The sequence below is a fragment of the Dreissena polymorpha genome, chromosome 8, assembly GCF_020536995.1.
Source record: "Dreissena polymorpha isolate Duluth1 chromosome 8, UMN_Dpol_1.0, whole genome shotgun sequence".
NCBI lineage: Eukaryota > Metazoa > Mollusca > Bivalvia > Myida > Dreissenidae > Dreissena > Dreissena polymorpha.
In genome coordinates, this window is record NC_068362.1 from 68,053,651 (window position 1) to 68,197,829 (window position 144,179).

At 35.1% G+C, this 144,179-nt stretch overlaps 7 protein-coding genes across 12 annotated transcripts; 4 read left to right on the top strand and 3 right to left on the bottom strand.

The window, feature by feature from the left end:
- Positions 1 to 12,161: 12,161 nt before the first annotated feature.
- Positions 12,162 to 13,250, bottom strand: LOC127840878 (histamine H2 receptor-like). The gene has a single exon (XM_052369312.1). It carries the CDS (start codon positions 13,246 to 13,248, stop codon positions 12,283 to 12,285), a length of 966 nt encoding a protein of 321 aa, XP_052225272.1. The 5' UTR covers positions 13,249 to 13,250; the 3' UTR covers positions 12,162 to 12,282.
- Positions 13,251 to 16,627: 3,377 nt separating this feature from the next.
- On the top strand, positions 16,628 to 33,502 carry LOC127842360 (GDP-fucose protein O-fucosyltransferase 1-like). Of its 2 annotated transcripts, none has more exons than XM_052371822.1 (9): positions 16,628 to 16,709; positions 19,630 to 19,754; positions 22,026 to 22,141; positions 24,639 to 24,762; positions 27,376 to 27,553; positions 28,418 to 28,613; positions 29,540 to 29,696; positions 30,507 to 30,577; positions 31,138 to 33,502. In XM_052371822.1, exons 2-9 carry the CDS (start codon positions 19,658 to 19,660, stop codon positions 31,318 to 31,320), a joined length of 1,122 nt encoding a protein of 373 aa, XP_052227782.1. In that variant the 5' UTR covers positions 16,628 to 16,709; positions 19,630 to 19,657; the 3' UTR covers positions 31,321 to 33,502. The 2 variants fall into 2 exon arrangements, with proteins under 2 accessions (XP_052227782.1, XP_052227781.1); XM_052371821.1 differs by having other exon boundaries at positions 16,667 to 16,758.
- An 810-nt stretch (positions 33,503 to 34,312) lies between these two features.
- LOC127840950 (E3 ubiquitin-protein ligase RNF14-like) lies at positions 34,313 to 56,943 on the top strand. The gene is made up of 13 exons (XM_052369413.1): positions 34,313 to 34,329; positions 34,671 to 34,804; positions 36,381 to 36,485; positions 37,169 to 37,286; positions 41,921 to 42,173; positions 43,288 to 43,407; positions 44,475 to 44,657; positions 45,221 to 45,320; positions 49,487 to 49,633; positions 51,568 to 51,755; positions 52,055 to 52,283; positions 54,231 to 54,315; positions 55,452 to 56,943. The coding sequence occupies exons 2-13, from the start codon at positions 34,721 to 34,723 to the stop codon at positions 55,580 to 55,582; spliced, it is 1,743 nt and encodes a 580-aa protein (XP_052225373.1). The 5' UTR covers positions 34,313 to 34,329; positions 34,671 to 34,720; the 3' UTR covers positions 55,583 to 56,943.
- An 836-nt stretch (positions 56,944 to 57,779) lies between these two features.
- On the bottom strand, positions 57,780 to 70,662 carry LOC127840951 (UPF0687 protein C20orf27 homolog). Its single transcript, XM_052369414.1, has 4 exons — positions 70,517 to 70,662; positions 69,669 to 69,911; positions 68,426 to 68,554; positions 57,780 to 67,714 (listed from the first exon to the last, which is right to left on the bottom strand). The coding sequence occupies exons 2-4, from the start codon at positions 69,907 to 69,909 to the stop codon at positions 67,614 to 67,616; spliced, it is 471 nt and encodes a 156-aa protein (XP_052225374.1). The 5' UTR covers positions 69,910 to 69,911; positions 70,517 to 70,662; the 3' UTR covers positions 57,780 to 67,613.
- Positions 70,663 to 72,740: 2,078 nt separating this feature from the next.
- LOC127840605 (ubiquitin thioesterase zranb1-like) lies at positions 72,741 to 89,939 on the top strand. The gene is made up of 9 exons (XM_052369014.1): positions 72,741 to 73,005; positions 73,262 to 74,200; positions 75,739 to 75,810; positions 76,380 to 76,575; positions 77,919 to 78,037; positions 82,050 to 82,175; positions 82,742 to 82,864; positions 83,203 to 83,309; positions 84,303 to 89,939. The coding sequence occupies exons 1-9, from the start codon at positions 72,741 to 72,743 to the stop codon at positions 84,519 to 84,521; spliced, it is 2,166 nt and encodes a 721-aa protein (XP_052224974.1). The 3' UTR covers positions 84,522 to 89,939.
- Positions 89,940 to 91,790: 1,851 nt separating this feature from the next.
- Positions 91,791 to 113,001, top strand: LOC127842440 (tetratricopeptide repeat protein 1-like). 5 transcript variants are annotated; one of them, XM_052371947.1, is made up of 7 exons: positions 91,791 to 91,929; positions 96,694 to 97,173; positions 98,549 to 98,670; positions 101,170 to 101,343; positions 108,219 to 108,404; positions 111,231 to 111,285; positions 112,688 to 113,001. In XM_052371947.1, the coding sequence occupies exons 2-7, from the start codon at positions 96,696 to 96,698 to the stop codon at positions 112,816 to 112,818; spliced, it is 1,146 nt and encodes a 381-aa protein (XP_052227907.1). In that variant the 5' UTR covers positions 91,791 to 91,929; positions 96,694 to 96,695; the 3' UTR covers positions 112,819 to 113,001. The 5 variants fall into 5 exon arrangements, with proteins under 5 accessions (XP_052227907.1, XP_052227904.1, XP_052227908.1 ...); XM_052371944.1 differs by having other exon boundaries at positions 91,797 to 91,943; XM_052371948.1 differs by having other exon boundaries at positions 91,797 to 91,943; positions 98,552 to 98,670.
- Positions 113,002 to 122,308: 9,307 nt separating this feature from the next.
- Positions 122,309 to 129,598, bottom strand: LOC127842988 (PWWP domain-containing protein 2A-like). The gene is made up of 2 exons (XM_052372802.1): positions 129,440 to 129,598; positions 122,309 to 125,878 (listed from the first exon to the last, which is right to left on the bottom strand). Exons 1-2 carry the CDS (start codon positions 129,595 to 129,597, stop codon positions 124,234 to 124,236), a joined length of 1,803 nt encoding a protein of 600 aa, XP_052228762.1. The 5' UTR covers position 129,598; the 3' UTR covers positions 122,309 to 124,233.
- Between the last annotated feature and the right edge of the window lie 14,581 nt (positions 129,599 to 144,179).

Consider the following 144,179-nt stretch of genomic DNA (forward strand, 5'->3'; position numbering starts at 1 on the left):
GTATGGGCGTATTTATGAGTGAACTTCACATAAAATAGAACACAAGAAAATTAAGATACATGGTATATATCTTTAGTAAAAACCTTGTTAGAATCGAAATAATTTGTGCATGTTATAGTTTGTTGTCGAATAAACCACGGCCGGAAGTTTAGATGCGCGGTTTCAAAGCACTCGTGCTTCGCACTCGTGATTTAATCCCTGCGCATCTAAACTTCCGGCCGTGGGTTATTCGACAACAAACTATAACGTACACGAATTATTTCTTAAGTAACAGCTTAAACCAGCGCCCACAATCTAATACTTGCAGGAAGGCGAAATCGGGCCGTATGGACACATCACACATTGTTAGTTTGCACATATTATTATTAAAAGTCTTGGTATGTGTATTATGTAGAAACCACATTTAAATATATTTTCGTGTTAATTTTGACATTTATTAGATATTATAATTCTTATCGTTTAATGGATTTTTTTTTTTTTTAATTTACTAATAGTTTCGTATAACACAGAGGAAAATACGTATGTACAATCATATTTATTACATTAATTACAGATTTAAAACAGCAGATGTCAAAAAACTATGGTAAAGATACCCATTTACTTGTAAAATCGTAAGTATTGAAATAAATGGGATCACAAATCGTAGGAAAAGAGAATGTTGTCAACCCTAAATCAGATTATACAAGAATGATTGTTTTTATAAATATACTTAATTCCCACTTTAATGCCTGAAATATTCCCACTATGCCAATTTTCTTCAGACGGATATGCGGTTATACATAATCGGTTTTATAAATATAGACAGGAGAGTTTCTGAAGAGCATCTTTATTGTCAGTTTTATTGTTCACGAAATATTTTTATATGTGTTTCTTTAGATTAACTATTCTTTAAAATGGTGTATGTTTTGTGTGTACTTTAACGCATGCCGATATTTATTTATATGCATGTTAAACGACTATGAGCTTCATATGCTTAAGTAAAAAATAATCTACTCCGTTCTATTCTATTCTGTTTAATTTACTAATATTTCTCTATATACCACAGGGAAGCATTCCATAAAATGTTTATATTACCATGTCTCGTGCACATGTATGGATAGAAGGTCCGCTGCATCTCAGTGACGCTGTGAAACATATTGGGTCTATTTCAAGAACACAACTCCATCAGCAACAACAGCTAAAACCACACATGCAATAATGATTTGATCAGTCGATCGGCATGTTCATAGGAATCCTATATAACATGTTTTAAAGAAAACTTGAGCTCTAATATAAATGTGAAAAGTAAATCAGCATTTTTTGTCTGTTAAGTTTATAGGCTTATAACTCAAGAATGTTTGGATCGCTGCGGATAAATAAAAGTATCTACTAAATAAACATACCAATGTCATGCCAATAGTTCTCTTAAGTCGCTTGAAAAGAAGTAGTTTGGTGCACGCAATGTCTAGTATACTATGCTGGAACACTGACATGCTAATAAACATACTGGGTTATTCAATACAAATTTGTTACAGTCTGTTTAAATTAAATGAATATTGGTCGATATATACTGAAAAGTAAAGGGTATGCTTTTAAAGGCTAAACCCACATAAGCAACGAATGTTTCGTACAATATTTAAAAAAATAAAGTAATCACATACAAAAAGAATGTTCCTAATAGCAATAGGCAAAATTTCAGCGCTAAATGTGGTCTGGTAACATACATTTTTAACAAGATACAAAATGCTCTCTTTTTTCTTTTCTTTTTATATAAATGTTACTTTAAAAATCTTAATGACATTTGTCTGACCGAGAAATTCTTTTGATTGATTAAAATATTAAATAATGTCATTGGAATGGATTGACTGTCATCTCTGCCAGTTTTGAGAAACATCATGCATTTTTTGTGATTCAATCAAAATAACATCGTATTACAATAAAACGTAACATTCTTAATTTAATACATAATGCAATATACTGTGTGCTTACATAAACCTTGATAGATTGATGAAAATAGTTAGCTCTTTCTCTGTGCACGATGGCATTATTTTTTATGATTATGCATTCACGTACAGTTATGATAATTTTGCTTCTTACTCCAATGCTAATTCTTGGGATCATGATAGTTTAGAAAACATGACTGCTGACACTTCAGTTTTACAATATCAAAGTCAAAGTAGTAAAACAAGTAATTGATAAAAACGACAATTAAATCTGAGTGACACATAGAGATGTGAGCCAACGAGGCTGTTTTTACTCCCGAATTTGTACGACAAAAAAGTGAATATTGATAGACTTAGTGAAGAAATTCTTACAAAACAAAACAATAATGTTTAAGTATAATAAGCGACTGCAACACAACATTAATAAATGATAAGTTGCATGTGTTAAGTATTAAAGTTGTGATGCAATCGCTTTTTATAATTAAAATTAATTTACATAATTCTGAAACTATTGCACTGGGTTGGGGCAACATTATGTTATTTTGTGAACTCTGTGACATGAACTGACTGATACAATAATAAATGCATTTATACTTTATATTATTGATTTGAATTCATTCATGCATATATATATAGATAACAAGTGTTCAATGACAAAAGGGTGTAACCAAAGGGCACGATGATTCTATGTTATCTTCGATTTCAAACAAATTGGGGAGAGGACATAGAATTGCGCATGAGCAGAATGATACAAAGTTTACCCCATCGTGACATGTATTTAAATGTAGAGGGTCGTGTATACTAAAATATGAAACATATTGAAATAATCGTCGGTAAACCAGCGTGTGCTCTTATAAGAAATAATTAATTGTATATCTTGAACTTTTTAAAAGTCTGTCAAGTAGATGATGATGATTATGCATCAAAAAGTTGCTGCGTCGTCAGAACGTATTTTATCTGCAGGTTATTAAAATAATTAAAAAATAATTAAAACAATATTAAAATTCATTATTTATACGGGACGATCAATAAGCGCTGTTTATAGATATAATGTGTATGATATTTGTTATTGTATAACTGTTTTGCACATTTTGTACTATTAGTTTCTCACAGTTCTCGGCATTTATTATACCTCAGAATGGTTTACCTATATTGGAGTTACTTTGTGAATTGTTTGTTATATATCGATTAAATACTTAATGATCAATGTTTATTTGCATTCAATAAATTTGCTAATTTATGAGAAATTTGTCAAATAATGATGAGAAGTTGGGTGAAATATTTGGGTTTTTCTTTATGTACGAAATATCGACAAGTATATCAAAAAGATTAAATATTTGGATCTGGTGTATGTTTAACAACAAAGGGGTTACGATGCTGTTAACACAAGCCTTGGGCTGTATTTGCATTATTTATTGGTATCACAACGCTGATTAGCGGGTGCATACTTGAATAGTGACTTTTCCAGTCATAGGTTGTAATTCAGCCAATCAGAAATAAACACACATAGAACACTGACCAATGGGATTCATAACAGAGTTTCATGGGGCAAATGTTAGAGGGGAATAGTTCAGTTAGCGTTTAGACTTAGAGGTGGATAGTTGGAAAAAGACACAATCATGTAGCAATCACAACGTATTTGTATAACCGAAATATTAGTTAAGTCAGACATTAAATTGGACTAGAAACTGATATAGGGTGTTGTTGAATATTTTATCCTTCATTATGCAGAGAAATTATTATTATTAGAGAGGGACGGACTTGTCCCATGCGTGACGCGAGTAAATGGTAGTTAATGCAAATCTCGTCATCTTGGCAATTCGCGCATGACGAGATATCGAATGATAGGCTACACACCGGTAATTTAAGAGTAATGAACATTGCTAGTAACTATGTGTCGTACATGAACTATGAACGATTACGGGACAAATTTATACGGACAAAGTCTCTTACGTTGCCGCTTCTTCGAGTTCTGAGGCATATCTTACATACGCACCTTTGAAAGTCGGTTGCCGATTTATCAAAGCGTCTTTTAGAATAAAAAAAAACACTTTAAAATGTAAATGTCAATGATCTACAAGATATCGTCGATAACATCATATATATGGCGTAGCTTGTGGATCATTTGCATTGCTGGCACATCTTATTATGTGTGTTATACTTATCTTAGTATGCTTAAAGCGAGACTATACGATTTTTATATGTGTTAAATTGTAATATATTGATAAAAATATGTTACAATAACACAAAATAGGCAAGAAAAAATATACATTGAAGACGAATTTCATAAAAATGCAGCAAAGACAAATTAGCACACCGAGTCGATTGTGACGAAGATATTTCGTACATATTTTCATACAATAACCGAAGCATCGTCTTTTCAGTTAGTGTTCGTGTGTCGTGTGAATAGATATCGTTGCAGGAATTTTAAATGAACCGTTAAACTAAATTTATATTCACATCGTACATGCATGATTTACATGCTGGCGAATTCAACTGTACAGACATTTTCGATTTCGGAATTAAATATCTGGCTTATTTCGCATTTTTCGACACATGTTCTTCTTAACTTTTATTTTAATTTATATTTAAATAGCCTCTTTTCCTGTATATTCTGCCACTTAAGAGTGATATTGACTTTTTCTACTAAATAAAACGATTTTCAGCACAAGTAAGCCATTTAATTAAACATTTTATATCTTCCCCACAAAGTATGGCAAAATAATTACAACGCAGGTATTTCCTTAGTAACAGGCCAATTCTAGGTGGGCACCCTAGCAAACCTGATATGTTGGTATCTTTCCTATCAATCTGTTCAGTCATTATTTTTATAGGAAAACATAAAACGGTTTAAGTAATTTGGATATAAATCACTAAATAAATATTCTTATAGACTAATAAACACAAAACACTGTTTAAACATGAATATTTTCAGAATTATTGGTATTTACACAGCATGTGTAGCTGATTTTACTTAATTTTTACCTAAATTTAAATTTTCCCTTAAAAAATTAACATTCGCATGTTTTTAAGCTAAATACAACATGTATGCAGACCCCATCTAGCGTAGAAATGTGCCTATTGCTATAAGGAACATTATTTTTTATGTGTTAGCTTTATTGTTCGAACTATTGTACGCATATTCGTTGATTTTGAGGGTGTATGGGCTTTTAACGTCACATTTATTATAGTACTTAAAAGGCCAGGAAATGGGATGGCAAAAAAGAGTAGCTCACAGAACCATGTTTTTTTTCACTCTTTATCTTCCCCTATAGTTCATCATTTACCTCTAATATGTTACCCTCTTTAACAATGGCATATCAATATTAATTGCCAATACTTAAATTTGCCCAGAAACTAGTAAGACTTCAAGAATTAGGCAACCGTTTTATTATCTATAGCTGCGGTAATCTAATTGCTAATATTACCACCTGTTATAGCAATCGGTCGGCTACTCAGCAGGGGCACGTCGGAACTGACACGAGAAGAGGTCTTTTGGCATGTCAACAATTGACAGAAAAACAACAAAAATACTAGGCATTTTTGGCAGTATTCCTTCTTTCTTCACTTTGGAGCTGACAGGATGAGAGTTATTTTGTCATTTCAACAATATTACAGAAAACAACAGAAAAACTAGACATACGGTGGCATAGAGTTGACATTCACTCCTCTTTTTTAAATTGCACTCCTTTTTTTCTATCTCGTGGCCACAAGTTAGCTAAGTCGGGATCTCGAGATATCTATCACTCCTCTTTTTTAAATTTGCACTCCTCTTTTTTGACGATGCTGGAACAGCAGCGTCCAAGGTTTGATAATCACCTAAAAAAAATTCACAATGGCCATCTATGTAAAAGACCGAGCCAGTCCGATTGAGATAACTCGATTTTTCAGTTACTTCCCTTGGGCATACGCCACTGCGTAGGATCCTAGCATTGATAACATTCTCCTAGCAGAGTTGTCGTTCGTGTTTCAACATTTAACAATGGCCGCCTTAATGAGAGTTTCGATTAAAAACTTTCTTACTGCATACATTGGCTTGTTTCGCTATTTAGAAGCTGTCATTTAGGATATATGAATTATTTATTCACTAAATCTCCGCTTATGACAACAATAGTTGGAATTCGAAGGATATATGCTCGATGTGAATGAAGGACTTTCTGGTCTCTGGATCGTAACAGCTTGACACGGCAAAACTGGCATACTGATTACTGGTATTTTTAGTTATCAATATAAGTCACATTGTGCTGTATAAATTGTATTCGAGCATTTTGCGACTTATTGAATGAATATGATACCCGATATCAACATTTCATCGGGGATTTGCAGATCACCATGCTGTCCCGAGATTCAACATTGATTTCAAACTTTTACTGGTTAGTACTCTTTCTTAGTGTTAGTACTTTTTATCATTTTAAAGTTAAATGAACTGTGTCATAGTAAAAGAGACATTAACCCTTTCAGTGCGTGACCGAATTTTAAAGGCCTTTGCAAACAGTTTGGTTCCAGATGAGACGCCACAGAACGTGGCGTCTCATCTGGATTCAAACTGTTTGCTATTCTGATAGTATTCTTTGAAAAAAAATGAAGAAAGTGCTTATTTTACAAATTCAGCAGACGACATTTTAGCAGACGACAAATTTCCCAGTATGCAAAGGGTTAAGGCGATTGTGGCCAGTTTGGATCTAGATCAGCCAGCAGTCGCTTGAACGCTGTTTGCTTAAAAGCGTTGTTCTGACAATAACAAATAATTTAATTGGATACTGATTTGACTGCGCTTTTCCTGTGACCTGGCTAAAATAACAGAATTGTCATTAATCAAATTATTTATTTCGAACATTAATCAATTGTTTTTCTTGTCCCTCGGGATCAATGACTCCAGCACTTTCCTGTTGAGAATTTAATACTGCTAAAGGCGATGCTAGGGGGCGCATATGCTTCCAGTATCTCTCGATTGTTCATTGTCGGCTCGGGTACTACGTACATGTACCCCGGGTACTCTTAAGTATACTTACATGTATCCCGGGTACGGTAAATATACTAAAATGTACCCGGGAAATTTAACCATAAATCAGTCGTTGTCGACTATTATTTTGTAATAATTATATATACACATTTATGTCAATTTTCTGAAGAATGGCCTCTATATAATCGGAACACATACTCAAAAAGCATGTTGATGCAGTGTTTTTTGAAGAGAAGTGTGTTTAAGATAATCGGTTGCGCGTTTTACGACATCGGATTTTGGGCGCGAATACAACTCGGGTACAGTCTAATATGGTACAATTACGTTTATTTACCGTACCTGGGGTACATGTAAGTATACTTAGAGTACCCAGGGTACATGTAAATATACTTAAGAGTACCCGGGGTACATGTAAGTAGTACCAGAGCCGACAATGACCAATCAAGCTCCATTATCCTTCATGAACCGACTCAAAAAACCGAGTCGGCAATATTTGACTTAATTTTTGGTTTGGTTGCTCTCGAGGGATCGAAAATTTCAGAATCTTACTAAAAGGCCTACGGGTTTGATCCCCAGAAGCGACATTGAAAACTAGCATACTTTGTTATCTAAAAGGTTGCTAAATCTGATATACAATGATAATGTGAATTTTCTCTCACATGATGTTCATCAGTCATATTATATAAAAACTTACAGCAGTAGCAAACAACTGGACAATAATTAATGAACGCATCTTTCATTTGTCTTTGACACTTTGATTTTGACATGGCCTAGATTTAAATATGTGACTGGACTTTACCAGCACTCTTGTAACAGAGCTAAAGTTTAAATGTACCATTGAAGATCGCCTAAATCCAGATTTGCTATTATAGACGTGTGGAAAGTTTTAAGGGTGTGACAAGTAAGCAAAAATTGGTCATTACCCAGAGACCACAACTGTTCTATGACTGTATTAAAATAAGAAAAATCAGTGCCTGATTTAGATTTCCTTAGATATTTCAATAAAAACTAATTTCATAAGCCTTGTAACAGTTTAACGGTAATGCTACCAATGTGTCACACCAGGGCCTTGAATTTGAAATCTAGGACATGCATGGTAATTTCTTCATGAAATCAGGACACAAAATTGTATTTTAAGTCCTTAATTGACCTGGCTATAGTTCTCAGATTATTATAAGCTCAATCAGTATATTTATATCATTATTTAAGCTTTGTGTATTGTAAACATATACACAATCATGCAGTTACATGATAGCAATAAATAATATCAAAGCTACCCATACTATAAAGGTCATTGACAAAGCCTATGGTCAAAATGTGAACACATTGAGTGTAATTGCCCTCTCGTGCCAGCAAAAACAACACGTTGACAGGTTGTCATTTTTGACAGTTCTACTTTCACTCTCATTTTGTGATATCAAACTATTAACAATTATGTGGCTGAGAAAAATATCGCCATTGCTTTTTATGCTCCCGGTAGGGTGGCCTATATCAGTTGAACTGTCAGTCAGTCAGTGTGTCAGTCTGTCCGTCCGTCCGAAAACTTTAATGGCCATAACTTTTTTAATATTGAACATAGCAACTTGATATTTTGCATACATGTGCATCTCATGGAGCTGCACATTTTCAGTTGTGAAAGGTGATGGTGAAGGTCATACTTCAAGGTCAAATGTCAAATATAAAGCGTCTGTCTGTCTGTCCCAAAACTTCAACATTGGCCATAACTTTTTCAATATTGGCGTGCATGCGTATCTCATAGAGCTGCACATATTGATTTGTGAAAGGTCAATGTCATCCTTCTAGGTCAAAGGTCAAATTTTGCAATATTGAAGAGAGCAACTCCATATTCGGCATGCATGTGTATGTCATGGAGCTGCACATTTTGAGTGGTGAAATGTCAAGTTCATCCTTCAAGGTAAAAGGTAAAATATATGAGTTCAAAGCTGCGCAGCAGGGGGCATTGTGTTTCACAAACACAGCTCTTGTTTAATATATTTTATGCACATTTCTTCAAAAAACTTACATCGATACACGATTTTCTTCGTTAATTCAATAATTCCATAAAGACTTGTGTACATATTTCGCTTACATTTTGACGCGCGTAGGTAGGACCGCATTACCGCTTCCGAAATGTGTATTCATACTATTGCCTTCGAGGAACTTATCTGATGTTTGACGGAAAGGGTCGAAAATGTGTGAGTGCGGGTCAAGTTCCCCACAGGTACTACTTTCCCGTTCCCCCAATTTTTTTCCGTACCTAAAATTTTTCGTACCCAATTTTTTTTCGTACCCAATGTTTTTTTTCATCCCCAATTTTTTGTTCGTACCCAAATTTTTTTCGGTCCCAATTTTTTGGTTCCCAAATATTTTTTGGTTCCCAAATTTGTTTTCATACCCAATTTTTTTTCGCACAATTTTTGTACCAAATTTTTTTTCGTACCAACATACACAATTGTGGTGATTGTGGTGATGTAGATAAACTTAACTTGATGCTTTTATATCCATCCTCTCAAAAGCATCGTCACACCAGTACTGTCAGTACTTTGATTCTATCTCGTGGCCACGAGTTAGCTAAGTCGGGATCTCGAGATAGCTATGTCGTGGCCACGAGATAGAAAAAAGAGGAGTGCAAAACTAAATAAAAGAGGAGTGCAATTAAAAAAAGAGTGGTGCAGTAAATAAAGGAAGGGTGCATTAAACAAAATAGGAGAAAATTTCGAGATCTCGAGATCCCGACTTAGCTAACTCGTGGCCAAGAGTTAGTCAGCCAATCAAATACTATCTTGTTCCCTCAAATTAATCAGCCAATGAAAATGTCCCAAAAGCAAGGCTCTGATATAACATAACATACTACTATTAGTACTACTATTACCACTACTACTACTGTTGCTGTTATTGTTGCTGCTGCTAATACTACTACTACAACAACTACTACTACTACTACTACTTCTTCTACTACTACTACTACTACTACTACTACTACAACTACTACTACTGCTACTACTACTACTACCACTACTACTACTACTACTACTACTACTACTACTTCTACTACTACTACTACTACTAATACTACTACTACTCCTACTACTACTACTACTACGGCTACTACTACAACTACTTCTACTACTACTACTACTACTACTACTACTACTACTACTACTACTACTACTACTACTACTACTACTACAACTACTACTAGTAGACATTTTCATTCTTTATCCAATCATGTGTTGCAGTGCAATTGTGCGTTTGCCAGGTGATGGATTTCATTATATTTATGTATTGTGTAAATTAAGGAATTACTGCGGTACATGTATATGTAGGCATTAAGCTAAAGAAGAGTGACAAGAGCCACACCCATGTCATGGTTATGCCCAACTCTTCAAAAATATATCCCAGCTTGTGTTGTTCCTCTTTCAATTGTCAATTTATCATAAATACAGGCATACCCAACGTGTTTCATTGGCTTTTGTCGATGTTATATAGTAACATACAATATTACTTGGTGTAAGCATCAACGTTTTTTAAAAGAAACTACTTCGAACTTCGAACATACTTCATACTTCTATGAAAAATATACAGAATGGAAGCCTGACTGCAAGTATTTTGTGCAAACAGCACAATTACGGTACATACCAACCGAAGGATTTTCTCGAAGGAGGTCACCCGGCTACTTTTGAGGTCCAATGTCTGCAATATTTTAGTATGGCAAATCCTAATTTACAAGTCCAACAATATGCATATTATCTACTTCTATTCACAACACGAACTCTTTATACATCATTATTATATGCATGCAATTCTTTCGGTTTATTTGCAAAGATATCCATAATTAATTGAAATTCAAGCTAGGTATAGCTCCCATATGCGAAGGTAAAATAATAGAACACTATCGTTAAAGCCTTGGTATCTGACCAGAATGCTGTGTTTGTTATAAAATATTTAATAGCTTACATGTTTTCGCATGAACACAATTGGCTATTCCACAGAGGCAAACTAAGAGCTGACGACTTGCGATATTAATTTAAATGGCGTATTAATGAAATTGCTTGTGTAAGGTAGTTTCTCTTCAGTTATATAACTTGTATCTGGTATTGAATGTTATGTGGGCTGATTTCGCCATATCGTTCTTGCGGATTAAAAGTTTCAACCAGAATGACAAAAAGGGATACAAAAGACATGTATGCGTATCTTAGCCATTTTTGTCGTTCTTGCGGCTATATTTGTCGTTTTGAATGTTGGCGACCTTCTTTAAACCTGCTACCAAGCCAGATCGGTGTGGCAGAAATCATCCAGATAAGAATGTACATATCCATTACGACAATGGTATTCCCTAGATGTATACAATTAATTGCTTTATCTCGTGCTATTTGCGTGTTAAAACAAACTTTCGAACTACACAGGTTTGACAGTGAGTGATCACGTTTAAACGTATAATATCGATCCCTTACCACATAGCAGCCCACTTCACGACACGATTCATACATGCTTTTGTTTATTTTGTTTCATTTTTTGCCGTTTCAATAACATTTTAGTTATATCATGACGGTCAAATAACAAACTCAAACTTCTTCTGGGATTGCTAGTTTACCAGTACTTAGTAAACAAAGTTGCACGTATGAGAAACTGACAACTGACTTAGAGGTACCTAGAGAATGGTCCTACGCACCTCGTGACTTAAACACACTCTACTTCCGATACATATCACGCATTTGAACATAAAATGGAAAACGTTAGGAGACATAATTTATCAGTCCACTTACTGTATTATCTCTTACTTTTTTGCAAATTCGTGATTCATTTACCCTTCCATTATTAATACTTTTTTAAATCTCAAGAAATTCTTTATACTTCTGTGCTGTTGTTTTTTTAAAGATAATGTTTTTATTTGTGTTACAACATTCACAACGCAATTTGGTCGGCAGGAAATTAAAAAGAAACATTTGAATTCCTTGGTTGATTAGACAGGTTTTATGTTTGCGATGTCTACACCTGGGTGCAAATGAAACAAAAATACACAATATTAGCTTTCATAGGCTTAAAACTACATTATGCAAATTTATTACTTAGAACAAATATTTTATCAATATCAACAAGATTATTCACGTCACTTCATATTAAACATTTGATATTAAAATTTCTTTATAAATATACAAAAAATATTGAACTATATTAATGTACGTAAATATTTATTTATATGAATTGACAAAGCTTTTATATTTTTACACCAATAAACGGAGTCCTTTTACTATATTATTTTAACAGCCCTCAATGTTTGAAACACATTTGAAAAAAAAAAACAACAACACTAAATGACTGTGTCTACTCTATGTGAGTATATACAAATACACAACACATGAAAATAATTTTAGCAAATTGTAAAACAGAATAAAACTACTTCCTTCTTATACAGTTCTTTCCTTCAAGGAGCAAAACTAGGAACGGATTCATTGCTGAATTCGCATAGCCCAGCCATAGGCTAATCGTGGACACAATGACCGGAACCATCAGACCTTTTACGGCATCTGTGACGTTAACCACTGTAAACGGCAACCAACAGAACAGGAAACATCCATTTAATATCGCAATTGTGACTGTTACACGGGCATGGCGGATCTTGTTAATCCTTTCACCAGGCTCTCTCAAGGCGTTCTGCTCACTTCGTGTTTTGCGAACATAATACAGCACTTTAAGATTAAAGCAAACAATAAAAACAATAGGAAACACCAACGTTACCATTGAGAAACTAACAACAACATATAGTCCGCCAATAAGTTGACACTTTGGTTGAACCTCTTGGCACTCATGCACCTCCGCACCTATTAACTGATAGCCTGGCATGATGGTGCCAAAGGAACAAGTGAGCACGGTTACCCAGCCGAGTACATATGCAAGTGCCAAACGTTTCTTGCTGCAGATAAACGCATACTCAAAAGGATTACAGATGGCGACGTAACGTTCCCACGTAAGCAACGTCAGATGGAAAATAGAAATGGACGAAAAGGTGACGTCCAAGCTGTTTAAAACGTCACAAAAACGTAATCCAAAACTTGCAGCTACCGGTACATCATAATACAGGATCGCAGTTTGTAAGGGCATGATGATTATACCGACGCACGTATCAACGCATGCCAATGACGACAGTAGAAATCGAGTGTTTTTCTTGTGGCGTTTGTCACTGTTTATTTTAATAAGTACCGACAGGTTAAATGCGATTGTTAAAACAATTAACAACACCAAACAAGCCAGGATACAAACATGACCCGGTTTGCCGGTATCCAAAAAAGTTCCATTATTCGTACATGTAGATTGGTTTTCCTTCAGCATGATGTTACCAACCCAAGCTGATCGCAAATCCATTTGTATCGATATATACACATACATACTTCGCCAGCTGTAAAATGAGCAATGCGCCTCATATTTATATCAATAATGTATTGTTTAGTCACGTGTGATTGCGTGAACGCACCTAGCTGAAAAGTACAGCCTTGTAACACAATCACGATAAAGCACATCGTAGAGAAAAAAGTATATTCCTATACACCTACAATATATATCAAGACACATAGCTGTTTAAGCGAACGTGAGTTTCAATGATGAAAAGAAAGCTTTGACATGCGTGAATAACGAAACATGGCGTGTTAATATATCATAGTTTCTAGGGTACATTCCGAAAAATTGCCAGTTACTTAGAAAATATCCAATCTTCAAAGGATTGTACAAGTATTTTCATGGAAATAAGTCGATTTCTGTAAGTGTAATGTTAGTACTCATAAAGAATGTACGCACTGTTCAGACACATGAAGATAATAGAAATGTGTGAATATGTATACAACTTCTGCAAGTTATATGTGTATTTATAAAAATAATACATATACATATACCTCAATTATTGAAACATCAGTAAAGTAATATACGTAAAGTGTGATCCATCTATTATCTCTTAATTAAATAATGAGTACTGTAAGTAGATAAATGACTTGTGAGTTATTTGGTGCTTGTCTGTATCCAATAGTCTGTACATACTGCTAAAGCTGTGGGCTCTTTGACCACTAAACTTTTTCTTGATAAAGTGTATACTGCACAGTTATTGTGGATTGTTCCAGTAGTTATTTTTTGTTAATGCAGTTATTTTTACACCTACAGGAATATCCATGTTCAATTCAAGAGCTGGATACGAAGATAAGCTGTGTCGAAGCAGGCATGTGTTCTAGGGTACACTCCGAAAATTTGATAATTTTTTAGAAAATATCCAATCTTCAAGGGATTGTATAAGTATTTTCCTGGATACAGGAATATGAAAATGGCGGTTTGAAAATGATTTATATAGATAGCTTTGTGGATGGTCTCAAATCTACTTGGATTAAACGATTAATACATCAACCTGAATCAAAAATAACCAAATTATACAGTATTTTTCTAGAAAATTATGGTAATTACTTTATTTTAAAGAATCGCATCAAACCTGACGATATAAACACACTAAACATTCGTTCAGTATTTTTAAAGGACATATTAAAGGTCTGGAATAAGGTTAACGCACAAAATAAAATCACACAAATCGGAAAAGAAATTATTTGGAATAATTCATTTATAAAAAATTCAAACGGTTTATTTTTCTTTAAAGAATGGCATATTAAAGGAATCAACCATATAGAACAAATATACGACTATGGAACAAGGCAATTTTATAGTTTTGAGCAATAACAAAACTTGTACGGGTTAAGTACCAGAGATTTTCTAAAATACTTTAGTCTTATAAAAAGTGTGCCACAAGAATGGAAAGAAAAGCTGAAATCTGAAAACATTAGTAATCAACCGCAAGAATATTTTCTCTCATCAATTTCAGAGTCAACTAAAATCTGTAAATTAGTATATCAAAAACTCGTACTGTCAAAGCAGATCAATCCAATTAAGGCAATTGCTAAATGGGAACTATATTTTAACAAAGAAATACAAACGAATAAATTGTTTATTCAACCATTTAGACTGACACATGATACCAAGCTAAGATCATTCCAGTATAAATATATTATGCAAATTATTCCAAACAATAGCTATCTATTGTTATGTGGTTTAACACAATCCAATATTTGTGATTTTTGTAGTATGTCAGTAGATTCGAATGTGCATATGTTTTGGGAATGTCCTGTAATTCAACATTTTTGGAACGGTGTTAAAGTGTATATCGAACAAACAGCGAATTTGCCGTTTATTTCATATTTTGATTATGAACATATAAGTTTCTGTAACGTTTCAACAGGTCATTCGAACATGTCACAGATTGTTAATTTTATCACATTGTTGGCAAAATTTTATATTTTTAGAAGTAAGTGCCAGAACAATATACCCAATATTAATCATTTTATAACATTTCTTCAGAATAGGCTCAAAATTGAGGAGATAATTGCTTTCAATAAAAATCAAATAGAAACTTTTAGAACAATTTGGAATAGTTTTTTAAGATAATTCATTTAAAATTGTAGTCTGAATATGCATCTTTATGCTTCGATATATTTTGTCGAATTGTATTAAATTATTTTTTGCTTGAGTCTCATGTAAGACTCTCGACAGATGTTTGTAGTATTGTTTTTTCTTTGTATTTTTTTTCTGTTATAACTCCATGCATGTAAGTGTATCGTGTATTGATGAATAAATATATATATTTAAAAAAAAATAAAAAAAGTATTTTCCTGGAAATAGGTCGATTTCTGTAAGTGTAATGTAAATACTCATAAAGCACTGTACAGAAACATGCAGATAATAGAAATGTATGAAAACGTATACAACTTCTGCAAGTTATATGTGTATTTATATAAATAATACATATACCTCAATTATTGAAACATCAGTAAAGAAATATACGTAAAGTGTGATCTATCTATATATCTCTTAATTTAATAATGATCGAGTAATGTAAGTAGATAAATGAGTTGTGAGTTATTTGGTGCTTGTCTGTATCCAATAGTTTATACATACTGTTTCAGCTGTTGGCTCTTTGACCAGTAAACTAGTTCTTGATAAAGTCACGGAGCGTATATTGACTCATATAGAGTCCGTGATAAAGTGTATACTGCACAGTTATTGTGTAATGTTCCAGTAGCAGTTATGTCTACATCTGCAGGAATATCCATGTTCAATTCAAGAGCTGGCTACGAAGATAAGCTGTGTCGAAGAGACCGACCGATGACAAACCGATTAAGGCAGAGTCAGTCAAAGTGCCTCCTTGCGGAGGTAGATAACAAAGTAAAACTCAAGTTTTAAGCACCAGCACGACTTGTGAGAAACTTTTTTTACCAAAAAGAGGTGATGGGATCAAAAAGAGGTGATGGGATCACATCGTTATAATGATCACATCGCGTGTATTTTTTCTCTACACTTTTTTGCTGGTTGCGTAGAGAATTATAAAATTGTGCAATGTTTTGAATAACGAAGTAGTGTATGTCCCATAAACGTTTCGTGGAAACGTTCACTGTATTTACTGGTTGGACGCGCACTTTCGATAAGGAATCTTCCCAATAATAAAAGACAAAAAATAAAAGAATACAATCTATAAGAAACAGTGTGGTTTCAAGAAGGCTTCCCGATAAATTTCATTAACTTCCATCGAGTAGTAAAGAAGACGGCTGGACGAATAAGTGAAATGGGCGTCATGGCATTGTGTCACACCGGTCTGACAATAACGTAGTGACGTCACCATTTATGTATAGAATGGCGTCATGGATTAAAGCCATCCTGACCCGACTCCAGCCGACGGTGTCCTGATATATTTGAGCTTCGTCAAGGAGTGCAACGTGTCAGACACAACAACAACTAAAACTGTAATATTATTTTAGAAACTTCGAAATAATCAAAATTTCCCCCTTAAAGGTAAAACATGCATCGGTAGCAGATCCAGTTCTTATTAAAATATTTCTTTTAAGAAACTTCGTATGTTGTCAATTTCTAAATGAGTAAATAATTGACTATAATTCTATGTGTCTAGATTTCGGACGAAATTTTGTTCGGAACAATCGTTTTCTACTTTCCCATTAAGTACAAGGGTCTTCTGGAGCATCGACGAACGTTGACTATACAATGAGTCTTGGGCCCTGGGTAAAACTAGTACTTTTTTCTATTGGGAGATCTTAAGAATGATCTCACATTGGGGATTGAACTGGTGACCTCCCGATCGCTAGGCGGATACATATCCATTACACCATGGCGATCTGCAATGTCAATCTAGATCCCATGATTGGGAGTTAATTTTCAGTTACTAAAAACATAAGCCCCATAATCAGGGGTCTCGCTGTCGGTTGGCAATGGCGCTTAATTTTTAAAAGTGGCTCCAATTTTTTTTAAGTGGCGAATTTAAAAAAATCGGTAAAATCATATCTGAAAATGTACTGCGAGTCAAAAGCACGCGACCCAGCATAAGCGGCCAGCATCTGTCAGTTGTAAATATTTATTTACAGGGGTTTTTTTTACTAAGAAAGTGACGCCGATATTCGGCGTCTTCCCCTACCAGAATTTTTCCCCTCAAAATACAATTTCCCCACCAAAAATATCATTTTTCACCAAATTATAATATTTTCTTTCAAAGAAATGTTTATTTTTCCTTTGAGCATTCGACAATTATCCAATTTGCACCATGTACAACGATCTCGCTCTCTCTCTCTCCAGACGAACACAAAAAATCTGGGAATCCCAGTTATTCTAAATATAGCTCTTAAATTACGTCATGTAAACTGGGCAACTAATCGTAATAATCATGTGACTATTTTACTGGATACCGGTCTTGCGCGAGAAAGGTGTTTCGTCAATTAATTACCGGAAACCAGTCGAATTTTCATCCGGGCTATGTGCAAGCCAAGATATAAACATGAAAACAGAAAAAAATGTATCACAATTGGCGTTCCTACACAAACAAAATAAAACATTCGGACTTGGAAAATACTGAACGCATTGAGGCATTTTTTTAAAAAGGATCATCGAAATCCGTTTTAACCCAGCAGGATTCTGAGGTAATCAACATCGAACATTGTGAAAGTGAAAGTAGACAATCGGCAGCTGCCGCTCCTTTCCCTTCCAATACTGTAGCAGATCAAGATCGTAAACCCATTCCTCATGAAATTGAAATCACAAAATTGACATCGTCCCCCGGCCCCAGTACAGAAATATAGTTGAAAACATTTCCCATTATTAGATCTACACCTGCAACTTGTTTAAGGAACAAAAATGACAGAGACAAGCCTCTTTTGATGAGTTATAGACATTGAAATGAACAGTTTTTATTTTTTCCCCTAAAATGTCTTTTTCGCACTCTTTTTTCCCCTTTCACCCAGCGTCCAGCGTCTTCCCCTTTCTCTAAAAAAAAACCCTGATTTACTATGATGTAAGCGACCTACAGTACAGAGTGCAAATGAAATCACTGAAGCGTGTAAGTGTTACAGATGGTGTTTTTACTGCTGTTTTGAAGTTTATGGGGGTTAACAATCATTTACGTAATCCTTGGATAAAGTGTCACGAACATCAATAATTATAACGATTATTAGGGACGCTAGCCTATTGCTTTATTCAATACCATGACAAAAATACATGTTAACTTGTTTCAACAGGCATTTTGTGAGCATTTTATGTTTAACCGTTTCATTATTATAATGTTCTGGGAACGATATATTTTAATTAAGATACCAACTATTTCTGAAATCAAAAGTAGGTCTTTCACTCGATTTACTATATTTCGGATATGTTAAAATTCGGACGTATAAAGATAGTGATATTTATGTGTTAATTTGTTGTTGATAGTTTGTAAAAATATGTTTTGTGTTATTTCAGACAACAAGAATGGATGGTGGCAATTATCCTGGGCCTTACTGTCAAGAAATAAATGTGAAAAATATTCATTTAATTGAACCTGGAAATCAACCACCACACCTAACAGAAAACCTTTTAACAATAGGTGTTTTTTTAGAATCTGTGAAATTTGATAATAAACAGAAGTCGATGTATATCATGTCCAAATGACCAAATGTAACTGTTTAACAATTTGAATTGAAATTCTTTTTTTTCTGATGTTCGATTTATTTTTGCTTTCAGATGATTTACATTTGTGTGATTCTAGGTTTTAATAAATAATTCTAAAACATTTATGCAGCATACTGTTAAAGTATTGTTAACATTATTATATTATGTATCAAGTGGAAAAAAATGTTATTTATATAAAATAAATTGTATTAAGACTTATGAAGGTACTTATTGTTATTTATGTATTAACATGCTTATAAAGGTAATAAAAATATAGTCAATGCCATTATTCATTAATGTAGTAAGGTTCCTTAAATGATTGTCCTTATTAATCAAGTGGGAATTACTGGCGGTTTTCACACCGCGATAAAGTGGCGACAACTTTTTTTGGGCCAGTGAAACCCCTGCATAATAATAACAGAAAAATACACATCAATTCTATAGGAAAATATACTAATTTATGTTTGTTTTCATTAAAGGTTGTTTGGAGTGTTTGTTCCTTTGTTTTCATTTTATTAAAAACAATCAATGATCTTGAGATAGAGTTAATTCTCATGAAATTGTAATAAATTCATTATTAAAGTATGTAAGACTATTCCATTTTTACTTGTGATAACTTATCAAAAAATTAATTCAAAGCATGTTAAATCACGTTTATTGCACTCAATTTGTGCATGACCATACAATATGAAATAAGTTAGATGTAATTAATGCCAGTTTTTTCTTTATTTGCAGTTCGGTGAAAACATTCTAAAAAGAAAAGATGCTGTCATCATTTTGTTTGCTGCTGCTTCTTTATAGTGTGGTCACTGGTGAAGCACCAGACCCTAAAGGCTACATACTATATTGTCCTTGCATGGGTAATAACTTTAATCACAACTGACTTACATTTTCTAAGGTATTCAGGGATACCCTTTTTAACAAAGTAAGATCTGTGATTTAAAATATTTACAATATATTTAATCATATTTATGTATTAAACTCCTGCCTTAAAATATGTGAACATTCTTTAAAAACTAAACCAAAACAAATTGGTTAATCAACAAGTTGAGTCCAAAAATTGTCTAAATATTTACCCCCCCCCCCCATATAAGGTATCATGGGACGTATATTGGAACCATCAATAACATTTGTCCATCTGTCTGCAGCATTTTTCTTCACTTCGTTACGTTGGGAATGTTTTAATACCGGTATAATTGAGGAAGTAAGTTTCTTTTTCACCCAAATTGGAATTTTATCACATTTGTTAAAGCTGTCAAGAGGAATTTGGAACAATGAATAATGTAAATATGTACCTGTTTAAGCAGCTTATTCCATATATAATTATATTCTTGTAATTGCACAACAGTCAGAAAATCATACTCTACATCAATACCGACAGTCACAATGCTCCTTGTTGATCGTTATCAGATCCTTTATAAAATATTGCATCTCGAAGTGTTTTCTGTATTATTATTTAGTTTTATGAGTAAATGATTCAAATAAAAGTAGATGCTTGGATAAAATTAAAGTAAAATCAAAGTTTATCATCAATTGTTAAGGGTCTTATATGGATTTATTTTTTCTCTCATTTGGGAAAAGTGTGAGATTCAGAAATAGTTTGAAAATTGGATTTGGAATGGAACCATCTTTATATATACGCAAATGTTTCCACCTATTCTTTTCACATGTACAGTATTCTAACATGCATGGATTGTTGCCTGCTCAACTCAATGAAGTTTAGTTTTTATCATCCTATGAGATTCAATAACTCATCAACAAATTTACTGATTGGCTTGATACTTCAAATGTGCATTGGTATTTGATAAAAGACCCGTAATGAAATTGGGTTTACTTGGTCAAAGGTCAAGGTCACTGTCACAATAAGTGTGAAAATCATTAACCGATCATTAACTCATCAACGGATTGACCAATTGGCTTTATACTTCCCATGCTCAATGGCCTTGGACAGTAGATAGCACCTATTCAAATTGGCATCACTAGGTCAAAGGTCATGGTCACTGTCACAATTAGTGGGAAAATTGTTTCTGATCAATAACTCTTCAACGAATCAACCGATTAGCTTGATACTTCCCATATGCATTGGCCTTAGACAGAAGATGACCTCTATTGAAATTGGGGTTGCGAGGTCAAAGGTAAAGGTCACTGCTAAAATAAGTGTGAAATTTGTTTCTGATCAATTACTCGTCAACGAATTGACCGACTGGCTTGATGCTTCACATATATGTCCATTGGCCTTTGACAGTAGATGAACCCTATTAAAATTTGGGTCACTAGTTTAAAGCCCTGTTTGGGGGGCATATGTCTCTGGCCGCAGAAATCTTGTTTCTATAATAGACTGTTTTACACACAAAAATTCTCTGAAAAAACAAGGTCTAAATTTGTATGTAGCACTATGTTCTGGCCTTCTGCTAAGTGTAATTAAATCATGACCCTGGTGTTTTACTTGCTACACCCAGAGGGTCAAATAGTTTTTATACTCTTATAAAGAAAAATACATTAAACAATCTTTAACTCTGAAACCACAAGGCCCAGTGGTTTTAATATTTCATCTGTAACATTTTATTATGTTTCTCTATAAAAGTGTTTAAATGATCTCCATTTTGTCAAAACTGGCCACTCCCCAGGGTCCAATTTTAAATTGTTACATATTATTACATGCAGCCTTGGGTTTTTTGCCACTACACTTAGACTTCTTCTTTGTTAAAATGGTGTTGACTTTTTATGAAAAAGAAAACATCTTAATGAAATTTTGAATGAAAAATAATGTCAACTTCGAAATTCAATTGCTGCACTTTATTGTTAAGAAAAATAATTCCTTAATAAAACTTAACTTACATGAATGATGACCATTTGAGTCACACTCTGGGAAAACTGGGCATAATGCATGTGCGTAAAGTGTCGTCCCACATTAGCCTGTGCAGTCCGCACAGGCTAATCAGGGACGACACTTTCCGCCTAAATTGGATTTTTGCTAACAAGAGACTTCATTTAAACGAAAAATGTCATAAAAGCGGAAAGTGTCGTCACTGATAAGCCTGTGCGGACTGCACAGGCTAATCTGGGATGACACTTTACGCACATGCATTAAGCCCAGTTATCTCAGAACACGACTCGTTTACTAAATACAGGTCGGTTCGGCAACCAGGCGGATCATTTCCTGGGCTCCCTTGCGTTTGCAAAAGCTGTTGATAGGACACTGGTATTGCCTCCATGGGTGGAATACAACTTTCCTGCACCTAGATCTGTGAGTGTGGTACCCTTTTGTTTTGCACAAAATATTCATACACATTTCTTGAAAATTCTTTTTTTGGTAATTTTACAATACAAGTTCTACTTAATGTGTTGCATGAGTGGTAAGCCTTTAAATAACAGCAATTTAGAAAAAGGTTTTACTTTCAGTAAATGTATCAGTTTTATCTTAAAATCAACAAACTGATCTACAGCAACTTTAAATATGATGACATCTTTTGTTAATAAATTCAATATTTAGTTCAATTCCGTCTTGTACATTTTGTGTGATATTATTATTCATCCAAATGATTTTTTTCATAATATCTGTTCACATAATTAAAGTAGTAAATATAAATAAGATACATGAGTCTTAAGACTCATAAAAATACCAAACACAAGTAGGATATACATGTTATTATAATGTGGGAATTTCCTAAGATTTCTTCTGAGTTATGAATACTTCTTGGTAAGCCAAGAGTAAAGGATCCCATTTGCGGGGTATCAGAAATCAAAATTCTGCATTTTATGATTTGCCTTCTCAAAGTGGTTTTTATAGGCAATAAATTATCAAGCTCTGGAAACATTCATGTCGTAATTTTACCCAAAACCATGTTATATTGGAAATAAATCTGCAAAGCTTTTGGTGGCTTTGCCAAAATGTTTAATGACCGAATGCTGTGCATTCTCAATAGATGGTTCCATTTGGTTTCTGTGAGCGGAAAATTGTTAATGAAATCATGATGCTTTTTATCACCACAATTTCATTTAGTACTGTATTTTTTTCCTGGTCATATTTATGCTCCTCAAAACAGTACGCAAATAGTCCTTGCTTTGTATCTGCCTGCATTATTAGCTTGAGGTAGAGAGAGTCTGAAATGCATTTGACCAATAATGATTTATTTCCAGGGGTTTTCCTGCTATTTAAAAAAAGGCCCTAAAACTGACCATAGCCTACTGCATAGCCTGGCTGTCAAACTTAACACATGTGCGTAAAGTTTTGTCCCATATCAGCGTAAAGTGTTGTCCCATATCAGCGTAAAGTGTTGTCCCATATCAGCCTAAAGTGTTGTCCCATATCAGCGTAAAGTGTTGTCCCATATCAGCCTAAAGTGTTGTCCCATATCAGCCTAAAGTGTTGTCCCATATCAAAGTAAAGTGTTGTCCCATATCAGCGTAAAGTGTTGTCCCATATCAGCGTAAAGTGTTGTCCCATATCAGCGTAAAGTGTTGTCCCATATCAGCGTAAAGTGTTGTCCCATATCAGCCTAAAGTGTTGTCCCATATCAGCCTAAAGTGTTGTCCCATATCAGCCTAAAGTGTTGTCCCATATCAGCCTAAAGTGTTGTCCCATATCAGCCTAAAGTGTTGTCCCATATCAGCATAAAGTGTTGTCCCATATCAGCCTAAAGTGTTGTCCCATATCAGCGTAAAGTGTTGTCCCATATCAGCATAAAGTGTTGTCCCGTATCAGCGTAAAGTGTTGTCCCATATCAGCGTAAAGTGTTGTCCCATATCAGCGTAAAGTGTTGTCCCATATCAGCCTAAAGTGTTGTCCCATATCAGCATAAAGTGTTGTCCCATATCAGCGTAAAGTGTTGTCCCATATCAGCGTAAAGTGTTGTCCCATATCAGCCTAAAGTGTTGTCACATATCAGCCTAAAGTGTTGTCCCATATCAGCGTAAAGTGTTGTCCCATATCAGCGTAAAGTGTTGTCCCATATCAGCCTAAAGTGTTGTCCAATATCAGCCTAAAGTGTTGTCCCATATCAGCCTAAAGTGTTGTCCCATATCAGCGTAAAGTGTTGTCCCATATCAGCGTAAAGTGTTGTCCCATATCAGCCTAAAGTGTTGTCCCATATCAGCGTAAAGTGTTGTCCCATATCAGCATAAAGTGTTGTCCCATATCAGCGTAATGTGTTTTCCCAAATCAGCGTAAAGTGTTGTCCCATATCAGCGTAAAGTGTTGTCCCATATCAGCCTAAAGTGTTGTCCCATATCAGCCTAAAGTGTTGTCCCATATCAGCCTAAAGTGTTGTCCCATATCAGCCTAAAGTGTTGTCCCATATCAGCCTAAAGTGTTGTCCCATATCAGCCTGAAGTGTTGTCCCATATCAGCCTTTACGGTCTGCTGAGGCTGATCAGGGACAATTATTTCTGGCTAAATCAGATTTTGGGTTGGAAGAGACTTCCTTTAAGTGATATATTCCTTAAAAGCGGAAAGTGCTTTCCTTGATATGCATGTGCAGACTGCACAGGCTAATCTGGGACGACACTTTACGCACATGCATTAAGCCTACTTTTACCAGAACATGGCTCAAATAGGTTTGAACAACTTTCAGGTTCAAGTGCCCTGTAACACGTATTTATAAGTAAAACCAGGTTTGAACAACTTTCAGGTTCAAGTGCCCTTTGACACATATTTATAAGTAAAGCCAGGTTTGAACAACTTTCAGGTTCAAGTGCCCTGTTACACGTATTTATAAGTAAAGCCAGGTTTGAACAACTTCCAGGTTCAAGTGCCCTTTGACACGTATTTCAAAGTAAAGCCTCTGTTGGAATATCACAGAGTTATGACCATGGAAGAGTTCATGAAGAAGCTTGCACCTGAAATCTGGCCTGCAGGGAATAGAACAGGTTTGGCAGTGATTCCAATAGAAGCAGACTCCTGCTTAACCCTTTGCATGCTGGGAAATTTGTCTTCTGCTAAAATGTCGTCTGCTGAATTTCTAAAATTAGCATTTTCTTCGATTTTTTTCAAAGAATACTATCAGAAAAGCAAACAGTTTGGATCCTGATGAGACGCCATGTTTTGTGGCGTCTCATCTGGATCCAAACTGTTTGCAAAGGCCTTTAAAATTCGGTTCCAGCGCTGTAAGGGTTAATAGCTGCAGGCATTTTACAATTGTGTCACTTTTGTTTCCTTTATCTTCCTTGCAACATTTTGCTGCAAATTTTATAATGAAACTAACACAAATAATTATGGTTTTTTGTATTACACAATTTTTGTGTGTAATATTATATATACTACTCAATTTGCAAAGGATCACTTTTTATTTTTTCATTATCTTCAATTTAATTTAATTTAAATTGTTATTTTACAGGTTTTGATATTAGAATGTGCGTTTTGATTTTATTTTAATGTATTGATTTATCATTGATGGGGACGCTGGCTGAATCTAGCTAGGGGTGAACTTCAAATTACACATACAATAAAAGGTGAGGTTCTTTAGTTAGGGCAAGGAACCAGTTGCCAAACAATGAGACACAAAACACATGTACTTGACAAGACCCGGTACTTTAGGGCATTTAGACTTTTTTCAATGAGCTCTAAACATAACTCTTGACCTAGAATTACCCACAAAACATTTAAGTTTAAATATGAATTAACCTTAATTAAAGGGACCTTTTCACAGATTTTGGCATGTATTGAAGTGTGTCATTAAGTGCTTTAAATTTATATTAGAAATATCAAGATACGCTCAATTTATAATTTCCTTGCATACATTTAAGCAAGCCAATCTGGACTCACATAAATGATGTAAATTCTCTGCGTACAACCTATACAAAAAATATAAACAGCTGATTGTCTTTTGCCAAAATATGAGACTGGTTATCGTAAAAATTAGGGCTAATTTGTGTGCTGGATTGCAGAAATAGTTAGCCAGTCGGTATATATACTATGTATCAGCTAGACGCATGGTAAATTAAGTAATAATATGTTATTTGTTTAACAAACAGGCAAGCGCTTAAGTGTTTATTTACATGAAGAGGTAAGCATGGCTTCTTCGAAGCCAAAACAAATTGCTTCTCAAAGTAAAATGGATTCATTTTATACCCAAAAGTTGTATCGAGTAAAAACATTTTACTGCCAATACTTAATGATTGAAATTCCTCTGTTTTCAAATAAAAAGCACACATTTAAAGGCTAATAAATCAACTGTTGAAAGTTGGCAAAAATGTTTTCCTTGGCTCACGGGCCTAAAAACCAAGATCAGTTAAAAAACAAAAAACACTTTAAGAAACCTACTACTATGAAGGAATACACATAGTTAATGGTTTATTGTTTTTAACATGATTAAAATAGTGTGACTGTAAAGATGGAATGTTATCAAAACAAGTACCAGCTTTATCTTGTCTTTGATAAAAAAAGGTTTAGAGAAATAGCATTAATATAGTTTAAAGGGGCCTTTTCACAGATTTTGGCATGTTTTTAAGTTTGCCATTAAATGCTTTATATTGATAAATGTAAACATTGGATCTAAAAAGCTCCAGTAAAAATTAAGAATAAAATAAAAAAAATAAAAAAAATGTAACCCTCAGTAGGACTCGAACCATTGACCCCGGAGTCCTGGAGAAAAAAGTCCAGGCATTAGACCTCTCGGCCATTTTTCCTTATACATAGAGAAATGTATTTTATACTTCATATAAGCGATCCTCATAGCTGCACAAAATATAAAGACAACAACAGAACTCTCCAAATTATTCAATCGTTTTGCGTTGCAACGCTTTATAATATTCATGTTATTAAATCATCAAAGATTCATATAAAGGCTACCGTATTTTAGAGCATGGTAAATTTTTAGTTTTATGGTTTCCTCACAAATATCATAACTAAAATGAAAATTTGCGAATATGAAACAACTTTTTTCAATTTTGTCAATTTACCAAAACTTGAAAAGGCCATGTTAATATTCAAGTCATCTTTGTGCAATTCACAAAGAAGCCACAATTAGGTTGAAAATGGCAAATGAAATACCGTACATTTAGCTTGTTTGTGTAAGTTACATAAAATAATACAATTTAATTGTTTCAATGAAAGTCTAGTCTTTGTTTCTAAATACATCTCACATATTTTTCTGTCAGTTGTGGCTATAATAATTGTGGTATTGGCACCATATAGAAATGTAAATAGATTTTCATTAGTGTTTACTGTTTGTTAAGATTGTTTATTCCTTTGTGTTTTGAGTGTCAAGATGCATGTTTACATATTTTGATTACGGCACTGTTAATTGCGTGTTTTTTTCTCAAAATTTTGGTAGAAAAGATTATACACATGCTCATTACAAATGTAACTAATTGATTAAAAAGTCAAACATTATGATCTCTCTGCCATTTTAACTTTGCATTTAACTTTATAAACAAAGTGAACTTGTTGTGACTTGGGCCTAATGTTGTGCTTCAGGAAAATAAATCCATCGAAAAAGACTATTAAGCTAAAAATTGTGTCTTCTGTTGTTTTGTGTCCAGTGTTCTGCTTCCAAGCCCGCACATATGGAGAGAAACCGAACGACTGCAACGCCAAGGAAGGCAACCCCTTCGGTCCGTTCTGGGACACATTCAATATCGACTTTGATGGGTCAGAGTTCTACCAGCCTCTCTACCACGACAATTCCAACCTTCATGATATGGAAAGGTGGAAAACGAGGTACACACTAAATAGTGGGTTGAGTTCTAAAAATATATTTAAAAATACAAAGCAACAACATTAGAAGTGTGCCTATAAGCCTTTGGGTTTAGCAATCAAGCTTTAGCTTCAAAATGTTTAATGTGGCTTTACATGTAACAATTTGCATGCTTTTCCTTTTAAGTTATTATTGTTTGGCTTAGTGTGCAGTTTGGCATGCCTTTAAACTGCTTTAAGCCCCTTGATTTAAAGGCAGTGACCCTAATTTTAATCAGGTTTATGTTTTATTATGTTTTGTTTCTATATTCCTGTGTTTATAGGAACTTCACTTGCTGTAAATAAAAGATGGGAAACACTTAAGAACAAGAGTGTCTCCTGATAACGTATCTGGAGTTTATTAACTAGTTTTCCTATAGGTCACCCTTTTTATGCCCCCTGATCGAAAGTTCAGGGGCATATTGTTTTTGGCCTGTCTGTCTGTCATTCATTCATTCATTCATTCATTCATTGTGTGTGTCCCAAAACTTTAACCTTGGTTAAATTTTTGCAATAACTTTTGCATTATTGAAGATAGCAACTTGATATTTGGCATGCATGTGTATCTTATGGAGCTGCACATTTTGAGTGGTGAAAGGTCAAGGTCATCCTTCAAGGTCAAAGGTCAAATATATGGCTTCAACGCGGCGCAATAGGGGGCATTGTGTTTCTGACAAACACATCTCTTGTTTGCTAATGCAACCAGCGTGAAACCAGAACAACCTGCAGGTTTTATGCTGTTTGCTGCTCATCAGTGCTTATAGTTGAAGCTGAAGCGTTTAAAACTTTAATCTAGTAAGAAAGGTCTTGATTTGATTTTGTCATGGACTACAAACATGTCATTTGCAGGTACCCAGCTGATAAAAATCCTGTGATTGCATTCACTGGTGCCCCAGCGCAGTTTCCCGTCCAGCAGAACAACGTGGGCTTGCATAGGTACTTGGAGTGGTCTGAGGGCATTGTGAAACTGAGAGACGAGTTTATACGGGACGTCATTGGGAATGAGAAGTTCCTGGGAATACATTTGAGAATTGGGTCGGATTTTGTGAGTGGGAGATTATTTTCTCAGCATTAAGCATATTATGTCTTTTTCGAAATAATTGTCATATAAACCTGATGTCCTTAAAAGAAATTTAAATGTTGTCTTTGTTACATTTTTTCCCAGAAATTCTGAGGACTTCTGAACGTAATAAGTAAAACTTCCAAACTTCAAGGCCAGGAAGTTCAAAGTGCCATTTTTCCAGTATATGTCCAGTTCTTTTCCTGGTATATTAAGGGTTCTGTTATAGGAGCCATTGTACCCCCCCCCCTTTTTTCCCCCTAAATTTCCATAAAAAATGTTTTTTTTTTTGTAAGAAAGAAGTTTCTAATGATTATTATATGTCACTTTTTTTCTATAATATCTAACAAAGTAAATAAATATAATTTATGTGACTTTGTTCTTCTAATTTGAATATTATAAAGGTATAGTATTTTACAGGGTAGATTAGTTTTTTCCAAAAGCCAAATCCCGAAATACCGGTAGCATTTTTTCCCAAAATGTTCAGGAACTTAATGTCTTTTATAACAACTGCACAGGCTCAGCTGGGATGACACATTACACACATTCATTCAACCCTGTTTTCCCATAGTTTGGCTCAAACATTTGCCATTACTGTATTGAGAATGCATGCAGACAGAATCAGATTCAAATGATGTTTTTGGCTGCACAGTGCCTTAAGTATGCATGGAGCCACACTTTGGAAAAACAGTGTTCAATACATATGGTTTAAGTTTTGTCCTGGTTTACCCTGTGCAGTCCGCATAAAAATCAGGAACGACACTACCCCCTTTTATTGAATTTTTGTTTAACTAAGTCTCTTCTAACTCAAATTTCAGTCTGGTCAGAAAGTGTTGTCCCTGATTAGCCTGTGTGGACTGCATAGGCTTATCTGGGACGTTACTTTACGCACATGCCATTTTGTATTTAAGGAGAATGCCTGCAAGCACATCAGTGAGAGCCCCATGATGTTTGGGGCAGCCCAATGTCTGGGGTATCGCATGGAGCATGGTCGACCTTCCAGAGAGATGTGCATCCAGTCCGAGTCAACCATCTATAGAGATGTAGGGAAAGTGCTGAAAGAAAAAGGTATCAAGCTTGTCTGTACAAAAGACTTGTACCAATGTGTGAGATATATTACTTTGAATTAATCTGGGGGCAAAAACCAAGAAAACAGAAAACCCTTTTTCAAATCCTTTCAAAATCACATGTAACATGCAATTAACAATATTTCAATTAATCAACAATTGCAGTAGTACCTAAAAGCATGGGTCACGGTTGTTTGTAACTTCGGATTTTTCCAAAGTTGTTAAAATGGAAATTAAGAATTTTTCTTGACATATTAATATGATTTTTAGTCAATTCTTTAACAATTGTTAGATAGGTTTTAAGTTAAGAAAATATGTGTCATCAATTTTTCAGATGTTTCAAATAAGTTTAATTTCATTGTTATAAGATTGGGTTATAAAGAACATGAGACAAAAATGGATGGGTAGCAACAAAAATATATTTCCAGTCAAAACTTTACTTTGAATTAAAACTTTACATATTGCAAAGCTAACTTGGGAATTGTATTTTTGGCATTTTGGGAAAAGTTTATTGTGATTTAAATAGAAAGAAAAACAGGTTGCTTTTAATTACTTGTGTAGATGGAGATGTAGCAGTGAACGTTTGCATGTATGTTGCTTACTGCAGACCTTGCCTTGGTCTACACTTTTATTTATATTAATGTCATAACTTAAATGTTGAAAGCCTTGTTTCATGGCATTCCCATGTGTCCTTCTTTGAATATGGTATGTCTAGTTATTAACTATTTCTTAGAAAAAAGTCTTTATCTTTGATCAGCTATAAATAGAACAATTGTTGTGGCCAACTTAAAACCATATTTATGCATTTCAGGTTTTAAGCACGTGTTTGTAGCCACTGACAGCACTGATCTTATAGCTAAGCTGTCTAAAAAGTTCAAAAAGGTAAAACTTCAGACTTTCAAGTTGATTTATGATTTAATCTTTGTATTATATACTGTACAATTTCTATTTTATTTTACTCTGTATCCTTTAATGACATTTGCTGAGTAGTCAAAGACAAAGAAGAACATCCTTTTTTAAATTGCCTATTAATGAAAGCAACATTTAAAAGAAAGTGCTTTTATGGCTGTTTCACAGTCTGTTTTCAAATGAGTTATGTAACATAAGCTTTATTTTAACTGCCCAACACATAGGAACATAATCACATTTTAAGCGCACTGCATGATGCTGTTCTGGTTTAATGTTTGACCCGTGTTCTGAGAAAACTGGGCTTAATGCATGTGCGTAAAGTGTCGTCCAATATTAGCCTGTGAAGTCTGCCACTTTCCGCTTTTATGGTATTTTTAGTTTCAAGGAAGTCCCTCCTTACCGAAAATCAAATTTTGGCGGAAAGTGTCGTCCCTGATTAGCCTGTGCTGACTGCATAGGCTAATCTGGGACGACACTTCACGCACATGCATTAAGCCTGGTTTTCTCACGACACTCCTCATTTATGTTTTCAGGTGTCATTTGTTAAGTACTCTCCTGCTCATCCACATGTAGATCTTGCTGTTCTTGGGGCCGCAGACCACTTTATTGGAAACTGCATTTCAACCTTTACAGCCTTTGTGAAACGAGAAAGAGACGTCAATAATAAACCTTCGTCTTTCTGGGATTTTCCTCCACAAAAACATGATGAATTGTAAAATTTCAAATGCAAAAACTTGTTATTTATACCATATGGGATTTGTGATTTTTATGCCCCGGTACAGGAGGTATAAAGTGCTTGGCAAAGCTGTTATCCTGTATGTCTGCCTGTACAAGATTAAAGCTAAGTGACAAGTTTTATAAAACATCAATACTGCTTGCTGCAAAGCGTTGATATGGATGTTATACCTGAGCATTCTCCATAGACCCACATTCCCTTACCACATTTTGACTTTTATATTATCGCAAAATGATGCTTTGCATCTAACACTAATAATGCCTCTTACAAATGGTGTATACTGGATGGTGCCTTAGAATACTTTTAATGCACCAACATCTCCTAACCTCACGTACACAGAAGGTCCAAATTCTTGGATGACACAAAATCATGCATTCCATCTTATATCAATACTGCTTGAAACAAAGCTTTGATTTTCACATGGATGTGAACTATGAACACTCTAAATTAACCCACATTATCATTATCACATTGACCTGAATTTTGACTAACACGTATGAATATGGACCAACAAATTGATACTGATGATGTTTCAAGTGGAGACATCAAAGTTTTTGAACTCGCTATATTTTTAAATGTAAAACTTGATTAAAAAAATGAGAAACAAAATAATGGACATTGTGTTAAGAGATAAATGCATAACTCTTTTTGTCTTACTGTCTTTCTTATTATAGTTTTGATGCATTTAGATGAGCTTTTGCCAGGCACGTACCAGTAAATAATAATAAATGAACTGTATACATGTACAATAGAACTTTGTATGACAAAGATGAGCTTAAAGGTCAAAACATTCCATCAAATTTTCACAAAGAGATTATTATTTTGTAGCAATATATATTAATGTTTAATGTTTGTGCATGTATCGCAAATGTATTGTACTAAAACGTATATTTTTTTATTTGTGAACAAACTCATTGATATATTTATCTTTAAGCATTTGATGAAGGGACCTTTTCACATAGTAATAATTTTTTGTTATGTCTTCTTTTCGCATATTCTAGAAATAAAATATTGTTTTTTAGGTAAAAAATAATACTACGGACACAAAAATTGATTTTAAAAACAGGTTTATTAATAAACAATCAATATTTTGGGAAAATTATAAAGTATTTTATATGAAATTATGTGAATATCTCTGTTGTTTTCGTAAAACTTCACAGGGATTTCTTTCATGGTGCGGTCATAAAAGTACCAGCCAGAATAGGCACATTGTTGAAGTGTGGGATCGATTTGATCAGTTCTTTTCAAGTTCTTTTGCTTCTGTATTACACATGAACATTTTAGTTCCTATACTTCTTTAGCAAATTTACAAAATAACACAAAAATGTGATCAAGCCTCTTTAACCCTTTTGCTTGCTGGGAAATTTGTCTTCTGCTAAAATGTCGTCTGCTGAATTTCTAAAATTAGCATTTTCTTCGTTTTTTTTCAAAGAATACTATCAGAATAGCAAACAGTTTGGATCCTGATGAGACACCACGTTCTGTGGCGTCTCATCTGGATCCAAACTGTTTGCAAAAGGCCTTCAAAATTCGGTTCCCGCACTGAAAGGGTTAAAATTATGTGTGCTAATGTGTTTTTATATAATTATGCATTTATACACTATTACATTGCCTTGTAAACTGTATGCATGCACAAGTCACATGTTTTTATCGTTAATCCATAGTTTGTTTAAGTCTAAGTGTGCTTTTATATATTATATATTTATAGTTTACCTGTTGCCATGTTCAAACCATTATTATAAACGATGTGAGTGTTGTTCAGAAAGCAGAATGTTTGACAAATATATTGAATTTAATACAATTTTTTTCTTAAAAACAATATATAATTATTTTTGTCCATTGTTGCATTACAAACAACTTCATATAATCCAGATCATGCAAATTAAGGCTGATAGTAAAAATATTAAAATGTCTTACAAACAAATTGGTGATTTTACACACAGTCTCTGGCACGATATTGCATGTTTTACCAAGTGTTGAATGTGATTCCTACCTTAACAGATGTGTCTGGCAGGTCCATCCAAGGTTTGCCAGAGTAATCTCATTATAACGTCTTTGTTTCCTTTATTTGGAATGAGAGATTTTGAATTATTGTTTGTACTTGTTGTTTAAGTGTTTTAAGAATATATGGGATATTCGTCTTAATAAAATTTGGGACCATGTATGTATTAGTTTTATTTTACAGTTGTAAAATGCTTTTACTGTTGATGTGGGAACCGTTTTTGTATTTAAGAAAAATAAAAGTATTAGATAATCTTGGTTTAAAATCCTTTTTATTTATAAATATATAAAAAAATGTGGGATATGTTTGCATATGCTAGAAACTTGTGAGTTTGCTGGGAACATTCATATACAAATTCAAATGCAATAAAAAGCATTACAATTACAATTAATATAATACAAATATAGAATCTAGTGCACTTATAAATTGATTGGTCTTTCATTGAAAGATCTTCATAGACCAGTACTATGACATTTGGCTTATGCAACTCAAATGAATGTTGGTGTAGTCGTGTTGTACAGGATAAATTATTTTGCTGATTTATCACCATATTGCTTCTCCATGTAACAAACAGCCACAGTTCAATAATGAATCACTATAGATCAATGCATGTGGAATCTCACATGGAACCCCTAAGGCAAAAAGGAAGAGAAGGCGGACTAGAAACACCTGACGCTGTGACTTGGATGCAGATGCTAAGCAGATGGGCCAAACATGTTGGCTGCTGGAGAGACTCGACAATAAATAAATATTGATTTTATTTTATTTGATTTGGAATATGTCCCAGATGGGACCACAGGCAAAGGTGAGATGAGATGGATCCATTACAATTTGCTACAGATTTGTGTTATCTTAAATAAGAAAGAACCCACATTTTAACAAAAGAGTTGAATAGGCTGGTAAGCAGCTTTAGACCAAACTAAATTCATAACTCAAAATTGTTAGTGTTGTGTAGCCTTAGTCGATTACAATCAACACTACCAGAAGGTTTGTTTATTTCTTGTCGTTGTGAAATAATTTAATCAACGTAACTTAAAACATACGAATAATGTAATGAAACATCATGAAATTGTTAAAAATATATTTGGGGGGCTGATTGACAACCATACATAACAATTTATTTACATGATATAGGCATTTCCGAAAATGTAATGTATTTTCGCGATCTGTCAAAACAATCCGGGTTTATTTGTTCAATAAGTGTTTGTTTAAAATATGCTGTATGGAATATATATAATGATTGATAAACGAAATTACTTATGTACAATAATGCCAAGACTCGTAACAAAACAACATTTGTAATATATGGTATGACAATATTAATACAGACTGCCAGCTAAGGCGATCAACCAGGTTTGCTGAAGACGAATCTTCCATAATGGCTGTTGGCGGTATTCCTGAATGCTATTCTAACCTTACTGAAGCTGAATTACATGAAAACCAGCAGGCACAAAATGAAGAGGTATTTTTATGGTTCAATTTATGTAAACATAAAAATAGTTTCCATTGTCCACATTTCAGCCTAAATTGGCCCACAATTGCACAAGTCAATAAGTTCCTAAATTTATGTGTCTATAACAGGGCTATCAGCCACACATTTTTGCTAAACTGTAGTGTTATTTATGAGGTCTTTGAACACAGTAAACAGTAATTGAAATTAGCAGTTTGACTGATCAAGATCAAATAATTATAATATATCATTACTATTTAAAAAAGTTGAAAAAATGTACGTCGTGTTCATATGTAGATCACTGAGTTTCACCACATAGTTTGGTTGCCCAGCCAAAGAGTGAAAACCCAGAACCAAAGTAAACATCATGTGTATTTAGTACTTCCTTTAAATAATGTAATGAAACAGCAATACATAGCTCAGCCTAATCACAGATGTCTCATTCTACTCCTTTTAATGATTTACTTTGTGCCAGAAGTCGACTGATTAAAATCAATTAGATGTACAAGATGACTGGAAAAAGGAGTTTCTTCCAATAGTTTCCAATTTACAGGTTGTGCAAAGTTGAACATTGAAAAGGACAGTCAGTAGCCATTAGACTTGCCCGTATTGAAATTGAGCATTCATTATTGCATGATTATTTGATATACATGTAGTAAGGTTAAATGGCCCATTAAAACAACACTCCTGAGAAAATGGGCAGAGGTAATCTCTGCTGTAGTAAATGTTTTCCTGGCACTGGCAATAAATATGGGGCTCGTTTGCAGATGCAATTTGGAATCTCTGCTGTTAAATGAGATTTGAAATGATTTTATTTTCTTTTAAACAAATAATTGTAACAAAATATTAAGTATAAATTTAATTCAGTGTTAAGAAAATACACATATACAGGTACAAAAATAGATATCAAAGTATCCTCATAATCCACATTCAAAAAAATGTATAAAATGTAATACGAAAATAGGTCTCCCTTATTTACAGGCAAAGGCTTATTTGATAAAATAAATTTAGACATTGTGCACAAAACATTTAAAATGTTTCAATAAAAAAGTAATGTATCCAACAAATTAATTTCATTTTGTGCTTGATGAAGCATTTTACATCTGCCAAGCTTTTAGATCTTATTTTTTATATTTTTGTGCTTTTTTAGCTTCTAGAATTCCAAAATGGTTTGGTGGCTGCGGCGTAGTGGAAATGGTGTTTTCTGGTATTGAACTCTTTTAAGTAAAAGCTTTCTTTAGATCACCCTTAATTTAGACACCAAAAAGTCGTCTGACCAAGAAAAAGGTTGTTTTATCACTTTTCATATATAGACTCTTTAAAGTTCTATAAAACTTCACATATCTTCCATCATAGTAAACCAACAGAACCAATTAATAAGGTCACTATTGCTTACAACTTTATTCCTTGGAAACTTTGATAGTTCAGGAATCCCTTCTGTATTGATTTATGGAAACCCAAACTGTCAGTTTTGCTCAAGAGAATGGATTGTTTGATGCCCAGCGCTTCGCAGAACAACTTCTTAAAATGAAAAAGCAACAAAAAGCATTCAATTTGATAAATGATGCAGATGCTTTGTAATTTTCAGATTGAAGTCCTGAAGTCGATCTTTGATGGGGAGGATGAAAAACTTGACATTCTTTCTCAGGCAAGCCCAGGGGATGGTTCCCAGATAGCACTCACTATGTTGAAGGTAAGGCTACATCTATAAATTAATAAAACAATTTTTTTACAATTGCTGTTTCAATAACTTTCTATATTTAAATACAACAAACTTAAATCATACCTTAAGGAAAATCATTTTGTTTCAAAGCCAGTAATTGCAAATAAAGCTGGCACAGTCTTCTTTGTAATATACCTCAATTGTGTTTTTTTACAACAGGTATGTTTTTTACGACCCAGAAGGAGGGAATATATTGATTGCACTGTCCATCTGTCTGTACGTCTCTCCGTCTGTCTTTCCGTCACACTTTTTGTGTAGGTTTCGAAAAATGCTCATAACTTCTATGTCACATCAGATGTAAACTTCATATTTGGTATGACAAGATTAAATTGAAATAGAATTAAGATATAATAATCATGAGACACATCTTTAAAAAAAAAAGAATGTTTTATTTTTAATCAGGGGGAATTTTTCCCCCCAAAAGGGGACAAAAGTATACTTTTCAGGTGGGGGACTGCGGCCGAAATTCGGCCGTAGATTTGATCGATTGAGGGCCCTGTAGAGACAGCTCTTATTTGTAATACACGAAGAGAATATGCTGCAGTCAATGGAAAATTTGGCATATGGAATGTGAACCCTGTTATAATGTATTTATGTAATAAATAAGTTGTCTGCATACAGCCCATTTTAAGATCCTACTTTCTGACTTTCAGCTGAATGTACCTGTGTTCAGTCCAAACCAGATCCATGTGGCCGTGTATCAAACAATTGATCAGAATGGTGACAGTACAGTTAATAGTAGTGGTGTCCAGCTATCCAGATCACAGTCTGGTACATGTACTGATTGATAATTTTTAGCTCATCTATTTAAAAAAAAAAAAAATGAGCTATTGTCATCACCTTGGCGTCAGCGTCGGCATCGGCGTCCGGTTAAGTTTTATGTTTAGGTCCACTTTTGTCATAAAGTATCAAAGCTATTGCATTCAAACTTGGTACACTTACTAACTATCATGAGGGGACTGGGCAGACAAAGTTAGATAACTCTGGCGTGCATTTTGACAGAATTATGTGCCCTTTTTATACTTAGAAAATTGAAAATTTGGTTAAGTTTTGTGTTTAGGTCCACTTTTCTCATAAAGCATCCAAGCTATTGCATTCAAACTTGGTACACTTACTAACTATCATGAGGGTACAGGGCAGGCAAAGTTAGGTAACTCTGGCGTGCATTTTGACAGAATTATGTGCCCTTTTTATACTTAGAAAATTGAAAATTTGGTTAAGTTTTGTGTTTAGGTCCACTTTATTCCTATTGCTTTCATACTTGCGACACTTACTTACTATCATAAGGGACTGTGCAGGCAAAGTTATGTAACTCTGACTGGCATTTTGACAGAATTATGGCCCCTTTATACTTAGAAAACGTAAAATTTCGTTAAGTTTTGTGTTTTGGGCCGCTTTACTCCTAAAGTATAATAGCTATTGCTTTCAGACTTGGAACACTCACAAACTATCATAAGGGGACTGTAGGGAACAAGTTGCATAAATTTGGTTGTCATTTTGACGGAATTATGGCCCTTTTTCGACTTGTGTTACATCCACTTTACTTCTAAAGTATCAAGGCTATTGCTTTCAAACTTCAAATACTTTCATACTATCATGAGGGTACTGGTACTACTGTACCTGGCAAGTTGAATTTTACCTTGACCTTTGAATGACATTGACTCTCAAGGTAAAATAATTTAATTTTGCAAATATTGCCATGACTTCGTTATTTATGATCAGATTTGATTGATACTTTGACAAAACAACTCTTACATGACATACTACAATAGACATCACCCAAACCATTCCCATGCCCCCCCCGAATCCCCTCTCAAATTTTGTTATTATTTTTTTCCTTTTTTTTTTTGAAAGATCATCTTATAAATGACCACACCCTTACACTATACCCCCCCCCCCCAACCCTAGTCCAACTTGTGGACGCTCTCAAATATAAGCTTCTTTTTATATTGGTAATATTTGGAGCGTCCAACGGCTGAACCATTCGATTAATGGTGGGAATTGTTTTCCTTCTTTGTCTTTATTGTTGAGCAAGGATTTTGTGCGCAACATTCAAGCCCCGATATAAGACACTTAATATCTACGGATTGCAATAATCTTTACATACCTGTGTAGATAATTCATTTCTCGATAATGTTCCGTAAAAATTATGTAATGACACTTTGAAATTTGGACACCTGATCAATTTAAATCCAACCACTATTAAATTTTTCATTATCTCTCGATTCGCTCGCTGTGTAGATATAAATCGATAATACGACCTCGATTTAAAGCATCTGGTTTAAATGCGGAAGAATAAACAGCGTAAAATACAGTTTGCGTTCGTCTGTTGTGGTGCAGAGCGTTACATAGTAAACCGATGTTATTATACTTTTCTGGATTAATTTAGCATTGTTTTTTTTCTAAAGTGACAATTAAAAAGTTCTGAAATAAATTACATCTTTTATTTTTATACTGTACATAAATAATATTGATAAAAATCGTACAGTATACCGTCCTATGTACATGTAACCTAGAATGTAAGTACATAAAACAACACAGACAGAGGTGTGAAAAAGACATGCATAAAAACTTGCTGAAACGAAGAAGAGTGAATAGAAACTGCACCATATCTGTTTTGAACATATGCTTATTAAATGGACAAAGATTGGCATACTAGATCTAGTTAGGTAAAAGTCAGTGTTAAATGCTCTTGTAAAATAAAATTACGCGTTCACGTTACACCGTAATGCCTTCTTCTGATTGGTTCATATTTAAATCAGTTTCATCACATGGCTACAGGTCAGTGATTGTTTTGCGATTTAAGCAGAAGTTTAACTGAAGAATTTATGCCTTTTTAACTTCAATTCGACGATATTTGAGGTAAAAATGGACTTCTGAACCAAAACTGAATGAGTTGGTAATGTTATTTTGCAATTTTACGCAAATTGATGAAAATTTAAACTTTCTGGTTTCCAACACATTTTTGACTATTCCCCAATGAGACGTTCCAAAGAATTCAGCCCATATAAAAAGTATCTCTAAATTCATTGCGTGTCTTATAAATGAGACTACCTCTGACCCCACCCAACCACCCCCCCATTTTTTTTTTTTGAAACATGGTTAAAAAAATAATATTTATTTTTATTATTTTATTTTTGAAAGACTGTCCAACTATCCCACCCAAGAATCCCCCCCCCCCCCCCCCCCCCCCCCCCCCCCCCCCAAAAAAAAAATTATTTTTATTTTGTTTTTGCATTTTTAGCTCGACTATTATATATGAAATATATATAGTGGCGCTATCCTACTCACCCCGGCGTCAGCGTTCCGTGCAGTGCCGTGCCGTTAGCGTGCAAATGTAAAAGTTTTCGTACTACCCCATTTATTTTCATTGTCCCTTGACATATTGCTTTCATATTATGCATACTTGTTTGCCAACATGACCCCAACTACCAACATGACCCCAACCTATAAACAAGAGCAGACAGCTCTATCAAGAATTTTGTCATAATAATGGCCCCTTTTCCACTTAGAATATGCAGCAAATGTTAAAGTTTTCGTACTACCCCATTTATTTTCATTGTCCCTTGACATATTGCTTTTATATTACGCATGCTTGTTTACCAACATCACCCCAACCTATAAACAAGAGCAGACAACTCTATAAAGCATTTTGTCATAATGTTTGCCCCTTTTATAATTAGAATATGCATATTTTTGATAAATCTATGTTAAAGTTTGCGTACTACCCCAAATATTTCCTATAACCTTTGACATATTGCTTTTATATGTTAACTACTTGTTAACCAACATGACCCCAACCTATAAACAAGAGCAGACCACTGTTTCAAGCATTTTGACATAATTATGGCCCCTTTTACACTTAGATAATTGAACATTTTGCTTAAATTGCCATAACTTCTTTATTTATGATCATATTTTATTATTACTTTGACAAAACAACACTTACCTGAATACCACAATGGATTCCACCCAAACAATACCCCATGCCCCTACCAGAATCCCTTCCTCCCCCCTCCAAACCCCCCCCCCCCAAACCTCCCCCCCCTCAATTTTATTTAACATCATCTAATAAATTACCTGACCCCACATTATACCCCCCTTTCACCCCGTACCCCCCACCCACCCCAATTTTTTTTTAAACATCATCTAATAAATTACCCCCCCCACACACACACATTATACCCCCTCTCCACCCCCCCTACCCCCTACCCTTTTTTTATTTTTGAAAGATCGTCTTATATATTATTGAATATGAACAATTTCCCCATGATGGCTTACGTTATACTGTCAAGCACTCTAATAGTCGAGCGCGCTGTCCTCTGAAGCTCTTGTTATTTCTTATGTTTAGAAGATAATGTAATAAATGACCACACACCCACACTATACACCTCTCTCCACCCCACCCATCCATCTTTTTATGTCCCCCCACCCACTATAGTGTGGGGCATATTGTTTTTGCCCTGTCTGTATGTTGGTCTGTTTGCTCCAACTTTAACATTTGCAATAACTTTTTCTATATTGAAGATAGCAACTTGATATTTGGGATGCATGTGTATCTCATAGAGCTGCACATTTTGAATGGTGACAGGTCAAAGTCAAGGTCATCCTTCAAGGTCAGAGGTCAAATATATGTGGCCAAAATCGCTCATTTTATGAATACTTTTGCAATATTGAAGATAGCAACTTGATATTTGGCATGCATGTGTATCTCGTGGAGGCGCACATTTTGAGTGGTGAAAGGTCAAGGTCATCCTTCAAGGTCAGAGGTCAAATATATGTGGCCAAAATCGCTCAATTTATTAATACTTTGGCAATATTGAAGATACCAACTTGATATTTGGCATGCATGTGTATATAATGGAGCTGCACATATTGGGGGTGAAAGGTCAAGGTCATCTTTCAAGGTCAGAGGTCAAGTATATGTGGCCAAAATCGCTCATTTTATGAATACTTTGGCAATATTGAAGATACCAACTTGATATTTGGCATGCATGTGTATCTCATGAAGCTGCACATTTTGAGTGGTGAAAGGTCAAGGTCATCCTTCAAGATCAAAGGTCACAAAAAAAATAATTCAAAGCGGCGCAGAAGGCGACATAGTGTTTCTGACAAACACATATCTTGTTTGATTGAATTATTGAGATAGTTCCCTTCACCTTTAAAAAGAAAAATAGATAGTCTGCACCCGCAAGGCGGTGCTCTTGTTATTTATTAAGTTTCATGTAGCAGTTATGTTGACTTAATTCTTGCTCATGCATGTGTTTCACTCTCTCTCTTTTCACATGTGATGAATCCAAAACGAAAAACTCTTAGTACTTTATTAGTTGAGTTTGCTTTTGATTTTATTTATCTTAAAAGGTTTCAATTAAAACAAAACTGAACAATATGATCAATTAATTTAGGCCAGCGGATGATATGGGAATTCGCTGTTGACTACCTGCCCCCGATATGTCTTCACGTCACTCTGCCCCAGTCCTACCCATCTCAGGAGCCCCCAATCTACGCAGTTGCTTGCCCCTGGATGTCCCCCCAGCAGCTCACGCTTGTTTGCCATGAGCTTGACAAAATGTGGGACACTGGCAGCCATGATGGCTCAGCGCCTTGTATGCCGGTCTTGTACACGTGGATAGACTGGCTGACGGAGAATGTGCTGAGGTAAGTATTGTGGAGTTAAGTCTCAGGTTATTTTGTGGTGTGCATCCTTCTTTACCACTAAATGCTGTTTTAAAAATGATTTAGCCAAGTAGGTCCATTGGTAAACGCTGGAGTACAAATATGAGGATCTCCTAATTCTTTGCCAGCCTGGCCACCTAAATTATATGGGCATTTGTACAAAAATAATGTCTTGACTTCAAGGGCCATCCTCCTTCAATCAGTGATTGAAGTTGGGGAGCAGCTACTGTCCTAAGGATGTGCATTAGTACTGGTTAACGATTGTACTGATGAAAATTCGAATTTGTTAACTGACTGCTGTTACATGACTGAAATACTGTTGAAAAGCAACAATTAAAACAAACAGGGTTTTATATTTAAATGTAAAACACTTGCACATGGTTGCACAATCCAACTTATTTAATTTGACTTTGGATAAAGAGATCTATGTCTTCTAAACTGTTTTTCAAAAAATATATGACGCTACAGTTGGCTAAGCTATTTTAGTCCCCTTCCGGTGAAACCGGAGAGGGACTTATGGTTTGTGCTCTGTGTGTCTATCAGTCTGTCACACTTTTCTGGATCCTGCGATAACTTTAAAAGTTCGTCATATTTTTTCATGAAACGTGAAACATGGGCAGATGGCAATATGGAAATTATGCACGCCATTTCATTTTGGTCCTATGTCAAGAATTCTGGTTGCTATTGCAACAAATATACTAGAAATATTGCTGAAAATGGTAGATCCTGCGATAACTTTAAAAGTTCTTGATATTTTTTCATGAAACTTGAAACATGGACGGATGGCAATATGGAGATTATGCACGTCATTAATTTTTGTTCCTATGTCAAGAAATATGGTTGCTATGGCAAAAAATAGACTTGAAATGTTGCTGAAAATGGTGGATCCTGCGATAACTTTAAAAGTTCTTTAATTTGTTCATGAAACTTGAAACATGAATGGATAGATCTCTCTTAAAAAAGCTACCTTTAGGGGACTTTTATTGCTTGGCAATAGTCTTGTTGAAATTATTAGTGACCTTAAAATAGTTTGAAAGAAACAAGTTAAATTAAATAGTGATGATCTAATAAATAATTATGATGATGGTTTATATAGCATGCTGGGAGTTGTTGACAGCCTGTCTGTGAGTGTTCACAGTGTGGACGAGGATATTGATGATTGCAGGGTTGTCATGGAAACGACAGATTTGAACAACATCGTCACTACCATGATTAGGTAATCTAATCGTTTTTCGTTTGTGTTGTTATTTATTAAACCACAAATAAACCCAATTGTTTAGTGTTATCAGCTTTTAAATATGAAACTGAATCCCCTTGCAAGAACCAATACTTCTTCATATGGGTTATATGGTTAACTTCAGTTCTGTTCTATTGTAAAAATGATAGAAATGTCAGTTAAGTCTGTGAACAAGGTCATATAAATTTGAATGGAAGCTATTGCAGAATAATCAGTATTTTTGTGTACTAGGTAAGTTTTTAACCATTTGTAACTATTATTAGTAATGATCTGTCTTTCACAATATGAAGGCATTTTTTATGACTCGATTCCCTAGACATTGTCACTGACAGGGCCTGATTGTCAGTGATAAAAAATCCAACACCAAATCTGTTTATCTGTGTTAACAAAAATCTTCTTTCCAGGATTTTGTACTTTGTTGATCCAAATGTTTAAAATGATCAACAAATCCTTGACTTATTAACTGTTTAAAAATGTGAAAAATGAGCCTTGCTGTGGCCAATTTATGCTTTAAGCTTATGCATAAAGTGTCATCCCAGATTAGCCTGTGCAGTCTGCACTGGCTAATCAAAAATAAAACTTTCATTTTTATGCAATTTTATATATAGGAAGTCTCTTCTTAAATCTCTAAAATCCAGTTAAGGCAAAAGTATTGTTCCTGTGGAGCCTGTGTGGACTGTGTGGACTTCACAGGAATGTCTGGGACGACACATTATGCACATGCATTAAGCCCCATTTTCCCAAAGCGAGGCTCAAATGTATGAATGAGCCTTGTTCTGAGAAAACTGGGCTTAATGCATGTGCGTAAAGTGTCATCCAAGATTAGACTGTTCAGTCCACACAGGCTAATCTGGGACGACACTTTCCACCTAAATTGGATTTTTGCTAAGAAGAGACTTCATTTAAACAAAAAATGTCATACACGCGGAAAGTGTCGTCCCTGATTAGCCTGTGCAAACTGCACAGGCTAATCTGGAAAGACACTACACACATGCATTAAACCCAGTTTTGTCAGAACTTGACTCAATTATGAATCTCTATTTTAGGTACAATATGTCACAACGCCTCAGAGACTTTTACAGATCCAATCAGGAGTGTGAGATTTGCTATCACTCTGGACCCGGGGCTCAGTTTGTCCTGTTACCCGATTGTGGACATCACATGTGCCGGAACTGCCTCTCCAGTCATTGCCTGACCATTGTGCAGGAAGGGAATGTGCACAACCTACTGTAAATACTGGAAGCGTATTTAACCCTTAACCACTTAGATACATATTTTTACGCATTTGTAGTCCCTAACAAAGTTACATTTAATTAAAGACCTTTCTTACTAGAATAAAATTTTTAAGGCTTCATTTTCAACCCTTTGTTACTGATGAGCAGCAAACAGCATAAAACCTGAACAGACTGTGAGTTACTCGCAGGCTGTTCTGGTTTTAAGCTGTTTGCACATAGCCATTTTCACTTTGCTTCTGAGAAGGAAAGGGTTAAATGACTTAAACCTGTTAGAAAAAGTAGAATGATATAAGTGGATGATGGTTAGTTAATACTTTAGGTTTCAACTGGATTTTGCTGAATTTTGGACCTTTGTCGTTTTAAACAGAATGTATAGTTCTCAATATTGTTATGTTCAACTACTCTTAAACTGTATAGTGGAGTTTGCTCAAACTTTGAGCACATTTATGGATCGGAAAGTCCATTTGTCCGTGTACAAACTTGTTTTGAGGCACTATTAGTTCTACCTCCCTTGACCAGGTTTGACTAACAAAGGTACCTTCCCTGTTTAACCCCAGCTGTCCCATGTACAAGTGCAAGGCTGACCTACATCCCACAATTCTCAAGGAGCTTCTCTCCAAAGAGGACTTTGAGCGATATGAGACATTGGCACTACAGGTAGAGTGTCACATCTTTTTCTTACCATTGTGAGAATATGAATTATACCTGCAAAATTTTGATTTTAGTGTGAATTATTATATCCCCCACAAACGAAGTTTAGGGGGGTATATAGGAGTGAGCTTGTCTGTCTGCCTGTTGGTCGGTCCGTCTTAGGTGTCTGCTCTCTAATTCAAGTTGTTTTTATCCGATCTTCACCGAACTTGGTCAGATATTGTATCTAGATGATTTCTAGGTCAAGTTTGAATATGGGTCATGCCGGGTCAAAAACTAGGTCACGGGGTCACTCAGTGTGTTTTAAACATTGAGCATGGTGTCCGCTCTCTAATTCAAGTAGTTGTCATCCAATATCTTCACCAAACTTGGTCAGAAGTTTTATCTTGATGATCGCGGCGCCAAGTTTGAACATGGGCCAAAAAACTAGGTTACGGGGTCACTTATTGCGTTTTTAGCTCACCTGTCACGAAGTGACATGATGAGCTTATGTGACCGTGTGATGTCCGGCGTCCGTTGTGCGTGTGTCCGTCAACAATTTGTTTGTGTAGATAGTAGAGGTCACAGTGTTCATCCAATCTTTATGAAATTTTGTCAGAATGTTTATCTTGATGAAATCTGGGATGGGATTGTATTTGGGTCATCTGGGGTCAAAAACTAGGTCACTAGGTCAAAAACTAGGTCAAATAATAGAAAAACCTTGTGTAGACAATAGAGGTCCCAGATTGACCTACTTGCAATCCTTAATAAGAAATTTCGGCCAATCAGTGCCACCGTTTTAAAAGTGCATCAACCAATAAAAACGCCGCTTTTTAACAGCGTTAGGCCTATCCACTGTAAAGTACTGCGTCTTTTTAACGCTTCTTATAAAGGTTAGATATTTTTAAACCAATAGATTTTTATTAAGGCACCGCACCAACACTGCAAAGTTTTCTATTTATATCAATGGTACAGCCCAGTAAAATCGGGCTGCCCAATTTATGGCCGTTTTCGACCTTTTTATGCAGAGTTTTATGTTAAGCAGTGTGCTCGGGCAATGGTTTTTAACCGAAGTCCCGAGGGTAAACAATCCCATTAGTTAGTTAGAGGTCCCAGTTTTTATCCAATCTTTATAAAATTCGGTCAGAATGTTTATCTTGATGAAATCTGGGTTGGGTCTGTATTTGGGTCATCTGGGATCAAAAACTAGGTCACTAGGTCAAATAATAGAAAAACCGTCAACAATTTGTTTTGTTAGACAGTAGAGGTCACAGTTTTCATCCAATCTTTATGAAACTTGGTCAGAATGTTTATCTTGATGAAATCTGGGTTGGGATTGTATTTGGGTCATCTGAGGTCAAAAACTAGGTCGCTAGGTCAAAAACCAGGTCACTATGTCAAATAATAGAAAAACCTTGTGTAAACAATAGAGGTAGCAGTTTTCATCCAATCTTTATGAAATTTGGTCAGAATGTTTATCTTGATGAAATCTGGGTAAAGATTGTATTTCGGTCATCTGCGGTCAAAAACTAGGTCACTAGGTCAAATAATAGAAAAGCCTTGTGTAGACAATAGAGGTCACAGTTTTCATCCAATCTTTATACAATTTGATCAGAATGTTTATCTTGGTGAAATCTGGGTTGGGATTGTATTTGGGTCATCTGGGTTAAGAACTAGGTCACTAGGTCAAATAAAAGAAAAACCTTGTGTAGACAATAGAGGTCACAGTTATCATCCAATCTTTATGAAACTTGTTCAGAATGTTTATCTTGATGAAATCTGGGTTGGGATCGTATTTGGGTCATCTGAGGTCAAAAACTAGGTCGCTAGGTCAAAAACTAGGTCACTATGTCAAATAATAGAAAAACCTTGTGTAAACAATAGAGGTAGCAGTTTTCATCCAATCTTTATGAAATTTGGTCAGAATGTTTATCTTGATGAAATCTGGGTTAAGATTGTATTTCGGTCATCTGCGGTCAAAAACTAGGTCACTAGGTCAAATAATAGAAAAGACTTGTGTAGACAATAGAGGTCACAGTTTTCACCCAATCTTTATACAATTTGATCAGAATGTTTATCTTGGTGAAATCTGGGTTGAGATTGTATTTGGGTTATCTGGGTTAAAAACTAGGTCACGAGGTCAAATAGCAGAAAAACCTTGTGTAGACAATAGAGGTCACAGTTATCATCCAATCTTTATGAAATTCAGTCAGAATGTGTATCTTGATAAAATCTGGATTGGGATTGTATTTGGGTCATCTAGGGTCAGAAACTAGGTCACTAGGTCAAATCATAGAAAACCCTTGTGTAGACAATAGAGGTCACAGTTTTCATCCAATCTTTATACAATTTGATCAGAATGTTTATCTTGGTGAAATCTGGGTTGAGATTGTATTTGGGTCATCTGGGTTAAAAACTAGGTCACTAGGTCAAATAAAAGAAAAACCTTATGTAGACAATAGAGGTCACAGTTATCATCCAATCTTTATGAAATTCGGTCAGAATGTGTATCTTGATGAAATCTGGATTGGGATTGTATTTGGGTCATCTAGGGTCAGAAACTAGGTCACTAGGTCAAATCATAGAAAACCCTTGTGTAGACAATAGAGGTCACAGTTTTCATCCAATCTTTATACAATTTGATCAGAATGTTCATCTTGGTGAAATCTGGGTTAAGATTGTATTTGGGTCATCTGGGTTAAAAACTAGGTCACTAGGTCAAATAAAAGAAAACCCTTGTGTAGACAATAGAGGTCACAGTTATCATCCAATCTTTATGAAATTCGGTCAGAATGTGTATCTTGATAAAATCTGGATTGGGATTGTATTTGGGTCATCTAGGGTCAGAAACTAGGTCACTAGGTCAAATCATAGAAAACCCTTGTGTAGACAATAGAGGTCACAGTTTTCATCAGATCTTAATTCAATATTGTCAGAATGTTGGTCTTGTTAAAATCTGTGTTGGGATTGAATTTGGTTCGTCTAGGGTAAAAAAATAGGTAACTTGGTCAAATTAAAAAAACAACTTTTGTAGACAGTAGAGGTCACAGTTTTCATCCAAACTTAATTAAATTTGGCCAGAATGTTTATCTTGATGAAATCTGGGTTGGGATTGTATTTGGGTCATCTGTGGTCAAAAACTTGGTCACTAGGTCAAATCATAGAAAAACCTTGTGTCGACAATAGAGGTCATAGTCTTCATCTGATCTTAATGAAGTATTGTCAGAATGTTTATCTTGATAACATCTGACTTTTGGATCGTATATGGGTCATCAGGGGTCAAAAATTAGGTCACCGGGCCAATTCAAATAAAACCTTGTGTAGATGAAAGAGGTCACAGTTTTCAACAAGTGTTAATGACATTTTGTCAGAATGTATTAATTAATGAAATCTTTCTTGGGATTGTATATGGGTCTGATAGAATTTAAGTTGATGTAGCAAGGTTAGTCAGGTGAGTGATTCAGGGCCATCATGGCTCTCTTGTTTAACATTCAGCATCGTGTCCGCTCTCTTATTCAAGTAGTTTTCAACCCATCTTCACCAAACTTGGTCAGAAGTTTTATCTAGATGATCGTAAGCCAAGTTTGAACGTGGGTCATGCCAGATCAAAAACTAGGTCACTGGGTCACTTAGTACATTTTACACATTCAGCATGGTGTCTGCTCTCTAATTTAAGTTGTTTTCATCCAATCTTCACCACACTTGGTCAGAAGTTGTATCTAGATGATGTGTAGGTCAAGTTCAAACATGGGCCATGCCGGGTCAAAAACTAGGTCACGGGGACAATTAAAGTGCGTTTTAAACATTGAGCACATTGGTGTCCACTGTTTCTTGTGAAGACAACATGCAAAATATTCTGTGTCAATGCTGCATGTTAGGGTTTTCGTCACGTCTGTGACAAAGCTCTACTTTTAAATTGGTGAACAAGTATTACTTTTGATTGATAAATTTGTAATTATAAGTGAATTACAAAATTAGATCAAACTTATATAAAGCTAGAAAATATAAGCTAAAGCATAACTATATCAGTAAATTGGATATAACAGCTTCACAATTCTTTATTTTTAGAATAATTATCTGATAATTTGGAAATTTTGACGATTGTATTTAACAGGCTTTTATGTATGATTTAAATAGCCGAAAATAATGCACGTTTTAGACAACGGATAGTAAGGAAATGTCTCTTTCAACAGAAAGCCCTTGACGTGATGGATGATGTAACCTACTGCCCACGGTGTAACTGTGTCGTTATCAGTGAACCAGAGAAGCACCTGATGCTTGGTGTATGCCCACAGTGTAACTTCACATTTTGTACAGAGTGCAGGCAGAGATGGCATCAGGTATAAAGTTTGTTCAGACTTTTAAGAAAAAAAGGTCACAGCAACATTGTGAAAATGGCATTCATCTAGCAATCCTGAGGTCCTGGCAGTGGACAAAATAAAGTAAATTTCACCAAAACTCATTCTACAGGACAAGTGAAAAAAGAAGTTAAAAGATGTAGTTTTCAACATTGACTATTTCATTGAATAAAAAACATTTTAAAGTATATTTAAATCGAAAGTAGAACTTGGATGAACCAGAAGTTTTTATTTTAAGTTTCATACAGAATGTACGAGAATGTATCCCGAGTAAATATTGTTTCTTTTTATGAAAACTTTTTCCTAGTGGAATATGACAGTGAACCGTCAGACTGCACTCACCGTAACAATTGATTTTTAGCTCAACTTCTGTCACGAAGTGACATGATGAGCATATGTGACTGTGTGATGTCCGGCGTCTGTTGTGTGAACTCTGGCTGTGTAAAAACTAAAAATGTTTGACGAGACTATTTTAAACATAAATATCACAGGTGTATCATAAATTGCCATTTTAAAATTATAAAAACATTCATGACAACAATTATTTTTAAAAAAGTATCCTATAACAACCAATATTTTATTTCAGTTAACCAATATTTTATCCTGAAATAAAATATCACATAAATATCGCACATAATACTTTATCCCAAAAATATTACAAATGTAAAGAACGACGTAAAATAATATATTGAATTAAATATATGTGTTTGATGAAGATTATGAAAATACATGTTACTGAGTGGAGCATGTTTTTATCCTGATAAATTTGGTTAATAAAAGTTATTTTTGATAATTTGCAAATTGATGAATTGCCTGTCATTTTCACTTTTTACTAAATTTGCTGAAGAGTATTGGGTCTTCCCTGGTAAAATGATTGTGCTGTTCTGTGAATCTGTCCTCAGTGATGCATCAATAGCAATTGATTTGGGAAGGGCTCTTCCATCTAACAACATTTCAAATCACTTAAAACTTGTATACTTCTTGCATAGTTATCACCGACTGTTTTTAATCAAAGCATATCTGCATCCACTCTTTGACCTTTATTTTAACTGTTATGGACTATGAATCATTAGCTCGGCGTTTTCGAAGAAAATTCGAGAAATTGTCATAGCCAGCTTGTCGTGTCGTCCGCGGTCTGACGTCTGACGTCCGTGTCATGCTAAAACCATAACATTTTGTTAAGGTTTTGAACATTGGCTCTAAAATCAAATTGCTTCCACCTACAACTTTGACACTTCATATGTAGATGCACCTTGATGAGTTCTACACGCCACACCCATTTTTGGTTCACTAGGTCAAAGGTCAAGGTCACTGTGACCTTAAAAAAATTAAAAATATGACAAGCTTTTATTTATTCAAAACTGCACCCGTAGCCGAGCGTGGCACCCGTTATGCGGTGCTCTTGTTCAAACAAGCAGTCCAGTGGTCACCAGAGACTGGTCATAGATTATCGTTGAAAATAAGTTAAAGCATTGTTTAATTACCCTAGAACAATTAAATGTTAAGTTGGAAAGCAAAATAAATTACAGGTTAACAGATTTTTCTTGAGTAAAAATATACAGGTAACCTGCTTACAATAGATGGAAATACAGCTAAGTTTTTTAACCAGGGTATTGTTTAACCCATTTATGCCTAGCCTCTAGAAAAAAGGCCTTGGCAAACAGTGTAGACCCAGATGAGACGCCGCATGATGTGGCGTCTCATCTGGGTCTCAGCTGTTTGCTTAAAGGTATTTTTGTAAGAAATATCCTAAATATAGAAATAATTATACTAGACATCCCTAATTTTGAAAATAAATTGATCCAATTTATATGGATGGGAGAGTCTACTAAGCATAAATGGGTAAAGTCATTGTGGATGAAATTAGAATAAAATAAATATTTTGGGTACACTAGAATTATTGTTATGTTTTGCAGGGCGAAAAGTGTGCGTCAATTACTGGTGATGTGAAGGAGATAGTCACAGGGAATCCTAGCAAAGAAGCCAAAGAGCAACATAGAAGAGAGATGGAAAAGAGAAAGGAAAACAGATATAGTGATCTATATGTTCAGAAGATGTCAAAGAAATGCCCAAAATGCAGATCACCCATGATGAAAATCGGCGGGTTAGTGCTAAGAAATTAAATTTTATACACTTAATGAACTTTTTTGCTGTTAAGCCCCTATTATGGCAAAGTACATACGAATGCTGTTAAATTAAATAAGTCATCATTTGTATCACAAGCATATTAAATGTGTTATGACCTGAACAAAGAATCGTTTCCTTTTGTAAAGGTGTACAAGCACAAATGTGTTTTAAAATTAAGCACAAAAATCTGTAGCAAAATTTCTCTTTACTCACAGATAAAATACAAGCACATGTTGAGGCTTAAAATCCGTCACTTACATTGTATCTGACCAATAGTTGCAACTTTGTGAAATGCGGTCTCTGCGGACAAAGCCTGTGTTTTGCCTGTGGTGAAGCAATTGTCGGCTATCAACACTTTGTGGACAACACTGCATGCAGTACGTTTTCCACGGATACAATGATCGACAATGCTGACATGCCGCTAGGTATCCACTATCTGTACAACTACCAGGCTCCTGTCATGCAGGCAAACAGGCCAAGGGAGAGGGACATGGCAGAAAGCGAGGTAAGTGACCTCTTGTTATGCTGTCAATTTTACAGAGATCCATAGTTCATAGTAATAAGGCATTTCTTTGTAAGTTTGTCCTAAGTGCTGTGGTCAGTAGTTAGGAAGTCAATGTTAGATTGTCCGATACATAGGTCCATAGTTGAATTGGTTAGTCGTTTGTACACGGGTCTGCATGTATGTATTCAGTTGTAACATAGGACAATAATAAAGTGATCCATTTTAAATAAATACATGGTTAAGTAGTACTTTGTATATAGGGCAATAGTTGGGTAGCAAATTTTACATCGGTCCTTAGTTTGGAGTCTACTGTACATGAGTCAATAGCTATGCATATCTATACAATCCATTATACATGATGGTATCCTTAGTTTTGAGCAAGTGTACATGAGGTCATAGTAAGGTATTCCATTGTACATGGGTCTTTAGTTTTGAGTCTTTAGTACATTGGGTCATACTTACGTAGGCTTGTACATCTATCCATAGTAAGGAAGTAGATTATGTATGGGTCTATAGATAGGTAGTCCTTTTGTACAGTTAAGTAGTCGATTGTTCTTTAGTCCAGAGTAAGCAATTACATTGTTCATATGTCCATAGTAAAAACGGAAACTATCTAAATAATAACTTATAACACAGTAAAAAAGAGCTTCATTGACTTTCGTCTGTAAAAAAACAATATGACATACTAACTTAAGAAAAATTAAATCATTTTGATTAACTAGTAACGCCCATACTTCTCTTTTATGCTGAAATCTGGGGACTTGATTTACGAAAAGAATTAAAGATTGTTTTAAATAACAATTATATGTGTCAACAAATCTATCAGAACTATATTCCAAATTAGACTATATGTCAAATTAGACTATATATCAAATTAGACTATATGCCAAATTAGGAAGATACCCCTTATCTGTTATACGTAAATTTAACATATATTTAAATTTTGTTTTAAAATAACATCATGTATAAATAATATACATAAAAAATAACATATGCAGTACTGCTCAATGACCATCAATAATCAAACATTAGATAGAACACAAACAATCGGGCTTACCAAAAATAATTAATAATTGAGCAGTTAGGGTTAACTTTTTTATGGACTGAACAAGAAACCCCAACCCTTAGGACATACATTAATGCACATAGTAATTAGGACATCAAGTTATGCAAATGGTGAGTAGAGCATTAAGTAATTGGAATGTGCTGACCAGAACAAAGTTGAGGACACCAGCTGCAGGAATGTGCTGACCAGAACAAAGTTGAGGACACCAGCTGCAGGAATGTGCTGACCAGAACAAAGTTGAGGACACCAGCTGCAGGAATGTGCTGACCAGAACAAAGTTGAGGACACCAGCTGCAGGAATGTGCTGACCAGAACAAAGTTGAGGACACCAGCTGCAGGAAAGTGCTGACCAGGACAAAGTTGAGGACACCAGCTGCAGGAATGTGCTGACCAGAACAAAGTTGAGGACACCAGCTGCAGGAATGTGCTGACCAGAACAAAGTTGAGGACACCAGCTGCAGGAATGCTTGTTTAGCAATCATAGCATGCATCTTGTATTGTATAATGTTTTATTGTCCCTGGAGGGGGCTTATGGCTTGCGCTCTGTCTGTCAGTCAGTCCGTCAGTCTGTCAGACATTTCTGGATCCTGCGATAACTTTAAAAGTTCTTCATATTTTTTCATGAAACTTGAAACATGAATAGATGGCAATATGTTGTTACATCAAGAATTCTGGTTTGCAACAAATAAATATAAAACAATAACAAAAAAATTGAAAATGGTGGAGTTTCACCGGTAGGGGACCATGTTGCTTGACAATCTCTTGTTTAATTTGCAATACTAAAATGCTACTATAATAATATATTACAGATCAGCAATCCATAGTAAAACCCAACTTAATAATAGTACACAAACATATAATCTTGTTGATGTTTTTTTCAGGGACGAAGAATCAAAGATCGTCTTGCTAATGACCCACAGTTGAAGGCCGAACGTTGTTTTGCATGCAAGCAGACAAATATCAAAGGTATTATTTGCTCATCATTATTTGCAATGAAATGGTATTTCCTTTTCAAATGTGAATACAATTTCATCTCAACAACATAAGTAAATGTTTTTATGCCCCCCTTCGAAGAAGAGGGAGTATATTGCTTTGCACATGTCGGTCGGTCGGTCCGTCCACCAGGTGGTTTCCGCATGATAACTCAAGAACGCTTGGGGCTAGGATCATGAAACTTCATAGGTACATTGAACATGACTTGCAGATGACCCCTATTGATTTTGAGGTCACTAGGTCAAAGGTCAAGGTCACAGTGACCCGAAATAGTAAAATGGTTTCTGGATGGTAACTCAAGAATGCATACGCCTAGGATCATGAAACTTCATGGGTAGATTGATCATGACTCGCAGATGACCCCTATTGATTTTGAGGTCACTAGGTCAAAGGTCAAGGTCACGGTGACCCGTAATAGTAAAATGGTTTCCGGATGATAACTCAAGAACGCATACGCCTAGGATCATGAAACTTCATAGGTAGATTGATCATGACTCGCAGATGACCCCTATTGATTTGAGGTCACAAGGTCAAAGGTCAAGGTGACCCAAAATAGTAAAATGATTTTTGGATGATAACTCAAGAATGCTTTTGCCTAGGATCATGACACTTCATAGGTACATTGATCGTGACTTGCAGATTTTATTGACTTTCTGGTCACTAGGTCAAAGGTCAAGGTCACAGTGACAAAAACGTATTCACACAATGGCTGCCACTACAATGAACAGCCCATATGGGGGGCATGCATGTTTTACAAACAGCCCTTGTTTTATTTGTCTATGGTAGGTATCATTTTGTAAGATAATGTTATCTTCATAAAAAAACTGTTACTGTTATATGTTATGTTACACCACTACATTATTAGATAAGATGTACATAATTATTTTGTCTATCATAATAGCATGTATTAGTGTTTTTTTTATAGGAGCTCTTTTAGACTCTCTTTTGAACTCTTTTAGATAATTGAACTGAAGTTTAAAAGAGGAAATTTTTTGTCAAAAGGTGTTTTTAATTATTCACAAATAGAATACACATGTATTTATTAGGCAAATAGTCAATCTTTCATTTGCTACTATTATACTGTATACAGTCACATCTTTGTTTACCAGAGAATAGAAACAATCTCATCCGGTGTTGGAGCTGCAAGGCAAGCTTCTGTTGTTACTGTAAGTGCAAGATTGTGGGACCGGTGGGGCGACACTTCTCTGGGGCAAGAGCCTGTCCTCAGCACAGTGATTGACAAAGTTTCATCAGTCATTGCTGGGGTACAGAAAGCGTGACAAATGACTCATGAAAGGCTGGAAAATGGAGGAAATTTTGAAAAAAAGAGGAAAAATTTGAAAAAAGATGAATAGATACAGAGGACAATATGGGGAACATTGGAAGAGTGTAAATGAAGGAAATAGTTATAAAGAGAAGAATTACAATGGAGGAAAGTGGTAAAACAGGAAGAGCGATAATGGTGGAAAATGGTGAATTTGACAAAGACTTAGACTGAATGAAACTAATTAAACTGAGGAAGCATGAGAATGTACGAAAATAGTGAAAAATATGAAGAGTGAAACAGAGGAAGAGTGAAAATGTAGGAAAACAGTGAAGTAGACGAAGAGTTAGAATGGAGACACTAATTGAACTTACATGTAGGATGATTGAGAATGGAGGAAAATAAAGAAACAGGGAAAAAGTAAAACAGATGAAGCATGAGATTGTAGGAAAATTGTAAAACAGAACAAGACGTGAAACAGAGAAAGATGAAGATTGTAAAAATGAAAAAAGGCAATTTCATAATTTTGCAAATGAGAACAAAGGAAACTTATTTAGGTCATTATGAGGAGAAAGTACATGCTTCCACTTAGTAACATGTCCTTTTTAAATTTTATTCCAACACCTATATATAATTCAATATAGAATTCTAAGTCTCCCTGTACAAATGTGATATGCATGTGATAAATAAATGTATATGATATTAATGTGATAAGTTATTGCATGTGATATTTTTGTGATCAATTATTGTTTGTAGTAATTCACTTAATTGCAAATAATTGTCAATTATCTGCTCATAATATTAACGCTGAAAGTTATTAAGTTAAATGGGAAACTAATTTTGATTTGTGAAATATATATTAAGTTCGAAATAATCAATGAAATGTTATTATGATTTTGAAAAATAAAATAGATTTTTCGTGATAATAAATAATTGAAACGTTGAATGTTTCGTATTAAATATATTCTTATTATTAATATCCAAAAAAATGTCAACTGCCAGTGCAAAAGCCCTCAGAACCATGACTGAAACGTCACTTAAACATGTCTGAGATATTGAGGAAATTTACCCCCCCGACTTATGGCAGGGTCAAGGCAAAAAACCAAGTTTTTCTAGCCACATTATACCCCTCGACTTATGGCCGAGGTAGACTTATGGCCGCGAATGTACGGTATTTTTTAATCATTTTGATTGCAATACATAATTTACTGTGAAATTTCCATGTAATATTGTATTGTCAGTGTTGTATTTGTATATTTTATAATCAAATATTGTAATTTGATATTTTATATACTGTAATGAAATAAATTTCCCCAAATTAAATACTGTAAATGCTTTGTATACATGCATATTTTTTCAATTTTCTACCTATGTTTTTACCATGATGTCAGGGTGCAGAATCAACGGGGCTTACACACTGGCTGGAAAGAATAAAAACACACAGTTAAGAACTTTACTTTTGCAAATATCTCAAGTTATTGAAATATATTTGCAACAAGAGATTTGTTTATCAGAAACACAATGCCCCCTAATGTGCCGCTTTGATATTATTATTTTTGACCTTTGACCTTGAAGGATGACCTTGACCTTTCACCACTCAAAATGTGCAGCTCCATGAGATACACATGCATGACAAATATCAAGTTGCTACGTTCAATATTGCAAAAGTTATGAAGAAGGTTAAAGTTTTGGGACACACACTGACATACAATGACAGACAGGCCAAAAAAATTTACCTTGATTTTTTGATCCGGGGGCATAAGAATTTGTGTGCATAAAAGATAGTTTTTCTTGCAGTTTATGCCGATATCTTAAGATTTAAGAATACATCATTGAATACCAGTATGTCTGAAATCGGTGCCAAAAATTGCGCTTTACATACAGCATAACTGTGTATAAGAGTATTGCATATCACAAATTTTTGGATAAGAACACAGCCTAATTAAATAAAGTGATTCTGATGTTTTTCACATTCCCATAAGCAACATAAAACTGTCTTTTATGCACTAGTTAAAATTGTAATGAAAAATTGTTTTAAAAATTTATTTGAAATAAAGAACCACTGATGAGTGTGTTAACATCCATTAACATCCATGTGAGAACCCCATAAAGTCACATAATGCACCCTGATGTATATTATCTTTGTGGTAAGTGAATGAACAACAAGCCCTGAAAGGTTTTTCAATATACTTATTATTCACTCCTTTTACAATATTCATTATTTTCGATATGCAAATGCAGAAAATTTGAGCTGTAAAAAATAATGATGTATGTTCATAAAAAAATGGACGTTTTTTATACGCCCGTATAAAATACGGGACGTATTATGTGAAACCCCTTGGCGGGCGGGCGGGCGGCGGGCGGCGGGCGGAAGGCATCACTTTGTCCGGACTCTAATTCAAATTGTATTCATCCGATCTTCACCAAACTTGGTCAGCAGTTGCATCTAGTTGATATCTAGGCCAAGTTCGAATATGGGTCATGCCGGGTCAAAAACTAGGTCATAGGGTCAATAAGTGCATTTTCAAAGGGGCCACTTTGTCCGGACTCTATTTCAAATTGTATTCATCCGATCTTCACCAAACTTGGTCAGCAGTTGCATCTAGTTGATATATAGGCCAAGTTCGAATATGGGTCATGCCGGGTCAAAAACTAGGTCATAGGGTCAATTAGTGCATTTTCAACGGCGCCACTTTGTCCGGACTCTAATTCAAATTGTATTCATCCGATCTTCACCAAACTTGGTCAGTAGTTGCATCTAGTTGATATCTAGGTCAAGTCCGAATATGGGTCATGCTGGGTCAAAAACTAGGTCAAAGGGTCAATTAGTGCATTTTACTTTGTCCGGACTCTAATTCAAAACAAAAACAAATACATCAATCATCAGTGTATCATCTCCAATGGCACACGAATCGGGCGTATATTGCTCCGTCATGCGGCGCTCTTGTTTAACAATAAAATAAACAAGAGGACCATTATGGCCCTGAATCGCTCACCTGACTTACCTTGCTACATCAACTTAAATTCTATCAGACTATGGCAAGCTATGTCATGAAGTACTAATGGGCCAAATAAAATTTCATTAAGACGTGATGAAAACTTTGACCTCTTTCATCTACACAAGGTTTTACTAGAATTGGCCCGGTGACCAAATTTTCTTACCCCAGATGACCCATATACGATCCAACATCAGATATTATCAAGATAAACATTCTGACTATATTTCATTAAGATCAGATGAAAACTATGACCTCTATTGTCTACACAAGGTTTTTCTAAGGTACACATTCTGACAAAATTTCATAAAGGTCTGATGGAAACTGAGATCTCTATTATCTACAAAAGTTTTTTCTATGATTTGACCTAGTGACCTAGTTTTTGACCCCAGATGACCCAAATACAATCACAATGCAGATTTTATCAAGATTAACATTCTTGCCAAATTTTATTAAGATTGGATGAAAACTGAAACCTTTACTGTCTACACAAGTTTTTTTAACGCTTTGACCTAGTGACCTTGTTTTTGCCCCTAGATGACCCAAATTCAATCCAAACCCAGATTGTTAACAAGACAAACATTCTGACCATATTTGATCAAAATCTGATGAAAACTGTTACCTCTATTGTCTACACAAGGTTTTTCTATGCTTTGACCTGGTGACCTAGTTTCTGACCTCAGATGACCCAAATACAATCCCAATCCAGATTTCATCAAGATAAACATTCTGACCAAATTTCATAAAGATTGGATGAAAACTGTGACCTCTATTGTCTTCACAAGGTTTTTCTATTATTTGACCTAGTGACCTAGTTTTTGACCTCAGATGACCCAAATATAATCCCAACTAAGATTTCATCAAGATAAACATTCTGACCAAATTTCATAAAGATTGGATGAAAACTGTGACTTCTATTGTCTACACAAGGTTTTTCTATTATTTGACCGAGTGACCTAGTTTTTGACCCCAGATGACCCAAATACAATCCCAACCCAGATTTCATCAAGATAAACATTCTGACCAAATTTAATTAAGATTGGATGAAAACTGTGACCTCTACTGTCTACACAAGGTTTTTCTATTATTTGACCTAGTGACCTAGTTTTTGACCCCAGATGACCCAAATACAATCCCAACCCAGATTTTATCAAGATAAACATTCTGACCAAATTTCATAAAGATGGATGAAAACTGTGACCTCTACTGTCTACACAACCAAATTGTTGCCGGACGCACGCCGGACATCACACGATCACATAAGCTCACCATGTCACTTCGTGACAGGTAAGCTAAAAAGAAAGGAACACAAAATATTAACTAGTTATTAAATAAATTATGCAACACCATACAATAGCAATCATGTACATTAACATTGAAAACTAAATAATTATACATGTATAAAAATGTAAGCCATTACCTACATTAACATGTGATAGAGAAAAAAAAAGTATTTAGCACTAATATCTAAAACAAAGTAAATAATCAAAAGCATTAAAAAGAAATCAACACATGGTAGAAGAAAATTGATAGTATTTTCAAACAAGAGTGCCAAACTGTCACAAGATACACCAGTTTGAAGGTTTTGATCAACTTGATAACATGACCCATATTTGAACTTTACCTACATATCAACTAGACACACCTTCAGACCAAATTTGGTGAAGATTGGATGAAATCTACTTCAATAAGAGAGCAGACACCATGATAATTCCTTGTAATGCACTAAGTGACCCCATGACCTAGTTTTTGACCCAGCATGACCCATATTCGAACTTGACCTAGATATCATCTAGACACAACTTCTGACCAAGTTTAGTGAAGATTGGGTTAAACTACTTAAACAAGAAATGTGTTTGTCCCCTTCTGTGCCCCTTTGAAGCTATATATTTGACCTTTGACCTTGAAGGATGACCTTGACCTTTCACCACTCAAAATGTGTAGCTCCATGAGATACACATGCATGCCAAATATGAAGTTGCTATCTTCAATATTGCAAAAGTTATGGCAAAATGTTAAAGTTAGAGCAAACAGACCAACAGACAGGGCAAAAACAATATGTCCCCCACTATAGTTGATTGGGACATAAAAAGAGAGCGGACACCATGAACACTTGAAATGCACTAAGTGACCCCATGACCTAGTTTTTCCTGGCATGACCCAAATTTGAACTTGCCTAGATATTGTCTAGATACAACTTCTGACAAAGTTTGGTAAAGATCAGATAGAAAACTTCATTTAGAGAGCGGACGCCATGCTTAATCCTTGAAATGCACAGTGACCCTGTGACCTAGTTTTTGACCCTGCATGAACCATATTTGAACTTCACCTAGATATCATCTAGACACAACTTCTGACCAAGTTTGGTGAAGATCGGGTGAAAACTACTTAAAAAAGAAAGCGGACACCATGCTAAATCCGTGAAATGCACTAAGTGACCCCCTGACCTATTTTTTGACCTGGCATGACCCATATTTACACTTGACCTAGATATTGTCTAGATACAACTTCTGAACAAGTTCGGTGAAGATCGGATAAAAACTATTTGAAGAGAGCGGAAACTGCAGTGGCCAACCGCGTGCCCACGCAAAGGGTGAAACAGTTACTATAATTTGTTCTGTTTTCAACGGGCGTATAAAAAAGCGTCAGTTCTATTGAATATTGACAGCATTTGAAAACAAGCTAATTTGTTGAATTGATATCCCTAAGCGTTCTTGAGTTATCATCCGGAAACCATTTTACTGCTTCAGGGGACTGTGACCTTGAACTTTGACCTAGAGTCCTGAAAATCAATTGGGTTCATCTGTCAGTCGTGACCAATGTCCCAATTTACTTTCCTGATCCTAACCCTAAGCATTTGTGAGTTATAATCCGGAAACCATTTTACTCTTTCAAATCACTGTCACCTTGACATTTGACCTAGAGTACTGAAAATCAACAGGGGTCATTTGTCAGTCCTGACCAATGTCTCTATGAACTTTCCTGATCCCAGACTTAAGCGTTCTTGAGTTATAATCAAGAAATCATTTTACTGTTTCGAGTCACTGTGACCTTGAACTTTGACCTAGTGACCTGAAAGTCGATAGGAGTCATCTGTTTGAAATGACCAATGTCCCTTTGAACTTTCCTGATCCCAGGCTTAAGCGTTCTTGAGTTATCATCCGGAAACAATATTACTGCTTCGAGTCACTGTGACCTTGAACTTTGACCTAGTAACCTGAAAGTCAATTGAGGTTATCTGTCAGTCATGGCCAATGTCCCAATGAACTTTCCTGATCCCAGACTTAAGCGTTCTTGAGTTATCGTCACGAAACCATTTTACTTCTTCGAGTCACTGTGACCTTTAACTTTGACCTAGTTACCTGAAAATCAATAGGGGTCATCTGTAAGTCATGGCTTATTTCCCTATGAACTTTCCTGATCCCAGGCTTAAGTGTTCTTGAGTTATCATCACGAAACCATTTTACTGCTTCGAGTCATTGTGACCTTGAACTTTGACCTAGTGACCTGAAAATCAATGGGGTAATCTGCCGGTCATGACCAATGTCCCTATGAACTATTCTGATCCCAGGCTTAAGCGTTCTAGAGTTATCATCCGGAAACCATTTTACTGCTTCGAGTCACTGTGACCTTGAACTTTGACATAGAGTCTTGAAAGTCAATAGGAGTCATCTGCCAGTCATGACCAATGTACCTATAAACTTTCCTGATCCCAGGCCTAAGCGTTCTTGAGTTATCATTCGGAAACCATTTGTTGGACGGACCTACCAATGGACCGACCGACAGACGGACATTGAAAACAATATACCCCCTCTTTTGAAGGAGGGCATAAAAAGTGAAGGGTTATTGTTCTTCAGCATGACCCTTCTCCTCATTTATATCAATACATCCAAGAATTCATGTTGAAGTCTTGTATGGTATCTGAGATAGTGCCCTGAAAAGTTACATCATACACAAAAACAAAGGGCAATATCTCTTATTTAAAAATGTGTATGGTTATGGTTCTTGTGCATGACACTTCCCCTGATTGATATCTATACACTCATAAAGTTTCATGTTGATATTTTATGTAGTTCTTGTGATACAGCCCTGAAAAGTTTTGTAATGGACAGACATCATCAATTCTATATCCCTCCGCCTCTGGCGGGGGATAAAAACACAAACAAAATAACATTTTGTTTTAAGAAATGTAATTAAGTTCATGTCCAAAAGCGCTCAGTAGGAACGGAATATTCACATCAGATGCATGGTATGAACAGAGATGCCTTGTAGGTATGTTGATTTTCTTCAGAGACATCACCACCTATCACAATGAAGGAAAATACACAAGAAAAACTGCGTTTTTTGTTGTTGGTTAGATGTCCATTAAAAAAAATTCTGTTATTGTTTTTTTTGTTTTTTTAAATAGTTAATGACTGAAGCTAAAGAATAGCCATATAAACTGTTAATAAACTGTTACAATTAAAAATAGTACCTACATTATTTTTATTTATACTGTGTCATAACATACTCTCAGAGAGAAAATATCAAAATTTGCCACTAGTTGTCTTTGTAATGTATTGACACATGTTACAATATGAAACATGCCAGATCTGTGCGGACCAACATTGTCTGTATCTTTCTAAAGGAAATAAACTGGTTGTATACACATGTTTTTTACTATCAACACACACCAAATAAAGCCAAAAACATTAATTTTCCCCATTTAGAGTTGTAGCTTGTAAAGCAATAAACTACATATTAAGTTATCCTCTATATAAGTTTATTCTACACATAATAAAAAAGTATCATATTGTAAGGTAAAAAATAAATTATGCAAAACAAGACTATTGCCAAGCAATAAAAGTCCCCTACCGGCTCCACCATTGTCAGAAATTCCACCTTTGTCAGAATAGTTTTTTTTATTTGTTGCCATAGCAACCAGATTTTTTGACGTAGGAACAAAATGAAATGACGTGCATAATGTCCATATTGTCATCTATCCATGTTCTAAGTTTCATGAAAAAATATTAAGAACTTTTAAAGTTATCGCAGGATCCAGAAAACCACCATTTCAGCAGTATTTCTAGTCTATTTGTTGCCATTGCAACCAGAATTTTAGACGTAGTAACAAAATGAAATGACGTGCATAATGTCCATATTGCCATCTATCCATGTTCCAAGTTTCATGAAAAAATATTAAAAACTTTTAAAGTTATCACAGGATCCAGAAAAGTGTGACGAACGGACGGACAGACAGACGGAGCACAAACCATAAGTCCCCTCCGATGAAACCGGTAGGGGACTAATAAAATCAGCTTCGGACTTGCCACAACCAAATAACATCATAATCACAGTAAATATTTAATGAACAATCATATAACAGACAACATCTAATACATTTCCTCTCTGGAGGAAATATTTATTTAAACACTCAGAAATACGTTTATTACAGCAAATAACAATGGATTTAATTTGATCAATATAAAAACATAAATGATATGGCTAAACATATTCTTTGCCAGATTATAACAGATTAACAAGGAGAAATAAAAAACATATCTGGAGGAAAAATAATGGAACTGCTTATTTAAGCTACCTTTTTTAATAACCAATGATGTAAAGGTTCAGTAGTTCCAACAGAGATTAATTCACACGATACTGGCAACAAATAGTTTTCTGAGTACAATGAAAAATACTGATTATCCATTATGTTCGTTTTGCAAACAAACAGAGAACATTTATTCTGGGAATGTTAGATATCTAAAGCAATTGTGAAATGTTACCAGGACAATCTTTCCCTTTCATTAACATTAACCTCTTTCTACTTGGTTTTCAATTAAGTCTGCTTAAGCCAAAAATAATGTTATTTTGTTTATTAAGCTATACTTATACAAGTGTAAACTGAATAAATGCATTCAATGCATAACAGGAGCAAAGAAATACACTAAGTATGAATATGATAACTTGAGAAAAATATCACTTGAAAAAAATAATTTAGAGTCCTTTGACAGTGAATAGGATTTCTATAATGCTATTGTCTCACAAATTATATTTGATGACTTCTGTATTTTGTAGTACTTTTTTCAAATTACTATTTTAAGCGTACTGTTACTCAAATTACTCAAACTATATTAAATTTGGACCAGCAAGTAATAAAATATTATTATATGCACCATTTATTGTTTTATATTATTGTGTTATAAAAAATAATTATATGCGCCTATTATTGTTTCTCTATGCCTTTTTCTTCTGTTATTACAATGCACACATTCTTTGTTGTCTATACACAGTGGACTATGTCTTTTTTCTCGTTTATGAATTTTATATATGATTGTTTCACCAAACATGTACGATGTACATGTACCGGTAATTACAAAGTTTACAAGATACTTCACTCAGCAAGAAATGTGACCATCAAAAGTGGCTTCTAGATGTAAATTGTAATTGAAATGAATATGGGATATGCATGATTACATTATGGGGAAATGTTGATTTATGAAAAAGTTAAATTTGTTTAATGAAAGCTCAAAACAATTAAAAGTCATGGTAAACATTTTATAAAATACAAAGTACTACTGAACCTTTACCCATAAATGGGCACAAAATCTTTCAAGAAACACACTGGGTGAACATTATACAATAAAGTTAAGTTACATTTACATCAACTATTCTTTTATATGCTCATTACCCTGTCAACAAACATTTCTTGACTGGTATACAGTGTATTCACTATTTTGTTCCCAAATTCAAACCTTTTTTTACACAATGTTTGCATACCAAATTTCACAATCCATGACAAATAATTGACAAAATTGAATTTTGTTATATAGCTTAAAGGCACTGTACTTAACAAATTCATATAAAACATTGAGCAATACATAAAGAACACCATTTTATAGATGGTATTAAAGTCAAAAGCTTATTTGCTTTGCTTTTGACAAACATTCCACTAAAACATGATTTTTATGATTAAGTTTACTGTTTGCCAGCTATTCTTGTTTAGATTCAAATTATCGTCACTATGATATTTCCAATATATTGTTATGCAAAATATTTCTTGCGTTAGTCTAGCAGGCAGCAATAAAACAAGAGCTGTTGGGAACACATCGCTCAACTTTCCTTGTTCTTGTCAAAGTTCCTGGAGCTTTTTTAAATATCTACTAACAGTGATCTTGACTATGAAGAACATGGGTATAAGCCATGTATGTATGTAGTTAAATAACAATGCCTCAATGTGTTATTTAGTTATTGAGCAGAAACCATTTTTCTATGTTTGGTAATAAGGACCTTTACCCCATCTGCAATTGCAAATTAAGTTTAGATGGAATGTAAATGTGTATGTGGATGCATTGCAATAGCTATATTTGTTTCTTACTCAGATAACATAATTAACTGTGTATATTAAGAAATATTGACCTTGACCTTGCATAACATAAGCAATGCTTTTAAGGTTAGATTTATCTGTTTAAATTTTAAATTCATTACAATAGCTAAATTTATTGTCGAGTTATCAAGCAGAATTTTATTTCTATGTTTTTACTTAACCCCATTCACCTCATATGCAATTAAATGTAATGTCTGTATATGAGGTATTCATGTATGAAGTTTTATTACAATTCTACAATAACTCAGTTTGATATCCAGAAATTATGACTAATCCATGTATCAAGTTTGAATAAAATCTCTATAGCCATTCCTTAGAAAATAGCTTACTGAAAAACTTTCACCCAGCTCCGACATCCACACTCATGCAAGAAGTAAAGCTTACCTGACTTTGAAGAGCCTAGCTAAAAAACTACAACAAAAGACTGATTCTACTTGACAGTTTGCAGCAACATTAATATAATAACCAAATTGTAAAGAAATCGGAAAGGTAAAATGTCTGTTTCAGATTATATCAACCCACAGCTTAACTCTTTCAGTGCTGGAACCGAAATTTGAAGGTCTTGGCAAACAGTTTGGATCCAGATGAGACGCCACAGAACGTAGCGTCTCATCAGGATCCAAACTGTTTGATATTCTGATAGCATTCTTTGAAAAAATTGGAAGAAAATGCTAATTTTAGAAATTCAGCAGACGACATTATAGCACACGACAAATTTCCCAGCAAGCAAAAGGGTTAATCATTGAAACTGCTCCCTCAAAGCATAAAATAGCTTACACATTGAATTGTTGTACGAGACATAAGCAGATAAGTTCATCTGCATAATACAACAAGATTAATAGTGCAATAGAATCACAAAAACATTTCACAGCATAAACTGATTAATTGTGTCTTGTTCTGAGAAAACTGGGCTTAATTCATGTGCGTAAAGTGTCATCCCAGATTAGCCTGTGCAGTCCGCACAGGCTAATCAGGGACGACACTTTCCACCTAAACTTGATTTTTGGTAAGGAGGGACTTCCTTGAAACTAAAAATACCATTAAAGCTGAAAGTGTCATCCCTGATTAGCCTGTGCAGACTGCGCTTTACACACATGAATTAAGCCCAGTTTTCTCAGAACAAGACAAAATTTTGTATTAATACTGCTCCTAGTTGAAAGTACAACCACCCACAAAACAAGGTAATCACATTTACCTAAGTCTTCTTTTATGTGAATTGCATAACAAGATAACAATTGCATAATCAAACAATGATTCGTCCTTGCTAAGTGAAATTATCATGAGTAGTTTATTAAAATTGTTTTAAAAAATGAGTGGAAATAAAAATAATACTTCACATTATCTGAGAATATATATGTCTGCAATATACTTAATAAAGTCACTAGTTTTTTTTATTAAAGACAACACATTTGAAACAGCGCTTCAAAATTTGTGATAATGAAATCATCTTAAGATATTTTGCAGCTGTTTTTTGTATTACAGCTGTCATTTGTTTGCCTCAGATCTTGGTTCCGCAGAGTGGACACTTGTTTAGCATCGACCGCTAGAGCTGCACTGAATTTGCAATGGCTCTATACCATTTGATGCCTTGCACACCTCCTATTAATGTTTTGAAAAAAATTGTCGATGCCCTACTGAAAGTTTTTCAATCAAATCCCTGCCAATCAGTGACATCAGAGTCATTGTCCTCATCAACTTGCTGACACTTGATACCGTTTTTCAGTGCCGGCGTACCCTTACCTTTCCCTGAAACAAAAATAATTATACCATGCTTTGACAGTCAAACAATATCTTGACCAAATATGGGTTTTCATTCCAGTGGAACATAATACAAACTGTTGAATAATAGTAATAATCACTTTTACTTTAAATTAGTGTGTTTTTTTCAACCTTTTTGGGAATGGAGCTGAAGCCCTATGGATTGAGAAAAATCGTGTTGTTAATTTAGAAAATACATTTATTAAGATACTGTTTTTGGGGGGCTAAAAATTACAATTAAATTAAGAATTTATTGGTTTTAACATTATATTTGTTAAGGTTCAACAAGATGAACTGAAGATTCAAATTTATAAATACATTTTTTTTTTCAGTTGCAAATATGGGAAAAATACTTATATTTTGTGATTGGTAATGGGACCAATTCTGCCTCAAATTTGACCCAAAAAAACTTAATCCTTGGACGACAAAATTATACAATTAAAAAGAAAAGCCAAGTATGTTTAAGCATCTGGCAAGATGAAAATAAAATTACAGTTGCAATGTTCACATCATCGTATAGAGTAAAACAAACTTACTGACAAGTTTTTACTGTTCAGGCACAAATTGTCCTACACCAATTTACTTTTCCATTATTTACACTAATAAAAGAATCCATCATAAAATATTAAACTTCTTTGTCCTGTACCTCACATTTAAAAAAGAATTTGTCAAATGACACGAAACTTTTTTGTTGCTTACCTAACACCCGAGCATGTAGAACAATGTCCAGGTGTTTGTCTGGGTGAGCCTGACCACGGACAGAGATACGCTCCTGTATAAGTTTCTCTCTGTGAGCATGAAATTCTACCACCAGATTATGGCCTTCTCCTGAAAAACACTGTCATCATAGAAATTTTTTCACTGAAGAGGAGGATTTTGAAGACTGAAAATCCCAATATATGGAACCATACAGCGAAAAATATTTGTTTATAATTATTAACATTAAAATATTTTGTTCTTGATGATTTTTCAACATATTGCTGTTGCTCGATAAACATATCTGCGACATGTGGGTATATGGATTGGTTGCATACATATTCCATTTCTACTTAATTAATTATATAAATAAAGAAGAAAAGTGGCCTTGAGCAAACCTGGACTAACCAAACTAAATAATGAACAGTTGAACTAAATATTGAGATTTATCATAAGTCTATCCATACACATAGTTTATGGAAAGATCTTTGGATTTATTAAAAAAATATATATATATATTGTTTAGAATCTTTATTTCGGGAATTATTATTACTTTTTTCAATAGGGATTGGGGTCATATAACAGCCACAAACTATAATGAAACACAATCACTTCGAAAACTGAGAATATGTGAAAACTTAAAATAGAACTTACTAGCACAGTGCTTGGTTTTTATTAATAAATTGATCAGTTATTACATTATTTATTAAAATGATTAATGTTTCAAATGTGTTTAGAAATTCTTATTTTTAAAAAAGACCTGGGTAACGGCAAGCAAAATTCTCTTAAATCAATGTTATTGCCATTCTTTCCCTGGTTGAAAAGGGCAAAGACATTGCTGGTATAAACAAGAGTACTGCATAACGGGTGCCACGCTCTGCTACAGGTGCAGTTTTGAATAAATGAAAGCTTGTCAGAATTAATTTTTTTTAAAGGTCACAGTGACCTTACCCTTTGACCTAGTGACCTAAAAAATGGGTGTGGCGTGTAGAACTCATCAAGATGCATCTACATATGAAGTTTCAAAGTTGTAGGTGAAAGCAATTTGATTTTAGAGCCAATGTTCAATACCTTAACAAAATTTTTAGGTTTTAGCACGACGCGGATGGCAGATGTCGGACTAAAAATCGGACAACAAGCTGGCTATGACAATACCTCGGGTTTTTTCCAAAAACTCCGAGCTAAAAACAACCCTTTTAATAGATAGACTAATATTTACTTAAGTTTGTTTGTATCATTATCATACCATCTTCACTTGGTTCATAGGACATTATTCGAGCATGAAGGTTCTGCAAAGGGTCAAAGTTCAAATCTTCTCCAAGGTCATCTTTGATGGCAAAGTTCAGCTCATAATGCCTATTGATCTGAAGGAATCCCAGGTGCACATCAACGCGACTGTCAGCATACATTAAAACAATGTCAGACTCGTGGGACTCAACCGCCACGGCCTCAAAGCGAACCTTGTGATGACTAGATGCCTCAGCCATGACTGGAAAGCAAGGAACAAACAATTTGCAATGGACTGTTTCTTGAATACAGGTGACTTTGGCATTCTACAGTCTTTCTGCAATAGGTGTATTTGGATAGTATGTGTTTCATTCATGTATTATTAATCAATAATGAATACTGATGTTGTTTACATAGTTTTTTCTTGTCCAGATAATAAAAGAAAAAAGTGCCTAAACATGTATCAATCTTAGTTCTTCTTGAATGCTTAGAGCTTTTATGTTGTAAGCTCAAAAGCGGAGGGTCCATAGCTGGGAGTAGACTAGTAAATATAAGGCATATTGGTGGACTCCCAGAGCCTACTGTCAACCTAAACCAGCCATCCAGGAGACCAGGGGGTCAGAGGGTAGCGTCAGGGGCGGGGTTATGGTCCCAAGGGACGAAGAGCTAAACAAATCAATTTTATTTGTTACCACCTTTTGGAGAAATTCTGACAATTGTCACACTCGTGGCTATTTATGTATTTAATACCCATGGACCGCCCATGGATATGGAGAAAAACAAACAATTCTATAAGATAAGATGTCAGTAAAAAACATAAATTAAACTGATAACTATATGAAGCACAGAAATTATATAGTAATTTACTTTATGAAAGTTTGTCTCGAATGATATTTATCCAATGACAACACTTTTTTTCAATAAAATATAACAATTTGTTGGAAGTTTTGTCAAACACCGGCCATATTTGTTCAGGGGAAATAACCCTCATAATGTTTACATCATGACGTCATTTGTCAACAAAAAAGGAAGGAGGTCAATGTAAAACAGACAGCAACCTGACGGTTCAGTGACTCACAAACTTCTCGTAAACATGCTAGTTTTATGTTTTTGTTTCATTTGTGCTCCGGAAATATGATGTTTACACGATGCTGGTGCGGATAGAATGTGCGTCGTTAGTGAAATTTTAATAAGATTTAGTGTAATTAGGTTGAAATATGGTGAACAATAGTGTGGTTGGTAATTAAACCACTAAGTCAGTTACTGCACACACACTCGACATGTACTAAACCCGTGTTCCGTGCACACAGCGTTGGCGAAGTTGTGCAGGTGGTTTCTTGGCCAATCGGTAAGTTTATAATAGTTGGTTGTAAGTCATCACAAGTGTAGTATTCAAATGTACAATTTAATGTGAGAAAGTTGTTTTCATAAACCACACAGTGAAATACTAAGTTACTTAGAAATGGTATTATCACTATCAGTTATGTTTTCTGTTAGAAGATTCAACATACATGAAAATGTGACCAATACATGCTGTTACACAATAGGTAAGGGTTTTGGTGGGTAGATTTGTCTTTGATTAGATTATTCCAGTATTCAATTCAACTTGCATTTATTTATCAAGTCTTGATTTGCATCAATCTTGAGATAAGACCACCTTACAAAATTATTGTATTGTAGTAAAAAAAGGTCACTTCCAATGGCCTTGCTGTTGGGCTAACTCTTTAGCGACACGGTAAGAGTGTCTGACTAACACTCTGGAGGTCGGGATTTAATCTCCTGTCCGAGCTCAGGGTATTTTCAAATTCATGACGACGAGACAAACGATTGTTTAATGGTTTTTGGGCGGGCCATGTAGATGCAAGACATGCTGTAGAGGGCGTGTCTGGGCCTTAAAGCATTAAGAGGGGGAAGGCTGTAACAAAATAAGGTCACTTCCAACAGCCTTTCTGTTGGGCTAGCTCTTTAGCCACACGGTTAGAGTGTCTGACTACCACTTTTGAGGTTGCAGAATCAATCCCCCGTCCAAGCTCAGAATTTTTCACTTTAGCATGATACCTTAAATTCCATGGTTAGACATGAAGGCACATCCAAAAGACAATGACAAAAAATGCTCATTGCTATAGTAAAGATTATATGGGATCAGCCCAAATGTTCTAGTGAAAAAACTGATTAATTCTCGGGGTTTTGCCCTTAATTCTCCACGTTAGCTGACTTAGCTATGTTCAAAGAGTATTAGTTTAAACCTATTTATTTTTGCTTGATTGCATTGAAAGTCTCAGGCTTATAGAAATGCTCTCGAGTCCGTTTCCTGGGCCTATATCCAGTACTTGGTGTCTTTGTGGAAGATCTAGAGAACCCTCCTCGAGTGGGGATTGAACGGTTCAACCCATGACCTCCTGATCGCTAGGTGATCAAAGAGTATTAGAAGTTCATTTCTATGTAATTTTCAATTCAGTCCATGAACAAACAATACCTGTAATGCAATCTCCTATTGAAATCCTAGCTAACATAATTTATTTCTTCACGCCAATTTAAAATCCAATACTGTTAAGTTACATGTAACTGATATTTTCCACACCCTCCATACTTTAGCTAAGATTGAATTCATTAATGGTCTTTCGATAGTGTTGAATTGTTTTGTTAGTATCAGTAGTGACAAAGTGTGGATTGATGCCCCATGATCGTTCTTACAACTTACCCGGTAAACTTCTTTAAGGGGACATTGGCCTCTTCATGACAGGCATTCACCTGACAGACCTTTACTGTCAGAGCAACTAGAATGATCATCATATTTATATATAAAAAAACATTTATATATGATTATTTTTTGTGTGTGGGTTGTGGGGTATTGATGTAAATATATTATGCACTTGCACTCACAATTGAATTCTATGATTGCTAAAAGTTGTTAATTTTATTATTTTAATGTTTACTTGATGTTTACCTCAATTTACACTGAATAAATGTGTTGAATAAACATTTAGCACATACAATTTCAGTTTCAATGGACAAGATGTCATCAAAAGAGGGTAAATGGGACTGTACCGCTTGTACGTACAGAAATTTCATTGTTTCTCGAAAATGCATTATGTGTGGAACTGTCCGCCCAAGTCACGTCAGCGCAGACCTTGAGAATTCCGAACAAGACATCTACAAAGTCGCCGAACTTGATGCCACCCGTAACCAGGATTCCAGTTTTTGTCTCGGATCTGACTCTCTGCAAGTATGGTTGTGCAAGAAATGCACCTTTAAGAACGGCATTGACAAAAATAAATGCGTTGAATGCCTGTTACCTCGTGACCTTGAAGTAGAACCTGTTGACAGCCTAAAAGAGGAAGTTAAAGTTCAGAATAGTACTAGTAAACCAACATTGTCACTGATTTGCCCACCAAACGTGACATCTAAGTCTGTGGCCAGTGATAAAATACTGCCAAAGTCGCCCTCAATGAAAGGATTGATTATTGCAAAGCTCTTAAAATGGCCGTGTAAATTGTGTACCTTTGAAAATCATGCAAAGTCTCTGAAATGTACTATGTGTCTAAATCCAAGGGAATATTTGGCCTCTGAAGAGATAAAAAGTCCTGTTATTGGGTCTCCTGGATCAAGTTTGATGTTACACACTACCACTGAAAATAGATGTTCACACAAAAAATCAGGAAAACATAGATGTAAATACAAAAAATCAGGAAAACATACGTTCAGGGCAAAACTCGCCTAACAGAAATGCACATGTGGAGCTTTCGCAGTCTCAATCCCCTAATGAGCAGTCAGGAAAAGATAATAATCGCTCAAGCTCCAATAAAAATTGCAGTGAAAACTTGCAGAACCTACCAGCATCCACTCCTAATTCCCCAACTGTTGACTTGCACTGTAACAGCATTTCAAACAAAGTTACCATCATTCCCTATAGCTTTGGACAAAAATCACCAAAACAAACATCCCCGAAGAACAATCGTTCTGGGCAGTCCTCACCGCAGGAAATACGATCTGGGCATTCGTCTCCAATCAGTGGGGATTCACCTATAGTCCAGCGCTCTATAAAATCTAATAGAAATTTAAATCAAAATCAGGTCATTCATGTGCCTGACGGTGCAGGTGCTATAGGAGGTTGCCGCGAGGATGATCGATTGGATCGTAAACTTAAAAAAATACGTAAAAAACTCACCACTGAAGACTTAGTTTGGTTGAATGCTTGTGAGGGTGTAGTGAATGGAGATTTAGCACGCATTGATCAGTACCTAACCACAGGCGGTGACCCAACTAGACAGTTGACCAAAGATGAGGTCCTATTACTGGATCGTCCTAGTGCTTTTGAAGTGGGTTACACCTTAGTACATTTGGCACTGAGGTTTCGACGGGATGACATGGTTGCTATTTTACTAGCTGCTACAGATATCACCTCCAAAGGGTTCAAGCGACTGCCATCTTATATTTGTCCAGACCTATCAGCAAATATAAGACGTGACATTCGACTACTGCTTAGACAAAAGAAAGGAACATTTCCTTGCTACTTCTTTGAAAATTCATCAACATTTAGTTTACCAGCAGGTAAAGTATATTGATGATCAAATTGCTTTTTAGCTCACATGAGCACAACATGCACATGGTTAGCTTTTTTTATTGTCTTTTGTCAGTCGTACATTTAATCTTATCGTGCACCGTTAACATTTGCCTTGTTAACTCTCCAGATCCAGGCAAAATTTAATGGCCAATATTCTTGAAACTTGGTTAGAGGATTTATTCAAATGAAATCTTGTCAAAATTTGAAATTAGTTCACATGTGGTCAAAAACAAGGTCACTAGTTCAAATTAAAGCAAAGCTTGTGAACACACTATAGGCAATCTTTGTTCCCCAATCTATGTTATTTGGTCAGAGCATTTTGTTCCTACAATATCTTGATGGAGTTTGACAAAGGTTCCACATTTTCATGAAACTTGGTCAGAATATTTATTCCAATGGGCTAACTTAAAAATTAGTTCATGTGAGGTCAAAAATTATTTTTAATTTTATGACTACATTGTATAGACTATATGTGAAACTTTATGATCACTATAGCGGTCACGTTTTTTGCCATGTTCAGAAATTGTGTACAAATGATATCTTAGCTAAAATTAAAAATGATTCTGGTTTGTTGAAAAAAATGGAGGTCAGGGGCTGGGGCAATTTTTCTTATATGGCTAAAACACACCTTGTGACCACTCTAGAAGTCATATATTGTTTATACATTAAACTTTCTCATAAAATGTGTTCAAATATTATCTCATCCAGTTACCTAAACAGTTTAGTGCCTTTGCTTCTAAAGTTTATAGCAAACCAAGGCGATTGTCCCTCTTGTTTGATCTTTTAGGATGTGCTTTAATGATTTAGAATAACTTTTTACTTCAAAACAACTTTTTGCTTGTCTTGTTTAATACAAATCGATAAGTAATTATATCCAAATCATATATCCAAATCATATATAGAGCTTGGTAGAATGCACAACCATTTAAAGTAATTACATGTACAATGTATACAAACCATTAGGCATTCATTATATACCGGTAATGTAAAATAAAATGATTCGCTTGAAGAATTACAGATTTTGTGACACTGTAATTGAACTGTAAATGCTTGTTTTTGGCTTTCCCAGCCGAGCTATATAATTTATTGAAAAGTTGCTTCAGAAATTAGAAAACGAATGTGGTCATTTTAATAGGAGGAAATACTGCTACACTTATTTTTAAAAGCGGAGGCCATATTTTAATGACTTCTAATTAGCGTAAATCTTGGTACATGTATTATACAAAATTATATTTATGAATTTGGTCAGTTTTGTTCCATGATTTATAATATAACATTATAAATTGTAATTTGTAGCTGTAAATAAACTAAAAACAATTTAATCAATTTAATTGTTTTAAAGCATTTTTGTTATCTAACTATAATCTACATTGTATAAGTAAAAAAACTTTGATATACATGAAGAAGTCTTTCACAGTTCTACAATATGAGATTTTTCCATTCTACATGAAAAACAAATTGCATAACATATTTCCCCAAAATATTGCCTATGCTGTATTGTATCAATAATTATATTTAATTGCAGATATTGAAGACTTGCCGCGTCATGTTCAAACTCAACTTTTTGATGAAATTTTAGACACTGATGTTGAAAAAGGTATGTAGAGTTATGGATGTTTTTCATGCTATAATTTATTATTGTGTTAGGAATCATCATAAGTTGATTTTACATTTTTGACTCTTGCTCTTTGTATAATGTCTTATATGTATTCAGAGTTAGTTGGCCAATAGTATCAACGTGTTTTAAATACAGCCTTTCTCACTGTAAAATGCTTAGAGGTAAAGTATTTACTTAAATTGGCTGCATTATCAAAACTGCTTTGCATACTATGCATCTGTAATGTCATATATTCAGGAAAAAAATACAAAAAGATAAAATAATTACTGATAAATATTTATGATCATTTACCTCTGTCTATAGCTTCACCATTCATCATACATTTATTATGGCCTTTTAATGGAGTAACCACCTAGGATTGCAATTTCAAATTGATATTTTTTACATTTCAAAACAAGAGTTGAAAAAAAATACTGATAAAAATTGATCATCATTGAACTCTCTATATAGCTGTGCAAGTCGTCATATTTGGACTACTGATATTGGCACTGAGTGAGCTCTGTGTATTACAATTTCAAATATCGGTAATTCTTACATTTCAAAACCAGAGTTGAATGATGAGCTGGTTATAAACTGGAGCACGGAGATCACCGAGAAGCTTGGTAGTCGCCTGTACGCTCTCTGGAATCGCACTGCGGGGGACTGCCTGCTGGACTCCGTGTTGCAGGCCACCTGGGGAATCTTGGACATTGACAATACCCTGCGCGGGGCTCTAGCCAGCACCTTACATGAGTGTGGGAACTGGTGAGAATGAATCACTTGTTGAATAATTTATATGTAATATTAGCCTCATTCTGGGAAAACTGGGCTTATTGCATCATCAGAGGCAACACTGTCCGCTTTAATGGATTGTTTTTGTTATAGGAATTATCTTCTAAAGCACAATTCAGTTAAGGCGTAAAGGGTTGTCCCTGATTAGCCTGGGCCCACTGCAAGGCTTATCTCGGATGACACTTAATGCACATGCATTAAGCCCAGTTTTTGCAGAACAGGACTAATATAGTCCTTTGCTTAAGGATGTCTGCAGCAAATTTGCATACAAGATTATCATGTTGCCATTTTTTGAGCAGAACTTTATATTTTAATTGACATGTTTAAAAAAATTGTCTTCCAGGTTAAGAATGTTTGGTTTTAAGTGATACAAAATGTACAGGTAATGCCCTGTACTAGCTACACATGTACAATGTAGGTATAACATTGGGAGTCAGTGCCTGACTTAAAAACTAAATACAATATGGTTAGATTGATCTTATTGAGGGTAAGTACAGTGCATAAGAAACATAATTATGCATCATATACTTTTTGCCCTTTAAATATTTTCATACTTTTTGTTTCTCTAAGCATAATTCTGACACTTCTATTTTTGTGTGTGAAAAATAATCATCCATATTTAACAGAAACATTTGGTTTGGGTTCTGTTTATGATGATTGGTTTGTCATTGATATGAGGAAAAAAACACAACAACAGTAGGTCTTTTCCCTGGTGCCGAAACAAAATTCTTGGGGAAAGCTTGCCTATTGATATCGAATAATATTAAGAATACATGTTAAGTATAACCTTTAGTTTTTCTCATAGTTGGTTATAATACTGGAAATTGTATAAATGTTATCAAATTAGCCTCTTTTAGGTAAAACTGCCTGTTCGTAAAGTGTCATCACAGATTGGCCTGTAGTGTCCACACAGGCATTTAAGGGAGGACACTCTGCTTTAATGCTGTTCTTCATTCAAAGGAAGCCTCTTTTCAAACAAGAGTCCACTTTAGGCTCATCTGGGATGACACTCTTCGCATATGCTTGAAGCCCAGTTTTCCAGGCTCATGTAACCCTTTACCACTTAGATACATATTTTAAGGCATTTGTAGTCCCTTAGAAAGTTTTATTTAATTAAAGACTTTTCTAAGTAGATTTAATTTTTAAAGGCTTCATTTCCAACCCTTAGATACTGATGAGTAGCAAACAGCATAAATCCTGAACAGACTGCGAGTTACTCGCAGGCTGTTCTGGTTTTATACTGTTTGCACTTAGCCATTTCTACTTTGCTTCTGAGTAGGAAAGGGTTAATTCTTAATAATGTTCATGCCATTCAGTTTTTATCACCGCTGGAAAGAGTATGAGAAGCGTCAAGCAGACCTGCTGAAGTTCACACTTGACGAGTCCCAGTGGCAGAGGGACTGGGCGCTACTTCTCAAACTTGCCAGTCAGCCTGGTAAGATGACAGCATGATCTATGCAAACATATTAGATAAGATCCCAAAGAAATTTATGCAAGCTTACTAGTTTCATCTCTTAATTGCTAGTCAGTGTCTTAAGATTACTGAAGAATATACATTAACATGTTAGTTTCTCAACATTGCCATTAAAGGGGCCTTTTCACAGATTTTGGCATGTTTTGAAGTTTGTCATTAAATGCTGTATATTGATAAATGTAAACATTGGATACAAAAAGCTCCAGTAAAAAATCAAGAGAAAAAACAGGTTACCCTCAGCAGGGCTCGAACCACTGACCCCTGGAGTCCTGGAGTAAAAAGTCTACCACTTAGACCACTCGACCATTCTAATGAATACATTCCCGATGTATTTTATACTTTATATAAGCAATCCTTGTAGTTTCACAAAATATAACGACAACAACAGAACTCCCCAAATTATCAATTCATTTCGCATTGAAACGCTTTATAATTTTCGGGTTTTTAAATCGTGAAAAGATGCATATAATGGCTATTTTAGAGCAAGGTAAATGTTCAGTATTACTGTTTCATCACAAATACCATAACTAAAACAAAAATTTGCGAATCTGAAACAACTTTTTTCAATTTTGTCAATTTACCCAAATGTGAAAAGGCCCCTTTAAGCCCTGCAGAATCTATGCTAACATATTAGCTTCTTCTCAAAATTGTCATTCAGCCAAGTTGGATCCCTGCAGAATCTATGCTAACATATAAGCTTCTTCTCAAAATTGCCATTCAGCCAGGTTGAATCCCTGCAGAATCTATGCTAACATATTAGCTTCTTCTCAGACATGCCATTCAACCAGGTTGGATCCCTGCAGAATCTATACTAATATATTATCTTATTCTCAAAATTGCAGTTAAGCATGGTAAAATTACCATACTGCAGAATCTATGCAAACATTTTAAATAAAAAACCTATTATCTTGTTCTCAAAATTGAAAGTCTCTTGCAAAGATTACTGCTAAAATACATGCAAACATATACATGGAAACAAACCTGTTGTCCAGGGTCGCCCATTCTTGGTCTTTCAATACTTTTTGTGCAACATACATTGGAGTTTCTCTTAAAATTGAGGACACCATTGATGAGTGGACTCCTGCTATTTGCATTCCAAATGTAATAAGCTTAGTATCAAGGCATTGATCTTGAAATGCAAAGGTTTCTAACTTTCATTTATTAAAATGGAACTGCTCAACTATTAGTTTTTATTACACGTTCACTCTTGTCTTGATACCTTTATTGTTAAGTTTTGTTCCATTTTGTATGTTCAACCATTTTTGCATTTAACCATCAGTCATCATTTTTTAGCTGACCTGAGCACAACGTGCTAATGGTGAGCTTTTGTGATCGCCTTTTGTCAGTCGTGTGTGTTTTGAGTCGTGCACCGTCATCATTTGCCTTGTGAACACTCTAGAGGCCACATTTATTGTCCGATCTTCATGAAACTTGGTCAGAACATTTGTCCCATTGATACCCCGACTGAGTTCGAAACTGGGTCATGCTGGGTCAAAAACTAGGTCACTAGGTCAAAAAAAAGAAAAACCTTGTGAACACTGTAGAAGTCACATTTTATGCCTAATCTTCATGTAACTTTGTCAAAATGTTTGTCTAAATGATATGTTGTTAAGTTCAAAAATGGTTCCGGTCCTTTGAAAAACATGGCTGCCAGGGGGCGGGGCAGTATTCCTTATATGGCTATAGAGAAACCTTGTGAACACTCTAGAAGTCACAATTTTTGCCCAATCATCATGAAACTTGGTCAAAACATTGGTTTGATTGATATCTCGGACGAGATCAACAATGGTCCAGATCGGTAAAAAACATGGCCGCCAGGTGGCGGGGCAGTTTTCCTGATATGGCTATAGTAAAATCTTGTTTACACTCTAGAGGCCACATTTATTGTCTAATCTTCATGAAATTTGGTCAGAAGATTGGTCTCAATGATATCTTGGATTACTTTGAAAATGGTTACGTTTGCTTGAAAAACATGGCTGCCAAGGTGCGGGGCATTTTTCCTTATATGGCTATATGGCTATAGTAAAACCTTGTGAACACTCTAGAGGCCACATTTATTGTCCAATCTTCATGAAATTTGGTCAGAAGATTGGTCTCAATGATATCTTGGATGGGTTCGAAAATGGTTACGTTTGCTTGAAAAACATGGCTGCCAAGGGGCGGGGCATTTTTCCTTATATGGCTATAGTAAATTTTTGTTAACACTCTAGAGGCCACATTTATTGTCCGATCTTCATGAAACTTGGTCAGAAGATTCATCCCAATAATATTGTGGATGAGATCAAAAATGGTGCTGGTTGGTTGAAAAACATGGCCTCCAGGGGGCGGGGCATTTTTCCTTATATGGCTTTTGTAAAACCTCGTTAACACTCTAGAGGCCACATTTATTTTCCGATCTTCATGAAACTTGGTCAGAAGATTTGTCCTAATGATATCTTGGATGAGTTCAAAAATGGTTTCGGTTGCTAAAAAAACATGGCCACCAGCGGGCGGGGCATTTTTCCTAATATGGCTATATATCATGCTTTAGTAAAACCTTGTTAACACTCTAGAGGCCACATTTATTGTCAGATCATCATGAAACTTGGTCAGAAGATTAGTCCCAATGATATCTTGAATGAGTTCGAAAATGGTTCTGGTTGGTGGAAAAACATGGCCGCCAAGGGGGCCTGGCATTTTTCCTTATATATAAGCTATAGTTAAACCTTGTTAACACTCTAGTTATTCTTACAATAATGATTCTTTAAATTACAATTTGTAATAACTTAAATTTATTAATGATAGTTAATAACTTGTAAATTCATTAATGATAGATCAGGTATATTTTCATTGTATGATAATTCTTAAGAAATGAAATAACTGCTTTAAACTCTCTGTAAGTGCTGATAGTTTACATCAGTGGTCAGTGCTTATCTTTACCTGGATACTAAGAATAGCAGTGCTCTCATTTGATTGGATGTTTACCCTGCCAGCTACACCTCTGAATCAAGGGACTAGCACATTGTTGGCCTTTCCCATTGAATTAGTGATTTTCTGTGTTTCACTTAATGGGAATGTTAAGTTAGTGGAGTTAGTTTAGTTCTTTAAACTAAGTGCTAAGTTATAACTAAGGCAAAGTGACTTAGTTCTTTTCTATGTGAAAATATTAAGATAGTGATTTAATAAAGAACAGAACCTAGTGAATATATGCAACAACAAGTATGTGTTTTTAATAAGTGATGAGTGAACAGAGTGAATTTAATAAATGTCATAGCTCAGCTAGTCTTTAAATTAAAGTGACTTAGTGTGTTGTGATTAACACAAGTTATAAGTGATTAATCAAAGCAGAAGAAATGGATTTAAACTGTTTGTTTTCTTTAAGTGTCTTACATTAGACTTAAGTGAATAATACAATGAAAGTGAGTTCTTAATTATTTGTTTAGTGAAATTGAAGTTTGTGAGTGAATTCAATTAAAGTGATCACGGGTGTTTGTTTATCCTAGTGCTTTATTCAGGCATTTGCCTCATACTGAACACAAACTGTTGACCAAGTTTAGACATGAAAGTGTTTAATTGTTTTCGAAATCTTGTGTTAACTATGATTAACTTTTGAAAGTTTATGAACTGTATTTCTATATGAGTTGTTTTTATTGTTTGCATTATTGCTTAAGTATAAATGATGAATGTTTCATTGAAACGCTTCAGTATATTGTGAAAACATGTGAACAGTCTTTTTGCCCAATCTTTATAAAATTTGGACATATCTTGGAAGATTTCAAAAATTGTTATGGTCTGTTAAAAAAAAATGACCGCCAGGGGGCCATTTGTTGTTCATTCTTCATGAAACTTGGTTAGAACATTTGTTCCATTGATATCTTGGGCTGCAAAGAACAGGTCATTTCTTTTTATCTCAGGTGAGCGACTTCGGGCCTTTCAGGCCCTCTTGTTATTGCACCTCATACCAACGTTTTAGAGCTTGATTTTACTACTTCAGGTGCCAGTTTGGAGCAGCTTCACATATTTGCCTTGGCACACATCTTACGGCGTCCCATTATCATCTACGGAGTGAAGGTTGTCAAGAGTTTCAGAGGGGAGAGCATTGACTTTGCTCGCTTTGAGGGTATGTTGTTTCAGTGCTCTTTATTTTCTGAATACTACATGTAGTAAGTAGTAAATGATATCCAGTTTTACGCATGTATTTTGCTGTGTTTTCGCGTTTTTTGTTCTCGCTTTCTTTTATAAGAATATTCTTGATAATTAACAGTGGTTAGTTCTCAAGTTGCGATCTACCTACTGTTGATCACTAAGTAGCACTCGTTTGTTATAGTATTTATATGCAATAATGTTTCATATGCAGGCAATCAAATATAACATGTAATTTAATCTGCAATCAAATATAAAACTTTCAGATGAAATCCTTAATTAGGTGCAATGTTTTAATTAATTAAAAAAAAAAGCATTGATATTATTTGACTGCTTTTAGTAAACAAACTGCACATCCTGTTTAACATAATGTTTTTATTGTTAACAAAGTTGAATACGTCATTTTGCTGCTTTCAACACTACATTAATATTGTGTTGATTTAGATATACATCCCAGGCAACTTTACCTTTTTACGCAAACTGTCATTTGTTTGAGCCTTACAGTAAATAGCTTTGCTAAAATATTTTCTTGTTCTTTTTCAGGCGTGTATTTACCATTTTTGTGGGAGCGCAATTTCTGCTACAAATCCCCTATCACTCTTGGCTACACCCGAGGTCACTTCTCTGCCCTTGTGCCTATGGAGCTGGACACAAACATGCCACTTGGTATGTGAAGGCTTTAAGGGACAGTTTTTGGTTGATAATTGGCCTATTGTCTGGATTAAAAGTATTTATTCTCTCATGTTTAAAAATATAGCCATTGGTTTAACATATCCATGCTCACTTCTCTAACATACATAGACTTGAAAATCTCGGTGAAAATGTGAAAAGAAATATGTTTAAAATCAGCACAAAGTATTACATGTATTAGGTTCTTATTATTTTTTGGTCTTCTAGCAAAGTAAATAAATTCACGAAATGTGTCCAACTATTGGTATTTTATCTAATGGTCAAGTTTTTAACCATGACAACTGGTAACTTACCATTGTTAAATTGTTCTACAGGTGCTGGTGCTAATATTGACAATGCTCCTGATGAACAAGTGTTCTACCTGCCTCTGGTTGATCACGAAGGAGTCTTTCTACCCATACATTTTATAAGCGGTGCCGAGGTAAGATTCATTGGGTTTAAATGTTTTTTTTATGTGAAAAAAAGTGAGACATTCATCTTTTTTGCATGCATCTGTCTGTCTGTATGTCTGAAAAACTTTTCCAATTAACATCATTATTTAAAGCCATCCATCTGGCCATTTTCGTACAATTTTGAGGACATCACTCTCTTATCATCAAACATTTGTTAGAGCATGCTTTTAAAGGAAATAAATATTGCTGCAATTAATTTCAGAAGAGTTGTTGCCAATTTTAAAACTTTTTTATGTTCAGAGTTTATAATTATGTTATAAAATTGTGTATGCCCGTTTGTGAATTACCGGTACCCAGTATTGACAGGTTCCGTGTCTGTTTCCAAAAAAGCTTAGAGATAAAACTTTATCTTTGAGACATCTTTTTCTCTTATTCTCTTTACTTTTTATGGTTCATATAACAACATTTTTTAACTAGGTTTTCCGAAGGAAAAAACTGATTATAAGATTGGCGAATGTCAGCGGGCGCGCGGGCTGGCTGGCCGGCGGGCGGAACAAGCTTGTCCAAGCCATAACTTTGTCCTTCATTGTGAGATTTTAAAATCATTTGGCACATTCTTTCACCATCATTGAAGGGTGTGTCGCACGAAAGAATTACGTCCATATCTCCAAGGTCAAGGTCGCCACAACTAAAAATAGATTGATTTTGAAACAAAGGGGGTAACTATGAACAATCAGTAACAATGCACATTTTGAGTTGTCTCCCTTTATCAAACTTTTTTTTCCAAACCGAAATCAAGGTCGCCACGAGTAAAAATAGATTGACTTTGAAACAAGGGGGGTAACAATGCACATTTTGATTTGTCTCCCTTTATCAGACTTTTTTTTTATAAATTGAAAACCTGGTTTTTTGACAATTTTATCCCTTGTTTATATTTCAAATTCCAAAACCTGGGCAAATGTACAGGAACGCATGAACGTATATACCTATGTTTAATAAGTTGACATGTATCTGTTTTTTAGGCCAATCCAGATGAAACCATTTTCAGACGATGGTTTGACTGCATTGTCACACAGGAAGGACACTTTGTAGCAATTCAGCACGTGGGAAAATGTCCGATCATGGTGAAGCAGATGCTTGATGTTTGGCTCGATCATTATCGACAGAAAGCTGCGTCTAGTGATGCAGATAACATCGGAACACAAGGATTTTCTACTGACGGCGACAGTGATCAGGACTGATTACATTAATGACTTTAGCCATGATTTGTGAAAACACGGTTTAATGCATGTGCCTTAAGTGTTGTCCCAGATAAGCCTGTGAACTCCCGACATGCCAATCAGGGACGACTTTTTACCCTTTTCAATATTTTTAAAAGAAAGTCTCTTCTCAGAAAAAATCGTGTTCAACATAAAAAGTGCAGCCAGCACAGGCTAATCTTGGAGGACAATTATGCACGTGCTTTAAACCCCTTATTTATATAGGAAGACCCATTTGTTTTTATCGTTATTCTCCCTTAATACTGGTGCACACATATTTATCACAATAAGGCATACTCAGGGCCAATGTTAACATGAACATTTATGAACATTTATCTAAAAGCAATTACATAATGATGTTGTGCGGTAAGAAAAAATGCATGCAATGTTTACAAAGTTTTTTAGACATACAAGTCCAGTGTAAGTTTAAAGCAATATTACAAAAGTGCATGTATAGAATGTGTAGAAGTACATATAGATTCTTCACAGAAACTACATTCATAGCAAGTACAGATTTGTTTATGCCCGCAAATAAAAACAACTTTATATAATTATTAATAAATACCTTACTGAGGATTCATTATAAATGAGACATGTATTAAGCACTAATTATATACATACTTTTTGAACCATGGGTGTTTTTTTTATAAAGTTATTACCTTATAAGTGGTTTGTATGCTCCTTTAATGATGGCTGGGTATGCTGTCTGTTCATCGGTAGACCTTTTCTTACAATTTTAACAGTTTTCATTCAATCTTAAACCAAACATCATGTAGCCATGTACAATCTGTTTGTGTTTTAATGGCTGGAATTTTTTTGTAATTACTTCGTTTATGTTAGTATCATAATGAAGTCAGGATGACATTTAAATATTCAGGTAGTTCAATATTGTGCTATTTTTATGCCCCCCTTTAAAGAAGAGGGGGTATATTGTTTTGCACATGTTGGTTGGTCCGTCGGTCTGTCCGTCCTCCAATCATGACTGGCAGATGACCCCTATTGATTTTCAGGTCACTAGGTCAAAGGTCAAGGTCACAGTGACTCGAAATAGTAAAATGGTTTCTGGATAACTCAAGAATGCTTAGGCCTAGGATCATGAAACTTCATAGGTGCATTGATCATGACTGGCAGATGACCTCTATTGATTGGTCAAAGGTCAAGGTCACAGTGACTCGAAACAGTAAAATGGTTTTCGGATGACTGGCAGATGACCCCTATTGATTTTCAATTCACTAGGTTAAAGGTCAAAGTCACAGTGACTCGAAACAGTAACATGGTTTTCGGATGACAACTCAAGAATGCTTACGCCTAGGATCATGAAACTTCATAGGTACATTGATCATGACTGGCAGATGACCCCTAAGGATTTTTAGGTCACTAGGTCAAAGGTCAAGGTCACAGTGACTCGAAACAGTAAAATAGTTTCCGGATGATAACTCAAGAATGCTTACGCCTAGGATCATGAAACTTCATTGGTACATTGATCATGACTGGCAGATGACCCCTATTGATTTTCAAGTCACTAGGTCAAAGGTCAAGGTCACAGTGACTCGAAACAGTAAAGTGGTTTACGGATGATAACTCAAGAATGCTTACGCCTAGGATCATGAAACTTCATAGTTACATGACTGGCAAATGACCCCTTATAATTTTCAGTTCACTAGGTCGAAGGTCAAGGTCACAGTGACTCGAAACAGTCAAATGGTTTCCTGATGATAACTGAAGAATAATTAGGCTTAGGATCATGAAACTTCATAGTTACATTGATCATGACCTGCAGATGACCCCTATTGATTTTCAGGTCACTAGGTTAAAGGTCAAGGTCACAGTGACAAAAAACGTATTCACACAATGGCTACCACTACAACTGACAGCCCATATGGGGGGCATGCATGTTTTACAAACAGCCCTTGTTATGTTTGAAATTTACACATTATTTGTTGCGATGGTGACATGATTTGTTCTTTTTATGCCCCCTTTCGAAGGAAAGGGGGTACATAGTTTTCGCACTGTCCGTCAGTCTGTCTGTCAGTCTGTCACACTTTTCGTGTCCGCTCTCTAATTCAAATAGTTTTCATCCGATCTTTACCAAACTTGGTCAGACGTTGTATCTAGACAATATCTAGGTCAACTTCGAATATGGGTCATGCCGGGTCAAAAACTAGGTCACAAGGTCACTTAGTGCATTTCAAGGATTTAGCATGGTGTCCGCTCTCTAATTGAAGAAGTTTTCATCTGATCTTTACCAAACTTGGTCAGAATTTGTATCAAGACAATATCTAGGTCAAGTTCGAATATGGGTCATGCCGGGTCAAAAACTAGGTCACGGGGTCACTTGGTGCATTTCAAGGATTAAGCATGGTGTCTGCTCTCTAGTTTATGTGGCTTTCTGATTTATTTTGATATTCTTAGACATTTTTATACCCCCGAAGGAGGGCATATAGCGATCAGACTGTCCGTCTGTCTGTTTGTCCGTCACACTTTGCGTTTAGATTTTGAAAAATGCTCATAACTTCTATGTCCCTTCAGATAGCAATTTCATGTTTGGCATGCATGTGTATGTGGAAAAGGCCTTTCCATATGTACACACATTTTGACCCCTGTGACCTTGACCTTGAACTTAGGGTCCGCGTTTAGGTTTCGAGAACTGCGTTTAGGTTTCGAAAAAAGCTCATAACTTCTACCAAGCATTTATAGGGGGCATAAGTCATCCTATGGTGACAGCTCTTGTTTTATCATAAGAGGTAAATAATAAATTGAATATTGCATGGTGGTGATGTTTCCATTGATTTGATTTTACTCGTGGATTGTGCAAGTATTGTTTTCCGGTTATCCTGCTGGTTTGCTAATTACAACATCACAAAAATAACTTGTGCAATACAAGCCACCTGATTACCACAGTAATTTAATATTCCCTATTTATCTTGAATAGAAATATTGAACAGATACAAATGAGCCGTGCTCTGTGAAAAGGGGGTTTAATGCATGTGTGTAAAGTGTCGTCCCAGATTAGCCTGTGCAGTCCACACAGGCTTATCAGGGACAGCGCAGTTTCTGTTTTTATGATTTTGTTTAAACAAATCTCTTGTTATCAGAAATCAAGTTTAGGTGGAAAGTTTCGTCCCCGATTAGCCTGTGCCAACTCCACAGGCTAATCTGGGACGACACTTTTAGCACATGCATTAAACCCCCTTTTCTTAAAGCACGGTCCAAAAGTTTCTTTTAGATTAATCAAAATGTCCACGGTTTGGTTGACCTTGTGTTATTATTGACTCTTAATGAACATCCACATTCTATTATTTATTTATGGAGTCCGAAAACTTTTTGTCTGGATGGTAACACAAGTTTTCTACTAGTGTTGTATGCTTAGCATCTGTTTAGTCACAAATGTAAGTATGCATTTGAATGGTGTTAATTGTAAATCGGCCCAGATCAACAAGTTTATCCAGTCGTTATGATGTATCTTATGTCGTCTCATTCATCGGGTATTGCAGCATAACCTCTGTTAATATAAAATTTTAATAATGTTAATACAATGCACTTTTTTGTTTTGGTATTTTCATCAGATGTAACTTAGATTTAACAACTGATTTTTGTTCTTACAATCTTTTTTGATAATTGGTTTTCTTTTTTATTCTCATCCTATGATCTAATACATTTAAGTAATATTTTGATTTGTTCTATTCACATCCTTGTATGTTGAACTTTACAGATATTTACGTAATATGTTGCATATAATTTGTGCTTAACCCTTTGCATGCTGGGAAATTTGTTGTTTGCTAAAATGTCGTCTGCAGAATTTCTAAAATTAGCGTTTTCTTCGATTTTTTTCAAAGAATACTATCAGAATAGCAAACAGTTTGGATCCAGATGAGACGCCACGTTCTGTGGTGTCTCATCTGGATCCAAACTGTTTGCAAAGGCCTTCACAACTCGGTTCCCGCACTGTAAGGGTTAAGATGTGTTTATTTCTTCATTAAAAACCAGTAGGAGTGCATAGGCAAGTAGTAATTATGACTTTATTTTTTTGTACATGTGCATGGTTTGTTCTAGAAGTAAACTGTAGAAGAATGAGGGGCATTTGTGACCGTTTTCAACTTAATCCATTTATGCCTAGTGGACTCTCCCATCCTTCTAAATTGGATCAATTTATTTCCAAAATTAGGGATGTCTAGTATATTTATTTCTATATTTAGAATATTTTGTACAGAAATTCCTTTAAGGAAACAGCGCAGACCCTGATGAGACGCCAAATCATGCAGCGTCTCATCTGGGTGTACACTGTTTGCCAAGGCCTTTTTTCTAGACGCTAGGCATAAATGGGTTAATCTTGTTTGAAGTTCTGAATCTGTTATTTTACATACCTAATATAAAAGAGAATAATATAAAGAAGAGAAAAAACATACATCAACAGAATTTCCATGTGTTTGATTGATATGGTTACTTATTTATTAAAATAACTTACTTTGTTATGGAAACAAATTGTACTGTGTTATTGTACACAGCAACAAAATTTGCAAAGAAAAAAATTACAGGAATTTGTCACTTTATGGTTTTATGATCACCCAGTTTGCAGGGAATGTCTTTTTGGTGTGTTTTTTTCTGAAATGTGCAATGTCTTTTAAGCAGTGCACTGTTATTCAAATTCCAAGGGTAGCAGTATACATTTATAGTCACCTCTGTCTTTGCGTGTCTTTTGTTGGAAACTGAATCCTCTGTACATTTTGAACAATAAGTATATATTGTCCCATATAACAAATCACTATTGAATAGGAAAAAATGTGGTCAAATTGGGAATGGTACCTGATTACATGATATCTGACTACACTATTGTTAAAGTTTGTGTGTGGGTGAAATAAATAACTGAATAAAAATGAAATGAATGTCACCCTTTTGCCCTGTCTGCTGGTTTGTTTGTGTCGAACTTTAACATTTGCCATAACTTTTGCAATATTGAAGATAGCAACTTCATAGTTGGCATGCATGTGTATCTCATGGAGCTGCACATTTTGTGAAAGGTCAAGGTCATCCTTCAAGATCAAAGATCATATATAGGGGTCAAAATCGCTAATTTAGTGTCAACTGTATGGGGGGGGTGACATAGTGTTTCACAAACACATGTTGTTTATGTCTGAATTTGTAATATAAACATGGCATTCTTTGGGTGGGGCCAATTTCAAAATGGCCCACCAATATTAGTTTTTGATGCATACCAGTATGTATTGCTAGTATATCACACATACATGCATTTTATATTTAATTTTACAAACATATTTACTATATTCATGCTTTTCGCATGTTGGAATGATAATTATGTTTCGATGTTGTATTGTTTATTGAGTGGTTTTGTTGTTGTTGATACATAGAATTGAAATTGCCAATAAAACTTTAAACATTTAATTACCGACTTTGTTGTTGATATATTTAATTGAAATTATCAATAAACATTTCTGCATGTAATCTGTAGTTACTATAATTTTAAGTCATATATTGTATCTTATTATTCTGATAAATTTCCATACAATCAAGATATTAAGTGACAGTTCACAGTGGTAATGGAATAAAAAATGACAATGTATGTTACAAACAAAATATAACATAATAATAAAATAGTACTTAGTGCATTAAAGGGGCCTTTTCACAGATTTTGGCATGTTTTGAAGTTTGTAATTATACGCTTTATATTGATAAATGTTAACATTGGATCTAAAAAGCTCCAGGAAAAAATCAAGAATAAAATTTAAAAAAAGAAAAAAAGTAACCTTCAGCAGGGCTCGAACCACTGACTCCTGGAATCCTGGAGTAAAAGAAAACCACTAAGACCACTCGACCATCCGTCGTCATGCAATGAAGGAAGTATTTTATACTTTATATAAGCAATCCTCGTAATTTCACAAAATATAATGACAACAACAGTACTATCCAAAATTTTCAATCGTTTCGCGTTGCAACGCTATATATTTTTCAGGTTTTTAAATCGTCAAAAGATGCATTTAAAGGCTATTTAAGAGCTTGGTAAATGTTCAAGATTACTGTTTCCTACCAAATATCATAACTAAAACGAAAATTTTCGAATGTGAAACAACTTTTTAAAATTTTGTCATTTAACCAAAACGTGAAAAGGCCCCTTTAAAGTGACGACATATCAATAAGTATCGTGGCTAGAGTGTTACTAAAGCTGTATTATGAAGTCACGATAAGAATATGCGGCATTTTTACGTACTCACGAAACGTTATCTTAAAATTTATCATTAATACTACATTTTAGTACATGTACATAGATTGTACCATGAAATGTATTACACAAAACCATAAGACGGGAGTTCAATTAAGTGCATGGCCAGTCCGTTACACACATTTATATCTCGCATCCAGTGGATATTCCTGGTAAAATAACCTGTCTTTAATTAGTACAACACGTGTTAATTGTCTGGTATAGTTGATAGTTCAATGTATTAACTGACATATGTTCGTGCATAACTGTCTCGGCTTTATTATACAACTTCCGAATGAATAGCAAGCAAATGTGTTTTCAGTTCAGTTCAGATTTAAATAATTTGTTAAATTTGTTTTTGGCAGACGGATGGACTCATGTATTTAAAGTAACATCATTACTCAAAATCAACTAATATTTCGTAAAAAACGTTTACCCATTACAAATCAGTTTTTTATGCGTTAAATTTATTTATCGAAATATTACACGAAATATTCGTTGATTTTTTTAGGGTGTATGGGCTTTTAACATTGTACTTGTTGAAACATATTATCAGAGTCGTACAATATATACCATCTACGTCACTGGTATTATACATCACACAAACGAACATTGAATAAATACGTTATTAAGATGAAACGAAAACAAACTCAACGTTAATGCAAGTTTTTTATTACGCTAGCATGGGGCGAGTCGTTATGGGGCGAGTCGATAAGGGGGCGAGTCGTTACATAACCCGCTAGCCTACAGTATAAGAGTTCAAGTTTTTTTTAAAGATAAGCGATAATAGGGCCTAATATATTAGGGCCCATATAACAACACTGTGAAGGTATGCCTTTTCGAATAAATTTTAACTTTGAAGCACATGTACCCAATCTATTAACAACGCCTTAGGCTGTTGGCCTTAGATAAACGATATACTGGTGACTGTTTGATGACGATATGCAATTAATGTTTACTGTAAATAAACAAAATCGGTAAACTATGGCACCAGAAATAAACCGGTATACTCCTGACCATTTAAATTGAGTTGCCTCCCTTGGATTTAAGTTTACCACCTAATTAAATCGAAAACAGTGAAGAAGATTCACGAACAACTATGATCTCATTTCATAATTGATCAACAGTTACATTTTTTAAGTTTCGGTTTGATTATTTCTTTATTGATCAAAACACGTTTGGAAGCTGTTGTAAGTTTAAGTAATTGTAATTGTTTCTTAATATGGTAATCGTCTTGCCGATCACTCACAGTCTCAGTTAGTCCAACTTTTTTTTTACGGTGTTGGGATAGTATAATTAAGTGTATCTAGACCGAAAATGACTAAAAAAATTAATATAACGATAGTAACAATGGTTTCGACTCAAAAATTTCTATTTTGTGACAGCTATCAATCAAATTCCGGTTGCATTGCCAAAAAATAATACAAATTAACCACTATATCATGTAAACGTAGCTAAGACATGGCTTTATCAATAAACAATATCAACTTTTAGAACAAGGCACTGAAAATCTTATTTTTGAGAACTTAAACACTATAAAATTGTCATTTTTGTTTACTCGACTGAGAAGTTGCAACACGACAAAGCCCTACATTCACGCCCTAAACATGAGTCTAGAATGAATAAGCACACACTGTACAACTTTGCAATAGGTAAAAAAGTACAAAAATATTAAAATAACTTGATTTCTGCCTGTCCAAAGTGTCAGATTAAATTATTTCTTGCATAAAATGTGATGACTTCAAATTTTGTTTATCAATACAGCCATAAAGATCATCTAGAGATGATTTGTGAAACATCGTTTCATTGGCTATTGTAGTGGACATACTAAACACAACAACACTACTCTAAGCCTAGCAAAAGTTAGCACTGGTTCCCTGTCTGGAAATAATCATATCGGAGAAGCCAGATATCACAAAACTGGATTATACTAACTTTCATGCAAATAATAAATAAATAATTCACAGGCTAGCTAATCCGGTTTTTTAATAAATTATTGCTCATTGTCAGTTTCAGTTGTGAACGTTTAAATATGTGTCTTGTATAAGTATGGTTTAAATAATTTATTCTTTAAATGATTGTCGAACACTCCAACACATTTAAGTACCTTTGGTGATACTTGGTAATGAGCTGGGAATAGAAAAGCACGTGTCAATGTTTAAAAAACATACTAAAGCTCGGCATTCACCATCATACCTTATTACTTACCCGTCCCGTACCTTAAATTATTATCCAATTAGAACAAACGTATTATAAGTTGTGTAGGCTTTCAGTCATGTCACAAGTTTTGGTCGCTTCCGGTCAAAACGTAAAATCAAATTTCGAAAATGAGTTGAAATTATAGATCTGTTGCATTCTTCGCATATGATAACATAGTAAGCTGACAAAATATTGGTTTATTTATCGATTGCATGCGTGGAAATGACCACAGATGTGTTCTAGACACATGTTTACAGCGTGAATATAGGTGTTGGCTGTGTTGCGACTTCTCAGCCGAGTAAAAAAAAGATACCATTTTTGAGTGTTGAAGTTCTTTAAAATAGGATTTTCAATGCCTTATGCTAAAAGTTGTTATCTTATAGAGCTATGTCTAAGCTACATCTGCATGCCAAAGTTGTTGATTTGTATTACACTTCAACACCGTTATTTCTAACAGCGATAATCTGAAGTCACCTTTATTTCGAAGTATTTTTCAGGTCCAGATTTTGGTTCTTCTTTGTTCAATGTAAAATTTCATTGTTAATCCGAACCTCGTTAAACCGAAGAAATCGTTAATTTGAAAAGATTCTGTCGGTCCCAACACTATAATTCGCAACTTATTATCAATCTTTAATCCGAAGTCAAAACTGCAAAACACTGAGCGTAATTTCATACCTATGTTGTCTGCGCGTTGTGCATCAAAAGCCGATAATTACACCTTTGTCGTCTGCGCGTAGCGTGTTAATTTTATAATGTCGTCAAAAGCCGACGACGAGGCCAACAACACAAGAATGAACATGATATCTAATCAACATGTGACCACATGCATCAATGACGTTCTGCGAGCAAAACACGGGCGGAAGTGAGTTCTTCAATGTCTTTGACAAATTTGAGAAATATGCTGCACGCGTCCAGTTTAGTGCTGCTAACGCCGGTGTTCAGAGAGACATCGCGTCTTATTTAAAAAAAATGTCAATTCATTTCCATAAATGTATTCATATTTATTTACTTGTATGATGTGCTATTTATGATATTTTATTATGCTCTGTAATTAGAGAAAAATAAAAAGAAGAAAAAGAATCGTTTTATTCCTCCGTTTGTTACAAGAAGATATCTATTGCTATCTGACTAGTTTACGTTTTTAAGTAAAACAATTATTTAAAGTACAGTGTGACCGAACCATGTGGATTCAACAACGTTTTATTCTTACAGAATCAAAGAAGTTGTCTGTCAAATGTTTATTTCGAATTATTGTTAATCCGAAGTTTTTTTAACGGTTCCGACGACTTCGAAATAACGGTGTTGAAGTGAATATTATTTTTTGGAAATGCAACTGGACTCTGATTGATGGCTGTCAGAAAATATAAATTTTTGAGTTGAAACCCTTGTAACTATTATTATATTATTTTATTTTTTTACATTTTCGGTCTAAACACACTTTATTATACTATCCCAACACCGTTCCAGCCCCCTATGGTTGACGCTATCAAATATTAAGCAAGTTTTTATATTGGTACTATTTGGAGCGTACAACGGGGGAAAAACCAAAAAAATGGTGGAAAGTTGTCCTTCTTTGTTTGTATTGTTGGGCAAGTATTTTGTGGGCAACATTTAAGCCCTGATACCAGACAGTTAATATCAACCAATTGCAATACCCGGTAATATTTACATACCTGTGTAGATAATTCATTTCTCGATAATAATCCGTAATAATTATGTAATGACACATTAAATTGTGCATGCCTGAGCAATTTAAATCAAACCAGTATTCAAATTTTGGATATCTCTTGATTCGCTCCCTGTGTAGATTTTTATTGATAACGCAGCCTCGATGTAAACCATGTGGTTTAAATGTGAAGAATTACCTGCGGAAAGCACAGTTTGCATTCGTCTGTTTTGAGTGCAGAGCGTTATGTAATAAACCGATGTTATTATACTTTTATTGATTAATTGAGCATTGTTTTTATTTCTAAAGCGACAATTGAAAATTTGCAAGTTCTGAAATAAATAACATCTTTTATTTTTATATGGTACATAAATAATAGTGATACAGATCGTACAGTATACTGTCCTTTGTAACGTAAAATGTAAGTACATATTACAACACAGACAGAGGTGTGCAAAAGACATGCATAAAAAGTTGATGAAACTAAGAAGAGTAAATAGAAAGTGCACCATATCTGTTTTGAACATATGCTTATTAAATCAACAAAGATGAGCATATCTTTTACTTAGGTAAAAGTCGGTTTTAAAGGTAATGTTAAATAAAATTACGCGTACACGTTACACCGTAATGCCCTCTTCTGATTGGTTGATATTTAAATCTGTTTCATAACATGGCGAGAGGTCAGTGATTGTATTGCGATTTAAGCAGAAGTTTAACTGAAGAATTTATGTCCCTCTAACTTCAATTCGACGATATTTGAGGTAAAAATGGACTTCTGAACTAAAAGTTTATGAGTTCATAACATTATTTTGCAATTTTACGAAAATTGATGAAAATGTAAACATTCTGGTTTCCACCACGTAATTGGTCCTTCGCCGATACGACGTTCCAAAGAATTAAGTCCATATAAAAACTATCTCTAAATTCTTTGTGCCTCTTATAAATTAGGCTAAGTCCCAGTCAGTTGGAAACGCCGTCTCTCTGCTCATAGGTAGTTGTGCGCTGAAGGTTCTTCAAACTGCCTCTTCTGTCTAGATCTGGCGCCTAAAGCCGTGCTGTGTTCTGTTGTCATGCTAGCTGCCTGTTTGACAGGGGCACTGGTCTGACTGACATTTATTAATGAAACCGTTTAAAACTTTGCATGTGAGACCCTTGTGTAATGACCTGATCGCAAAAGTTGATTTCACCAAATAAGTAAAAGATTGATATTTAACAAATATTTGAGTAATTATGTGAATTCACATTTTGGAATCAGGTTACATTTATAACTCTATATAGATACTCATTTATACAATGTTTACAACACACATCCATCAATAAAGTAGCATTTAACAGATGGTTTGTGTCAAATTTTGTCAGTTTAAATAATTACAAAAGTAAAAATTATAACAAACATTGTGTTGGCTCTGAAATCTGATTTTATTGGGCATACATTATTTTTACTCATCACTTGTGTGTATTTCGAGTTTATGATGCCCTTCCGCCCGGGCCAGAGGCTGCATTATGTGAAGGCCTGGAGTGTGTCCCAGCATTTCTACCTAATTTACTTACTGGACTCGCCAAAGTTGAGACAAATTTGAAGTTCAGCTGCAATTGCCAGCTATTTTTTTTTTTTTTACTGAATGTTATACAATTTTTGGTGTGGTCTTGTGTGGAAACCAGAGTGCCTGGAGAAAGCCCACCTGTCCAGTATTTTAACCACCTACCAAACTCATTATGCTCAAAGAACTGTGATTGAAGTGAGAAGTGCATGTACCAACCACTGTGCTATTAACCAAAAAACCTTTTACTCCTCAAACAACAGTCACAAGCATTTTACACTGCCAGTGTGTGTAGATTTTGTACAAATAATTTCCTGTCTTTCTTTGAAATACCAATAAAAAAAAATCAAAGTTTAAGTTTTTATTTGAAATAGGTAACAACATTTGATAAGTAGTTAAGAATTATATTTTAAAACATCCTAAAAGTAATACTGTCTGGAAAATGTTTTATAACTTGTTAACTTGTTCTAAATTAAGTACATGTACACTTTCTTTTTTCAGCTGATAATTTGAACATAAATTATTTTTATTAAGGAATGGAGAACAATGAAAATGGAGACAAGTGGCCGAATCAAGGTGCCGGCTATGTTCCCCTGCATCTGCGTTTAAATGCTGATCCTAGTTTAATGGAAGATTGTACAAAAACTGCAAATGAAATTCAGTCTTTTTGTATGGCTGTTGAAGATTCCATTGATAGTAATGCATTATTTGATACAACACAACATGATGTTTCAACATTGCACAAGTTAGGAAATGTTGAGACTGCAGAAAATGATAAGCAGCCTTATAATTGTACAGAAAAAGAAATGGGTAATTTGACTGAGGTGAATAGGGATAAGTGCAATGAAAAAGACAAAGTGGTTACATTACATATAGATGATTCAAGTGAAAACACTGAGGCTAGCAGTGGAGATAGCGCTAAAACTGACAAAACTGTAAAGGGCAGTGGCCATGAAAACGAGGGTATGGATGGTAACTCTGAAGAAAAACATATAGAAGAAGCCACTGAAGAAGGTAGGTGTGAGATAATATAAGTTCTTGCACATACACAGTATGTGCAACATTTTCACTCCCAGCAGTTTATTTTATTTTAGAGTTTGCTTTTGTGTCAATTTTGTTCAATTTTCAAGTTGTTACAATAGCAAATATGTATTGAGAATAAAACTAATGTAACATTGCAGACAAATTTTCAGATGTGCGAGTGAAATTCATCAACTTTTAAATGGTAATAAACTAAAAATAGCAAAAAATATGATACCAGTATTCAGAAAATAAAGAATATCTTATGAGAGGAATATCGGTTCCTGAAAATGAGCCAGGTTTAAACATGTGCACACACTGTCTTCCCAGATTAGCCTGTGCAGTCTGCTTTTTTGAGGGTATTTTTATGTCCCCCACTATAGTAGTGGGGGACATATTGTTTTTGCCCTGTCTGTCTGTCTGTTGGTCTGTTGGTCTGTCTGTTGGTCTGTTTGCGCCAACTTTAACATTTTGCAATAACTTTTGCTATATTGAAGATAGCAATTTCATATTTGGCATGCATGTGTATCTTATGAAGCTGCACATTTTGAGTGGTGAAAGGTCAAGGTCATCCTTCAAGGTCAGAGGTCAAATATATGTGACCAAAATCGCTCATTTTATGAATACTTTTGCAATATTGAAGATAGCAACTTGATATTTGGCATGCATGTGTATCTTATGGAGCTGCACATTTTGAGTGTTGAAAGGTCAAGGTCAAGGTCATCCTTCAAGGTCGGAGGTCAAATATATGTGGCCCAAATCGCTTATTTTATGAATACTTTTGCAATATTGAAGATAGCAACTTGATATTTGGCATGCATGTGTATCTTATGGAGCTGCACATTTTGAGTGTTGAAAGGTCAAGGTCAAGGTCATCCTTCAAGGTCAGAGGTCAAATATATGTGGCCCAAATCGCTCATTTTATAAATACTTTTGCAATATTGAAGATAGCAACTTGATATTTGGCATGCATGTGTATCTCATGGAGCTGCACATTTTGAGTGGTGAAAGGTCAAGGTCATCCTTCAAGGTCAGAGGTCAAATATACGCGGCCCAAATCGCTTATTTTATGAATACTTTTGCAATATTGAAGATAGCAACTTGATATTTGGCATGCATGTGTATCTCATGGAGCTGCACATTTTGAGTGGTGAAAGGTCAAGGTCATCCTTCACAAGGTCAAGGTCATCCTTCACAAGGTCAAGGTCATATATAGGGGGACATTGTGTTTCACAAACACATCTTGTTCTTTTAAATGAAAATCCAGGTAATACTGTATTGCTTACTTCACAGGCTAATCAGGGAGTACACTTTACGCACATGCATTAAACCCTTTCCCAAAGCGCTACTCATGTTCAAGTTTTCCCAGCAGATGTGGCCAGCGAGGGGTCGGACCAGGAGTATGAGTCAGCCGAGGAAGGGGAGGAGCTAAATCTGGACCAACTGCATCTCAGGGACATGGAGAATGAACTGTCAGACGAACAGAAGGAGGTCACTGGAGTTTTATTTACTGTAAAATCATTGATATTTGTCGCCTTGAAATTTTGTGGTTTCTCAAAAAATGACTTTTAGGTGGACACTTAAATTAATGGATTTTTTACTTTGGAAAAAAAAGAATTAATGCTATTCATTATCCAATTGTGTTTGCATTAAATTTGTGGACCTGTCAATCCAAGAGAGCAAGGTAAATTTATGTCGCACAAATGATAATGATGCTATAAAAGGTTTTACAAAACTTCTGTTGATACGAGTAATCAGTCAGCACATATTAAAACGTTTATTACAAGTCACTTGCTGTTCATATAAAATCTGCATTTTTACATGTTTTTTTTTTTAAATGTAACATTTTTTTTCGGTTTAACTAAATTAGACATTTTTCGGAGTAAAGTAAATATAACTAGCTCAAAGAGCAACGTCCATGTCCACCCCAGCCTTCGGCCTTGTAAATTGTCACTTTACTCAGGGTCCAATATTTACTATACCCCTCAATAGCCTATTATATTGTTATAATAAACCCCCACAGAAAGGGATGAACGGGGGTGGATAGCTGTCTCTCTTTTGGCACATTTTTCATCGATCCACAACAAGTAATTTCTTTTTCAACAAGGCATGTTAAAGGTATTTATGATGTTTATGACAAAGCTGAAGTGCCCTTATTCACTGCCAACTGAGTAAATGCATACATTTGGTCTGATTTTGCTGATTTTCTTTTAAATATCAAAATGAAGAAAATTACTATGACGTTTATGCCAAAGCTGAAGTTCCCTCATTCACTGCCAAATGAGTTAAAGGGATCTTTTCACGGTTTGGTAAATTGACAAAATTGAAAAAAGTTGTTTCAGATTAGCAAATTTTCGTTTTAGTTAGGATATTTGTGAGGAAACAGTATTACTGAACATTTACCATAGTTCAATATAGCCATTATATGTATCTTTTGACGATTTGAAAACCTAAAAATTATCAAGCGTTGCAATGCGAAACGATTGAATAATTTGGATAGTTCTGTTTATGTCCTATAAATTTACGAAACTACGAAGATTGCTTATATGAAGTATAAAATACTTAAACTGTGTATACCCGGCGGGATAGCCGAGAGGGCTAAAGCGTTTTTACTTCAGACAAACTCCAGGACTCTGGGGGTCACTGGTTGGAGCCCTGGTACCGGCTACTTTTTTTCCTTTTTTTAATTTTATTTTTGATTTTATATTGGAGCTTTTAAGATCCAATGTTTACATTTATCAATATAAAGCATTTAATGACAAACTTCAAAATATGCCAAAATCTGTGAAAAGGCCCCTTTAAAGGGTCCTTTCCACAGATTTTGGCATGTATTTAAAGTTTGTCATTAAATGCTTTATATTGATAAATGTAAACTTTGGATCTAAAACAGACCAGTAAAAAACAAGTATAAAATTAAAAGAAGAAAAAAAGTGATCCTCAATTGGGCTTGAACCACTAACCCCTGGAGTAATAGTCTATCGCTTAGACCACTCAGCCATCCACACTCATATAATGAGTCATGAATTTTATACTATATAAACAGTAAGCAATTTTCATAGTATCACAAAATATAACAACAACAACAAAACTCTTAAATTATTCAATCGTTTCAAGTTGCAACGCTTAATAATTTTTAGGTTTTTAAATTGTCAAATGATGCACATTTTAGATGGACATTTTAGGAATGGTGAATGTTCAGTATTACTGTTTCCTCACAAATATCAGAACAACAACGAAAATTTGCAAATCTTTATTATTATTTTTTAATTTTGTCAATTTACCGAAACGTGTAAAGGCCCCTTAAATGCATAAATGCTGGTCTGATTTTTCTGATATTTTTTTAGTTTGTAAACATGAAGTAAAATACAGATGATTGCATCATTTACATCTATTTATAGTGTAAACATAAGTTCTACTGATGATTCACATTCAAACAACCAGATATTGGGAGAAAACTCTGATACCAGAAAGTTAAAACTTTTACACTTAATATCTTTCCCGCTCTGAGGCAAAATGTATATTTCCATATGCAACCAGCATTAAACCGAAACAGCTTGCGAGTAACTCGCTGTTTGATCAGGTCTTCTGCTGTTTTTTCTCAACAGTATCTAAATGTTGGAAAGGAATACATGTACTTTCAAACTTTAATCAAGATGAAATCTAGAAAGGTCTGAAATTGAATTTGATTTTCTAAGGCAGTACTAACGCATCAAAGTGCGTATCTGAGAGGCAAGGTTTCCCACTTAGATACATATTTTGACATATTTGTACTCCCGTAGGAAGTTTTATTTAATACCTTTGTTACTAAATTCAAGTTTTAAAGGCTTCGTTTCCAACCCTTAGATACTGATGAGCAGCAAACAGCATAAAACCTGAACAGACTGCAAGTTACTCGCAGGCTGTTCTGGTTTTATGCTGTTGCAAAAGCCATTTTTACTTTGCTTCTTATGGGGGACTGGATTAAATATATCCCTCCTGGCCTAATTTCAGGAGAAGAGAGAAAGTGTGGCAGCCTTGAAGGAAGAAGGCAATGAGTTATTCCGTACAGGAAGCTACAAGTCGGCCATTATCGCCTATTCCAGGGCATTGAGGGCCTGTCCACTGAAGTTTGCCCGGGACCGGGCCATATTGTATTCAAACAAGGCAGCCTGCAAAATGAGACTGGTATTTAACTTATGCAACATTTTTATGCCCTCTTCTTCGAAGAAGAGGGGGTGTATGGTTTTTGGCCTGTCTGTCATTCTGTCCCAAAACTTTAACCTTGGTTCAAGTTTGATAACTTTTGCAATATTGAATATAGCAAATTTATATTTGGCATGCATGTGTATCTCATGGATAAGGTCATCCTTCAAGGTCAAAGTTCAAATATCATTGTATTTTTCTTTCCTAAAACTTTACCCCTCGTTAAAGTTTGGATTAAAGGTTTTGAATATTGAAGATAGCAACTTGATATTTGGCATTCATGTGTATCTCATGAAGCTGCACATTTTGAGTGGTGAATGGTCAAGGTCATTCTTCAAGGTCAAAAGTTAAAAAAATACAATCCAAAGAAAGTAATAAGCTTTAAAAGGGAGATAATTTCTAAACCTGCCATTTTTATGCTCCCCGAAATATTTTCGGTGGAGCATATACTAGTAGTTGCCAGTTTGTAGTTCCTTACTTCCTTCCTTCCTTTCTTCCGTCACACTTTTGTTACAGTTTCTGAGGTGACTGGGGTCAAGGTCAAGGTCACCGAGGCTAATAATAGATTTTTCCGTCACACTTTTGTTACAGTTTCTCATAGCACCTTTAATTCTTTACAGATCTCTTTCATATTTGCCATGTAGGTACCTTGCATGGACCTCTACCTTTTGATGAGGTTTGAGGTCACTGGGGTCAAGGTCAAGGTCACTGAGGCTAATAATATATTTTTCTGTCACACTTTTGTTACAGTTTCTCATAGCACCTTCAATACTTTAACGATCTCTTTTATATAAGCCATGTACATGTACGTACCTTGCATGGACCTCTACCTTTTGATGAGGTTTGAGGTCACTGGGGTCAAGGTCACTGAGGCTAATAATAGATTTTTCCGTCACACTTTTGTTACAGCTTCTCATAGCACCTTCAATTCTTTACCGATCTCTTTCATATTTGGCATGTAGGTACCTTGCATGGACCTCTACCTTTTGATGAGGTTTGAGGTCACTGAGGTCAAGGTCACCGAGGCTAATAATATATTTTTTTAGGTAGTTATAAACACATAGATTGACAAAGCTCATCATCGGTTAGCATCCATCAGTTTCACTGATATTGTTGTATTTCAAAGCGGCGCAATAGGGGGCATTGTGTTTCTAACAAACACATCTCTTGTTCAGTAAGTTATTGTTATGGCCAGTGCTATATTGTAAACAAACAAGGCAGCCTGCAAAATGAGATTGGCTTTTTGTTTTACTTTTGCAACATTTAACAGTAAGTTATTGTTATGGACAGTGTGCTATATTTTATTCAAATAAGGCTGCCTGCAAAATGAGACTGGTATTTGACTTATGCAACATTTTTTTGTAAGTAATTGTTATGGACAGTGCTATATTGTATTTAAACAATGCTGCCTGCAAAATGAGACTGGTATTTGACTTGTGCAATATTTTTCAGTTTTAAAGAAATTGTTATAGACAGTGCTATAATTATTATATTCCATCAAGACTGCCTGCAAAATGAGACTGGTATTTGACTGATGCAACATTTTTTAGTAAGTAATTGTTATGAACAGTGCTATATTGTATTCCAACAATGCAGCCTGCAAAATGAGACTGGTATTTGACTTATGCAACATTTTTCAGTTTTCAAGAAATTGTTATAGACAGTGCTATATTGTATGCAAACAAGGCTGCCTGCAAAATGAGACTGGTATTTGACTGATGCAACATTTTTATGCTCCCCCAAAATTTATTTTTGGGGGAGCATATAGTTGCCGCTTTGTCTGTCCGTGTGTGCGTCTGTCTGTCCGTCCGTGCACAATTTTTGTCCGGTCTATTTCTCAGCAACTAATGACCGGAAATCAATGAAACTTTATAGGCAGCTTCACTACCAAGAGGAGATGTGCATATTATCAGTGGGTTCTGGTCGGATGATTTTTCACAGAGTTATGGCCCTTTGAAATTTTCTATAAAAAAATTCTTGTCCCCCAACTACTGTGCCCTCAAGACGTTTCCTTTTATCTGAATATATAGTGCAATATTGTGACAAAAAAAACCTTTGGAGGGCATCACCCGTCTCCGACGGTTTCTTGTTTAGTAAGTAATTGTTATGGACAGTGCTACATTGTATTCAAACAAGGCTGCCTGCAAAATGTGACTGGTATTTGACTTTGTTTTATGTAACATTTTTATGCCCCCGGTAGGGTCACTGGGGGCTGACGAGGTCAAAGCGTAGTCCGTTTCGCTACGACGTCGGGTATATGTTTTACTACGAAAACATGGTGTAAATACACTACTTAATCAGGCGAGTTCCATATTTTCTGGTGTTTATGGATTAGAGAACGGAACATCCAGTAATGGTAGGTACTTATTTTCAATAACAAACTAATAACAAATGCGCGTAGTTGCAACCTTTAAGTTTATTTTGAGCTAAAATCGAAATATTTTGATTTGAAGCAATGCATAAGGTGGTTATTCTGTTAAAATAGCCTATTACGGTAACTTAAATTAAATAAAACTACATTTTACTTTGATTCAGTGTACATTACACATTTTAAAGTACAAAACAGGTTACGAACATATATTTTAATTATGCAAATTCTTTGTTTCGAAGGAAATTACAAGTCGTTTTATGTAAAGGTTTCGCACAGAGTATGTATTGGTTGCGCAACGAAGTACAAATATAATGTATAGGTTGCTCAATGAAGTTTCTGTATCCATTTCTGGACATATCACATGCAGTTTTCAGTAACTGCAGACTGCCATTTCCGAGTGCAAAAGATGCCGTGCTTCACTGTGCGCATGAACATCCAAACGAAAAGGTTGAACCCGGTGAAAGCCTGCAGAGTCCCGGCAGAGCCCCGGTATACCGTCACTACGCCGGCACTCACCGGGGTTATACCGGCATCAGACCCCGGCAGAGCTGCGGCAACGCCCCGGTTTAACCGGGGACAACCGGGGCTCCACCGGGAAAGTATTCAAATGTTTTATACCTCCGGGATGAACCAGGAGTTACCGGGAAGGACCGGCAATAACCGGCTTGGCACTGGAAACAACCGGGACTGCATCGGGAACAACCGGGACGGTACCGTCAGAGCACCGGTTTACTTATGTAACGTAGCTATAAAGGGACTCTGCCGGCATTCACCGGGGCGTTGCCGTAGCTCTGCCGGGGTGGTTTTGGGCCCCGGTGGAGCTAAGGTGCCGTCCCGGTTGTTCCCGGTACAGTCCCGGTTGTTCCAGGTGCCACGCAGGTCGTTGCCGGTCCTACTCGGTGACTCCCGGTTCATCCCGGAGGTATTAAACATTTTAATACTTTCCCGGTGGAGCACCGGTTGTCCCCGGTCGTCCACGGTTTATCCCGGTGGAGCACCGGTTCTAGGGCTGCAACAATATACCGGTATATCGGTATATATCGCAATACGCAATCCGCATATTGTATTGCGATATGATTTTCATCATACCGGTACGAAAATTTTACAAAAATTCATTCACATTTCGTCCAGAAAAGCCATCCGAAATAATGATAAAAAGGTAAACAAAACAAAGCAGTGTAAATTATTTTTTACGTAAAAAAAGCATTCTAAAGTGTATTATACGGAGTAGTGTTGTTACATGGGAGCATTCATTCGATGCTTTTGAACAGATTATCGTTGAATTAATTGCGCACAGCTGTAAATGTTTCGTTCGATTCTGATTTGAGCATTATTTGTAATCCGAATTTCGGAAACACGCTTCCAAATTTGAATGCTAACGCGACAATAAAAAATTATAGCGTCAAATAAAAAGTGCTTTATCCTTTGTTTCAATAAAAAGCGCCGCGAAAATTATACAGACATGTAGAACGTCGCATGGAAAGTATGGGTGTATTTTGTGTTGTATAAAAACGGGAACATCACGTCAGCTGAATTACGCGTGTTCAGTGGGAAAAACGCCCCGGTTGGACGTTATTTCATCACATCTTTAAATAGTTACAATTGCAAAAATGTATTTGATACTTAAGAAAATTTGCAAATGTTTGTGTTTCTTATTATTCTTGAGCACATTTATAGTAAATATTTACCAGAATTTGCTTTAAAATTGGAATTTTTGGGATTATTGGGTAATTGGCAAGTTATAATTTTGGTACAAGTTAGCAATATATTGCGATATATTGCAATACGGGTTTTTGAACTGACAATATATTGCAATACGGTTTTTGGCGTATTGTTGCAGCACTAACCGGTTCATCCCGGTAGGGCCCCGGTTCATCCCGGTAGATGCCTGATCACGCACTGGGGCTCCGCCGGCATCATAGTGAGACTGGGCCTTAACCGCATTGTAACACGAAGTAAATTTACCGGCCGTCATGTACGCAGTTAACAATAACCTGTGACAGAAACCCACTGCCACAATTTACAACAATATATTGATTATGCAATTGCGGATTTGTGCCATTGGGGTCCTACTTTCCACACCTTACGGCTGTTACAGGTGTGGATTTTACAGGTACAATCATGTATACGAACATGAAATTCACCTCAAAATTAGTTGACGATTACCGATTTTCAAGAAAATCGCTTTGATATATACAATGTAAAAATCAAAATCCGTATGAGATAAATAATGATCGAAGTTGGAACATGGGATTTACTTTGACATAAGCAGAGTTTCGAGATAAGCGAGTTGGGAATAACGAGAATCGAATGTCATTTGATAAAGAGTACCGTATGCTGAAAACCTATCGTCGGTCTCTATCAAAATGAACGTATAAGGGATTGTCAAAAGGTGAAGATGCGTCATTTTTATTGAGACCGACGACATTAGGTTCTCGACTCTCAACTGTCATCTTATGTATGGATTTTCGATTTTAATCGTTTCCTTTGGCCTAGTCGTGAATGTAATTATATCATAATAATGTGCATTACCATGTCGACTGTGCGCTTCGGATCATGTTGTGCCGTTGTTACTACCTCTGTCTCAAAGGAAACATCCAGCCACTCCATGACTCTGTATTAATTTTTTTTCTTCTTTATTTTGCCTTTGAGAGATAACCAATACGTCTTCTGTGAGAAACGCATGCACGCTAAAGCGTTGTCGTAGCGAGGCATATACGTATGCTGTCAGAGACATGATCATGCCTTATAATAATATGTAGCCTTTATTTCTGATAACTGGGTCACCCTACACATTTCTAAACACCCCAGTGGCTTAACAATACATAGATCAATATGGAAATTGTAAAATTGTGTCAATTAAACACAGTTGTAAACCTTAATTGCATTTTTTTAAAGTGAAACTTGACTTCGGTTTGATAAATCAGCGGTCTATTTCATGTTTAACCGCATAAACCAGACACATCTTGGATTATAATTTGATGTAACAGACCTATGAAATGACATTGTGCTTAAATTCAGAGTTTTGTTATTACAAAATCATAATCTTACATGTTTTAAACACAATTTTCGACTTATCCGTTCTCGATGTCATGTGTATTTAAACAATGTTTTCGTAGTAAAACATATACTCGAAGTCGTAGCGAAACGGACTACGCTTTGACCTCGTCAGCCCCCAGTGAGGGTGGCATAAAGCAGTTGAACTGTCCGTCAGTCAGTATGTCAGTATGTGTGTATGTGTGTATGTCAGTCTGTCCGTCCGTCCGAAAAAAACTTTAACATTGGCCATAACTTTTCACTATTGAAGATAGCAATTAAAAACTTACTATATCCTTGATGCACAAAGTGCAATGTAATATGTATAATTGCTTCTAGTGTTATAAATTAAAAACCAATCTGACAGCAGAGTTTTACTTTGTTAGTGTTCGCAAGAAATGCATGTAAGGTGCATTTGAGAATGCACGTATAGTAAAAGATATTGACTCCCTGTACACTTATTTATTTCTTAACTTTGAAACAAACTGTAATTTTGCTTTTTTATTTTTTATTTAAATAATGTGTAGCCAAGACTGCACCAAAACTATTTTAAAGATTTTTGTATGAATGATAAAGCTAGCAATGTTAGTTTTGCCCATTTTTGCCCTCCCTTCCTTCAGAGGAGATGTAGTACAAAGGTTTCATCTAGGGCTGCACACAGAGTAATATAAATAGTCAAACAAATAAATGAATTATTGTAACCAGCTTTGTGAGTTGAAGAAATGTGTGTGTTTTTTTTTGCTAACTGATTGATTAAGAGTGATTCCAAAACTGCAGCAGTATCTGTTTTTTGTGCGCTATAAAAATTACAACACTTAATTTTACCAATATACCTTATAGCTCACCTGAGCTCATCCTAGTCATGGTGAGCTTTTGTGATTACAGTTTGTGCGTCGTTAGCATGTGCCTTATAAATACTCTAGATTCCACAGTTATTGTCTTATCATCATGAAACTTGTTATGAAGATTTATCAGAATTAAATCATGGCTGAGTTTGAAACTGGGCCAGTTAAGGTCAAATTGAAGAACAAGCTTGTTATCACTCAACAAGTCACAGTTTAAGTTCAATCTTTTTGAAACTTGGTCAGAAAATTTGTTCTTATGATATCTGGGTTGACTTTAAAAATGTTTCTGGTCTGTTTAAAACATGGCAACAAGGGGGCGGGGAGGTTTTCCTTATATGGCTTCAGTGAAACCTTGTTAACATTCTAGAAGTAACATTTTTAGTCCAATCTTCATGAAAGTTGGTCAAAATATTTTGCCAAATGAAGTAAGGGCCAAGTTTGAAACTGGGTTATTTTATATGATAAATCATAAAAACTAGGTCACAAGTCCATTTTAAAGAAAAAGGTTGTTTAGATGCAGAAGTCACATTGAGTCAATATATTTTAGTTCTTTTGTTTCTTAGGTGACTGCCCTAGAGCCCATGGGCCTCTTATTATATTGACAGGAGATGTACGAAGAGTGTATCCGAGACTGCACCAAGGCAATAGAGCTGCACCCACACTACCTGAAGGCGGTCATGCGACGCGCAGAAATCTACGAGAAGCTAGACAAACTGGACGAGGCACTGGCTGACTACCAGAAGATACTGGAGCTTGATCCAGGGCAGCATTCGGCCCGGGCGGCTTGTTTAGTGAGCAATCTCTTCATCTGAATTGTTTTCAATGGATTGTTCTAATATTTTTTTATGAATGCAAATGTTCTAGATTAAAAAATAATGCATTTACATTATATTCAATTAATTAATAATATTACTAAGTAAAGAAGAGGAAGAAGCTTGACTTTTTGTGTGGGGATAATTATGATTCGAACTTGATGATAATAAAAGTCTTTGTTATGCTAAGAAAGTGTTTGTGACAGAGTCACCATTTAGTGTATAATTTCCAAACATGGAATTAATTTTAAAAATTAATAATTAAAATCTGTGAACAGGGATCTTTTAAGCATCAGTGTGTTCATTTTTATTTAAAAAAAACTACTTTGTAGAAATGTCTATCAATTTTATTAGGGTAAAAAATGTATAAAAAACGAACACCTATAAGCTGATGAAATAACAATTAAGTAAGTATGATTAAAGTAGCTTCAGTACACTGCCATAGCTGGCACTTCATCAGAAGAAAATCAGCATTTACATAGTGAATATTTATGCAAATCACTATGGATCGTAAAGAGTTATTCATTGCATTTTTTTTTAGCTCACCTCAACGTTCTCATGGTGAGCTTTTGGGATCACCATTTGTCCATCATCAACATTTTGCCTTGTTAACACTCTAGATGCGACATTTATTGACTGATCTTCATGAAACTTGGTCAGATGTTTTGTCCCAATGATATCTTGGTTGAGTTCCAAACTGGGTCACTTGAGGTTAAAAACTAGGTTACTAGGCCAAATTTAAGAAAAAGCTTGTTAACACTCTAGACATCACTTTTATTGTCCAATTTTCATCAAACTTTGTCAGAACATTTGTCCCAATAATACCCAGCTGGGATCCGGTCAGTTGAAAAACAAAGCCGCTATGGGGCGGTGCAGTTTTTCTTATATGGCTACAGTAAAACTTTGTTAACACTCTAGAAGTCTTATTTTAAGTCCAATCTTTATGAAACTTGGTCAGAACTTTTGTTCTTATAATTTCTTGGCTGGTATCTTAAGTGGTTCCAGTTCGTTGAAAAACATGGCCGCCAGCGGCCGGCAACCAGGGGGCAGGCAGTTTTCCTTATTATTATAGTAAAACCTTATTTGCACTCTAGAAGTCGTATTTTTAGTAAAATCTTCAAGAAACTTGGTCATAACATTTGTCTTAATGATAGCTAAGTTGAGTTTGAAAATGGTTCAGGTCCGTTGAATATATTGCGCCCAAGGGGCAGGGCAGTTTTCCTAATATTGCTATAGTAAAACCTTATTAACACTCTATGAGTCACATTTCTAGTCCTTTCTTCTTGAAACTTGGTCATAACATTTGTTCTTATGATAGCTAGGCTGAGTTTGAAAATGGTTCCAGATCGTTGAAAAACATGGCTGCCAGGTGGCGGATCAATTTTCTTTATATGGCTATAGTAAAAATTTTGATAACACTCTAGAAGTCACACTTTAAGTCCAATCTTCATGGAACTTGGTCACAAGAGTTGTCCCAATGATATCTATGACAAGTTAAAAAATGGTTCCAGTTGGTTGAAAAACATGGCTGCCATTTGGAGGTGCATTTTTCCTTATATGACTATAGTAAAAACACATTAACACTCTAGAGGCCAATTTTATGGTCCGATCTTCATGAAGCTTGGACAGAACATTGGTCCCAATGAAATATTGATTAAGTTCCAAAATGATTCTGGTCTGTTCAAAAACATGGTCGACGGGGGTGGGGCATTTTGCCTTATATGGCTACATATGGCTATAGTAAAACCTTGTTAACACTCTAGAGGCCGCATTTATTGTCTCATCATCATGAAACTTTGTCAGAAGATTTGTCTCAATAATATCTTGTACAAGTTCGAAAATGGTTTTGGTTGGTTGAAAAACATGGCTGCCAGGGTGGTCACATTTTTCCTCATATGGCTATAGAATAAACTTGATAACACTCTAAAAGTCACATTTATTGTCAAATCTTATGAAACTTGGTCAGAATTTTTGTTCTAATGATATCTTGAACGAGTTGGAATATTGTTCCCCTTTCTTAGCTCAACTGAGCACAACGTGCTCATGATGAGCTTTTGTGATCGCCTTTTGTTTTTAAATCTGGCCTCAATGGGTCGGGCATTTTTCCTTATATGGCTATATATTACTTTAGTCAAACCTTGTTAACACTCTAGAGGCCACTTTTATTGTCTGATCTTAATGAAACTTGGTTAGAAGATTTTCCCAATGATGTCTTGGACAAGTTTCAAAATAGTTCTGGTTGGTTGAAAAAGATGGCCACCAGGGGGCGGGGCATTTTTCCTAATAGGGCTCAAGTAAAAACTTGTTAACACTCTAAAAGTCACATTTATTGTCCAATTTTCATAACACGTGGTCAGAACATTTGTGTTAATGCTATCATGGATTAGTTCAAAAATAGTTCTTGTCTGTTGAAAAACATAGCCTTTAGGGACTTCATCCTAATATGGCTATAGTAAAACCTTGTTAGTTACATTTATAGTTCACTCTGCATGAAACTTGGTCAGAACATTTGTTCTAATGGGTGAGCGACTTTGGCCTTCCAGGCCCTCTTGTTTAAATTGTGTTCCAATAATACATAAAACTAGTTTGACTTTGAAAATCTAGTCAATTTATTGAAATTTCAGGAAAAGGTGCTGTATAATCATTATTGATGTGAAATGATAATTTTAAAGAGTGCATGTTGAGGTGGGACCTTGGTAGAGCTGGGTGCTGTGGCCTGCTGTTTAAGCTTGTCTGGGCGGTACAGCTCTGTGCAATTTTGGATTGCAGTAAGATTAATTACCTGTAATGTGTTTATCTTTTCAGAGACTACCAGATCAAATCAAGGAGAGGAATGAAAAGCTCAAAACTGAAATGATTGGTAACTATAAGTTTGATAGATTATATGGTATATTTTTCCATTAGCCTTGCAACTATTTACGTGCTAAGAAGTACTTTTTTTTCAAAATTCAACATTAAGTGATGATTCAGAGCTGTGTAGCATACTCAATGTAAACACGTTTGCGCTTTCCTTAATTGGTACTTAGTGATCATGTCCACCAGTTGGTAAATGGCTTTGTTGGTTTGAGATTTATAGTCTATATAAGTTTGATAGATTATATGGTATATTTTTCCATTAGCCTTGCAACTATTTACGTGCTAAGAAGTACTTTTTTTTCAAAATTCAACATTAAGTGATGATTCAGAGCTGTGTAGCATACTCAATGTAAACACGTTTGCGCTTTCCTTAATTGGTACTTAGTGATCATGTCCACCAGTTGGTAAATGGCTTTGTTGGTTTGAGATTTATAGTCTGTTAATTAGAAGTAAGTTAGCTATTTAATGTAATTCACCCTTTGTAGTCAGACCCTTTTGCTTAATTGACAGGTACACTTTCTGAAGTGCAGCCCCCTGTTTTTAACTGTAACATGTGGTCATGTGCAAGGCTTTGTTAATTATAAAAAAAAGAATGTTTGTGGCCATGAAATGGTCATTTAAGAAAAACCACAACAGTTAATGCAAACAAATATTAATTGTTTCACACTACTTTCTTGACTTCAAAGTTGGCTGAAGATGAATACGTTATCGAAGCAGACTATAAACCTCACCTTTAACCTTTACTTTCTTGACAGATCGATACAGAATGTGTATGTATTAATGCCTCTATCACTTTTGGTGCAATAAATTGGTTTGATGTGGTCAGAATGGTCAGGCAATCATTTTCCATCTGCCATTTGAAATTATATTTAAGGGCAAAAGTTGTACGACAATAACATTATTTCTGACTAAGCAACAGGGAGATAAATAGTAGGAAAACAACAAACAAGAAGGCTTTTTGCTCTGGATATTTCACATTTTTATGTCCCCCACCACTATAGTGGGGGACAAATTGTTTTTGCCCTGTCTGTTGGTGTGTTTGTTTGTGCAAACTTTAACATTTGCCATAACTTTTGCAATATTGAAGATAGCAACTTAATATTTGGCATGCATGTGTATCTCATGGAGCTGCACATTTTGAGTGGTGAATGGTCAAGGTCATGATAATCCTTCAAGGTCAAAAGTCAAATATATGGGTAAAAATGGCTAATTTTAATGTACACTTTTGCAATATTGAAGATAGCAACTTGATATTTGGCATGCATGTGTATCTCATGGAGCTGCACATTTTGAGTGGTGAAAGGTCAAGGTCATCCTTCTAGGTCAAAGGTCAAATATATGGGGACATAGTGTTTCACAAACACATCGCTTGTTTGTTTAAAAAAATGATATTCTAATCATTGTAGGAAAGCTCAAGGAACTGGGGAACATGGTTCTACGACCGTTTGGACTGTCCACCAACAATTTCCAGCTTAACCAAGACCCAAACACAGGGGGATACTCTGTCAACTTTGTGCAGAACACCCCACAACAGTGATATTAATAATGTTGAAACTGTTTCAAATGATATCCAATTATATATGTAATGATGTTGATTCTAAGACAAGATGGAAGTAGGATGAGTTCAATTTGAACTGATTACTGTGATAAGTAATGGCTTCACACAACTTTAGTGTACATGTAACTTTGAAGTGATATGTAATAAATGGAATAATTCTTATTCTGACACCAGTTGGTTATTGCTTGACTTTTACTTCATAGAATTGATTCTCATCTAGCACCGGTACCTGTGTGGTATCAGAAATGTTGCTGATCCCAAGGATTAATGATACTTTGATGTTTTTATTTAGAGCATACTTTCACCCTTTCCCACTCAGCAAAGTGAAAATAGTTATGTGTAAACAGCATAAAACCAGAACAGGCTGCAAGTAACTTGCAGTGTGTTCAGTTTGTATGCTGTTTGCTGCTCATCAGTATCTAAGGGTTGGAGATGAAGCCTTTGAAATGTTAATCTCGTAAGAAAGGTCTTAAAATTTAATTTAACTTTCTAATGGACTACAAATGCATCAAAATATGTATCTAAGTGGTTAAGGGATTTGTGCCTCCAATTTCAAATTGTATCTTTCTGTGCTGGTTTTACCTCTGAATAAAGAATACATAAATAAATAAAAAAAATAACACTTGCAAACTGCAGGTCATTTCCAATGTGCGTTAACACAATTGTGGGGAAAGACCTGAATACTGATGCCAACCTTGATGGAACCAATCAAAATACGTGTAATATCTCATTATCTGGAGTGATGATGATTCAAAATCTGGTTAGAAATCATGTACTTGTGTTAACTAAATTTAGTCCTAAGTGATGGCTCATCCCAAATGTGATGGTACTGATTAAATGATTTCCAAGTTCCATCAAAGTTGGGATTGGGTAATCCGATATCTGGAATTATCAAACTTTAGTATTAACTCGCTGACTGACTTGACTTCATTCGGAATTCATAAATATTGTTTTGATCTTAAAAACACACAAAATCGTGTCTTGTCATTACTGAATTTCAATCAGATACATGTAAGCAGTGCCTTGGTAAATAACATCTGTTTTTGAGAGCCTTTGCCAATGTTATTTGATTTCATGATATAGACAATAAACATACTGTGGAAAAAACATAAACACCAGGATAAGTTCAAATGTTGTAACTCTTGATTATTTCAATACAGGAATACTTGTTCAAAATCTATTGTCTAATTGTGTTTGAAATTGAAGAAATATATCCAGAGTCCATATTTTCACGCAAATATAGACGTTGATAAGACATGGCATATTTTCTCTTTTTTAATTTATGCCTCATTAATATTGATAAATAAAAGAAAATGAAAAATATTTTTATTCATTAGTGAAAATTGTTCAAGTGTATGACACATCTTTAATGAATGTTAATTGATCAATATATTGTATTACCATTAATTTTGCTTGTTTAAATTGTTCTCAAAGTTACAAGGCACTTAAGCAAGTCCTTTACCTTAAAGCGTGATTGCACAATTTTGTCAAATATTTATGAATTTATAAAAAATGTCTAAAAAACTTATTAAACATATATTTCAATATCAATTAAAATAAAAGTTAAGAAGAACATGTGTTCAAAAAATGCAAAATAAGCAAGATATTCAATTCTGAAATCGAAAATGTCTGTACAGTTGAATTCGCCAGCATGTATACACTGTATCATGCATGTACAATGTGAATCTAAATTTAGTTTTACGTATCATTTTAATTTCCTGCAACAATATCTATTCATATGACACACGAACACTAACTCCGATCCTAATAAAGACGAAATCTTCGGTTCTTGTAGGAAAATATGTACGAAATGTCTTCATTACAATCGGCTCGGGGCACTTGTCTTTGCTGCATTTTATGGAATTCGTCTTCAGTGTATAATTTTTCTTGCCCATTTTGTGTTATTGTGGCATATTTTTATCAATATATTACAATTTAACACATATACAAATCGTGCAGTCCGGCTTTAAGAAACACATAATATACTTTGGTCATTGTGCATCCAAAAACTAGGTCAACAGGTCAATCTTTATAAACCTTGTTATCACTTGAGGAGTCAAATTTATTCAGAGTAGGCTTTAGGGCCGTAATAGCCCATTTGTTGAGTGATTTTTAATATAAACTTGAAAGTATTTGTTAACAAAAGACACGCATTTCAAACATGTATTGTATTTGTGTGAAGAAAAGACACGCATTTCACACATGTATTGTATTTGTGTGTAACACCAAGAACAATTTGATCAGAGAAAGTCTTCAAAATAGCTAAAAGTGCGTCCAATTTAAATAGAAAGTTACCCACAAGTATGTCTAGACTTCATGACATTTTCAACAGGGAGACTAAATTAGTTTTTTTAAATAAAGTGTACTTCCCTGCTATAAATTACCACAATAAATCGTGAAATTGTGCACTGTTCAAGTTGTTGCAACATCCCATCATCCCAGTGGCCTAATGACTTCAATTTGTTCAAATGCTGAATTATGTTATGAGAATAATACATCAGACAGTACTAGTTTCATCTTTACTTCTGGTATTTTAAAACAACGGCTAAGAATGCAAATGTTTGAAGGCAATTCTTTAGGAGATCGATAAAAGCAAATTGATTGCAATTTAGGATACACAAAAAAATTCAATGTCATCATATTGAAGTACAGTCAAACCTGAAAATAGCGGTCAGTCAATGGAAATGACCAAAGTGACCGTTGTACATAGGTGACCGTTGAATTCCGATCACAATTTTTAGATGGTTAATCAGTTGGTAGTAATGCTACGTCGTTACCCCACCCAGTCGTTTGCATACAGTGTTAAACAAACGCTCATTGCCGTTAACTAAGCATAATAACAGACATAACTTACGTGTGTACATTGAATAATACCGATAGTACGGTGTAATTGTACCGTTCTAATTCAAAGAAAAGACGCAAAAAGTTTGTTAAAATGTATTCGTACGCAAACATCACACAAAAAGCAGAGCTCACTGGCTATTACACGCGAATTTTTACCATGATTCAAACAGTTTCAAACACTTTACTCGCTCCTCTAATGTGAGAAACCTGCGCTTAGCACTCATTGTTATTCCGTGATTTATTATTCCGATTGTTTTTAAAATTGTTGTGTACGCTAGAAAGCTCTTTTAAAGAATGATCCGAAAATGTTATTTTCAAATCGATACTCAATGTTGTAAGTACAATGTACTAATTAGCGGTCGTTTAGTTAGCGATAATTACGTTAAACGTGTAACAAACTATTACATATTTTCTTTTGAAGATACCCCCACAATTCTCCCTGAAAACAAACCGTCTCAACACCTTATTATTTGTTTACTCGCAGCGGGCCGCTTTTATAAATTCAATGGCAATTACCGCTATCAGACGCTTTAACCGCAAAATAGACGGACAAATGATGTGCTGTGTTTTTAATGTTCGCGACTCGAGACGACTGACGCATGACCGTTGATTTCAGGTCAAACATGAATTTCGGAGTGGAATATAGTGGCCGTTGGTCGTTACGGACAGGTGGCCGTTAAATTCAAGTGTAATATAGTGTTTTTCGTCGGGGGGGATTCCAGACTGACCGTTGTCTGCAGGTGACCGGTAAATTCAGGTGGCCGTTAGGTCAGTTTCGACTGTATTTCATTTGCAAGACACTTTTCATCCACAGTTATTAAATTATTTTTCGGTTATTCATCCTTGACCATAGCTGACAAAAGCGGTGTAGAGCTATAAGTCTTATTTCAGACAATGCCCTACATATGTTATTGATATGTTATGTAGTGAAAAGTAAAAGTTTAGCAGTTTGACAAACTTTATTTATGAACACTACTTATCTTGGTTTTAGTACATGTAGACGTAAGATAAAGGCAAGTATTGTGATTACCACTGGCTACAAATAAACAGACTAGATTACAAGAAATTATGCCATTTAACAACTGAAATTCTCACATTCTATGAATCTGTGATTTGCCTGACATATAATTTACATACATGTACATTTGTAATTAGAGTAATGATGCGGAAAACCGAACTTTCCGTTAGGCCTATGATGGAAACTTTCCTAAAAGTTTTGAATAAAGTTTTAAATGATGATTGCACAAAAGTATCTTCTAAAGTTAATTTATGCTTAAAATGATTCATATTATAAGCTCTGTTGTAAGAACAGAACAGATTATTTGACTTCAGCATGTGAAGCCCATCATCATTAATACATTTGCATACATATAAAATTTACAACATGCGTTGAAGTACACACACAACACACATCATTTAAAAAAACGGTTAATTTAAATAAACAGGAAATAAGCATATTTCTTGAAAATGCCACATGGAGAAGGTTGTTACATAGTAGTTGGAATGTTGGACTGCAAATCAGAATCTAGCCCCAATCCTGTCAAAACACTTGTATGGAATTGGTCATGAAGTCCTGTATAGGGCCATTCTTTCCCTATCTCTGATTCAAATGCAGCATTTGTAAGTAACTGGTATCAATATGTGCGCTAAATACTGAAAACCCATCTATCACAGGGAAAGTATGAGTTGGTTTAATGCCCTTATGATAGGAATAAAATATTGTTGAAACGGCTAAAATTCCAACTTGACAAACATATAACAAGGGACAAAATTGTCACAAAACCAGGTTTTCATAAAAATATATATATTTATAACTAGAGCTTTGTCGCAGACGTGACGTATACCCCCACATGCTGCATTAACACAGAATATTTTGCATGCTGTCTTCACAAAACAAGAGAAGCTAATTTATGGTGATTTTTAAGAATTATTTTGCCATTATTATTTATGGCCATTTTGACCTTTGAACTCTTGAATTCTTTCACATGACACGCTGTCCAATGACTGTGAACAAAATGAATGTACAGAGTCATTTAAAATCTCACAACTAATGACATAGTTATCGCCTAGACAAGCTCATTTATGGCCATTTTTTACCAGGTTTTTCGAAGAAAAAAACTGGTAATTAGATTGGCGAATGTCGGCTGGCGGGCTGGCTGGAGGAAGAAGCTTGTCCGGGCCATAACTCTGTCGTTCATACTCAGATTTTAAAATCATTTGGCACCTTTGTTCACCATCATTAGACGGTGTGTCACGCGAAAGAATTACGTCGATATCTCCAAGGTCAAGGTCACAATTTGAGTTTGAAGGTCAAAAATGGCCATAAATGAGCTTGTCTGGGCCATAACTTTGTCGTTCATTGTCAGATTTTGAATCATTTGGCACATTTGTTCATAATCATTAGATGGTGTGTCGCGCGAAAGAATAATGCCGATATCTCCAAGGTCAAGGTCACAATTTGAGTTTGAAGGTCAAAAATGGCCATAAATGAGCTTGTCCGGGCCATTACTTTGTGATTCATTGTGAGATTTTAAAATCATTCGGCACATTTGTTCACCATCATTAGACGGTGTGTCGCGCGAAAGAATCACGTCGATATCTCCACGGTCAAGGTCACACTTTGAGTTCAAAAGTAAACAAGGGACAAAATTGTCACAAAACCAGGTTTTCAGTTGAAAAAAAGTCTGATAAAGGGAGACAATTCAAAATGTGTATTGTTAACCCCCTTGTGTAATATTGACCCTGATTTCAATTAGAAAACAAGGGCTGTTTGTAAAACATGCCCCCCATATGGGCTGTCAGTTGTAGTGGAATCCATTGTGTGAATATGTTTTTTGTCACTGTGACCTTGACCTTTGATCTAGTGACCTAAAAGTCAATAGGTGTCATCTGCCAGTGATGATGGTGAACAAATGTGCCAAATGATTTCAAAATCTCACAATGAACGACAAAGTTATGGCCCGGACAAGTTCATTTATGGCCATTTTGACCTTTGAACTCAGTATGACCTTGACCTTGGAGATATCGACGTAATTCTTTCATGCGACACACCGTCCAATGATGGTTAACAAATGTGCCAAATGATTTTAAAATCTCACAATGAACGACATAGTTATGGCCCGGACAAGCTTGTTCAGCCTGCCCGCCCACCCGCCCACCCGCAGACATTCGCCAATCTTATAACCAGTTTTTTCCATAGGAAAACCTGGTTAAAAAGCGAACAAGTCATCACAGAACATGTATTTCACAAACAAATGTTACATGTACATGTCATAAAAAAATCTTTATCCTACAAAGTGTCTTTTTATTTTATTGTGAATATTTTAATTCTAACTGGAGGCTCTGTTTTCCTTTAAAGGATTACCTTCTAAAGGTTTGGTATTAAACAGTTAACAATTTTAGAAAAGTTAACAATTTGTAAAACTAGAATGGCATTGAAATGGGAATTTTGCTGAAGAACAATGCGAAATGACAGTCATTAAAATACGTTTGTCAGTAATAGATTGTCAGGTAAATATTGCAAAAGGTCTCAACTGATTTCTTGTATTTTAACTCTGACCAGAAATTGTGGCCTTGAAATGTGAACTAGGGGCCTTATTATGAAGGCCTACATTCAGGAAACTTGTAAAAATTGCAAAGTAATTTATAAATCCTGAAGTTCCACAAGACTATGTTTTGACCTTAAACCTTGCTTTGTGAAATTGACCCGAGACGATTTGACCCGCCTCTTGCAGGCAACACTATCTTGTCATGTCCATTTATTTGAAAATTCATCTATGCTGATCTAAGTTATAGCCAGATTAAGTATGAAGTTCTAGTTTTATGAATTTGACTCTAGACCCACAGACTCTGTTGTTTTGCACTACACTCCGTCCCATCATGCTTAAAAGTGATATGAAAATCCATCCATGCTGGTTTTAGTTAGGCTTTGGTCAAATATTGCCATTGAACTTTTTTTGCTTTTATTTGTTACAGCCTGTGCCATTTGAATTGGGAAAATTAGCGTGATAAACCATGAAATTGGGAAAAATAGCGCGATTAACCATAAAATTGGGAAAAATTAAGCATTATACATATAATTATAAGTAACAGAATTAATATTGTTTTTAATTGCATCTTCAGGGGTTTATCTAGCAATTTAGGGAAAAGGAGTCTGGTCAAATTGAGATATTTTAAATCAATAAAAGTGGCAAATTTGGGAATTATTTATCGACAAAAAGGACTAAACTAGTAACATATTTTGTAGGATGTTTAAAAAAATAAAGTTGAAATCAGTTAAGAGTTAAGAAATCATAATTAAGTCATCAGAGACTTCTTTCTAAAATTTCTAAAAAAAAAGTAATTTTTTTTTCCGGAAATTAAAAAAAAAAAATTCATTTTTTTGGGGGGGGGGGGGGGGAAATTTTGGTCAGATTTTGGGGAAAAAAGTGTATTTTTGCGATTGGGAAGCAGCCTAAAATCAGTGGTAATTGTGAGCAAGAAAAATCACTGATTGCTTACCACCAGCCTGAAACTTTTGGGGTATCAATAATACGGCCATTTTTCAAACAGATACATGTATATAACAAGAGCTGTCAGATGACAGTGCGCTTGACTATTCGAGTGCTTGACAGTATAACGTAAGCCATGATGGGGAAATTGTTCATATTCAATAATTTATAAGACGATCTTTCAAAAATAAAAAAAGGAAAAACAATTTTTTTATTATTATTTTTTTTTTTTGGGGGGGGTAGGGGGGTTGAGAGAGGTATAATGTGGGGTGTGGTCATTTATGAGACGATCTTTCCAAAATAAAAAAAGGAAAAAAAAAATTTGGGGGGGGGGGGGGTAGGGGGGGGTTGAGAGGGGGTATAATTTGGGGTGGGGTCATTTATTAGATAATCTTTCAAAAATAAAAAAGGAAAAAATATTTTTTTGGGGGGGGGGGGGGAGGTGGGGGGGGGGGGGGGCAGGGATTCTGTGTTGGGGCGTGGGGTATTGTTTGGGTGGAATCCATTGTGGTATTCAGGTAAGTGTTGTTTTGTCAAAGTATTTATAAAATCTGATCATAAATAAAGAAGTTATGGCAATTTAAGCAAAATGTTCAATTTTCTAAGTATAAAAGGGGCCATAATTCTGTCAAAATGCTTGATACAGTTGTCTGCTCTTGTTTATAGGTTGGGGTCATGTTGGTAAACATGTATGCAAAATATAAAAGCAATATGTCAAGGGACAAAGGAAATATTTGGGGTAGTTCGCAAACTTTAACATAGATTTATCAATAATATGCAAATTCTAAGTATAAAAAGGGCAATAATTATGTCAAAATGCTTGATACAGTGGTCTGCTCTTGTGTATAGGTTGGGGTCATGTTGGTAAACAAGTATGCAAAATATAAAAGCAATATGTCAAAGGACATAGGAAATATTTGGGGTAGTACGCAAACTTTAACATTTGCATGCAAACGGGAACGGCAAAGCCGACGCCGGGGTGAGTAGGATAGCTTCACTATATATATTTCATATATAATAGTTCAGCTAAAAATCACAACCCCAGCTGTAATGTTTTTCTGTAAACAAAACACTAAGTGATAGTCATATACATAATATTATATTTACAAGGTTTCATAATTGGGCAAAATAATCACTTCTGGTTTTCTTGTGTCTGGTTGTTTCAGTCAATTTTAAAGTTAGTTTATATTGATTAAAATATCACCACTGATATATAACATTCAGGGTTTTCATTAGGAGGCGGCCGGCGGCCGATTTGACCGCCTCAAATGTTATTCAGGCCGGCTCAAATTCGGAAAGAAAATTAAAACAAAACATCGGCAAATTTTCACGACGATGACGAGATATTTAGTATTCGTTAATATACTAACTGTCTGAAACGGAAGTAAACAACCTAAACCGATATATGTTAACTGCTTTCTAATTGGTCGTATCGATATAATTGTCCAATCGCGGAGCGGTTAACGAGACTGTACGACTTTGATTCAAGGTCACAAACTGTGACAAAGTCAACAATTGGATATGTAAAAAAAAGAAAAATAAACGACTATTTCGTTTGTGTTTCGAGTAAGAACGATAGTTCGCTGTTGAAGTTATCTTGTTCCAGTTTTTTTAACGTTTATCATTTACCGGCACCTCCGGATAAATGCACTTTCCTGCTACACTTACATTTCGTTTTTTATTTGATTTTCGACAGATTTCATTGATGTTTGTTTTTTTCCGCGGAGTTTTGATCCTCCGAGCGGTAAGTGGATTTATTTGTTACCACATTTTACAGGAGGGTGAGTCTTTCATTAGGATAAATGAAACTCTCGATCCCCAAACTCTCCTGATTTTTCCTGATTAAGGTCGGATTTGGTTGGCTTAAATGCTAAATATATTGAATTGGCACTGCAATGTTAAGCTATGTCCAAATTTGTATTTGAAAAAAATGGCCCAAAGAAGATTCCTCAGCAAAATATTTAAATCCTAACATTGCATCAGCTGGGGCAACATATGCCCGATTTTTTTCCCAAATAATTTCCTAAGTTAATAAAAAAAACAACAACAATTATTCTCATGTCAACAGGCACGCAATCTTTATAAACTGAATAATCAATTATTTCAGAAAAAGACAGTCATTGTGTCCTCTTAACACAGTATTACTTATAAATGTTCAGGTATTTGATCATAAAATGCTTTAGTATTATTGTTTTAATTATTGTGATGTTTATCAGACTTTATTTTTCTTAAGGTAATTTACTCCTTTGGTAATAGTATTTGAATTGCTATTCACATACTCTTGGTAAAATGGGATCGTGTTAAGTAGAGGTTAATTATATTGAATGTTATTGTTTGACATGTGATAAAGATGTTTACAGTGTGTACTGTTTCTTCTTATTTGCAATAACTACTTGTGGACAAGTCATTTAAATTGATTTAGTTATATATTTTGAAATGTCATAGTCATTATTGGAAGTTACAACTTATTAAAATGTTAAAATTTCCAGTGTTTGTTTAATTCAGATTTTCATTAATACTGTAAAGAATACATGTTATGTACTGCACAGAAATTATACATTAAGCTAGGGCCCGGGCCCTTCGCCCCCGACGGGGACATTCCACCTCAGACCCATGCATCTACATGAAAATTTAAAGAAATAGATTTTGATATTTGCTAGCCAAAGTATTTTTTTCTGTTTTGAATCTCTTAAAAATACAGGTGTCTTAAAGCTCAGGAGAAGCGATTTCTTTGTTTCAAATAAGTTAAATTGCAGGTGCTTCCGGGGACATAAAACGGCATATTCACAAATCTCTGGAAAACAAACAGTGCTAAAAAATATTTTAAGTAGTCATTTACTATTTAATTGATTATGTCCTCTGATTGTTGCATTTTTAATTTAAATATGTGTTCCTATATGCATTTATTGTTGTATTGACTTAAAAAACTAAAATGGATGCCCATTCTTAGTTTGCTGTCTTAGTCTACCCTAAAATTATACATGTTTTTTTGCATAATTGAATTATCAAAAACTGCATACTTTTAAAGGCATTGTCAGAGTTAATTGGTTAAGTTAGAGACAAAGTAAAGCAAATATATTCATTTTTCTTAAAATGAATCATCCTCTCTGGCCCCCTGGACCCCTGTCCAGGGTGTGCCCTGAACCCACCGTGGCTCTATCGGCACCCAGATTTTATTTTCAGGATTTCAAATTTGGGACAATTGACACCCCTGAGAGTTGATGTAACCTGAGGACTTTACAATTCACATTAACATCCTCTATTTTAACTGAGGAAAATCATGTAAAATATATGCGCCCAAAATCGCTCAAAAGCCACGATTTGGCACCTTTATTTCAAAAAATTTCCGGGGGGCATGAGTAAGTTTACCCCCTAGAACGTTGGCCTCCTCAAATAACTCAAAAGCCTGCTACAAAGAATCCTAATGAAAACCCTGAACATTACTTGAAAAAAGTTGTTAAGTTTAGAACTTTTCGTTTTTCGTCAATCGCTGTTGACTGTCCCTTTAAATTATCAAGAACACTTACTGCAAACAGCAGTTACCTAAATATGGAGTGTACTTTCAGTAGCCAACAAGGTCAGTTCATATACTGATTGAAAACTTAATCTGCCAGGCAACATTGAGAGTATGATGTTACCTGTATTCACAGTCAAAACATGTACTAACTGTGTACATAATGTTAGTTGGTACATGTATGATCACTGGACACAAAGTTGGAATCTCATAAAATTACTGAACCAGTTTTCACAAGGCATACAATTTCTCAAAATCAAATTATCAGTATTTGACCACTCGCACTAATACAGTTGATACTATTTGTTATTATAAGCACCAATTAAGAAATATTAAAAAATTAAGTTTCAACATGAAACATGATCAAGACAAACTAAGAATTCAATGACTACATCCTATTAATTGTTAAAGGTAACAATAAATTAATAAAATAGTTTTAAAATAAGATAATAAATAGCAGTAAATGTTATCTTATATACTGTAGAATATATATTAAAATATGTATAAATAAATGCATGCTTAAAAAATGTAAGTCACTACTATCCATCAGCCTATACTGTCCAGTTCAAGATCATTTAAATCCACCAAGTCACCAGTCTGGTAACATTTGGCAGCAATGGAAGCTTGCTTTAATGCACGCTGATAAGATTTACTCTTCTTTTTCCTGTCGTATTTCGCCTCAAAATCTTCCAAGAACTGGTACAGATCACAACACTCAATATGTGACATCGTTGATGAGCCAAACCAAGCAACCTGTGCCGTCTGACGTATGACTACCCCGCTGTCCTTAGAACTAACATTGATTGCCATAATCCGTCCTGGCCACCACGGGAAGCCCTTTACTTTTCCCCAAACAATATCTTCTAGGCCAAACTCTTTGCCATCATCAGTACGACATTTGGACACCGAGTCTGTGTGGATTTTCATGAGGATCGGTTTAGCCACTTCAGATACATCGTCACCCGGTGGGCCGTCTCCGTAGTCGCTACTATCACATTCCGAACTGGAATCCAGATTCTCTAAATCTCCCTCCTTAAAGGTCATCAATTTTTCACTCTTCAGGGAAACACTGCTAGGTTTATTATCTGTCTCTCTGTGTTGTTTTAGTTCCAGTGACTGGGAACGACTACGGAGTTTATACAGTTTTCTCGCCTTTTTCTTCTCAGATCTAGATTTTCTGCTCGTTTCAGACATTGCTGATCCATCACTGCTTTGGTTTTGACCTTCACATAATTTTGTTGTCGTGTACATTTCACAATCAGAGGCAGAGGACGGGCAGCCTTTATATTGGATATTATTTCGCTTTATAGAATACACAAGAGAGGGTTTTGAACCATTTTTTACTTCCGTAACACAGGAATTCTTGCTAAACTTACTGCATGTACTGGGTTTGAACTTACTGCTTAGAACAGGAAATTTACATTTTGATTTGTTACTCATTTTGTAATTTTGACTATGTGCCACCTTTTTCTCCTTACTTACTGAGGTCTTCACATGAAGCTGCTCATTCTGTTGGCGGAGTAAACTTGGTTTAAAATTAAATATGACTTCGTCATCAACAGCTTCGCTTTCGGGTTCTACAATTGTTGTGTTGTCATGATTATCAACATCACTGCCTTCTGATTTTTTCAATCTGGGTGGTATATTCATTATATTTGTTTCGCCTATTGATATCTTGATGAATGGACTAGTTTTTGATAATGTTCGTGGACCATTTTCTAATTTTGTCACTTTAACGTTTTTGCTGCTGGCTTCAAAGCTGTTTGGCCGCTTTCTGCTTCGGTGAGTCTCAGTACTGTTGTTGATGTTGTCAGTTTTATTTGCAGTTTCGGTATTAAGCAAACCTTTCTTTTCGGACAAAGATGCGACTGCTGATGAAATTGGTATAGGGCCATGCTGTGAATCCAGACATTTAGATTTGCAATGGCTACACAGTGTCTGCCTTGGTCGAAGCCTAATTGTAGGCTTATGGTTTCTTATGCTAAAAAAGTTAGATTTTTTTACTTGTAGGCTATTTTCCGGACTGAAGAAATAGGTGTGCCTGAAGACTGAAGCAGACACATCAATTGGTTTACTTGACACAGCAAATTCATGGTCTTTGTCTCCAATTTCACTGTTTTCTTTCTTGACCTTTGTGTCTGCTGGAACTGATCCGCTGAAAAATGGCGTCTGAACACCTGGCGGTATGTTTCTGTAAAACAAAACATTCCATTTTAAGCATGATCAGTAACGTTGACACCGAAGGTAAAAGAACATCAACATTAAACTTTCAGTAGAGCTTTATTAATCGTTGCAATGTAAATACTACTTCTAGCACAGGTGTAGCACAACAGTTATGACATGCATTGCAGGAATCAAATGTCTCGATATAAATCCAAATGGAAACGATTGCTACACTTTGCACTTATAATCAGACTGTATAAAAACTGGTATCAGCAGCTTTGTTTACATCATATGACATGAATATTTACTTCACAGTCAAGTTTTATTATCCCCACGTTTTTCAAAAAGCGTGGGGATATTGTGGTTATCTCAGCCGTCTGTCTGTCCTTCCTATAGCGAAGCCACTATCTCCTCCTACACTATAAGTACTAGAACCTTGAAACTTACACACATGGTAGCTAAATGTATGAGCATATGTGCGACCTTGCACTATTTGGAATTTTGATCTGACCCCTGGGTCAAAAGTAATGGGGGTTGGGGTGGGGCTGGGTCAGAGATTTTCACTCATTTTTTTATGTTATTTTACATTAACTTCTTCATTTCTACATCGATTTACTTCAAATTGAACATCTCTTATGACAATATGGTCAATCTCAACTATGCATGGCCGCATTACCAACCCTGGGGCGCCCGCCCACATAGACCATGCCCACCCAAAATTGCCTTTTACTATAATTTCTTCATTTCCTCACCGATTCACTTCAAATTATTACTGAACCTCTCTTATGACAATATGGTCAATCTCAACTATGCATGGCCCCATTACCAACCCTGGGGCGCCCTGCCCACATAGACCACACCCACCCAAAATTGACTTTTAATATAATTTCTTCATTTCTACACCGATTCACTTCAAATTGATAATGAACTTCTCTTATGACAATACGGTCAATCTCAAATATGCATGGCCCCATTACCAACCCTGGGGCGCCCCGCCCACATAGGCCACACCCACCCAAAATTGCCTTTTACTATAATTTCTTCATTTCTACACCGATTCACTTCTAATTGATACTGAACTTCTCTTATGACAATACAGTCAATCTCAACTACAGTACACTCCACGGGTTTTCCCCAAAAAACGCGCTCCCTCCGCGGTTTTTTTCTGCTAGCGAGTGTTCACGCGGCGTTGGAAGAGCGAGGTGAACTCGATAAAACGCTCGGCGTTACGCCGCGTTCGCTAATTCCCGCGGCGTGTATTACTTTAGGCTAGACGGTAAATGCAGACACCTTCCGTTCTTATCAGTGATCGCCGCGCAACGCCGCGTTAGCAGTGTGCTACTGGGCATGCCAAAAAATAAAAACATTGTTATAATAAATTGTTTAAATACTGTAGTACATGTATAAAAAGATAATTGTATAGAAAATTAATACGTATAAAAATTATGTTTTTTAATTCACAGGTACGTCTACAATATGAATTAGTCTAATATAATACATTTGACAAATTAATATTTAAATCATAACACATACGACACAAGAATAAATGTTCCGTAAAATTTCCAAATGAGAATAATAATTAGTAATCCGAAACACACTACGATTTTTAATTGTTAACACGACGTTTACAAATGCTTCCAATATACAGTCATGTATATTTCCTGACAAAAGCGCGCGAAAATTATGCTGCAATGTACAAGGTCAAGGTACAATGTATACTCCTGCAAAGCGTGCGTGTATTGATTTTTTTGATACAAACTTTGTAGCGCAGAGAACATTGTTGATTTCGGTTCAAAGTTTCTTTGGTATTTATTAACGAAATTATATCGCGAATAAGTTGATATTTCCTCTAAAATAATTTCAAATCGAACACGCCGAATCTTTATCGTTACAGTATTTTAGTAGAGTAATTATTTTAACACTAATTGTACTGTAAACTGATTACAGAAGACATCTGGGCGGAACTGGATTTTAAGTGTTTGACGTTATGAAAACACGCAAAGCTTGTCTACTGACCTATTGTGTAGACTGCTGTATTCGGTGTTTTGACAAAAGGGATTAACATGTGTGAATGTCACTTTGCCGATTTGGTCCATAATTACTGGTAAACATTGTTTAGAATGTCGACGCAACAAGAATACAACTGTGAATATTAAATGCAATTATCAACTCAATAGTTACCACCTTTTAGCAATCAATGGAATAACTTACAAACAAAGAGAAAATCAATGCATTAGCGAGCAGAGAATAGACTTTGTTCCGACAATTAAAACCATTCCTTATGCATTCGTTGAACGTGTTAACTTGAGTAAGTTATGCCTTTAGACAGGAAGCGGCTTTTCTTTGATTACGTCAAACTGTCAATTCACACAGATTTGCGAGATTTTTAGGGTCCTTGGTCATTTGTATACATGTTCATTATAGAAAATCACCTGCTAACATGAAAACTTTGGATTAAATTATCAAAATAAAAATAATGTTGCAAACTGTGTTTATATTAATTGGTAAGTATTAGTTAAAAGACGATGTTTTGTATGTCGTAAATCAACGAGTTTTCTATACAACCACAACTACTTCTACAACCACGTCGGGATCGATCTATCTTGGTTGTTTTTTTTTAATTGTAAATATTATACTACATGTACATGTATGTACTTGTAATAAATGTAATTTTATTTGAAAATCAGGAAGTCAAACAAAATTAAATTGATCGTTATCTCGTAAAACGCGGAGTTTCCCCCGCGTTGCCAACGCCGAGGGCCGCCGCGTCGGTTTATCAGTTTTGCCGATCGTTAACCGCCGCGTCCAAAATCATGCAAACGCCGCGTATAGCGGGATTTTCTTAATCTCCCTCCAGGTTGAAACCCGCGGAGTATGGAGGGAAATTGGGGAAAACGCGTGGAGTGTACTGTATGCATGGCCCCATTACCAACCCTGGGGCGCCCTCCCACATAGGCCACACCCAACCAAAACTGCCTTTCACCATAACTTCTTCATTTCTACACCGATTCACTTCTAATTGATACTGAACTTCTCTTATGACAATACGGTCAATCTCAACTATGCATGGCCCCCATTACCAACCCTGGGTCAAACATACAGCGTAGGGATAGGCGTCGGCCTCTGCCGCGCCATTTCTTGTCTTGGATTTGCTATGGTATTGCAAACATTACCGGTTATGTAAATCTGGGGTGAAAATGAAAACTTATGTCACCATTGACTCTATAGTGCATGTAAATCCATTTGGTGTTTTCCATGTTCTGACTTCTCAAGCGACTTAATGTATTGACAATTGTGTGTTGTTCACTCTTACAAATATCCAATTTAAGGTGTAAACTTTATTGATTGAGCAATTTATTATTTTTGAAAAACCAGTTTATATATTGCAACAATCATAATTTTACACATGTAAAATTAGTATAGTAATCGCATCCTCTTGGATGTCAAAAAGAGGCATATGATAAATGATGGGAATGATGAAACTACATGAAAATAAAGAAATATACATGATAAAGTTGTTGTTCATAGCTATTTAAATGCCACATACTGTGTCACTGGAATTTGTTTCGTTTACTTTGAAAGCATTTACCTTTTGTTTGCATCGAGAAGAATGCCTCGGTAAATATGACTACCATGTTCTAACACAACGACTAGAATATCATTGATCACATCTTCAATTAGTATGGTTAATGTCATTCCTTTTACAATTGGACCATTCTTTCTTTTAGTTTCAGCCATGTTTATCATATTAAACGCATGCGCACATAGTATGTGTGCGATGAAAGACCGCATTGGACGAAAAACTGCTGAAATACAACAATATCTTAGTATAGAGTTGCGTACCGAAACCGGACACCTGTATTTTATGTTGTTTTTTTTTGCAACGAAATCAAATGTAAGCAATCGTCTTTTTGGTAATTAATTGAGCCATGTCCAAATACTTATTCTATAGTAACTACAATAATTTTTGATATGGCGTTCTATTCGTTACGGATCACTATCTTATGCAATGACGATTAATTGTAATTAGACCAAAACTAGGGCCTTATTGAAGTTGTATTATTTGAAAAAAGGAATGTCCATTCAAGCTGGCGAAATTTGTATTATACCAAAGATTTATTAATAAACTTAATATTGAAAGATCTTTAATTATACTAGGCATACCAATTAACGGGAAATGTATTGTCTGCCTTGATCAAAACATTAAAAAAGCCATGATCTATAAATAAAAAAATAAAGCTGATCTATGATAACTAACTTTTTATGTGTAAAAACACGTCAAACATACGAAAGAACAGGACACAAAAAGTAAAACATGTCGTGTCAACAAATACTGTAGGTGGAAAGCAAAATTTGTTTTCGGAATATATGTAACTTTTACCATAACTCGGAAGATAAACCGATGTGTATTGTTCCAATCATGTTCAAAAAAATGTATGTGCACAATTTCTGTCATTTTGCATTATTTGAGTGAACATTTTAACAGTTTTTTTATAGATATTTTAATAGGTGAACGAGTTGTGACAATCTATGTAAGTAAGTTGTAAACAAATTAACGTGCACATATCTTCTACGTTTTTTTAATTATATTATTCTTTTTATCGAATTTATTGAAAATAAAGCAAATTTAACCGACATACAGACAGACAGACAGACAGGCGACATATAGTTTATTAAAGTCTCATTTCTGTACATACATTTGTATATATGATTAAAACATGTGTAATTTAATAAAATAGTTTAGTTAAAATATATGCAATAAAATGTACAAAACCACTCAATTCGAGTTACACGAGACTATGGACAGGTTTATCGTGATATTAACATAATGAAAACATTTTTAGAGGTACATATAGATACATGTGTAAAAGTATCATACATATAAACACTTTTTACGATGTATTAAAATGTCATTGCATGCGTTGGCAGTATATTTAACAAGGGACTCATTTGACATTAACTGACAAAATTGCTATGAAGTATCTTACGATAAGAAATCAGGTTCAATATTCATAACGTTAACAAACACATCTTGGCGAATTTTGTCATACAAATTGCATTGCATTAACACATGTTCTTCATTTTTATTATATGTCAGGGAATAAAAGAAACTGCGTTCATTTTCGGGTACTCCCTCGTATCTGCCTGTTTCTATTCTAAGGGGTACAACTTCGCATCTAAATTTTGCTCTCAGCAATAAGAACAAGGTCATCGACATAGAAGAGGTGGTTAATCAGTTTGTCGTCGAAATCTATTCCAACGTTACTGGCGTTGAAGCTGTGACTTACGTCATTTATGTACAAGTTAAAGGCCAGCGTAGAGAGCAAACACCCTTGTTTTAAACCACATTTTGCATAGAAAGTGTAAGTTTTGTAGTGATTCACTTTAACAGAGTATTGCACATTCGAATACAGGGATTTTAGCGTTTTCATCATTTTGCCGTTTACTCCGTATGCACTTAATTTTGACCATAATAAAAGACGATCAATTCTGTCATTTTGTCTAATGTCCTCGTATGCCGTAAACGTTTGCTTACGAGTACGCAAGCGGCTCTGTATTATTGACGTTTATGTAGATAAGTGGTTTAATTGGTCAGATACGTTTCACAGCATTCACACATGACTTTATATTAAAAACATAACCCTTTTCTATAATAATGAAAGGTAATTTTCAGTGGTTCGCTCTATTGTATAAGATTTACTGAGAAAAATAAATTACAACTCAATTCGCCCTTGAGGCGATCGCAATTCGCCCTAATGGCGAATATGAGGCAGAGGCATACGGATGAGAATTAACCACATATTCATTCCAAATAACATGACCAAATCTATAAAGAATCCCATAGCTCACAAACAACAATAACCACATAATATTTTATCTTTGTATGGCTGTACTTTTCTTTGTCAACCCCAGTGCTACACAGGGCTCTGTTGTTGTAAAGGTCGGATACACACTAAAAGTGATCATGTCATTTTTCCTCTCTTTATAACTTATTTTCGTCATTATGTTGACAAAAGAATACACTTATTAAACCAACACTGGACTGCTACTGTGCAATTTGCATTTTGTTTAAATATAGGGAATGGATAACCAAATAAATGCTAAATACAAATATCTGTGTGTCCGTGTTAAGGGCGAATGTGTACGACTCGTGGGCGAATTCAGTGGGTATATTGTTAATCAACTATTTTTCAATGAACATAAGATGGGTATCAAATAATTATTTGTAAAATAGATTCAAATGATATAATAGTTAAAGCCTGCACAAGCTGAGTCCCGGCTTTGATCACAAAGCTTTTGATTATAGACTTGTACCATTAACCCGTCCGACTCAATGGTGAGTTATCCTATATAAGTAATATAAGTATGTAGTAATTTTTACTATGAGGCATGGTATTTAACAGGCACGTGGTATTAGTCGTTAATACAATAGATATACATATTGCAAATCCGCATCGGATCGTCAATTCAATATTTTTAGAAAGTCTCTAAATTTTTATTTTAAGTATCTAAATTTTCGGACTTTAACAAAATAATTATGTTTAAGTGTCCGAAAACTTACAGTAATTACGTTACTCGAGTAAAGTTACTGCGGTATGGTAAGGTCGACAGCGGTTAATAGATTATCATGGAAAACGAAACCTTCTTATGAAAGACTATTTAACTTGCGTATAGTCTTAGATCTATAGACAATCCCAGAAATCGATAACTCCCAGATTACCACAACTAAATAATCGCATGCGGCGCCATAGTACGGTACTGAATAACGATACGGGTACTTATATATTTGTATAGGTAACATAACAATTAAAGAAAGTGAAGCGATTATATTATATTTAATATATTTGAAGATTTAAATAGTTTCTTCTTTCGATTTGATTATCATATAATAATTCGTATTTTTTAAATAAATATTTTTATTCAGTTAATTGGTGATTACTAGAAACAAGGTTCATCAGCAGTTTTTAAGAGTCATAAAACTCAGCATGAATTAGGCCTTGATTGTCATTTAATATGTTATTTGAAGGTGAAGCATGGTATCTTATCTTAATAACGGGATCTACACATGTGAAGAATGTGGTGTCACAGACATACCAATGAACACTTTTAATCCACCCCTGGGACATCGTCTCCCACTAAGGGAATGCTTTCGCGCCTCGATCGCAGATGTTTTTTCAAGACCATTTAACTTGCTCAAATTTGACAATCCGTATTTAACGAAGAAAAACTTCAGTGTTAATTTTAAATCTTAACATTAAAATGAAACTTTGATAAAGAAATTAATACGTTTACGGAATGTATAGAGCATTATTGGAAATATTTACCACTACTTAAGGCACCATATGTTTCATAATGAACACTTTTATCGTAAATTTATATCTTATTAATAATATAATAAAGTAAGAAATTAGTAAAGTTAATAGTGAGAATAAGACAAAAACAGATTTTTTTACCTTTAGTCTTTGAATTTACCAGTAAAATGTTATTTTAATAATAAATCAAAATAAAGTTAAAGGCAAAAGCAGATATGCACTTTTCAATAAAAAAACAAACTCTGCCATGTTCTGACATCTGACACATTTTCGCTAATCAAAGATCTATTGAGAAACATCTGTATTTATAGATTTTTGCGCCAATTAATACCTCCTGTACTCGTTCACTTAAAATCACAAAATTCACAAATTCATTTCCGGCTAGATATTTTGTTTTAGCTTGAAAGTGAATTAAAAATACAGATATTAACAAATAACACTGAAGTTTGAGACTAAACCAGATACTTAAAAAAGGTAAGCATCTACCCAAAGTCGTACTAAATTCGCTTATAAATATTTCCGCACCAATTTTAGTTAAAATCAGAAACTTGATTGCGGCTTTAGATTTTTGTATTAACTTTAAAAATGAGATTTAAGTTAGAAATATTCATAATGAAATTATAAATGATAAAAAAGATATATATTAATCATGAAAAAAGTCTGCATCAGTCTTGAATCTTATACATTTTCTTAATGATTATCTCCGGAGCTAGTTTATATACAGAACATTAAAACAAAGGCAGACATCAGATTTTCAATAAAATTTTTGTTCCTCGGAAATATCCCCAGAACTATTAACGCTAAAAAATCAAAACGTTTCCTTCAGACTTTAGATGCTGATATATCTTCAAAATTATAGTCGAATGATTACATTCAAAAAAGGAATAATTGTGTTTTAAGCAAAGGCATTACTGAAAGGAGTGCTTAAAAAACCCAGCTATTTCGGCCTTAAACATGTTATCACTGAATATTGTTGTAGAGACACGTATGGAAGAAAAATAATGTTTATTTTTTAACGGTGTAAAATATAATTAATTAATGTCTCCAATTGTTGTTTATTATGAGATCTTTGAACGCTGTAGTCTATCAGATTCTTCAGTACCGTAATGGCAGCGGGTCACATGATAGCAAATAAGGCGGCAGTCAATTTATCGATTCTGGGATTGCCAGAATGATATGTTAAATACACAATTTTATCACATGCTATACCCTGTTTCCCATGTAATACAACCATTACATATTTTTTATATTACACATGTGTAATACAACATTTTAAGGCGTTTTCATTGGCTTAGTTTTCGTTTATTGACCAATCGCATTTTGTTATTTTGCTGAAATGACGTTGCAACGTCAAATGACGTCACGAAATGTAAACAACATTCGGGATTTATCATTATGTTTGCGTAAATATTTATTTAATTTGCTCATTTAAAAGCATGTGATAAAAAAGATCTGACACTCGTTGTCATATCATACCATATTTTATTAAACTCGTCCAAGAAATTCGTTAGTAAGCTCGCCAGAGGCTCGCTTACTAACAAAATTCCTGAACTCGTGCCTGTTTTGTATAGAGCTTTTATACCGCGGTTAAGATGAATGGTGATTTAGTGAAGTTCACTACATCATGGTCATACACGACGAGTTCATTGCTTGATAACTGTTACACACGTTATGAATAAGGCGTAAAAAGTTGTGTTCATTAAACCTACAGAACTTAATATTTGTATGCCTTTTTTGGTCTTACAGGTTGAGTGTTTGATCATTTTCTCGAAATTCTACTGTTTTCAAGAAATTAACTATTAATTTTGAGTTAATATGTGTTACGTTCGATAATATCCGCTTAAATTAAACTTTAATCAACATTAACGACCAAAACAAATATTAATGGAGATTGTGAAAATTTCAACAAGGAATTGACCTTTCTTAATGACTTGGGGACTCGTAAAAAAGTTATGTCGACCTAGTCATCCCAAGTGTTTGGCGATTATAGCTGAAACAAATGACATTTTAATTTTAAGCTTGCCATTAATGACGACAATTGATTACGCAGACTCGCTAATTGAAGCGACCTTTTACGAAATCGTCATGACTGCACTTTTATATATGCATATTCGCATCTTTGCGCGCTTACGCTTCTTAATATTGCACTGCTATTCGATGTTATATGCTTGTGAATTTTTCCAGTGATTGTATTAATCCATGACCTGGTATAACGCGCCTACTTATCAGATACAAGGTCAAAGGTCAGATTAAAACTACTAACGTCTTTTTGATAGACGTTAACAAAACTCCGTGTGGGATAATTGATACTAGAATTCACTGAAGTTTGTTCACCGACTCAACACAAACCTAGTCACGCTGTCGGCTGTCATTACACTGGCTTTGTTTTATTAAGGCATTAACCCACTGTTTTACATACGGATTCCAATGCTTTTACCTCTTAGACACCGTAAGTGTGGTAAAAGCCCAAAGGTCACTAAGTACCGCGTAGACAACGTTAGACTGACTTCCTTCCATCATTAAAAGGATTTTAAAGTAGTTTTATGGGATCAATCAGTTTTATGTCATTGTGTCAGTGCCATAAGGTCTATAGTGTAGCCCACTTTTCGATTACGCGCTTTGTTGCTACAATTTTTAGCTCACCTGAGCACAATGTGCTCATGGTGAGCTTTTGTGATCGCCTTTTGTCCGTCGTCCGTCGTGCGTTGTGCGGCGTCAACATTTGCCTTGTTAACACTCTAGAGGTCAGATTTATTGTCCAATCTTCATGAAATTCGGTCAGAAGATAGGTCTCAATAATATCTTGGATGAGTTCGAAAATGGTAACGTTTGCTTGAAAAACATGGCTGCAAAGAAGCGGGGCATTTTTCCTTATATGGCTATAGTAAAATCTTGTTAACACTCTAGAGGCCACATTTATTGTCCAATCTTCATGAAACCTGGTCAAAAGATTCATCCCAATTATATGTTAGACGAGTTCAAAAATGATGCCGGTTGGTTGAAAAACATGGCATTATTCCTTATATGGCTTAAGTAAAACCTTGTTAATACTCTAGAGGCCACATTTATTTTCTGATCTTTGTGAAACTTAGTCAGAAGATTTGTCCCAATGATATCTTGGATGAGTTCGAAAATGGTTTTGTTTGCTTGAAAAACATGGCCACCATAAGGCGGGGCATTTTTCCTTATATGGCTATATATGGCTTTCGTAAAACCTTGTTTACATTCTAGAGGCCACATGTATTGTCTAATCTTAATGAAACTTGGTCAGAAGATTTTTCCCAATGATATCTTAGATGAGTTCGAAAATGGTTTCGTTTGCTTGAAAAACATGGCCGCCTTGGGACGGGGCATTTTTCCCTGAATGGCTATACATGGCTATAGTAAAACCTTGTTAACACTCTAGAGGCCGCATCTATTAATTTTTCAGGTTGGTTGAAAAACATGGCCGCCAGGGGGCGGGGCATTTTCCTTAAAGAGCTATAGTAAAATCTTGTTAACACTCTAGATGCCAAATTTATTGTCTGATTATCATGAAACTTGGTAAGAGGATTGGTCTCAAGGATATCTTGGTCGAGTTCAAAAATGGTTTTGGTTGCTTTAAAAACATGGCCACCAGGTGGCGTGGCATATTTCCTTAAAGCATTTTCATGAAACTTGGTCAGAACATTCGTTCCAATATTATCTTGGATTAGTTTGAAAATGGTTCCGGTTGTTTGAAAAACATGGCCACAGGGGACGGTGCATTTTTCCTTATATGGCTATAGTAAAACCTTGTAAACACTCTACAGGGCACATTTTCATGAAACTTGGTAAGAAGATTGGTCTCAATGATATCTTGGACGCGTTCAAAAATGGTTTTGGTTGCTTTAAAAACATGGCCACCAGGGGGCGGGTCATTTTTCCTTATATGGCTATTATATATGGCTTTAGTATCTAGAGAATAATAGGTCGGTGCCGAATAAAGCGAAGTTTATTTTGCGAGGCTTAGACAATCTGAACCACGAGCCTTGGCGAGTGGTTCAGATTTTTGAGCCGAGCAAAAATAAATTTCGCTTTATTCGGCACCGACCTAGAATTCGATTTATCCCATCAATTTTCTTAGTCGTCAATTATTTCTTTAAAAATAGAATAGGAAAATAGAACTAACGGTAGATCGACACGGAAAATCCCAAAGTAATTTTAAGCAAAAAGTGATTTATTATTTTATTCGTCCCGAGCCTAATATATTACAAAAAGATCAATCACTAACCTGTTTTTCTGTTTATCATTCCTCTACGTCCCCGATTTGTAAGAAATAATAATAAAAAATACTAAAAAAACTGCAGTTTTAGCGGGAAAGAATATGACTTGCGTCGTTTTACGTGTTAATAATGACGTCATGACTATCCGCTCTTAATATTTGTAAACAATGTTTTTCGCTGTTTGTGTTGCATTTAGTGTTTAAAACATATGACATCTTGGTATCAAATTGTTTGTTTTGTTGAATCTGATTCGATTTTACTAAAATGATTACTTTATCGTTGATTCCGAGTAATATGACTATAAGAGTCCGCCGCGCGTGACAGCTATATTTCAGCATTGCCGAAATAAAGGTAAATATATTCCACAGTGGTTTATTTCGACAATGAACATCTGATGATGGGATAAAACATTATTAACACTCTAGAGGCCACATTTATTGTCCAATCTTCATGAATCTTGGTCAGAAGATTTGTGTTAAAAATATCTTTGATGAGTTCGAAAATGGTTCTGTTGGTTGAAAAACATGGCCGCCAGGGGGCGGGGCATTTTTCCTTATATGACTATAGTAAAACCTTGTTAACACTCTAGAAGCCACATTTATTTTCCGATCATCATGAAACTTGGTCAGAAGATTTTTCCCAATGATATCTTGGACAAGTACGAAAATGGTTCCGGTTGGTTGATGAACATGGCTGCCAGGGGGCGGGGCAGTTTTTCTTATATGGCTATAGTAAAACCTTGTTAACACTCTAAAACTTACATTTATAGTCCAATCTTCATGAAACTTGGTCAGAACATTTATTCTAATGATATTTTGGATGTGTTCGAAAATGGCACTGGTTTGTTTAAAAACATGGCCGCCAGGGGGCGGGGCATTTTTTCTTATTTGGTTTTAGTAAAACCTTGTTAACACTCTAGAGGCCACATTTATTGCCCGAATTTCACGAAACTTGGTTATAAGATTTGTCCGAATTATATATTGGACAAGTTAAAAACTTGTTCCGTTGTTGGGTGAATAACATGGCCGCCAGGGGGCGGGGCATTTTTCCTTATATGGCTATAGTAAAACCTTGTTAAGACTCTAGAGGCCGTATTTTTCTTCGGATCTTCATGAAACTTGGACAGAAGATTCGTCTTAATGATATCTTGAATGAGTTCACTAATTGTGCCGATCGGTCGAAAAACATGGCTGCTGGGGGGTCGGTGCATTTTTCCTAATATGGCAATATAGGGCTATAGTAAAACCTTGTTAACACTCTAGAGGCCACATTCATTGTCCGATGTTCATTAAACTTTGTCAGAAGATTCGTCCCAATGATATCTTGAACAAGTTCGAATCGAAAAAGGTTGCGGTTGGTTAAAAAACATTGCCACCAGGGGGGGGGGGGCAATTTTTCTTATATGACTATAGTAAAAACTTGTTAACACTCTTTATTTTCCAATCGTCATGAAACTTGGTCAGAATATTAGTTTAATGATATCTTGGATGTGTACGAAAATGGTTCCGGTCTGTTGAAAAATATGGCTACCAGGGGGCTTTGAATTTATCCTTATATTGCTATAGTAAAAGCTTGTTATAACTATAAAAGTTACATGGCAATATAGGGCTATAGTAAAACCTTGTTAACACTCTAGAGGCCACATTCATTGTCCGATCTTCATTAAACTTGGTCAGAAGATTCGTCCCAATGATATCTTGAACAAGTTCGAAAAAGGTTGCGGTTGGTTAAAAAACATTGCCTCAAGGGGGGGGGGGGGCAATTTTTCTTATATGACTATAGTAAAAACTTGTTAACACTCTTTATTTTCCAATCGTCATGAAACTTGGTCAGAATATTAGTTTAATGATATCTTGGATGTGTACGAAAATGGTTCCGGTCTGTTGAAAAATATGGCTACCAGGGGGCTTTGAATTTATCCTTATATTGCTATAGTAAAACCTTGTTATAACTATAAAAGTTACATTTATTGTTCACTCTTCATAAAAGTTGGTCAGAACATTTGTTCTAATGATATCTTTGGCTCCACAGAACAGGTCAGTTCCTTGGTATCTCAGGTGAGCGACTTTGGGCCTTTCAGGCCCTCTTGTTTTTATAACACCACGGTGAACGTTATGGCTTTGCTGCCTTTGTTTTGAGGTGATCACATGTTGTTATATTTAAGTTATAGCTGACATGCCGAACGGAGAATTTAAAACATACATTAAGGACACACAGCGAATAAAGTTGAAAACTTCATAGTGTTATGTTGTGTTTTTCACAGAATGTTAACGATGGCGTTAATTAAGGGTTTGCTAAGTGTGTTTTATTAAACTTGCTTTCGTTTGGACATGAGTTTATATAAAAACAAAAGAACTTCCCCAAACAACCATGTTTATGTTTTGATCGTGTGTACGTTGATTTATAATCATGTACAAACTATACATTGACACATTTGACATTGTTTTTAAATTTTCAGGGCAGTTCTATTACACTAAGCGCCGCCTATGTTTATAAAAGCTTCTTCAATACATGTCAACGACTTCTGTTTTGCACGGTATCGGAAATTGAGTTAATTGCTCTATCCAATTCCAATTCTATCACAACACGATCGCCGTTCCAATCCAAAAAATGTAAACGCACATTTAATGCACATCAACTACACGGATGTTCAAAACAGTATTGTTATTATGGCATCATTGATTATTTCCGAAGAATAAACCCTTGGCTTTATTTCGATCTAAGAAAAAGAAGGCTTCCCCGCACCTTGGATCAGCAAGCGATTTATTGCTAAAATCAAGAGGATTCCGAGGATAGTAGATGTATCGCGATTGGGTTTCCCGGCAAATCAATCAACACAACGATATCCAATCGCGCCCTTTTTGTCATTTTCAGCGAGTTTAAGCAGGACACGTACACAATGTTCTACACATGATATGTTAATGATATCACTACGTCCTAGTCTCTTGGAATGTTCCGTGGACTTTAAGGTCTGGAAGAAGTTCGGGCTTACTTCGTTGTGTGCTCTGGTATTCTTCTATTGTAGACTTTAGATAAGAAATGATATATTTTATATTTTGTCAAAACATGCATTCAATGATAATAATATACAATCAAATTTAATTTCATCTAGTAAAGAACATGTGCGTGTACTTGCGCAAACACTTTGATTGACTTTTTACATCTGTCTGAACGTTATTTTGGTGGGGTCCCCTTGCTGTAAATGTTCTTATTAGCGGACGTTATTTTACTTCATAATTCCTCTCATTTTGAATTTCGGGTGAGGACTTATAACGACAATCACGCATCCAAATCTGTGTTTAGGCCACTCCAAGTTTATTTGTTGGTCTACGGATATTTTTTTTTAAAAAACAGTTGAAGAGGCGAGCGATTTTTTAAATATTTTTTTTGAAAACATGAAAATTCTTGAGCGAGCGAAGAGCGAAGAATAAAAAAAATCACATTTCGATAGAAAAATATTGCATGATCAAGAGATACAGGTTTAAACAGCTTTATTTTACATTCAAATCAATAATTATACAAAGAATATATATCGACCTTATATTTATAGGAGTAAGTTGCATATGACCTTTTACCACGAAATGTACGTGTAACCATATCATTGAAGTGACGGACACATGTTTATCCCATTTTCACCACGACATTGACGGTATAACACGTTGTGGAATATACTTACTTGTATTCAACACTGTGGAATATACCTGTCGCGTGCACGGACTACTTTTTAAATGACGTCATGCGATATGCGCTAAAATAAGGTCGATATTGTTTGGTTCATTGATCGAATTATGTCACCCATTAGAAGAAAATGTGCATATTTTGCAGAAAAAAAATATATATGACATATTCACCAAAAGCAATGTTGAAATAAAATATAAAATTACACGATTTTTGTTTTGTTATTTTTTTATTTATATTTACTTTACCACTGAATGATTTTTCATAAGAAACAAAGTCGACAAAACTTAAGCTTCAAAATTATAAGACTTTCAACCTTTAAATCTAGTCATATGACATAATTTTTCGCCATCCGTATAATGAATCAGCTGATTGATGGCGTCATAAAATGACATACTTATTGCTTCATTTTCCCCATTTTTTTTTTGACGATTTATTATAAACGCGACTTATTTCACATGTTTTCTACATGTACTGTATGTCGACATCTGAATTGTCAATTGATCACATTTTCCTTATTTCGTGTAATGTGCATTGTTTATAACCAAAGCATATACTTTTGACATTTAACTTAAATATTAAAAATGTACAACAAGCCATACACATATCGCACAGTTCATGAATAATCTGCTATGTTTGCTTTCCTATTTAATTCACGTTAAGCATAGAGCTGTGTAAAGTATCAGATGGTAAAAATAGCACCACACTGGAATTGGGATCGTCCCATTTTGTACACGGGTATTTTCTACTCATTTATCTGTCGTGTACTGGAATGTTTTCCATTCTTTGTGTATTTATATATTAAATTATTTTCTCGTACAATAAGGGCATTTACCATAGATAAATAAAACATTGTGCAAGTTTAAACATAATTATGTTTGTATGCAGAAATCTGCAAATGCAACCGAGTTTACCAACGGCTATTATTAGATAAACTGCTCCGGTTCATTTGAACAGCAGTAATGTAGAGTACATGACGTAGCGTGTGACGAAGAAGAAAGTTTATCGCGTTCATAAACTCATTTGAATAAAGTGATAGAATGGCATAAGAGTCTTTATTTAACTATGCTAAAATAATTATTAAAGACCCTAGATGCAAAATCGTCAATTATTGAGTTAAATGGATTATTAGATTGATTTTAAAGGATAATTAAAGGTAAGATACTAGTTCTTACGTGCTTTGATTTTTGTTTGTACTTTTGTCGTTCCCTGTTCTCGGGGAAATGATTTTAACATGGGCGCCATTGATGCATCGGATCACACACGGCACACCCATAACATTATATAAAAAACACGTTTTGCGCGTCCTTAAATTCGTCGTCCTTAGTCGGAAAACGTATTGCCCTGTATATTTTGTCAAATAAAGTGTCAGTCGCTGCAATTGTCTGTTTACTCGTCAAAATTGTCAAGGTCTTCGATAGCTAAAGATTTAACTTCAGCGTACAGTTTATTTAGTATTGACAGACCTGTACAAAGTCGCGCCAGTCAAAAATCATAAAAAGCGACATTTAAAGTTATGGTAGCCAGAACTAGGTCGTCGATGGTGTACATGTATGTTGACATCGACAGCATTTTGTCAGGAGCAATCGCCGCCATATTGGATTTTGATCATTTTCTTTCGAAAATAAAATGAATTATAGTAAAGTAAAATCTTCTTTTCGCGGTCGTAATGTGTTAAAATTCGCACACTGCGTAAAATTGAATGTAGGCATATGGTGATATTTTTACTTGTTTTACAGTTTGTGTGTGAATTTTTTAAAGACTATTTTGCGTACCAGAACAAATACATGTATATCACTACGCATGGTTACATTTGTTAGATTTTAAGCGCTTTTATGACTGAATTAAAATTATTGTTAAGGTTTTTAGATCTATTTATGTTAAATGTCACGTTGAAAAAATCAAAGGGGATAAATAGAATACTAGGATTAGCGTTGAATACAGAGAAGTTTATGTTGCTCGGCTCGAACACCGAAAGCGCTCGCCAAGGCTCGCGCTTCCGGCGTTCTAAGCCTCGCAACATAAACTTCTCTGTATTCAACGCTAACCTAGTATTCTCTATCTACCTACTGCTGCTTATATTTGTTTGAAGTTTTGAACAGTGTAATTTGTGAAATGGTATACCATGTTGCAAGCTGTAAAAAGGTATACCATGTTGCAATAGCACTTGAAGAGGGACAATCATCAAAATGATAATGACAGACAGTCGAACAAAGGCCATGCATATAATCCATGGTCGCTACCTTATTTTAAAAGCGGCATATCGATGGCTAGTACGGTATTGTATTTTTCTGAAGAAATGTATACATTACAAAGAACTTATTTGATGTTTCTGAAATATACGGACCTAGCTGTTAACCACCATGTTCCGTCAACCATGTATTTTAAAAATTATAATATAAGACATTGTCCCTGTGAAACTTTTAGAATCAGCATTTAGTGATTTTATGTTTAGTTTTTGTTCATTTAAAACTGTGTTATACGGGCAAAAGCCCGCGTAGCGGGCGTTGACCGTTTATACATATGGAAATTAAGACAAAACAATATGCATAGGGATGCATCTAAAAAAAATTGCCACGCGACATATATTTTCGGGATGCAATTATCTCCCTTGAATACTTATCTTGTCCATGTTCTGCCTCCGTTTGTTTAGTTGCGAATTTATTTGATCCGATGAATTCAATATCTTAATGTTATTATTTTTCTCACAAAGCAATGAATAAAACTGTTTAAACAATTGATTCGCTGAATTCATGAATATCGGCGTTGATTTCGAGCTCTTAATTTTTTAAGGGGAGCTAACCACTGCGCATAAAGCGTCCGGTGAATACCGGTATTCTCCTCGTATTTCAATAACGACACCCTACTGTTAACTTGTCAGAATTTGTGACGCATTTTCCATTCGATCTCAGAAAGCAGTTTTACGTGTGATCATGAGCAATATTCTGGTAAGTTGTGGTTGTTATCCATCAGAAACACATTTATTCACAAAATTTAACGATATTCCGATGTAACCTGTTAGTGTTTTAGCTTATTTTAAGCGTTTTTACGTGTGATTATGAGCAATATTCTGGTAAATTGTGGTTGTCATCCA

What these genes read in the sequence shown, in the direction of transcription:
- LOC127840878 (XM_052369312.1), bottom strand. Translation starts at nt 13,248, where the DNA reads ATGGATTTGCGATCAGCTTGGGTTGGTAACATCATGCTGAAGGAAAAC.
- LOC127842360 (XM_052371822.1), top strand. Translation starts at nt 19,658, where the DNA reads ATGCTGTCATCATTTTGTTTGCTGCTGCTTCTTTATAGTGTGGTCACT. An exon ending in GAAAGTGCTGAAAGAAAAAG is followed by an intron (nt 29,697 to 30,506) that starts GTATCAAGCTTG and finishes TATGCATTTCAG; the next exon opens with GTTTTAAGCACGTGTTTGTA. An exon ending in TGTCTAAAAAGTTCAAAAAG is followed by an intron (nt 30,578 to 31,137) that starts GTAAAACTTCAG and finishes TTATGTTTTCAG; the next exon opens with GTGTCATTTGTTAAGTACTC.
- LOC127840950 (XM_052369413.1), top strand. Translation starts at nt 34,721, where the DNA reads ATGGCTGTTGGCGGTATTCCTGAATGCTATTCTAACCTTACTGAAGCT. An exon ending in TAGCACTCACTATGTTGAAG is followed by an intron (nt 36,486 to 37,168) that starts GTAAGGCTACAT and finishes TCTGACTTTCAG; the next exon opens with CTGAATGTACCTGTGTTCAG. An exon ending in GCTATCCAGATCACAGTCTG is followed by an intron (nt 37,287 to 41,920) that starts GTACATGTACTG and finishes CAATTAATTTAG; the next exon opens with GCCAGCGGATGATATGGGAA.
- LOC127840951 (XM_052369414.1), bottom strand. Translation starts at nt 69,909, where the DNA reads ATGGCTGAGGCATCTAGTCATCACAAGGTTCGCTTTGAGGCCGTGGCG. An exon ending in CTATGAACCAAGTGAAGATG is followed by an intron (nt 68,555 to 69,668) that starts GTATGATAATGA and finishes AGTGTTTTTCAG; the next exon opens with GAGAAGGCCATAATCTGGTG. An exon ending in TCTACATGCTCGGGTGTTAG is followed by an intron (nt 67,715 to 68,425) that starts GTAAGCAACAAA and finishes TTTTTGTTTCAG; the next exon opens with GGAAAGGTAAGGGTACGCCG.
- LOC127840605 (XM_052369014.1), top strand. Translation starts at nt 72,741, where the DNA reads ATGTGTGGAACTGTCCGCCCAAGTCACGTCAGCGCAGACCTTGAGAAT. An exon ending in AACATTTAGTTTACCAGCAG is followed by an intron (nt 74,201 to 75,738) that starts GTAAAGTATATT and finishes ATTTAATTGCAG; the next exon opens with ATATTGAAGACTTGCCGCGT. An exon ending in TGACTTTGCTCGCTTTGAGG is followed by an intron (nt 82,176 to 82,741) that starts GTATGTTGTTTC and finishes GTTCTTTTTCAG; the next exon opens with GCGTGTATTTACCATTTTTG.
- LOC127842440 (XM_052371947.1), top strand. Translation starts at nt 96,696, where the DNA reads ATGGAGAACAATGAAAATGGAGACAAGTGGCCGAATCAAGGTGCCGGC. An exon ending in TGTCAGACGAACAGAAGGAG is followed by an intron (nt 98,671 to 101,169) that starts GTCACTGGAGTT and finishes GCCTAATTTCAG; the next exon opens with GAGAAGAGAGAAAGTGTGGC. An exon ending in GCTCAAAACTGAAATGATTG is followed by an intron (nt 111,286 to 112,687) that starts GTAACTATAAGT and finishes TAATCATTGTAG; the next exon opens with GAAAGCTCAAGGAACTGGGG.
- LOC127842988 (XM_052372802.1), bottom strand. Translation starts at nt 129,597, where the DNA reads ATGATAAACATGGCTGAAACTAAAAGAAAGAATGGTCCAATTGTAAAA. An exon ending in CTTCTCGATGCAAACAAAAG is followed by an intron (nt 125,879 to 129,439) that starts GTAAATGCTTTC and finishes TTTGTTTTACAG; the next exon opens with AAACATACCGCCAGGTGTTC.